The sequence below is a fragment of the Aptenodytes patagonicus genome, chromosome 2 (genome assembly GCF_965638725.1).
Source record: "Aptenodytes patagonicus chromosome 2, bAptPat1.pri.cur, whole genome shotgun sequence".
Lineage (NCBI taxonomy): Eukaryota > Metazoa > Chordata > Aves > Sphenisciformes > Spheniscidae > Aptenodytes > Aptenodytes patagonicus.
The window spans coordinates 134161612-134299648 of NC_134950.1; the positions used below are offsets into that span (position 1 = coordinate 134161612).

General features: G+C 49.3%; 11 protein-coding genes and 3 long non-coding RNA genes across 22 annotated transcripts; 11 read left to right on the forward strand and 3 right to left on the reverse strand.

Moving 5' to 3' along the window:
* Window positions 1–7186: 7186 nt before the first annotated feature.
* Window positions 7187–8720, forward strand: HOXA13 (homeobox A13). The gene is made up of 2 exons (XM_076332322.1): window positions 7187–7859; window positions 8476–8720. Exons 1-2 carry the CDS (start codon window positions 7187–7189, stop codon window positions 8718–8720), a joined length of 918 nt encoding a protein of 305 aa, XP_076188437.1.
* Window positions 8721–15819: 7099 nt separating this feature from the next.
* LOC143156968 (uncharacterized) lies at window positions 15820–17990 on the reverse strand. Its single transcript, XR_012994711.1, has 4 exons — window positions 17396–17990; window positions 17184–17261; window positions 16908–17019; window positions 15820–16224 (listed from the first exon to the last, which is right to left on the reverse strand). It is a non-coding gene; the product is annotated as an uncharacterized LOC143156968 (long non-coding RNA).
* Window positions 17991–23032: 5042 nt separating this feature from the next.
* Window positions 23033–26443, forward strand: HOXA11 (homeobox A11). Its single transcript, XM_076331278.1, has 2 exons — window positions 23033–24211; window positions 25695–26443. The coding sequence occupies exons 1-2, from the start codon at window positions 23551–23553 to the stop codon at window positions 25925–25927; spliced, it is 894 nt and encodes a 297-aa protein (XP_076187393.1). The 5' UTR covers window positions 23033–23550; the 3' UTR covers window positions 25928–26443.
* A 9044-nt stretch (window positions 26444–35487) lies between these two features.
* On the forward strand, window positions 35488–39201 carry HOXA10 (homeobox A10). Its single transcript, XM_076331277.1, has 2 exons — window positions 35488–36301; window positions 37709–39201. Exons 1-2 carry the CDS (start codon window positions 35488–35490, stop codon window positions 37981–37983), a joined length of 1089 nt encoding a protein of 362 aa, XP_076187392.1. The 3' UTR covers window positions 37984–39201.
* Window positions 39202–44137: 4936 nt separating this feature from the next.
* LOC143156969 (uncharacterized) lies at window positions 44138–45052 on the reverse strand. The gene is made up of 2 exons (XR_012994712.1): window positions 44977–45052; window positions 44138–44188 (listed from the first exon to the last, which is right to left on the reverse strand). It is a non-coding gene; the product is annotated as an uncharacterized LOC143156969 (long non-coding RNA).
* HOXA9 (homeobox A9) lies at window positions 44531–47665 on the forward strand. The gene is made up of 2 exons (XM_076331279.1): window positions 44531–45106; window positions 46219–47665. Exons 1-2 carry the CDS (start codon window positions 44557–44559, stop codon window positions 46455–46457), a joined length of 789 nt encoding a protein of 262 aa, XP_076187394.1. The 5' UTR covers window positions 44531–44556; the 3' UTR covers window positions 46458–47665.
* A 5733-nt stretch (window positions 47666–53398) lies between these two features.
* On the forward strand, window positions 53399–56759 carry HOXA7 (homeobox A7). Its single transcript, XM_076331289.1, has 2 exons — window positions 53399–53890; window positions 54958–56759. The coding sequence occupies exons 1-2, from the start codon at window positions 53515–53517 to the stop codon at window positions 55239–55241; spliced, it is 660 nt and encodes a 219-aa protein (XP_076187404.1). The 5' UTR covers window positions 53399–53514; the 3' UTR covers window positions 55242–56759.
* A 915-nt stretch (window positions 56760–57674) lies between these two features.
* Window positions 57675–102056, forward strand: HOXA3 (homeobox A3). 6 transcript variants are annotated; one of them, XM_076331280.1, is made up of 6 exons: window positions 57675–58026; window positions 69923–70027; window positions 83934–84122; window positions 87777–87855; window positions 99172–99760; window positions 101206–102056. In XM_076331280.1, the coding sequence occupies exons 5-6, from the start codon at window positions 99289–99291 to the stop codon at window positions 101973–101975; spliced, it is 1242 nt and encodes a 413-aa protein (XP_076187395.1). In that variant the 5' UTR covers window positions 57675–58026; window positions 69923–70027; window positions 83934–84122; window positions 87777–87855; window positions 99172–99288; the 3' UTR covers window positions 101976–102056. The 6 variants fall into 6 exon arrangements, with proteins under 6 accessions (XP_076187395.1, XP_076187396.1, XP_076187399.1 ...); XM_076331282.1 differs by lacking the exon at window positions 57675–58026 and adding an exon at window positions 59454–59483; XM_076331281.1 differs by lacking the exon at window positions 87777–87855.
* HOXA6 (homeobox A6) lies at window positions 62153–64383 on the forward strand. The gene is made up of 2 exons (XM_076331288.1): window positions 62153–62740; window positions 64081–64383. The coding sequence occupies exons 1-2, from the start codon at window positions 62305–62307 to the stop codon at window positions 64338–64340; spliced, it is 696 nt and encodes a 231-aa protein (XP_076187403.1). The 5' UTR covers window positions 62153–62304; the 3' UTR covers window positions 64341–64383.
* HOXA5 (homeobox A5) lies at window positions 66245–69070 on the forward strand. The gene is made up of 2 exons (XM_076331287.1): window positions 66245–67027; window positions 67993–69070. Exons 1-2 carry the CDS (start codon window positions 66466–66468, stop codon window positions 68241–68243), a joined length of 813 nt encoding a protein of 270 aa, XP_076187402.1. The 5' UTR covers window positions 66245–66465; the 3' UTR covers window positions 68244–69070.
* Window positions 80130–82422, forward strand: HOXA4 (homeobox A4). Its single transcript, XM_076332323.1, has 2 exons — window positions 80130–80755; window positions 81249–82422. Exons 1-2 carry the CDS (start codon window positions 80158–80160, stop codon window positions 81575–81577), a joined length of 927 nt encoding a protein of 308 aa, XP_076188438.1. The 5' UTR covers window positions 80130–80157; the 3' UTR covers window positions 81578–82422.
* Window positions 102057–107308: 5252 nt separating the features above from the next.
* Window positions 107309–109444, forward strand: HOXA2 (homeobox A2). The gene is made up of 2 exons (XM_076331290.1): window positions 107309–107690; window positions 108368–109444. Exons 1-2 carry the CDS (start codon window positions 107309–107311, stop codon window positions 109111–109113), a joined length of 1128 nt encoding a protein of 375 aa, XP_076187405.1. The 3' UTR covers window positions 109114–109444.
* Window positions 109445–109709: 265 nt separating this feature from the next.
* Window positions 109710–114503, reverse strand: LOC143156976 (uncharacterized). Of its 4 annotated transcripts, none has more exons than XR_012994715.1 (2): window positions 114451–114503; window positions 109710–110044 (listed from the first exon to the last, which is right to left on the reverse strand). It is a non-coding gene; the product is annotated as an uncharacterized LOC143156976 (long non-coding RNA). The 4 variants fall into 4 exon arrangements; XR_012994716.1 differs by lacking the exon at window positions 114451–114503 and adding an exon at window positions 114051–114092; XR_012994713.1 differs by lacking the exon at window positions 114451–114503 and adding an exon at window positions 113382–113485.
* HOXA1 (homeobox A1) lies at window positions 113807–115231 on the forward strand. Its single transcript, XM_076331291.1, has 2 exons — window positions 113807–114459; window positions 114876–115231. The coding sequence occupies exons 1-2, from the start codon at window positions 113841–113843 to the stop codon at window positions 115229–115231; spliced, it is 975 nt and encodes a 324-aa protein (XP_076187406.1). The 5' UTR covers window positions 113807–113840.
* The last annotated feature ends 22806 nt before the right edge of the window (window positions 115232–138037 follow it).

Consider the following 138037-nt stretch of genomic DNA (forward strand, 5'->3'; position numbering starts at 1 on the left):
CACCCACGCGAGAAGAAGGCTCTCGCCGAGCTCGAAGTGGGACGCGCCTGGGGGTGGGGGAGGACTGATGGGAACCCCATCCCGGAGCCAAGGGGCGCCCCACTCCCCTCCTCGCTTCAGCACGACTCTCAGCGGAGGGATGAACATAACGTGTCGCAAGGAAGGAGGCACGTGTGTGGTCACGCACACACCAGCCAGGGCGAGGGGACACGGGACTCGTTTCAGGTGTGCGCGCCTTCACTCCCCCACGCCGCCCGCGGCCACGCACCTCCCTTCTCACCCGCTGCCCGCAAAAGCCCCTCCCCGCGCCCGCGGAGCGGAGAGCGCCAGAGAGGCAGATGAAATGGGCCAAGGGGAAAAAAAGACCACCCAAAAGGGAGCCCCGTCCGTGCCCGGGGGCTGGAAGGAGCCGTGGGAAGGTCCCGAGGCGGGACCCGCAGGGCGGCCCGTGGGTAGGAGCCGGCAGCCCGGCCGGGTCGCCCGGCACAGGTGTGCCTCGGGGCGGCTGCCGAGCCGCGGCCCAGCGCCGGGCGGGTGCGGAAGGCCCAGCCTGGGCCTGCGGGCCGGCAGGCCAGCGCCCTGTCAGGCGGCGGCGGGCGGGCAGGGCGAGCCCCGCGGGCACCGCGCCGGCGGGGCGGGAGCGCCGCGCCAGCCCCGCAGCCGCCCAGCCTTGCTGGAAGAGCCAGCGGGCCATGGGATAGCACTTCTCCCGCGGCCACTCCTGGCGCCTTCTCCACCACCTTTGACAGAGTTGCAGGGGTTTTCCAGATGCAGCGTGGCTCGGTTTTGGTTTGGGGCTTTTTTTTTCCTCTCCGCGGGGAAGGTCTCCACTCGTGGCTCAGGTAACTTCCAGCTACAGTCGCCCTCCCCTCCCGTCAGTGCGGTGAGTCCCCATATCTCTTAAGATATTTCTTAAGACAGCCGCGATTAGAGCCCCGGGTATATACAGTCTCATCTAAGCAAAGAGCTGGAGAAGTGAGGAAAAAGAGCTGTTAGACAGACCCAGACATTAGAGATAAACTGCCTCCATCAAGTCAATGTTTTAATCGCTAAAACCACTTCTGAAAAGGGAACCAAAAAATCCTCTTGGAGGATGTACTCAAACAGCTGTCTTCCAGTAAAGGCAAACATGTCCAATGTTTCCTGTGCGATTTTTTTTTTTTTTTTTTTTTTGGTCTCCCCTTTCTTTTTCTAGATACTGCGCACAGGCGTCTTTAGCACCGAGAGTCCTATTGTTTCCCTAGGTGAAGACACGGCTTTGGAAAAAAAAAACCACCACGTAGAGACCCTTGCAGAGAGCAGCAGCGTCCACTCCTTCCCCTGAGCCCTCCTGGTCGGACGCTGTGTAAATGTCACGCTATTACAGGAAAGTTATGGTGAGAAGGGCTTTGTGGAAACGCTTTCTCTCGCATTGTAAAGGAAAGAGCGAATTCGGCTTCTCTCCGACAGCTTTTCAAAGGGAAATAAAACAGCACAAAGTGGGCCTGAAGCTCAGGAAGAACTTTTTTTTTTTCTTCCCCTAATGAAAAAGGTGGAGGGATAAGTTTAATTGTAATCAGGCTGCAACAATACACTATGTGATCATGTGGTAGCAATTATTACAAGCTCCCAGCAGAAATAGAGAGGATATGCCATTGCAGCTTACTGTACCCTGCCTTTATTTTCTTTTCTTTTCTTTTTTTTTTTCCCCAAAAATTGTGACCTACTGGTAGATAAGGCGAGAAATGAATTTACCCTCAAAACGCTAAATCCTGAAAATCGGAGGATAAGCCCAACAAAATCAAGGCAGATTAACTTGAGTATCATTTTGTTATCTGTTGCTACTACACGTTCATACTAGAACATTTTTAGCTGGAAGATGTAACCGACCTGATAAACTACTGTAGTGGACATCTGCACGGCCAGCCTGGCCTCCTCGCTTATCGGAATTCACTAAGAGTAAAATAAAAACGTTCTCGGCTCCCTTTGTGCGAGCGAGCAGAGCTGATTGCGAAGAAATCCGTCTCAGTTTGCATGGCAAAATTAATTGAAATTGTAGGGGGGACTTTATCACTGCATTCAAGCAGAGAGTCTGCAAGGGCTTCTCTTCATCGCTGCATTTACACGACAGTTTAAGCAAAATATTTTCTGCTGACACGTAACGCCAGACTTCTGTTGCTTTCACCCGCCAAATGTAAACAGAAAACTATCGCACACACCCCCCCTTGGAAATACGCTTGTGAAAATATTACAGAAAAAAATGTAAAACAAAACAAAAAAAAAATCAGAAAAGAGGCAGTGTCCGTGAGACAGAAATCAGGATCATTCCTGTTTTCACTTTAATGACATGAAATACCTCCAGCGTCTTTTCTAGAGCTGAAAGAGGAAAAAAAAAATACAGAGTGAAGCGATCTTCTGAGACCTCGCTCCATAAAGATTAGTCCGTGTCCCACACTTCGGGTGAAAGCAATTACGTTATTTTCGAGCACACCTTATTTATAGGAGGTGGCAGTTTGAAAGTTTGGGTGGACTGAAATAGGTAGGTCCGTATCCAGTGTGCGCCTGAGGATTTTTAGGACGCCTTCGCGAATCTTCTGGGACTCTTCCCCTTCTGCATTTGCTTTTACAAATGATTCTTATTTTGTAATTATCTCAGGCCCCCCCCCAGCACTCAGTGGGAGGGAGAGAGTTAAGATGTCCTGCGAACTCCGCTCGTAAAGCTGCTTACTTCCATTAGAAACACATGAATATCCTGAAATACAAAGTGTCTTTAAAACGGACTCAGGAATGTTTATCTCGATCCTTGATGCTTTAGAAATCGTGGAAGAAAACAGCGGTGACAGTACTGCTCCAAATTAACCTTCTGGCAGGTAAATTTCATTTGCTCATGAAAATCAAATTCGATTAAGGCTCTTGTTCCTGCTATCATTTTGCTCCCGCGTCTTCCAGGACTCCTGGGCTCTGCAGGACGGAGATTATAATTAGTAACTAAGATCACCCTCTAGCCCCTCCATTATCAGCTAAGATCTTTCAGCGGGTTTAGAGGGATTTAACTCTGTGGCAAACATATATTTTCAACAATCAGCCGCGATTTATTTCTTTTTTCTTCATGCTAATTAATTAGCTCTAAGCAGTGGATGGAAAAGTAAGAGTGGATTTCCTTGGGCGACAGTTTTTCTTCTGTATTTGTACGATTGTGATTATCCTACGAGAAATCAGAGTTCCCCTCAGTCGGGCATTCCCGCGGCAGGGCTCCGGAGGGTGCGTGTGTGTGTTATCACACAAAGGCTAGCTTGGAAAAAAAAAAGCCTTCTAGATACTCTGCCGACAAACTCCGTGTTTGCAAAACCTGACATTCAGCTGAAAGGACGTCTGGTTTCTCTAAACCAAAGAGAAAATTTAAGGCCTCTTCAGGAAAATGAGTGGCCATATTCCTATCACACAGGGAGATTTACAAATAATTTGTATTTTCTCGTCTAAGGCCAAAATCCTGCAGTCCTCACTGTGGCAAGACTGCTTTTGGCTTCATGGCGTCAGGAGCGCACAGTGACTTGGTTCAAACCACTTGTAAGGGCCAAATTCTGCCCTTGCTTACACCTGCGAAGTGGGTTAAATGCATCTGACCGCTCTCAGTGCAGCCAAGGGAAGAAAATGCCACTAAAGGATTTTGTAATGCCTGAGATGGGCATGGCCGTGCACTGCGAGGGGTGACTGCCGCCGCATAGGAAAATCAGTTAGAAATTGCCTGGCTCTGAAAGGAGTCAGCACCTTTTAAAATCCTCCTACTGATCCTGGTTGTTCATCCTCTTGCTCCCTAAGGAATTAATACTCGGTTTAGAGGAAACGATTTAACAGATGTGTTTCTCTCCAAGATGTTTTACACACTATATAAATGCAAAGCAGTTCGGAGGTTTGCATCAAATCTCTTGGAAAACGCTGAGGCTCTACCATACGCTTGTATTTGCTGTATCCCAACTTTATTTCGCACGAAAAGAAAAAAAAAAACCAAACTTGGAAGAAGCTTCGATTGGTCTTTCGGTTGCGTGCATGGAAGCATTCAATTACCAAGTCAATTTTCCAAAATGAAGCGTTTGTAGACCATGGCCAAATCAATCAGCAGCTTCAAGTAAACCCTTTTTTAGTTTTGGTTAATTTATCTAGCGCATCCCAAGCCTTACGTTGCGAAAAATGAAAGCTCTTCCACAATTGGTAGGGAATGGTGTATGTTCAAGGCGGGGGGGGTAGACTCGGGCATATTTTATCCCTGGTGTTCATTTACTGGGTCTATGATTTTCGAAGAACATCTGTTCTGCTCGATGCCTTCAGCCCTCACGGTTCCTTTCTAATATTTAATGGCAGATACCCATTAAGGCAGGAAGGAATTATAGCTGGGGAATGAAAATTGGGTATCGGGGTGGGAGGGGATCTAAAATAGTTGACGAAGCTTTTCTCCTCTCTCGGTGTCAATAATTTATTAGAAGTCAGTCAAATTCAGAAAGCAAAACAAAGGCGTAAAGTCCCGTGTCCGACAATTACTATTTCTCTGGTGCTGCATATGCACCCTGCAGATGCCATTTTACCTATTTTGAGGAAACGGTCCCATTCCCTGACTCCCACCCGCGTCATGGCAAACAGGGGAAGGGGACAGTTGTATCACTTCTCTTACCGGCAGTGAAAAGCACGGCCCTCTTCCCTAATGATTAAATAGAGCTCTAGAGCGAGAGGGAGATGCAGAGAAGGGAGAAAAGAGAGCTCTTGAAACTCAACCCCCTTCTCCCTTTCGCACACAGGGCTGGAACAGCCCCAAGTGGGTAAACAAAACAAAAAAACAACCACCAAAACTCTGCAGACCGGATGCCCCCCCCCAGCCCTCCACCACTTGTACAGTTTGCGCCGGGGCTGAAAGCTACGGTTTCACATGGCTTCTCCCTCCTTACAGAAAGGGGCTTGAAAAGTAGAGGCAGATAAGCGAGAAACTCTCCGCGGCTGAGGGAGAGTTTGGAGAGGGGGGCGGGCTGGGGGGGGGCGGGGGGCGAGCTGAGGAGATTAGTGTTCTCATGGCTACCCGCTTTTTAACAAATCAGACAGATCTTCGGGCTGTGAATGACAGTTCTCACATTGGCTAGACTGCAACTTTCAACTTGACCTTGGCCTCTAGCCGTGTCTAACCCGTATGTAAAACAGCGCTGCCCCATAGAGCTGCCTTCCCTTCCCCCTTCCCCCCCCCCCTCCCGCCCCGCTGCAACTCGATTTTCAGAAGCAGCCTCGAGAAAACAGAGGGAAACAAACCGACGCAATTCATGGCAGTCAAGCAATGTTCGGCCGGGGGAATCCACAGGTTTCAAAACTGGAGCCTGAAAGAAAGGAAAAATATGCGAGGAATAAATATTTGCTTTTGGCCATGAGGAAGAATGCGGAAAAGGGTATGCGAAGTCAAAATGGGAACTCTTTATTGGCTACAATGAAGGAAAAGAAGCGGCTAAAATGCTGCCAAATTAGCAGGGGAATGACAGCGACTTCAGGTACCACAACCCATCGCACGGAAAAAAAAACCCTGAAAAAAAAATCCGTGGGCGCCAAAGGGCTATTTCTCATGGCTGGCAGCTCTGCGCTAGGCAAGGAAAAGCCTGCTCGGTAACAATATACGTCCCGGGACTGCTCTGCGCTTGCAGCCATGCGGGCAAAACAATGCTACAACGTCAATGGGAAGCACAATAGGATAATAAATACGCCGAGCTGTCAGGCGCAAAACAAAGCAACATGCAATTGCAAAAAAAAAAAAAAATTAGTTTTCAGGATGGGAGTATTTGGGGCTGTTTTGTCCACACGCGTGAGGGCTGAGAGCTGTTAACGGTGAGATGAACGCTGCTTTAGGTCAAGTTTATTGATAGCTCAGGGATGGAGCGTTTTGAGTTCAAGGTTGTGGGCGAATAACTGAATGCTGGGGGGAAACGCATCCGCGCCGGTGGGAGGTGCGGGGAATACGGAAAATGGAAATTATTTCGCCCTGTGAAAAATTCGAACACTTATCATGAAAAGGGAATGCAACTATTTTTCCTAGCTTTCGCTTGCAGAGAGGTACGACCTTCAAAAACAAGATTTTTCAGCCAATAAACCATTTTTCCCAGCACAAAAAAGCACCCTGGGTCCGTGCTCACACTATATAAACCGACGTGATATTTTACAGCCAAAAAAAATTCAAGCCGAATTGTAGGCCCCGGTTTTTATTATTACAGCAACAAATAATACAGCGGAGTGGCGATGGAGCTCCAGTTAACCCTCCCGCTCCCCGAGCCCAACCTAAAAGATAATAATAAATAAAATCGGGATTTCCTGGTCTGTTCCTCTTATCTGACTTCTGAGGCTTTGTGGCGAGAGGAGCGAGATGTGTCTTGGGCTTTCGACGGGCGGGAAGGAAAGAGGAAAACACCCAGAAAGGACCCCGGGAGGCTCCGCTTCGAGAGCCTTATCTGGCCCGGCGTGCGGCCCGGGGAACGCTTCTCCGCCCGCAGTTTGCGGCGGGCTCCCCGCGCCACCCGGCCGCGTCCCCGCCAGCGCTCCCCGGGAAGAGGCGGCCGTTCAGGCCGGGGGAGGAAGGGGGTCGAAGGGGTGCGGCTCATCTCCCGCCGGAGATGAGGGGAGGCCTCCGGGGCTTCCGCGGCGCTCGCGGCGGGGAGGGCCCGAGGAAAGCGGCGCAGGGGAGGAATCAGGCGGTGTGCCGGGGGGAGCCCCGCACCTCGGGGAGCGCGCCGCGGCAACAACGGGGCCAAAATGCTCACGCCTCGGTGGCGAGGGGAGGGAGGGCCGGAGGGAGGAAGGAGGGAGGGAGGAGGGAGGAGGGAAGGAGGGAAGGAGGGAGGGAGGGAAGGAGAGAGGGCGGACGGGCGGGCCCCGCCGCCCCCCCCCGCGGCGCCCGCGCCCCGCGCGGCGGCGGCGGCAGGACCGCGCCGTGCCCGCGCCCGTGCCCGCGCCCCCGGGCCGGGACCCGGCCCCGCGCGGTTATTGCGTTATTTAATTATCTCCACTTTATTCCTTCAGATGTTTATCAGCTGCTTTGCATATCACGTGGGGGCGGGCGGCCCAATGAGGGCCGGCCTGGCGCGACACTGGCGCGTCAGCCTTGGTCAAGTCCCGGAGATTGAGTATCTCTTTTTTCAGTCTTTGGGGCTTTTAAAAAAGAGCCACTAGTCTCAATGCGGAGCGGGCTATGACAGCCTCCGTGCTCCTCCACCCCCGCTGGATCGAGCCCGTCATGTTCCTCTACGACAACAGCCTGGATGAGATCAATAAGAACATGGACGGGTTTCACGCCGGCAGCAACTTCGCGGCGGCGGCGGCGGCCAACCCCTGCCGCAACCTGATGGCTCACCCCGCGCCCCTGGCCGCCCCCAGCGCCGCCGCCTACAGCTCCAGCGAGGCCCCCGCCGCCGGCATGGCCGAACCCGCTGTCAAGCAGTGCAGCCCCTGCTCGGCCGCCGTCCAGAGCTCCTCCGGCGCCGCGCTGCCCTACGGCTACTTCGGCAGCGGCTACTACCCCTGCCGCATGACCCACCACAACGCCATCAAGTCCTGCGCCCAGCCCGCCTCCACCTTCGCCGACAAGTACATGGACACCTCGGTCTCCGGCGAGGAGTTCACGTCGCGGGCCAAGGAGTTCGCCTTCTACCAGGGCTACGCCGCCGGGCCCTACCAGCCGGTGCCCGGCTATCTGGATATGCCCGTGGTGCCCGCCATCGGCGGCCCCGGCGAGCCGCGCCACGACCCCCTGCTCCCCATGGACAGCTACCAGCCTTGGGCCATCACCAATGGGTGGAACGGGCAAGTCTACTGCCCCAAGGAGCAGAGCCAGCCGCCTCACCTCTGGAAATCCACCCTCCCGGGTAATACACCTGCATGGCTCCCCCTGCCCCCCCCCCCTCCTCCGCTCGCCCCTCCCGAGTGCCCCGCCGGCGGGGCTCCGGGATCACCCCCGGGCTGACCCTTCCCCGCCCCGCCCGCGCTCCCCGGCCCCATCCCGCCCCGGCCTGCACATGCCCCGGCGCCGTTGGAGCGGCACCGGTGCCGCCCCCTGCCCCCCGCGGGCGCACGGCGCATCCCGCCTCGCCCGCCCGGCCCCGCCGCCGGCACCGGGAGAGGAAACAGCTGAAAAGGGCGGCGGGAAGGTCCGCGGTATTATTTTCCGTAAACCCCGCAGCACGCAGGCTGGGTAAATCGCTGCAGCCCCGCGCTATTCTTCCCGGAGTCCCTCGCCGGGCTCCGTGGGGTTTGTTATTGTTATTTGTCTGTCTGACAGAAGCGAGCTTTTCCGTGCCTAAAAGCTGTCTGCGGCCGCCAGGAGAGAGGAATCCCAAGTGCTGAGCCGGGCTTTAGTAGCTAAAGCTGGAGCGGGGCAGGCGGAGGAGCGCGCTGTAACTCTAACCCCTGTACCACTTTGAAGATGTCCTAAGCGGTTCGAGCGATTTTCTAACGCTTGCCTGCATGGTTTTTCTGTTCCAGACGTCGTTTCGCATCCCTCCGACGCGAACTCGTACAGACGTGGGAGAAAGAAACGAGTGCCTTACACAAAGGTCCAGTTAAAAGAACTCGAAAGGGAATATGCTACAAATAAATTCATAACCAAAGACAAACGGAGGAGGATATCGGCGACTACAAATCTGTCAGAGAGACAGGTCACAATCTGGTTCCAAAACAGAAGGGTCAAAGAGAAAAAAGTGATCAACAAATTGAAGACTACCAGTTAATGGATTAAAAATGGAGAAGCAGCAGCTCAACAGTTTCAGAACTTTTTTTCGTGTTCAGATTAAAATAATTATTAATAATAATTAAAAAGAGAAAAGACAGTGAACCTCTTCTTTCAGAACAAGAGATCTGTATCTTTGGAATTATAGCTTTCTTTTTTTTTTTTTTTTTTTTAATATTGCTGTAGCAAAATGGTTAAAACTGACAGTTCTCCTGAAATCCCAAGCAGCCAGCCAGTATCACTGACAGACTGTAAAGCCCACGCGCCCAGCCCCGAGAGATACGCTTTCCATTAAGACACACGATTTTCTGAGAAACTTGTAAGTACTTCTACGACCTTACTATTTGAGAAGACTCTTCGTGGCCACGATGCGAGTGCTGGTTAACGCGAGGAGGTCGATGTGGACACATAAGCTGGTTTTCTTCCATTGCAATCCAAACTGTATGTTGAATGACTGCTCAGGTAAACCACAGTGAAAAAAAATGTACAATTACTGTATGTTTTTAAGCAATGCATTTAATGTCAAAAAGTAATAATAAACCTCGAAGGTACTGAATAAGGATTTCAGAGACATCAGTAATGAAGGAAGCTCTGTGGAGGATCTATCTTGATAGCAAATTTAAAACATCGTAAACTAGTGGGGATAGAAAGGAAAATATTTGCTTGGAGATGTCTTTTGGTTTTATTTTTTATTTGCAAAAGATGATTTGTCATCTGAACTGGGGTTTTTTTTGTTGTTTATTTTTTCTCCTGCAGACCGTACAATAGATACTTTTTAAAGGACTCTGCCTATTTTAAACCTCAAATAATCTTCAAGAATTAATATTCTAAGTCCCCGGAAATTTTTAAATATTGACTCTGGGTGGATACAAATAAGGTGAACATTGGCATTTCTTTACAATAGTAATAATAAGAATAAAAAAAACCACACTTCCTGGAAAAAAATATCCAAGAACTTTGACCTGAGATACATTTTTCCCCAGAAGTATTTTGATTTATATAATCTATATTTTGATCTATAAGTTTCTCCTTGTTTATTGTCTGTTATGAGGCCGCAGTAGAACGTTTAGGGATTCTTTTTACAGCACCTTTTAATCCAATCAGTTATTTCAACCAGCACATTATTTTGTTTTTATTCACTATAAGAAGCTATCTTGTAAATAAAAAAAAAAATCAGCGCACTGTGAAAATGTACTTGTGCACCCTCATTTTTTTTTATATTTCTACTGAAAAATGAAAACCCAAGACGTGTAGATAGGTATGGTAGTATTAATACTGTTAATAAAATAGTCACTGTAACAAAACCTGAAAGAAATACTCTTTATTTTTCGATACTTATGTGCATTTCGTAAGAAAAATATAATTCTGTCTTGTAACTGTAATACTGTTATCTTCCATGATGTAGCTTTTGTATATATGGTGGGTTTTTTTCTGGACGGTATTTCTCTGGGGGCAGGCACGCCCGATAACCAGCGTTCCTAAAGTGTAACTGTTTCGGCAATGTTAAACAGTGTTTTTGCAGCGGGGCTGGGGGCCATGGGGAGGAAGAGCAGGATGAGACCAGTGCAGCGCTGCAAGCCCTCGCCGGCAAATGGAGTCCGACGGCCGGCCCCTGGGACGGGGGGACGCTGCCCAGCCTGGCGGTGCCTCGGCGGGAAGGTGGGGGGGGGGGGCTGCGTGGCGATGACAGGACGGGGAAGGCCTGAAACCTTGACCTTGAGGGGAAAAAAAGCCGATTTGTGACCTTGACTTTTGACAGCTCCCCCGCTGGCGGCATCCGCGGGCCGACAGCGCCACCTCGTGGCCGCCGCCGCGCCGCGCCCGCACCTGGCCGCGCCGGCGCACGCACCCGCGCAGCATCCTCCCCGCGGGCGGCCGCGCACACGCGTGGGACCCGCGCCGCCACGCGCCGGCGTGCCGCTCCGCGCGGGGACCGCCACACATCCTTATATATAGCTATGTGCTATGTCTGAACTTGCAAGGCAGAGCGCGCAGCAGGTTGCGCTCCGCTGTCTCTCTCTGGAGGTGGCGGGAGACCGGCGAGGCTGGGCTGGGGGTGAAAACCGGTGTTCAGCCGGTGCCCGGCTGGGGGATGCCGGTGCGGTGCGAGGAGCCGCCGGCCGGCCGGCGTTGTGAGTGGCGGGCGAGTTTGGCCGGGCACAAAGAGAGGTTTGCTTTCGCCGCCCGTCTCCTGCGGTGGTCTGCAGCTCTAATTAGAGCTATTGGGGGACCTTTACGGTGCATTTAGAGGGTATCGTATACCGCGTTAGCTGTGCGCTTCTAGCCTTACATTTCTGAAATTCAAAAGGACCCACCTCTGCAGGGATCAGCGCAGAGCGCTTTCCGACCCTCAGATCCGACGGTAATGCGTTCGTGCCATAACTTACACGAAAAGTACCTGCAGGAGCGGGACCTGTTTCCCAGGGGGCTGTCGTATGGGGGGCATTGCGCTCCGTGCGGGATTCTAGCCTTCCCGCGGTGTGCGGGCGCCTTGCCCGCCCGCCGCTCGCGGCTCTCGGGGCCGCGGAGCGCTGCGATTTCTCAGGCCGCCCGTAACCCGCGGCCTCGGAGCGTGGGAATATCGGCTGCATCCCTTCGGAGGCCAGACAGGGACTTTCCGAGTGAGGTTTCCCCCGTCCCGCTGCGAAAATAGCCGGGGGAGAGGTACATAAGCGGCAGCCGGTTTCCAGGCCGTGCTGTTGGGCTGTGCTTTGGGGTGACAGCGTGTCCCTGTGAGGTGACGGGGGGCAGCCCCTACGGCAGAGACACGGCCTGCCCTCGGCGCCGGGCGAGGGACCACGGGCAAAGACACACGGGCGCAACACCGCCCGAGGGGGCGATAACCCGTCCCCGGCGGGCAGGGCCTCGGGCTGCCCACGGGCGAGGGGAGCCGGGTGGGACGCCCTCGCCGCTGAGGAACCGGCAGCCTCCGCGGTGCCCCCCGCCCCGCAGCAGCCCCGCGGCCTGCCCGGCCTTGGGCGGATTTTCAGCGGAGCTGGAGCAGGCAGCAAACCCCCGCGCTGGAGCTGCCGGCGCCGCGGGCAGCCGCTCCTCCCGGTTGCACCCTGCGCGGAGGTCGGGGGCCGCGGGCTGGCTACGGGGGCGGGCCTCCCACCGACCGTACTTGCCGTCCGCGGGCACATACCCACCGGTCTGCCTCGGCTGCAGGCACCGGACAGACGCCTTTCCTCCGTCTCATTGCAACGCTTTCTCCCGAAGGAGCTAAATCGCCCGGAGAAAGCCACTTGCGAATTACACTTGTTCTCGCTCCGAGTGAATAATTCTATTTATTCCGTTATACCTCGCAACCTGCATAATTATTGCATGAGACACGCCGCAAATTACATGTATTGCAGGTCGGAGATGAGGGTGATAGGCAGGATTCGAGCCCTGTGTATCTTAGGCAGGATCTTCTATTTTCACACCGTGCCCCAGAGCGATATAATTCAGGGGCGCCTTGAAAGAAACCCACAACGAGAATATGGCCGACATTAGTAAAATAACAGCTTTTTTTTTTTTTTTAAGGTAACTTTTAATCGGAGCTAGCGTTTGAAGATTATGTTTTCACACTGAGCTACCTACCGTTCAAATCTGCTAAGCATTTCTAGACTGACCGTGGATTAGCGAATTTCAATTCCCACTACTGTTCAAATAGGTCTGCCGCATGTGTATTTCACAGGGTAAAAAGGGGAGCGTTTGACTCGCCATCGCTGGCAGGAGTAAGGTAACATTTTGGATCGGACCCCTGCTACCATGTAAGTCAGCGTCGAGGCTCTCGCAGGCTTCAGCAGGAGGAGCAGGTCGCGTTTCCCGGCCCTGCAGCGGAGAGCCCCGCCGGGGGAGCAGGATCAGGCCCGCGGCGGGCCGGCGGCGGAGCTCCCCCTCCCCGCCGGGGTGTCTCCCCCGGACACCCGGGCGTGCGGCGGCCGCGGCGGCGGCTCCTCGCCCCGTCCCGCGGGGCCGGCGGCTCCTCTCGGACCCGCTGCCTTCTTTCTCCTCGGGCCCGGCTCGAGGCCCCTCGCGGGAAACGTCGCCCGGGGGCGAGTGGCTTGGTCAGGTGAGTAAAGGCCGGGAGCTCCGTGCCTTGCTCACCGGGGCACCCTTGAGGAGGGGGCTGCGGGGGGCGGCGGTGGCCGGCGGAGCCCCCCGCGCCGCGGCCGTGCGGCGATTCAGGGCAGCGAGACGGGGGTGTCCGCGGTTTTCCGAATCGCGAAAGATTCCCCGTCCGCGGGGCTTGCGTGCCCGCCCGCCTCCGCCTCGGTCGTCCCCCCCTCCGTCTCTGCCTACCCACGGCTGCACCCACGCAGCCCTCCGCCCCCCCATCCCTCCGTCCCTCCGCCGGATAGATGTGGCCTCGGAGCTTGCGGGAGAGCGGGTGTGTAGGTGTGTGTGTTCGTGTTATTTATTACCGTCATTTACCGTCCAAAAGCTGTTGGCACATACATTTTCAAGTACAAATTGCTGTTGTATTACATATTCCCCTCTCACCAATCTGCCGCCAGCGTCCTAAAATACATCCCTAATATGTTTTACAAGTAAATATATCACCAACGAAAATAATTAAGCAACGTGATACATTACTTCACGACGCCCGTCCCTGCACGCGGTTGGGAGAAAATTGCTATTTATATTCCCCGCGTTACCGAGAATGTTTTAAAATGGTGGTGGGGAACTTATTGTGCCTGGCTTGTTGGGTAGAGTTATATGTGCGAGGAGTTTTATTTGCAGACGTTAAACAAAAATGTCCCGGAAGAAGGATTTGAAAAGAAAACAAACACAAAATTAGGAAAACAAAACGTACATAAACAAAGTAGGGTCTCTATTTTCTCAGCTCCCCTAGAAATTAAAATGTTAGGTATAACATTTTTGGCGGATGTGCAGAGGGACGCAAGGGACAGAGGGGGCAAGCTATTACTGTATATTTAGCGTATTTATTGAAACATTAATGTCAGAGCAATATTTCATTCTCAGTGTAAAACGCAAAACATAATTAAAGACAAAAATGATTAGTTCAGTTTCACTTCAAGTAATTTTTGCAGGATTCGGCGACATATACTTTAACTCCCAGTGTCTGCATATGTTGGTACATAATCACCTAATTCTGGGCGTCCTTGGTCCCTTAGATTTGAAATTCCCGTGGACAGAAAGTGGCCTTACGTCTTTGATGCGGACGGAAGGGTACAGCAAATGTTTTGTATTTTTTCCCACCAAGAGAATAATCCGGTATTTAATCTATCCCCGCCTCGAGCTCTTGGCAGTAGCAAAGGTGGTTTGCTATGGGAAATAAACCTTGACAGGAGCATATTTCCGAAAAAGAATGGTAAGTAGAACTGCAAAGCCGTATCTTTTTCCGCCGCCTTTTGCTCAGAAAGACTCCCCCTTAAAAACGCTCGCTAGCTGAAATGGCCTCTGAAGCAAACGCAAAAAATATGGTGCTCAATATCGAAATGCTCAGAAAAGAAAATCGCCCTCTGCTTCCAGAGCAGCGACTTTATTCTGTATTCCTCTGAACGAACGGGTAAGCATCTCGGCCTTTAGCCTATAAATTAAAGTTATTTTTAAAAAAATGGCTATGGCTTAAATAAAACCCCATTCCTGGTGCATTTCAGCATTCTCCGTGGGCAGCGTTAGCAATAAAATCAAGGCAGCGTTTAATACAAAAAAAATATTGGCAGGCGCTAAAAGGCCGTTTGTTGCCATTCATAACTTTTAGATGCGTTTTAATGCACTTTAATGATGATTTGAAGAGATGGCCTTGCGCGTTCTCGGCCGGTAAAGGAGTCCAAAAAGAAGACGGGGGGGGACCAGGGGGTGGCTTTTCTGCGTGGGCCGGCGGGGACGTGGGGCGGTGGGTGCCGGGACGGGCCCCGGCCGCGGCCGCAGAGGTCCGTCCGTGGGTGTTTTAACCACGCCGTGAGCCCTTCCCTGCCCCCCGGCCCCCCTCCCCCTTGAATGCAGTTGATTCATGAACTAGGGTACGAAATGCAAATGTTCATTAAGTCTTTCCTCCCTCCCTCCTCCCTCCGGCCTCCCTCCCGCCTCCGCACCCCCCTGCGGAAAAAAAAAAAAAAGGAAGATTTTTTTTTTTTTTTCCCCTCCAGTGAATAGCTTCAATATGGCGTGCTGAAAGGCAGAAGCTTTGCCCGTTCCTAGATCTGAACTGTGATTAAACATCCCCAAAGAGAGCATCCCTCTTCCTCCCGCCGCTCCCCCCTCCCTTCCCTCCCCGTAGCGTAGAGGAAAGCGCCCTCTTCTACGTAGGAAAGGTCAAGTCCTACAACGCACAACCCACGGTCATTACTGTACTGTGACCCGGGGTGTACTGGGGAGGAACGGCCGGGCGTCCCGTGATCAAAAACACTGGGACTTTATTTTTTTTTTTTCCTCTTGCGATGGGAATCTGTGGAATTAGACAGCATTTTAGCCTCCTGCAGTCACCTTGTGTGCAAATCGCCATCGGAAATCCTAGGGGACCAGGAGAGACGGAGAGAGAGGAAAAAATAAATAGCAATAATAGTAGTAACAATAACAGCAATAATCGTCATTAGCCTGTGATATTGCTGCATTTTGCCTGAAGCTGGCAGGAAGGACGATGTGCCCTCGTGGCTAGAGTTCTCTCCGTCTAAAGGCAGACCAACAACAACCAGAACAAAAAAAAATATAAAACCCCAAATCAACAGCAACCCGAGTCACTGAAAGATCGAGAAGGAATGTTTTGTGGACCGGGTATATTTAATCTGTAAGGGAGGAAACCAAAAAATGTGCAATCCATCCTCATTGATCTGGAGGTCTACAGCCCAGCGCGGGATCCTAGCTGTCAGTCTCCGTGAGGATATATTTTTTGCACAGGCGAGAGACTTCTGGATGCTGGGGTAAGATTTTCATGCTCTTCCTGGAAGCGGCTGAATGTTTCTCCTCTCCCCCTGCTCGGTAGTGAATTAAGCAAACAAGCCAACAACAAACACCCGCAAAGGCCCCCGCATGACTGGATCAAAGTCATTTGGAAGGCCTTTGTGGAGGGTTTCCTAGGCCCCCGCTCTTCCCCCCCAGCCCACCCACCCACCCCGCTCCCTTTCTCCCACGGTGTATGAGGCCGAAGCGCCGCTTCTGCTGCGGGGACCTGGGTGAAGAAGGCTGCCTGGGCTGATGCTAATAGAGCCGAAGAACCCGCTGAGAAAAGTAAGGCTGCTTCTCCTAGGTTGGGTGCTGGCTCCACCTTTCCGAGAGATGCTGCTTCCCGTTCTAGCATAGGTGGAAAGCAAAGAAGGCTCTCTTGGCAGGAAAGTGGGCCAGGAGAGGCTGGGGTCAGAGCCCAAGACGCGGGCAGACTTGCAGATAGAGCTGCTGGTTGCTTGGCTTTCTGCTGCGCCGGGCTGTCTTGCAGAGTTGGGTCAGGCTGCGTGGAAAAGCGGCTCCTCCGTTTTGTTCCGGGTTGTTTTATTCCCGTGTGTTCGACTCTGAAATTATTTTAATCGTTCAAGAGCCGGGGAGGAGGGTGGACGGCTCTGTGTGGAAGAAAGCAGGGGAAAGATGTTTAACCTGTCTGCTTTTCGCCATTGCCTGTGTGTATCTAGAGAGAAAAAATGCCAGCCGGGCGCTGTAACCTGCCAGTTTAAATTAATCTGAACTTCGTCATAATCGCCTTGGTTTGAACACACCAAGCAAAGTGCTTTTATTTATTCCTGATCGTATAAATCGGCCTCTCTGGTCGGCTTGGGCTAGGAGTAACGGAAAAGCAGGGTGTTTTAATCTGGTTTTAGTCTTCGAGATGCCCTCGGGTAAGCATAAATGATGGATTTTAATACAAAGCAATCTTGGATGGGCTTCGTCTCCAGCTAGTGGTTGGTTTATGTTTAAATACGTGAGGGTTTGTAAAATGAAAATACCGTGTTGTATGGCCGCTTGATGGTAAAATAAAACCGAAAGAGAAAGGACGAGTAACCCACACACTCCACCTGGGTTGATTCGGGGGATTTTGCCCAAATTCCCCCGGCCTCTGTGTTGTGGACTTGTCGTGCTGATGCGCCCAAATTTCTGTAGGAAGTGATATTAGTATCGGCGTTTTCTGAAGAGTCGGGAAAGGGAAATAAGCGGGACCGTGAGCGGGTTTCCACCCCGCCATAGGCAGGAGCAGCCATATTAGGCTTAGAGGGAGAGCTGTTTTTACGGGTGTCTTTCCCTGACTTACGAGAGACCAGACAAGAAGCGGTCCTCATAGAGCCGGCTGAGCTGTACGTGGGCATACGATTGCATCCTCAATTGCAGCGCGTATTTTAAGCTCGTGGTAGACAAATAGCTCCCTGTAAAGGTTACACAAGTACAGGTACCTTCATTATAATGCAATTCTGAGAGTCCATCAAAATATGAAGTTGGGGCTTTGAAGTTGTTGATTTGACAGCCCCAGTATAGTGATACTTCCTGTACCCGCCCCCTAAAACAATCCTTGATGAAGAAATGTCTTTACCTCGGTGGGTTTCACGATATGCGAATAAGGCTCTCCTATAAAGTCAGCAGTGTGGTACAGTAAGATCTGATGTGTTTCCTGGCGAGTGGGGCAAAATAATAAAAAAAGAAAAATTGAAATACCTTTATAAATCACTGTTAAAATTCAATGTCCATTAGAGAGAACCTTATATCCTATAAAATTCAATTTAGCTGAGAATACCAGTCGATTACCTTGACTTGAGTTTCTGTGGCAAAGTGGGGATCCTGGCATCACAGGAACAGTCTAGCTCTACGACGAGCTTGTCTCGGCGTTGAGGCATTTCACTTTCTGATGCTCTTAATCTAGAGGGCACATTATATATCTCGTAACTCTGGTGTGTTGTTTGCATCCTGAATTGGTAGGCAGAAAAATGCTCGTTTGTCAGAGGCAACGCAGTAGGAATTTCTTCCTCTCACTGAATATATTTCCCGGATTAACAAACCTAAGGTCAAGTTCAAGGCATCAGTTGTAGCAATACTTTTAAATGTGAGTCGACATGGGAATGCTTTGGCGGACTTTTTTTTTCTTAACGCGTAGGGTAAAGCGGCATTCCGGGCTGGGGGGGAACTTTGCGTGGGCACATCGCCTGAGATGTGGCCGTCCGTAGGGATAACCGCGTCGTTTAATAGCACCGCACTTCCAAGGGATTGCTGGGGATGTTCCCTAAACCGCTCTGATTAATGCCACATAAGATACCTCGGCATGAAAAAGGACTGGAACGTGCTTACTAGAAACGGCGCTAATGACCCAGGTCTCTGCGGGTCTGGGTGGGAGTCGGTGGAAAGTGCCTGCTTTGCTGTACCGGCGGATTATAACCAGGGAAATTTGCTTTCGCACTCGTTTTAGAGCCTGCCGCTTGGTCTAGACAACCCTCTCCCGCACCCTGTTTTTGTCAGAAGTCTCTTGCACCTGTATCTGGATAGTCGCGGGGGGGGGGGGGGGGGGGGGGGAAGGAATGAATGGCTGGATGTGCGTTTTCATGTGTCGGGAAAGTCTCACAGAGCGTTCAAGGGGAGAAAAGGAGACATTTATGGTAGTATCGTCAGTCAGTTTCTGATATACTTGACCGTCTGAGAAAACACCTCCTTATGCCCCCCTTATTGTCAAATCTGCCTCCGCTCTCTTTCAGGAGCAAGCTACGAGCAGTAAATATAAACAAAATCTTAGAGGGGTTCAGCGCCCCGGAGCCTGGGGGCGCGCAGGGCTGGAGAACCGGGGGGTGAGGAGACAGGGCGTTATGAGAAACTCCCCGCGCTTGTGAAGGCGCCGGGAGTCTGTCACAACAGCAAATCGTTTGGCTGCAAGAAAATAGTTGTCGAAAAATAGAAGTTATCTATCTGGAAGAAGCTTGTCTCTTGAAAAAAAGCCCGCGAAATTTCGGCTTGTTGCAGCTATCGGAGTCAGGGTCTGCCTTCAGATAGAGCCCTCGGGTGTTCATCAGCGCAAAGGGATGCAAAATATCATGGTGGGTCGCCACCGACGGGTAGGTCTCTTTAGGTCCGTAGCCGTTTAATCCTAACGGTCAAACTAAACGGGAGGGTTGGGAGGAGGAAAAAACCAACCACCCCCGAGGCTTTTCCTTCTCAGCGATTTAAAAAGACACAGAGGGTGACGGAGGAAAGGAAAGGATTTCGGTAACTGATATTGAAAATCGATGTAAAATATTCTACGCCCAGACAAGCGCATCCTTTTGAGATGTTCAAGCCTCTGAAATAACGCAATGCGATTAAATACAACAAAAAAAGTCAGAATAACCTTGACTTGAATCCTGTTTACATCTGCCCTTTCTCCTTACACGTATTCTGCAGTTTCCTAGCAAAATCACAACCATACCGCTTCAGGTTTTGGACAATAAATAGTCTGTCCCACATCACAGCACGGGGCTTCCATCTTGCCGATATAGAAAATCGCCTATTATTTAAATTATTTGAAAAATCTTCGCTAACTATTGTGACACTTCCTTCTATTGCAATGTTAAGGGAACATATTTAGTTAAAAAAAAACCAAAACAAAAACAAAAACAGATGGCTATGTATAGCTCCTTTCCATAACGGACAAAAAGGCAAACAGAAAAGAAGAAACGCCAGTTAAAAACTTCTGAGCCCGAAAAATTTAAAATCGAAACAATAAGCACGCTTTTCTGAAGCTGCATTCCTGGCAAATTTTGCGAAGAATTATCGCCTTCTGGCCTTATTTTCATCGGAAAAGGTGGGAAGGGTTTGTGCATTTCGTTGGCAGCAACGTTGCGAATTCCCTAATATCACGTCTTTCGAACAAGCCTTTGTAGACTGTAATCAACCCGCAAGTTTACAAAACACTGTCCTAATTCCTGAGATATTTTCTCCCGCCCGAGCCGTAACACCCCTCACCCTTCCTGTGCGAGAGGAGCCGCAGCGATTGAAGCCAGCGATCGTGTAATATTTTAATTCGCTCCTCTTGACGCAAATTCCTTTCAGCGCACGTTTCTCCTGTTAATTACAGGCACCCACCCTATTGGCAAGGTAATTGGTGGGCTTCAAATTTTTTGCGAGCAGAACAGGGTAGAAAACCACAACAGTTCAGATACTGTAGAACTTGACCTTTCGGAGACGAGCGGCAGTAAGTTAAACAGTTCCCTTTGCACGCCATCTGTATATATAAAAGCTAGGCTATCGAGGCGTCCTAGCTCTGTTTATATTCCTGCAAAGAAGAGATGTAGCTTTTTTCCCCTCGCTTTGTTTAGCTTAGCTATGGGCCAATGTGCTCAACAGTCTCCCCACCTCTTGGCCACGCTTGTCCTTTGCAAAAACGTCCTGCCGCAGAGCTCCCAAATTCAGAGCGGTTTTACCCTCTCTAATCCGGCCGAAATACACGGCAAGGCGTAACGAATGCATTTTGCTCCTCCAAACGGAATGCCTGCCTTTGTTTATGTTGTTTTCAGCGAGGTTAGCGAGGGGAAGGCTCGGTTTTCCCCCTTCCTCAACGCGGAAGTCCCAATTACTGTATTAAAAGAGCAATTCAACGTTAGACCAAATAATCAACATTGATAATTGTGCTGAACACAGCAACTTAACAGCAGGCTCCCTTCAATTACCCGCACATTCCGGGGCTTTAAGCGTACATTATCTCTGTTTCACTTAACAGCAAATAAAGCGGAGAACAGCCCGTGCCTTGGGCGTCTACTCGCTCCCAGCCGAGCTGCGCCCCTCGCAGCCTTCCCCGTCAGCCGCCCCGCTCGTTCTGCAGGCGGAACCGGGAGGCGTTTTGGGGTCCCCTTGCGTGGCAAACCCGCTTGAAGAAACAGGCTGCTTGGTTTGGGGAGGGGGGGAGGACAGCTCGAGCGACTCAGAAGTAGGCATCGGGGCTGCACGTGCGCATGCTGTGCAAGCACACATATGCCCAGACACACGCACGCCCACGCACACCCGCGCGCAGGCACACGCGCGCCCATTGCCAGTTGCCTTCTCGCCCTTCTTGCCTTAATTTCCCTTTGTTTCCCAGAGGCAGCCCCGACCTCTGGCACGGCGGAGCCTCGCGCGGCGCCACGGCCCCGGCTGCAGAGAGGAGCGGGAAAGAGCCCCATACAAACCTGTGCCAGCTCCGCTCCCCATTCCTAGCCCCAAGGTTTGAAATTTATTGAAATGCAAGAGGGGGGCTGCAGTGAGTCCGAGGAGGTGGCGTCCCGCGATTAAGGGCTGGGCAGCTCTGTCATGTCTGCTCTGACACAAGCTGAAGTTGACTGCCAAAGTGCTATAAAACCGCAGGTCAGTCTAGAACTGTTTTCGGTTCTCCTAGACGCGCCGTGTTCAATTATAGCCTTAAAAGCCCTAATACAAGTGCAAGAATTTGTTTGCCATCACACAGAGGCGGGGCGAGGCTCTGCAATGGTGGCGCCTTTGTTATCTCAAAGTCACTGAAATCCTTATACATTCCTTTTTGTTTGAAGGGAGGGGGTGTCTGCGTGTGTGCAGGGTGTGGGGAGAGGTTTTGCATCGACGGAATGGAAGGGTGGGGGGACACACAGGGAAAATAAACAGCGCTCGGATACCAAGAGAGGGCTTCCGACCCCCCACCCCCGCAAAAGCTAGGGGGGAAAGTAAATGCGAGCAAAGCATAGCGTTAAGGAAAAAGCCAGCCAGAGCTCTTGCACCCCCCACCCCAAGTTAAAAAAAAGAAGAGAGGGAGAGAGAGGGAAACCCCCCAAACCCTTTTACAATCCCTAAACGACACTGCAGTCTTCTGCTAGCGGTTTTGACGACATGCAATCTCTTTCCATCCACTTTCTAGCAAATATGTCAAGCCAGAAGATTAATTCATTAATTTCAAGTTCAGCTCGCAGACATGCAGTTAGCGTAAGAAGTTCTTGCAGCAAACCAAAATAAAGAGTTCATTACAGGGATACGTCCAGAGCATTTGATTTGTGAACGGTAACCCTTGTAAAATAAGAAAAAGGCATATAAACATTAATGCTAATAAATTAGTTTACTCCACTACAAAGTAATTACTTGATAATATTGAATTTACAGCTTGAATTCAAACGCCATAGTTAACTATAACGCAGGGAAAATACATAATGAGAATATTTTCTCTGTGCACAACATGATTAGATTTGTTATTGAGTCAGTTACGATAAGCTAAGCAATAAATAAACAAATCGATGTTGACATTTAAATACCGAAGATCTCCAGAATTTACTAGAGAACTTTCTCCGGATATATAAATACTTCCACAGCGCTGCAGAGGAAGAGGGGGGAAAATCCAAATATTCTTTCCCTAACATTTTCGTTTCCCTTCCATTAGCCTCCGAAGTCCACGGGGGCATGGATCTTGAATTACGTCTGATTTCCTAAGAGCACCGACTTCACAATAGCCTTTTGCCGTTCTGTTTTTCTATTTTGATGAAATCCAGCCGGAACCTAAATATTTCTTTTCTGAAATCGAGCATCAGAATAGCAAAAAAATATTTTTTCCGAGAGCCTAGGGATGTCCATGCCTCGAAAGGTGCTGTATTCTTTGGCGTATTTCTCTGTTTTCTTTGGCTCTGCTCATTCGGTGGGGTGTGCATTTTTATTGGCAGAGAAGTGCTTTTTAGTCTCTGCCCTGTACAATCCGCTTTCTATATCATCCCTTTCATGCAACAATAGTAAAAGTTTAACCACGTTTTTAAAACAGGTCTCCCTGGGTCTCAGCCTTCAGCGCCGGTAGGAAGCAAAAAGGAAAGTATCTCGGTACGGCAAGTTTGTTCCTAGGGGTTAACAGTATGTCAAATAATTTTAGCTAGGCTTCTGGCAATTAAACTCGGAGTATTTGTCAAGCCGGGGTAGCCCAACATCCACTGGTTTTCCAAGTATTTAGCGGCAGCGTTGAGGCGGAGAGATCAGCAAACACTCTTTAGCTCCGTGGTCTGCAATTTAAAGGGCTTTCTGGCGTTGCGAATGAGGCAAGGGACGGTTTGGAGGGGGTGAGGAGAGGGAACCTGCGTCCTGGGAACCCGACATTGTTAACTACCTCCAGTAAAGCCTGGCTGAAGCCGCGCGGGGTATTTGAGGTTAATATGTAAGTAAGGGAAGGAAGACACTAACCGCTTCGGAAGTGAACATGAATGCAAGCATGTAATCTATTCACCATGAAAATCAGTACAGACTTGACCCTGGCACATTCTTCCTAGTAACGTTTCCAGAAAAACCTTGAGAGGCGAGGGCTTTTTTCTTTTTTTTTTCCTTTTTTTTTTTTTTCGGGGGGGTGGGAGCCCAAACCGAACCAAAACAAACTAAAGAACAACAACAAAAAAAAGAACGGGGGGGGGGGGGGGGGGGAAGAAAAGAAAAAAACGCTGCCGATTTCTTCAGGAGCGTTTCCTGCTCGGAAGCAGCTTTCCAGCAGAAACCGTGCCTGCATCTCTCCTGTGCCCTCCTTCTCGGAGCCTGCCAGCGAGCCGCCGAACGCCCCAGCAAGCGCACAAACAAACAGAAAGGTCTCACCTAACCCTGGGGGGATTGCTAAGCCTCTCTACTCCAGAGCCAGTGGGTGCCACGGGCCGGGCGGCTAAGTCTGGGGCAGTGGCAACGCGCCTTTGTGTCCTCTAAGGCTACCCCCCGGGCCAACCTGCGCTCGGCTCGCCCTTAGGCGCTGGCGACGAGCTGTTGCTTCCCCCCGCGATGGCCACAAAGGGAGCGGGGCCCGGACCCGCCGCTCGTCAATGTCAACGTCGGGCCACGTGACCGCACCTCCCTGCCGCCGCCGGGGAGAGCTTTCCACGTCAGCTTACGTCTCCCCATCTCTTACTTCACGGATCTGCTTCAAAGAGGCAGCTGCGTTAGAGAATCATGTTAAGCTCAGCTAATGCGGAGAAGCCGAGGTAGCCCTAATGATGGATTTTGATGAGCGTGTTCCTTGTTCCTCTAACATGTATTTGCCAAGTTGTACTTACTACGTCTCGGGTCCTGATTTTTCCAGCCTCCCTTCTTTTTTGCCCCAGACCCCGTCTTCTCGCCCTATGACATACTCCTACTCCTCCAACCTACCCCAGGTCCAACCTGTGAGAGAAGTTACCTTCAGGGAATATGCCATTGATCCCTCCAGTAAATGGCACCCCAGGAACAATCTGCCCCACTGCTACTCCGCAGAGGAGATCATGCACAGAGACTGCTTGCCTGCCACCAACACTGCTAGCATGGGCGAGATGTTCGGCAAAAACACAGCTAACGTCTACCACCCCAGCACCAACGTCTCCTCCAATTTCTATAGCACGGTGGGCAGGAACGGGGTCCTACCCCAGGCTTTCGACCAGTTTTTCGAGACGGCTTATGGCACGGCGGAAAACCTGGCCTCGGCGGACTACCCGGTAGACAAGAGTGGCGAGAAGGCGCCCGCGGCCGCCGGGGCGGCGGCGGCAACTTCAAGTTCGGAGGGCGGCTGCGGCAGGGCGGCGGCGGCGGCGGCGGAGAAGGAGAGGCGGAGGCGGCCGGAGAGCAGCAGCAGCCCCGAGTCATCTTCCGGCAACAATGAGGAGAAATCCGGCAGCTCCAGTACGTATAAAGGCAGCGCCCGAGCGCTTTTAGGAAAGGCAGCTTGAAACCTAGCGCACCGCCGCTGTTAAATTTTTATATGCTGTTTTATAAGCATATAAGGTTTATGAAGGGCCTTTAGATTTCCCCCAACAAAACTTTGTTATAAAAGGCGAGATCACGTGTTTAGTGCTGAAATTGGCCGTGAAATACCCACCGGGCAATGGATGCCTTAAAAATTTTTTTTCTCTCTCCTTCCTTTTTTTTTTCTTTTTTTTTTAATAATAATAAAAAAAAGCTCTGTGGTCAACTCTCGAAAATATAATAACGTACGTTCGGTGCCTGTAAATTCGGCAAAAAAAGGAGATCCCGGCTCCTTTGATATCGATGTAATCCAGTGATTTTATAAAAGCCATGTGTTGCACCAGAAGTCTAGTTAGGAGCTGAATTCAAAGCCCTCGCCGTTTTAACGATTGCACTAGAATAGCGTTTAGCAGATAAAGTAGCCGCCTGAACTGTAGCAATATATTAAAAGAAACAAATTAACCTAAAGCTGGCCTTTTTGTCTAAAGGAAGCCATTTTACTAAGGCACTGTGGCAATTACGTGTTGCCTTCTGTCCAACAGTTTGTTGCTTACAATTGTTATTCAATCTGTCAAAGCCTGATTTTTTTATGTGGGCTTTTTAAAAGGCAAAGCTAGTATACGGCTCGGGGAAAAAATACCTCGACAATGAACTGTACCAGAAAAGGAAGTTTTTAAAGAGATAGCGGCTACGTTTAATGTAAAGAGCTCCTGAACCTTGAAACCTTTTATATTCTGCTTAATGAACTTTAAAACCGTAATGGCTAATCGAGAGGAGAATACCTCCATGCGGTGGAGAGCGTGCTTTAAAAAAGCCGGCTGGGGGAGAAGGAGGCGCCTTAGCCCTGGGCTCGGGGGGTTTTCCTCTGCTGGGGACGTAGAGCCGGGATTAGCCTAGGGAATGAGGGCGAGATCCGAGCGGGTGCGGGTTCGGAGAGGGCTGGGCGCTGGGTCCCCCTGCCCCATGCCGCGCTGCCTGCTGCAGGCAGCCAGGTGATGGCCGCTCCCTGGGCAGCCCCGTGTGCGTGGCGCCCGGCGGAGCAGCCTACAAAGGCTTTCCTCCAGCTCGTGAAATCCGCAGGAACCCCCCGCCACCACCCCTTCCTCCGGCCGCCCTCCCCGCGGAGGCAGCGAGGCCGGATCCCCGCTTCTCGGCGGGGGTTTCGCCCTGCCCGCTGCCCGGGGCCGCGGCGCTGCGGGGGCCGGCGGGTCCCGGCGGGTCCCGGTCCCCGGCTGCCCGCACCCGCCAAGGCGGGGGGCTGGCGCCCAGCCTCGGACCTGCCAACGCCGGCCCCGGAGCGGGCAAAACGCGGCTTTTCCATATTAATGGGTTTTGCCTGAGTGGCCCCCCCACCCCTCCTCAGCCCCCGCCGCCGGCCCCCGCCGGGTCTCAAACGCTTCTGCCTTTTTTCATTCCACAGGTGGACAACGTACGCGTAAAAAGAGATGCCCGTACACCAAATACCAGATTAGAGAGTTAGAAAGGGAATTCTTCTTCAGTGTCTACATAAACAAAGAGAAACGCCTCCAGCTCTCCCGAATGCTCAATCTGACCGACCGCCAAGTGAAAATATGGTTTCAGAACAGAAGAATGAAAGAAAAAAAAATTAACAGGGACCGATTACAATATTACTCAGCTAATCCACTACTTTAAAACTCATAGCGTTTTTCAAGACGAGATTAAATTCAGATTTCGCCCTTGACAAGGTCAAGCCACGGGGTTACGTGGAGGAAGGAGGTGTGTATCTGACGGGACTAGAAGAACCCAAGGTTTTACATACATGTAAATCTACTCTGGAACTTCAATGGTGATTTATATATATATATATATATTTACATATCAACTGGAATCGATTCGATTTTGACACACATGGCATCCATTTCTAAACGTGCACGTCACCTCTGAGTGCAAAATCCATACCTCTTACCTTTCCAGGCACTGCGGCTCACCCTGCTACCGCTTTCGGCAGGCACAGGCGGGGACGGCACCTCTCCGTCCCCGGACTCGCCCACCCCCGGCCCTCCCTCGCCCCTGTGCTGCTGCGGAACAGCTGTCTGGAGACTGCCGGGTCGAGCCCACGCAACCAGGACCACTGCAGAATATAAACTCTGAGAAATAATCTTTTGTCCTCCCTGAGCGGAAAATGTCTGGGTTAGAGGCAGTGCTCCATTGCCCCTGGGTTTGAAAGGAGAATTTAGGGGGGGGAGGGAGACGGGGGGGGACGCGCACAGAATTAAAGGGAGGGGGGATGACATGCCTACACCTTCACGAGGCCAACCGCGAGCAGTTGTAATATGGAGGTAGTGATGGGTATAATAGTGTTTCCTTTGAGGGTGTGGGGAGGGAGGGGTAGGGGGAAGAAAGAGAACTAAATGAAAGACTTAAATATTTACTTAAAAAATCAGGTATAAATTCGCCATATATCGTAAGAAAACAATCACTGAAAAAAAAAAAAAGATTTAGCAAATTTTAATTAGCTCTCGTTTTATTTATGACAACTGGCTATGCGTTGCCATCTTTTTGGAGACAAATCATATTTAAATACTAAAAATAAAACGGAAAAAAAAAAGTGTGAATTTCGGCGTTTTAAAAGAAACAACTCCATAAAGGAAACTAACCTTCTGGCTTCTGGCTCACAAAGTTTCTTCAGGAAATACCTGTGGAGAACGACAGTTTAGCAAATACCACACAACACTTAATTGAAACTTGGAGTTGTGCAATGCACTAACGTTGGATCATTAAAATAACTCGATCGCATGTTCGTTTAAAGGTGACTGGTGAGGAGTTTAAACAGAAGCCAAACAATGTAAATATGGTAATTTTGTTGTTGTCTACTTTAAATGTCACGAGCTCTACTTTGTCGCCCAGTCGACATATGCAAAGAACGGAGAGTTGTTTGGAGTTATTTTAAATATCTATAAATATATATATTTCCCTGCAGGAACCAAAGCGTGAAAAAAAATGCAATTTAAAAAAGAAAAGAGAAAAAAAAAAGGAAAATATTTAAAATTCTATATCAGTTTACAAAGGATACGGTGTTCTATCGTTAAGGTAATTTGCTGTTGAGAATATCTGAATGTATATTTCATACAGGAACGGTGTTTTACAAGACTTGTAAATAATAAAAAAAGAACCCATGACCTATTTTGTTTCAATGCTTTTTTTTTTTTCTCTCCCCTGTTTTTTTGTTCCTTTGGGGCTAAAGGGTGTGGGATTTTTTTACATGTGCAACAAAGTGGTGATAAGAATGTTTTCTGATTAATAAATTTACCAAATGGATGTAAGTTCTTTGACACGGTTCACAAAATGCAATATCTTTATATGACATCACTGTTTTCAATATGTATCATCTATATGTATATACAGTTTTCTTTTAATATGCGAAAGTATTTGGTTGCATGTATACAGTGGAAGAGCGCACAAGGAAAATAAAAAAATGGAAACTTTATATTTTTACTCTGGTGTTACGTTACTGCATGTTCTTTTATCCGAGGTAACTCTGGGACCCGAAATTCCTCATGACCTTGTTCAGTCATTTGGGGCGAATTATTCTTCTTTTGTGAACTTCGCCGTTAAATCTTCTGCTCTGGAGTTAACAAGTGAACCTAAGCTTGTTCAAGCAGCGTTTCAGCGGGTCACAGGAAAAGGAAAATGAAGTATGTTCATAGCTCGCTGCCTGTTAGGCCTTTTTCTTATCCTGCCAACGCCGGCAGGGCAAGGTCTTATGCTCAAGGGTTTGATGTGATATTGCTGTTTGCTCCCCACCATATGTGTCCGGGAGAACCGCTCGGGAAACGTTTGCGGCGTCGGTAGCGTTTGGGGCAGATTTTATAAGCCCGGCACCGAAGGGAAGGTCCAAGCCAGCCGACGGATGTGGCCAGAAGCGTGAGAGCCCTAAGAAAACTGTTATCTTTGGGAAAAAAAAAAAAATTAGAAAAATCCGCATGGCAGTGTGGTGGAAATGGACTGTTTGAAATTGTCCTTGATCTCCAAGGCAGGGAGAGGGTGGACTGAGGCGGGGGGGGGGGGGGGGAGGGGGGCGGCGGGGGGCGGCGGGGGGCGAGGGGGAGGAAGGCTGGAGGGAGAAAGTTAGGAGGGGGGGAAAAGAAAACCCCAAACCCCAAACAATAGCTGAGATAGGAACGTGTTTTGGGAAGAGTGTTTGAATCTTTAACGTTGACCCTAATCCTAATCAGGAGAAGAAAGTACATTTTGTTTTCGCATTGTTTACTGGCTTTGAACTTCTGTATTGCTTGGACATCACCCATAACCTTGAGGTGAAGGACTTACTGGCTTTGGGCCTTTGTTGACAACCGCCACCCAGCCAGACAACGTCTACCCAAAGGAAATGTTAGAAAGTGAAGGGGGGAAAAAGGGGACTTTGTTTGTTTGTTTGTTTGTCTAGTATGCAAGGGGCAATGCCCGTTAAAAGGAGACGGACAGATGGACGGGCGGTGGGAGAGGGACGGGGGGACGGACGGAGAGCTGAATGGCAATGAAAGTTAAGCCAGCAAGCTTCCTTTCCTGGTTAAAAATTAACTGGCATTCATAGCCAGTCCCAGAGACAGTTAAACCACGGAGTTTCTCTGGTCGGGGTTTTGATTTCCTAGCCCAATAAAATCGCATCCTCTGTGTTGCTGTGACAATGTGGCCATAAAAAGTGTCCGCCACTTGTCCGCTCGCCCGTACGAAATGCATCGCTATAAAGGCAGCGGAGGTTCGCCCGGAGGTTTCTTGCACCGGGAGGTGAGCGGGCATTGCCCTCCGCCAGACCGACCGACCGACCGACCGACCCGCCGTCCTGCCGCGGGGCCCCGCGGCAGGACGGCGGGTCGGTCGGTCGGTCGGTCGGTCTGGCGGTCGGTCGGCGGCGGTTCGGGGGCTTCTTTGCCACAAGATGGCGATCTTCAGATCAATGTCAAAGCCGCCCGGGGCGAGGGGAGCAGCCCTGGGAAAAAAAAAAAAAAAAAAAAAAAAAAAATCTTGGCCTTTGTTCATTTTGCATCCCTGGAGCCGCACGGGTAATTATTACACTTACTGGGCTCCGCGTTCCAAAAGCCGCTCGGGATGCCGGGTGGGGGAGCCGCTGGGCTTCTCGGCGGAGTTAAAGTTTCCTAAAAAATTAGGAAATGCGCGAAGGTAAGTGTTTTACGCATCTACCCTGCGTGGAGAGGGGCGAGGAGCGTGCGGTGATCGGAGTGGTACTTAGCGAGCTGGGGTGGCCCCTGCCCCGACCACTGAGCACCGCGGAAAAGAACCGTAGGGAGGGGAAGCGATGCAAGGAGTTGGTGATTACGATGTGAAATAATATAGAAGGGACTTTCTAAGTTGCAGTTGACCTTTTATTTTCCTTTCGTAAAGTTTTGGCCAGCCGCGTGGAAAATCCACGCTATCTGGAAATATTTTTTCAGAGAAACTTGTAGCTTTCTTCCAGTTATAAAAAAATTGTAGCGCTGGAAATATTATGAAAGTTGACATTTATGTGTGGAACAGTAGGTGTCTTCAATCAAATAGATCTATGGCAACACAGACTGCAAATGACAGACAATTCTGACGGTCTTATTGGACTTGAACTGTAGCTTAGTTAGGGTCGTTTGGTAACTTTAAAGGGTAGTCTGCTTCCTCGCAGCTGGACACAGATTGTGGTAAACAAGTTTTGACACACTTATGTTAAAAACTATTCCTGTGATTGCATATTAAGTCAATGTTCGTGCAAGACGAGATTTTGATTTCCCCTTTCTTTCTTTCTTTCTTTCTTTCTTTCTTTCTTAACCAGCACATGTGCTGTAAACAAACAATAGTCACACATTCTCATGTGCTCAGGGCTGCTCTGGGTTGTAGCTTTGAAACTCTATCCTCTCTACGAGTATCCCTAACTCCAGGTTACTTTTCTCGCCCATAAAATTTTCACATGTTTTTGTTATGTCTCCATTTGAGAAGGGTGGGAGGGAAGGTGGTATTATATGGAGGAGATGCTGGTTTGGCTACATATTTTAATCCACGTGTTTCTTACGAAGAGAGTAAACAATTTTTAAATATCTGTCCGAAAAAACCAAAATATCATTTTGTCCTTGCTCTTGTATGTAAAGTAATGCAACTTGACTGCAGTGTTTTTTAAGAAAGGGCCCTTTAAAATTGTGCTTCCAGGGAACTGTTGCAAGTATAGTTAAAAGCACATGCTCAGCCGGCAGAGAGCAGTTTTTAGACGATTATCGGAACCTATCGATTTCGTCAAAGATGCTCCATTAAAAGCTGGGGGATGTTGATCTCTTTTGACCTCCCCTCGGCAACTCCAGGACGTGAGAAGCCACGTCTCGGGAAGGAGCAGGGCGATTTGAGGGTCCCTCTGCAACATTTCATTTTACACCAGTCAAGTTAAACTCAGCATATTTGATCAAATATTTATTTTTCCCCTTGTTGTTTCCCTGCCCCATTCAATACTCGACTGAATAAATCAAAGGGACCCCAGCAGCAGTTAAAGCGCCCTCTGGTTACGAATTGTTTACTGACGGCCGCGGTCATAGGATAATATTTAAAAAAAACAAGCTTGTTTCTTACAATAACTGTTTATTATTTCACATGATTTGGGTTTGCATGTTTCGGAGGGGAGAGGCGAAGCCAACTCAGTGTCTACACTCTGTTTAATTAATCGTGTACTCAACTTCAGCTCACATACCACATCCGAACCCCTGGGAGGCTTTTTCATAAGCTCTTTGGGTTTGTGTTTTGTTGTCTTTTTTTTTTTTTTTTTTTTTGTCACAATCTTTTCATTAAATGCTCTGAAATCGAAACTTCAGACCAACGTGTGTGTCTGAGAGCCAAGCTATAAGGCAACCAAAAAAGATATTTGCATATGCACCCAAATCTTATTTAAAGGAAAGACAACTACAAAAAGGGGAGAAGGGATACAGTTTCAAATGCTTAATACAGCTGTGCGGCCCATCTCTCGCAATAGAAGGGGTACACTTAAAAGACGGACTTGGGCATGTAAGATTTTCCCGACACATATATAACCCGATACCGTTCTGGCTTCTGCACGGTGTTTGGGGCTCTCCGGACAATAGAAAGCCCCGCTGTTCTCGCCAGTGCCGGAGCAATGGCGAGGAGATAAAGCCCTCATGAATCGGTTTGGGTGTATTTTGTCCTGCCGCACACCAGAATTCGGAGCTCGTCAGAATTACTTGCAAAATATGTTCCTAATCCAAATGAGTAAAACGATACACATACAGTATAAAACATAGTTAGGAGAACAAGCCTCCGGATGGCTGGAATAAAATTAAATCTCAGCCTAATTTTTAACAGGATAATCCGCCAAAACAAGCCGCCGCCACCACCGCCCCCCCAGACACCCCCCGCCCCTAGCGTGAAAGAATTTCTAGTAAAAATAAAATTAGTGGGGCCGTCATTTGTCACCTAACTTGGCACAGACACAGTTCCTAAACCTCCTGTTTGAAATCCGCCTTCTTTGGAGCAAATCCAGGGAAGGGGGGAAAAAAAAAAAAAAAGAAAGAAAGAAAGGGAGGAATCTGGCACACACGCACGTTCCTGACAACTGACAGTTCCAATATTAAATAACTATACCCTGATTGCATTAATTTTTGGAGCTGTATAAAACGTAATCCGCGGGTATATTCTCAGATAGGCGGCGCATGCACTCCTGCAACAGACTGCGAGGCCGGTTACGTTTTCACAAATTGCAGTTTGCCCGTGTCTACAAATAAAAGCATATTTTAATTAGCTCGCAAAATGCGTCTCTGGATTAACAGTGCTGATCTTTTGGGTTATACGGGCCAATAATAAAAAGATAAATCACGGTTTAACACGGTACATTTTGAGATTTCCAGTCAGAGTTTGCTTAGGCTGAGCTGTCGGTTTTTATTTATTCCCTTTTTGTTTTTAATTTTAGTCCAACCAATAAAACGTCTTAACGACGCTATTAATGCATCTATTATATTTTTCTTAGATCAATAAAGTTTTATTTTGATAGTGTTGTCTATGTACGCCGTGAATTTAGATTCTCCGCGAAAGCACCTTCTCGCCGGTTTTGATATTTATCAAAATTTTATTTGCTCGGTTTTATAGACCCTCGGATAGCTTTACTTACAGAAGTAGAATTAAAAAGAAACTATTTCTCGTCCCCTGGCGTCCACAATATTCTTTAAAATTTCTTTTAAATAGAGGTTAAGCTCCAAGGGACACATTGTTAAGAGCTGGAAATGCAGTAGCTACACCCAGCGCATGCCAAATTAGCTCAGTTTAGTCAGAATTGACCATTATCTTTTATAGTTACGAATCAAGCGAACATTATTAGTTTTACTTCACTGGGTTTGATGAGGCTGGTTACTATTTGCCTTGGCCTTGTTAGCGATTAAAGAAAGCGGAGATAGCGCAACGCCGAGCGGAGTTCATGATCTAGACGGAGCCCGTGCCTTGACCATCAAACCGGCACCGTTCCCTGCGGTCAACACAACAACACACGGCCTTGCCGACGGCAGCCTCCGCGGGACCTGGCGCGGGGGCGGGGGGGGCAAACCCCAGCCCCCTGCTACAAAACCCGGCAGAGGAGGCTAAAGAAAACTTTAAAACCTTCCAAATTGTCCCTGGCCTCCGCGCCTTTTGTCTGATTTCCCTGCATCAGCTTGCGGAGAGGGAGAGGAAGCCAACTCGGGTTTCTTCCGATGCATTTCGAGTCGTTTTATTCCGGCTGACGAGGACTGCAGCGTACTTTTATAGGCCTTTCCCCTCCTTTAATCCATTTTTTTAAAGGGAGCTGCTTGTTTTAAAAACAGCTTTGGAAGGGTTTCAAGTGTTGCTCCTCGGTTCCGTATGGCTTTCAGGTTTGCAATCCATTTCTATTTAATTTGGCAAATGCAAAATAAACATACCGCAAGAGCGGACTTCCCCGGAGTGATTTTTATACCTGACTTGTGTAGAGAAATGTATTTGGAAGGCGGCGTGGGGGCTCACGTTTCATTTTATTTAGATCTGTATTTATAACGCTAAGCCTATTGATAATAGCCTTCCTGTATACCAGCCAATAAACCGGTGCCTTATATGGTATTAATTTTGTTAGCAGTGATATGGCCCTCATAGGAATCTGATAAGGGTTTGTCCATCGCACATTAACACATCGCGGGGTTAGTCGGGTTGGGGAAACGCAAACAATCTCACAGGAGGAAATGCGGGGGAAAAAAACCAAACTCGAAGGGTTTCTATAGGCTGTGGGATCTGCCCCCGTCGCCGCATCCCGCGGGCCGGTCGGAAGGAAGCCGCGCTGTGATGCTCGCCCCATCGGACTGGAGAAATCAGACGCCTTTCCATAAAGCTTTTTACGGGTATCGCAAAGTTGTGGCAGCCTCTGCCTGCCCCGGCGCTTCCAGCGGGCGCGGAGGGAGGCTGGGGAGGGCCCCGCCGGCTCGGCTCGCCCGCGGGAAGGGACGCTCGCCTCCCGCCGCAAGGAGGGACTCCTCCGGGGGAATGTCACGCTGTGGAAAAAGCATTTCCTCGTGGCAGGCAAACACTGCGGGACGAGACCACGTGGGGCTTGACAGATCCGTGGGGCGGGGGGGAAGGGCCGCCCCGGCCCCTGCCCCGCGCTGCTGCCCGGGGCGGTTTGAACGCCAAGGGTAGGCGCCGGGGGACGCGGGGCGCCGGGGGACGCGGGGCGCCGCGCTCGCCCCGCCGCCACTCCGCCCGGCAGGCAGCGGCCCCTCCGCCGCCGCCAGCGCCCTCCCGGGCACGGCAGCCGGGTGCCAGGGAGCGGATCTCGCCGGGGACGGACGGCGCTGACGCCCGGCCGGCCGGCAGCCGCTCTCCCCCACCCGCCCTGCTAGAAGCGGAGCCCGGTCGGCCGCTGCTTCCCCGGGCAGGGTGCGGGAGAGAGGAGCGAGCCCTGCTTCTCAGGGGTGGGCGGCCAGTACTGGGCAGCCCCAGACTCCCCTTGGAGTAAAGAGCCCCTAGTTCCGCGGGCCAGGCAGCGAGGCGACTTCAAAATGGCATAAGCGAGAGATGATGGAAGTGAAAGCAAGCCATCATTAAACGATTTCATTAGAAAATCTATCTGTCTCTCTGTCTGCGTCCCTGTCTGTCTGCTATCTGTCTGCTACCTCCGCCACAATTACATATTGACTGGACAGGGCTGTCTGGTATCTCAGGACTCATCTACTTACTCTTCTTTCTATTATTTAGTACATTGCTTTGTGAAAGAGACGGTGCTTTTGAAGAGGCGAAAAGTGAATGACCCAAATTGAGGGGGGGGGGGGAGATATAAAAATGATCGCCCAAATATAAACACATCAATAAACAGGGTGCGCAGTATCCTGCGAGGATCCATTTGAACTGCTCGCGTCTGGATTCTTTCTGTGGCATATGTCTGGCTTTATATTTTAAACGGTAATCAGACCTCGGGAAGAATCCAGCGTTAACTAGAGCATTAGGAGCTGCAACCGCACAATCAATCCTCCCAGAGTGGCATTGCTCCCTAAGAGATTCTTCAGCGCAGCAGCGAGCATTTTATCTCCAGGAAATTTAAGCCCAGCCTGGCGTCGTGGCCGTGATGTTAGGCTGGAAGCAACCCCCTTCCTCGATAGTTTAACACGAGAGGCACCAGGCCCCTTTACGGTTTCCAATGATCCGTGATAAACAATAACACGTCTTTTATTTCTTAAAAAACGAGACAATCAAATAAAATGAGCGGAGCCTGGGCATAAAACACCGGGCGAGCCGTGGCTTTATTAATTTCGTGAGACACATAGGCTGTGCAGGGAGGTGAGCGGGCATTGCCGCCGGAAAGCCCAACTGCGGGGAGAGAGGAGCGATAGTAAAAGCTTCATCTGGACACCGCTTCAGCCTAGGTATAATAAACATCAGGACCGCCGGGCTAGTTTATAGCGGTGCGTGTGATAAGAGGGGAGCAAAACTTGGAGCCAGTACTAGCAAAGCCCGCTCCTTCCCCTTCCCGGGAGCGCGGCTCCCGTCCAGGCGCAGGCACTCGCCCATGTGGGCGAAGCGTGCGGGCCTGTGTGTATGGAAATCCATATTACACATTAATATACATCTATCTCCCAAATTCAGAGGTCGACCTGAGAGCAGCTCGGTGCATACGAAACCAGACGGGGAGGGGTTGCTGGGGAGGCCCGGGCTTCCATTGGCTGCAGGCGTCTGCCGTGGTGCGGGGGTATCTCTAATCATATTCAGCATGTTTTGCACAAGAAATGTCAGCCAGAAAGGGCTATCTGCTCCCTTCGCCAAATTATTCCACAACAATGTCATGCTCCGAGAGCCCGGCTGCAAACTCTTTTTTGGTAGACTCCTTGATCAGCTCGGGCAGAGGGGAAGCGGCGGGAGCAGGAGGCGGAGGCGGAGGCGGCTACTACCCCAACAGTGGTATCTACCTGCCACAAGCGTCCGATCTGTCCTACGGGCTGCAAAGCTGCGGACTTTTCCCCGTTTTGAGCAAACGCAATGAAGGTACTTCTCAAAGCATGGTCCCCAGCTCGCACCCCTACGTGTCAGGGATGGAAGTGTGGCTAGACCCCCCCCGGTCCTGTCGCATGGAAGAGCCGGAGAGCCAGCAGGCCACCTCGTGCTCCTTCGCTCCAAGCATTAAGGAGGAGAGCTCCTACTGCCTCTATGACTCAGAGAAATGCCCCAAGGGCTCGGCCGCCACAGACCTCGCTCCCTTCCCCCGGCTGAGCGCCGAGGTCAGCCCGGCCAACAGCGGCGGCGGGGTCCCCGTCCCGGGCTACTTCCGCCTCTCCCAGGCTTATGGCACCTCCAAGAGCTACGGCGCGGGGCCGGCCGGGGCTGCCCCCTTCCCTCCGCAGCCCCCCGGCCGCTTCCAGACGCCTCCATCTTTGCCTCCCGTCCCGGACGCGGGGAGGAAGGAGGACGAGGAGCGCTCCCCCAGCCCCTCGGCGTGTGTCTCCCAGAGGGAGGACGAGACTCGGGCTTCATCTTCCACCGCAGAGGAGCTCTCTCCAGCTCCGTCAGAGAGCAGCAAAGCCTCTCCCGAGAAAGAGCCCGTAGGTAAGCGAATGATGATGATGGTGATGGTGGTGGTGATGATTTAAAAAAAAAAAAAAAAAAAGGAAAAAAAGCAGTTGAGGATCATAGTGGCATCGCGATGCGAAAGGAGGATCCCAGCTGCCCCGCGGGGCTGCCAAGAAGTGCTGCTCAGACTGACCTTCTGAACTTCGTAATATTCGGGCATGGGGTTGCCGTAAAAATTAATGTCCATCCTATAGTTTAAAACCCTTAGAGCCTCCGCTCTGGGCAACTTTAGCCTGCATGCTGCTTAAACATATAGAAAAGCAAGATCAATCTTTCCCCTGTGATGTGAAGGTGCCTACCAGATAACAGAGATGTTTGTAAAGCATCCAAAATAAGCAATAGGCAGTGCCAATAAATAAACCTATTAACGGGGTAAGTTATATTTTACGATCCAGAATGCTTTTCGGGATAACAGCCGCGCTGAAATGTGCCATCTATGAACTGCTATCAAATTAGACTGACGAATGCACCGCGAATATCCTTCAGCGTCTACACTAGATAACAGGGTTGTTATTTATTCATTTGCTTATTTATTTCCCTTTCGGGTCCCCATGGCAAAAAAATAACTCCCCTTCCCTGGGCGGCAGACTTTTCAGGCGCTTCTCTCCGGCCGCATTTCAGAAGCCCTGTTATTCCTTCAGGCGCCTCTTTGGAAAATAATAAGATCAAAACAAAAAAGAAAGCGGAAAACTACTAGAGAGCCAACCCCAAACCACGAACCACTCCGAGCCATCGAGGGATCGGTGTTACCTCTTTCCCAGCCGGTTCCACTGATTGGAATAAACACCCTGCAACGGGGGATTTTTAATATCTTTTTTTTTTTCCTCCCCCGAAATGGTTGGAAAAGAGAGGGCCGGGGCGAAGCTCCTCGGGAAGGCAGGGGCTGGAGGCGGGGAGGCTCCGGCTCCCCAGCTCACCTTGTTTTCCGCCCCCAGAGTACACTTACAAAGTTCAGACCCGCAGGCTTTGGTGTTTTGGAAGCAGGTGCCTGGTGGGGGGAAATAAGACCCCAGGCCATTCACCGAGCCGCCCCCCAGTAACAGTGGGCTCGGAGCAGCCGAGGGGGAGCGGGTAAAAGCCTCTTTTGGGGGGTCGGAGATGAACTGCCCAGCGGGGCACGCTGTCCCGCCGGCGGCTGCTCGGAGCTTTTTGAGCAGAGGCAGATTTTCCCGGCCGGCTCCAGGGCCTTTGGGAAACCGCTTTGAAGCTCTCGGTTCCCACAAGGACACCCCACATCCCAACTCTCCGCAGCCGGCGGAGCGAGACCCCCCCCCCCCCCCCCCCCCCGAAACACACACACAGATGCTCCTTCCACCCTCTCTCCCCCCAGCTCTTTGCCTCCTACCCGCTGGTAACGTCCCTTTTTTACTTTCTCAAAACTAGGCAATTCAAAAGGAGAAAATGCAGCAAACTGGCTCACGGCAAAAAGTGGCAGAAAGAAACGGTGCCCCTATACCAAGCATCAAACTCTCGAGCTGGAAAAGGAGTTTCTATTCAATATGTACCTGACTCGTGAGCGTCGCCTAGAGATCAGCCGCACAGTCCACCTCACAGACAGACAAGTTAAAATCTGGTTTCAGAACCGCAGAATGAAACTGAAGAAAATGAACAGAGAGAATAGGATTCGGGAGCTCACAGCCAACTTTAATTTCTCTTGATGAACCTATAAACACATCTTTATGGTTTAAAGAGCCAGTATCATTTTCCTAGGCTGTAGTCATCCGCACCTGTATGGATTAACGATTTTTAGACGTTCTCGATATGTCCTTAACCTCTTAAGAGCTACTTTGGCGTGAGGTGGGGGGGCGGACTAAAGCCACGCTAATGCACAAAATGCCGTGCGTGAATCTCCCCGCTTCCTTCAGCCGTCCTCGGGGCCGGTTTGTTCCTTTAAGCTTTGAAACACAGAAATCCCGTTTCAGGAGCTGCAAATATCTTTCCCCCCATATCTCTCTCTGAAAAGTAAACAAGCTCGGTTAAAGGCGCATTCTTTTAAATTATAAGCGGTGTTACTTGGACTGTACGTAGCTGCAGAATGAAGAATTTAAGCCTCGCCATATTTCTATATATTGGGAGCTTTTCCCCACTCTGTTTTCCTTTTCTCCCCCCTCCCCCCTTTTTCCTTCGAAAAGCAGGACTTACAATAATGAAATGCAGGCATCCTTTAAAAGGGCTTCGTGGGAACGGGTGTTAAGAGCGATTCTTTTTTTTGCTTTACCTTAAGAGTCAATATTACAGCTTTAAAATTGGCCAGGAAAATGAAAACTCTTCTCTTTAAAGGTATAAAAGAGTTCGTGTTGCTCATGGACTAAATTATGACACTTACCTCCGAATTTCTCTCGCTCTTTCTGGTTGTAGATATTTACTTAATGTAGTTTTGCTTAAATATGTGGAATTAGTGATTTTATTTGTCTATAAATAACGTTACCGTTGGTAACGCATGACAAGCACACAGAAATTCCCCCCGAGAAGAAAGTATTCACTTTTTCCTCACTAATTTCACTGAAAAGTATATATCCTGAACGTCAGAAGGACTTTCTGAGCCAGAGTCTGAGATTGCGAGGGAGAATATGTTCGTCTTCCTTTATACTGTGAAGTTACATGCATTAAAGGGTCAAACATATAGGTGAAAAAATTAAAAAAGAGAAAAAAAGAAAGAAGGGGAAAAACTATAAATACAGATATGTATAAATGTCTATTATTATTAAAATGCCGATACTGTTTTAAGCAAATGCATTCTATCGTTATTATAAATGTTAGTTCTAGCTATATCTAGTTCTTACCTTAAATCGGAATAAATTAATATTGTAATGCTGCTGTGCGTGAAAAAGACGATGTTTATGTTCTCATAGAAGAATAAAAAACCGTGGAATGAATCCTTTTAATTTTACCTCTTTTTGTGACTGTTTATCCTCAGGTTCTACTTTATGTCTTCGAGAACTTTTACAACAGGAATAGTTGCCTAAACCCCCTGCAATTACTTTAGGAATCTATTTAAATATTACCTAGACGGTCGTAATTTGTCTGGGCCATATAGCGATGGTGCTCTAAGGTTTGTCGGCTTTTGTTCAGTTTTATGACTTGCTAGTATATCTGGATTGTTGCTGTCTTGAACGAGTGGTTTCAGTTGACTGAGGAGCTGCATAGACTGAGGAAGCAAATTACTATTTCTTGAGGGTAGGGAAACGATTTTTTTTTTTTGTTTTTTTAATCAAACACCTACAAGTGCGCGGAGATCTTTAACTCCAGAGGACGGTGACAAAACTCTAGCTTTATCTCAGGGCTGAGAAGAAATCGTAAAGGTGAGCGCATGGGGAGGGGGGGACATCAGCCTCGCCTCCCTGCCAGCGGACCCCTCCAGACAAGGCCATTCCCTACCTGGCTGCATGTGGAAGAGCTTACTTCACCCAGGCTGCTTTTTCTGCATCCTCCCTTCCTTGCTGCATGTTTAGCTACTAGTCTTGCACAAAGGGGAGGCAAAAGGAGGGCTGGGAGAAGAGCGACAGCTAATGCTTCCTTGCAGGGTATGTGTATGGCGGGAGGAGGGGGACAGACTTTGAACCCGGGCTTCTTGGGAGCCTTTAGCTTTTCATGATGTAACATTGTCGTGCACGGCCTTTTTCTTCCCGATTGCATCTGCATGGAGAGGCGAAAGCTGCCCGTGGGGGAGGTTGTTATTATATTTCTCTCTTGTTTCCATTAACCCACCCGAGGCTGGCCGGGGGGCGCGGAGGGGCGCCGGCGGGGCGGGCGGGCGGGCGAGAGGGATGTTTTAGTCACGTTTCTGGTTTTATTTTCGTAGCGGGATCCTTGCGTTAAAGACCACGGCAATGGGGAAAGTAATAATTAGCGCCTGAGAACTGCTCTGTGGTTTAGGTAGTTTCATGTTGTTGGGGCTCCACCTTTCTCTCTACAGCACGAAACTGCCTTAATTACTTCAGTTGATATCATCACCAGGTATGCTTGGTGCGAGGGTCCTTTCTGCCCGAAGAAATCTTAGCGCTGAAGTGATCTGTAGGCGTCAAGTCCCAATGCCATTGTTCCCCATCTGCAACGGAGCCTCCTTTGATTCCTCAGATAAACACGACAGCCGAGGGGGGAAGCTTGACAAGTTCTTCAAGGTTAGCTAGCTCCTAAGCGAGTCCCTGCCTGCTTGCGCGATTTTAATATATCTCGTAGGCTGCATTCAAGGTCAGGTGCGTTTTTGCATTCTGCTCGGCGTGGGTTGAGCTCGGGGGGCGGGGGGCGGCTGTTTTTATTTTTCTGTCTGGATTTATTAAAAAACTGAGACCCAGAAGGCTGCCTGGGGGAGGGGGTGGGGTGAGATCACGCCTGCCAGCCCCGCTCCGCGCACCGTCACAAACAAGGCCCCGGCACGCAGGGCCCGCGGCCGGGCGGACCCCACCCGCGGCGGGGGTGCCCGGCCCCGCCGGCGGCTCTCGCCCCCCGTGGGAGGCGGCTGGTGCCCGCCGGGGCCCGTCGCGGGGCTCCGTCAGCTCCGCGCCGCCGCCCGTCGGACCCGCTCCCCCGGGGCTGTCCGGGGGCGCCGGCTGCCCCGCAAGGCCTCGGTTACGATCACGATTGCGGCGCGGGTGCGGCCGCTCTCCGCGGCGGCGGAACGGGCAACAGCGACCTCTCCGGGCCCGCCGCCGCCGCCGCCTTTTGTGTCCGCAGCGCGACCGCGGGCAGGGGCGGCCTCCCGCCGGGCCCTCCGCCCGGCAGCCAGCGCCGGCCCGGCAGCGGAGCGGGGCACCCTCAGCAGCGGAAAGACAGGCAGGGGAAAGGGCAGAAAACTCACTCGTCGGGGGGTTATTTCTATTTATTTTGTTAGCGACCGTGATTATTTTTGCCTAAAATACAGTTTAAAAAAAAAAAAAGCTACAAACTTTTTCGAAACTCCAGACGGGGCTGCAGGAACTCGGAGGAATTCAGATCGCGGATTTTAGCTAGACCCATCCTAGCCGGTTCCTTACAGAAGGAGACGTCCTCGGCTGGGGCAGGAGCAGAGCTCTCTACGTTGCAGTCAAATTTAAGTGCTTGTGGCTGCCTCTTCACACACTGTGCGTCTGACGGGCTATCTGCTGGGTCTGTGTACGCACGGGGAGTGAATTTTGCAGCGTATACGTCCGTGCGTGCCTGTATGGCGTTTGTACATAGGTTTGCCTCTGCCCTTTATTTCCCATTGGAATCGCATCATCCTGATTTTGGGCTGCTTCCCCCAAATTCTGAATCATTTTTTTCTCTCCGCTGTGCCAAAACACCTCCGCGCACTCGCAGCACCGGCGATTCCGTGATTTGCAGTGGCAGGAAACCCTGGGAAAAGGCGATCCTGAACTTCCCGTTCAGGAGAGATCGCCAGTGCCCGCGGATTCCTGCCCCGCGCCCGCGTACGCTCCGCGCCTCCGCGGTGCGTGGCTAACGAAGGAGCGCTTGCATATGCCCCTCGCTTAAAAACCGACGGGGTCCTTCCTGCTCCAGCCGGGGGCAAGAGCTAGCGGAATGGGAGCTCTGCTAATTTGATTATGCCAGGATGGAGGGCAGGGAGTATTTTTATTCAGGCACGATGGCTCCGGCGGTGCTTCATTCCTGGGAATTCCGGTTTCATAGCGCAATTTGACGTGAACGTCTATTTCTGCCCTGTTTGGGGTCTTTTGCCTCCGAGGGTGTAAGCCACCAAAACCTTAAGTAATTTGCAACGCAAATTGTACGAAGCCCACGCTGCCCCCACGAGCCTTCGTGGCTCCTATGCAAAATGTACTTTGGGGAAAAATGGGTCTAAAAGGACGAAAAGAGAGGCGAACGCTCCAGCGTTATTACCAGCAACGCGACCGCGTGAAAAATGTCTGTAATTATTTGCTGTATTTTATCTCTTGCTTTCTCTACGCCCTCTCTTGCCGCTTGGATGCCGGCAGTGAACAAATGCAGAATTTTTCAGGGAAATGAAAATGCAGGCGCGTTCTTTTAAACGTTATTACTATTGTTATTAATTTGCTATTATTTTTGGTGGGGAACCAAAAAAATGAAACCCGCTGCAAGTTGAGAACCCAAATTCGAATATAAACATCCAGGACTCCTGCAGCTAAGATTATTTTTTCTGAATGGAAAAAGGAAGTTCTACAATCACATTTCACCACAGCTGACTCTTAATAATAAATACAAATGACGTCGAGTTCCGTCTTTCCAGGAAAGAAATACAATTATTTTTCTCTATTACGGCGTGTATATACAATGGCCACAGAAAAATAGCAGAGGAGAGCTTTATTTGCATTTTTTAAATTGTTAGAAAATAACGGTCTCCTTGTTTGTGGAGATCTTGCAACTGTTCTGTAATTTTCGAACGCTAATGGGGGATAATAGTTTCATTATGGGCCTTTGTAATCCGGAATGGGGGGAGAGAGCGTTGTTAAAATAGGATCTCTGTAAGATTTCGGATTAAACTGTTGGGAAGACATGAAAAGAAAAAGAGAGAAGGAGAGAGGGGGAGAGAGAGAGGGGGAGAGAGAGCCCACATAGCGATGTAAAACTAATTAGATCCACACTTTCGCATGCACAATATTTACACGTGATTTTAATTATTCCTCAGCCGTCCCTACCATTTGCTGGGCTCTATTTTCAATAAAAGATATTTCGAGTAAATTGAGCCTCTCGCGGAGATTTTTTTGTCCCCCCTGCATCCCATTGACCGTGCTCCTTCGCCAGCCGCGGGGATAAACAACGTGAGCGTCCGCCGGAGAAAAATCGGGGAGTCCCGGGCATATCTGCAAAGCGCTCAGCCACGACTTTAATTCCTAACACTGGACTTGGATCTGGCCGCCTCTTACTTTCCCCCCGCGCACCCTCCCCTCCTTCTGCGGAGGACTGTAGCCCTCCGCTCGGTTTCCGATGCCGCTAGCCTGTGTCCTGCAGTCAAAGGAGGTGCCAGCAAATAATTAACTATATTTGCACATAAATTTGATTCACCAGAATGCGGGACGGCCGACTGCGAGCGCCCCTTTGATAGCCGCCCGGAGAAGCAGGGTGCCTTTCGGCAGCGGGGAGACGGGGCTTTTTCTCCCCTTTCCCCCCGCTGCTTCCCTGCATAGTTAAGAATTAATCGTCACGATAAATACCGCCGCCCGGCTCTGCCCGCGCTCTTTCCCGCCCGGCCAGGACGGCGGCTCCGCTCCGCTCCGCTCCGCTCCGCTCCGGCCGCCGCCGCGCCGCCCAGACCCGGCTCCTCTCCCCGGCCTGGCGAGGGGGTCCCCGGCCGCCCGCGGCCCCGTCCAAGGGCAGGGGCGGGCAGGCGCGGCGGTGCGGCGGGGAGGACGAGGAGGGTGTTTCGGTCACTGCCGCGCTCAGCCGGGCGGGGTGGGGTGGTGAAGTGCAGCGTGGTGCGGGCCAGCCTAAATACCGAGCCAGCGCCTGCCCCGGTCCTCCTCCGGCCGGGCGGGGAGGGCCGGCTCGGCGGCGGAGTTTCGGAAAGGGGATACGTTGAATTTGACTTTCCGCTGCCAGCTCTGAGCCGAACGGAACGGTATTATTTACAGTGAGTTCCCAAACTAAACACAATAGTATAATTTAACCTTTCCAAGCACTCGTAAATTTTTACTGCTGTGAAACACAGCGATGCAAATGAGCGCGCTCATGGTTACGGACTTAATAACAACCCCGTGGCTCCCGAAACAATAACTCCTTATGAAATATAATAAATATATATTTAAATACAGTATTCCGCAACTGCTATTTTGCTTTTTTTATTGCTCCAATTATTGTATAATTTTATGCGAAGGTCTCCGATCATAAGGGTGGGTTGTTGTTTTTTTTTTTTTCCGCGGGGAACACGACCCACTGATGGGATGATTAATTATGATATAAAATAGTCCGCTTAAACGGGGAAAAAAAAAAAAAGAGAGAGAGAGAGAAAGAGGGAAGGGGGGGCTGTAATACGGAATCTGATCTTTTAATCTCAGTTGGCCGCAATTAAAACAAACCCCGCCGTATAACTCCAATATCCCTTTGCATAAAAACATATGGCCTCGCTATAAAAATTATGGCTGGAAAACACTGACCCATTAATAGCCCGCGGACTGATTTATACTTTATTGTTCTGCTCCCCCGCCACGTGACCGGGGCAGCCAATGGGCGCCCGGGCTGCCCTCAACTTATTACTGACTCTACTTCTCCGCCAGCACCAAGTTGTTACGTGAAACCCGCAGCCCCGAACCGCGGCGGGTCCGCCGCCCGCGCCCGCCATGTCGGCTCCCGGGACGCTCAGCAATTACTACGTGGACTCCTTCCTGGTGCCGGAGGGGGACGAGCTGGCGGCGCCCCGCTACGCCCCCGCCCCGCTGGGGCCGCCGCCGCCGCGGCCGGCGGCGCTGGCCGAGCACCCCGAGCTGGCCCCCTGCAGCTTCCAGCCCAAGGCGCCCGTCTTCGGCCCGCCCTGGAGCCCCGCACACCCCGCCGGCGCCAGCGGCGTCCCCGCCGTCTACCACCCCTACGCGCACCACCAGGCGCCCGTGGCACCGCCCGACGGCAGGTACATGCGTTCGTGGCTTGAGCCTGTGCCGGGCTCCTTGTCTTTCCCCGGGTTACCTACCAGCAGGCATTACGGCATTAAACCTGAACCGCTGGCGGCCAGAAGGGCTGACTGTACCACGTTTGACACTCACACTTTGTCTCTCTCTGATTATGCTTGTGGTTCTCCTCCAGTTGATAGGGATAAGCAAAGCCACGAAGGCGCATTCTCTGAAAGCAATGGAGAAAGTGAGGCAAACGGAGAGAAACCGCAGATCGATCCAAGTAAGTGGGACTGCGAGGGTAATGGACTTCAGGGCGCTGCGCCGGCCGCGGGGAGGTGTCGAGGCGCTGGGGCTAATTACGCGGCCGAGCACCGGCTGCTGCTGCTGCCGCCGCCGCCGCTCCAGCTCGCCGGGGTCTGCGATCTGCAAAAGCCCGCGCTGCCTTTCGCAGGCTCGAACGGGATCTAGGACGGCTCGGGCTTCCCAGGCTGAGAGGAAAACAAAAACCCACCCTACAACTGCAACTTAAACAAAAAAAGAGAAAGGCAAAAACCGCCCGCCCCTGCCCCAGCCACCCCAGCAAACTCCGCGGGACGTGCTCGCACCCTCCTGCCCCGCCGCGCTCCCAGGCGTGGGCAAACGCCCGGGGAGAGGGTGCCTAGAAAGCATTGGATGTGAATCTGTGTTTTGGAGACGGCTTGCAGGCCGGAGCGGGGGTGAGGGCAGAAACCTCGCCGTTGACTTGGTCCCCCCACCCCACCCCCCTTCGTCTCCTCGGTGGAAAACCCCGGGCTGGATGCTCCCAGGGCTGCGGGACCGGTGGCAGAGCGCCTCGGGATTGCTATCGCGATTAACGCCGTGCGAATAAGGGTCCTAAGCGGGCGAGGTTTTAATTATGCCAGCTATACACCGACTCGCCAGCTCCCTGGGTCTTGCCAGTGATGACACGGGAGAAGGTCGAAACTAAGAAGTGAAACAATTTCGATGACATCTTGGTCTGGCTGGTCACTCCCCGGGCTGGCAGTTTGGGGAGGGTGTGTGCGTGGGGAGGCCAGGAAGGAGTGAGGAAGCTAGCGGAGAGAGAGAGAGAGAGAGGGAGGAGGAGAAAGAGTATTTTAAAATTGCATCCTACGAACAATAAAAAAGGCGAAGGGAGGCGGGGGCGGCGGGGCTTTGCCGCGTGTGGTTGCGTGTGACCTCTCCATGTGTCTGTATTTTGGAGTCCATTGTGCCTTGCCATCCTCTATGTCTGGGGAAATGAGAGCCACGTCCTAAACCCCGATATCGGGACACCTACGCGGCTGGTCCTGCGTCGATCTCCCTCCCCAGCCCCCTCCCTCCTCCCCCCCCCCCTCCCCCGAGCCTGAACTTCTCCTGTTGTTTTCGTTGTAGATAATCCAGCTGCAAACTGGCTCCACGCGAGGTCCACCAGGAAAAAGCGATGCCCTTACACCAAGCATCAGACGCTGGAACTGGAGAAGGAGTTTCTGTTCAATATGTATCTCACTAGGGACCGTAGATACGAGGTGGCCAGACTCCTCAATTTAACTGAGAGACAAGTGAAAATCTGGTTTCAGAACAGGAGGATGAAAATGAAGAAAATCAACAAAGATCGAGCGAAGGACGAATGATGGCGGCAGGCGGGTTAAATTGAAAATGCATAAAGTAAAAAAAAAAAAAAAAAAAAAAAAGAAAAAAGAAAAAAAGGAAAAAGTTAAAAACAAAACAAAACAAAAATCCTCCCCTCGAGCCCTGCCATGCAATGCGTCTGGGTCCAGGCCTAATTTTTTTCCCATGGCAAATTCTGATTATGATTGTACCTTGATTGTCACAGAGGCCAGTTTGCCAGGAGAGGTACAGTAAGACTTTTAATTTTCTAATAGGAAAGAAAAAGGGGGCATTAGCACGAAAAGGCTGTTTAGCTGGCTTGTATAAATCTACCTGTTTCTTCACTTACGGAAAGAAAAAAGAAAGAAAAAAAGAATAAAGAAAAAAACTACCTTTTCATAATGCACAACTATTTACGGACTGTATAGTTTTAGTCTACGTAGTTAATTTTATTCGCTCTTTGCGCGGCAGAGAGATCTCTGCTCTAATACTTGAACACTGTGTTTTATTGTGGTAATTATGTTTGTGACTCAATTTATGTGCTTGAGTGCTGTACCGGATGTAATGGTGTAAGCTAGAATTCAATTTGAACTCAGGTTGTTTATTATAAAAATTGCATAGAGTATAGCTCTGTAGTGTATTAAGTCTTTTCTGTATAATTAGACAGTTAACCTTTGATTGTAAAATATATATTATATATATCCCAACGCAAAAAAAAAAAAAAAAAAAAAAAGGTAGGAAAAAAGTTCGTCCGGGATGTCTGGGAATTACGGTTCTCAAAATATTGAAGCAAGTCATTTTAGTATGCACAGTTGATATATATATAGTACTGTCTTTGTCGGTTGTATATATAATCTATATATAAAAAAAAAAGTAAATAAACAGACTAGCTTAAATATTGTTTTTGCACCAGTGAGCAGTTATCAGATTTTGGAGCTATACGTATATGTGAAAAGGGTAACTACCTATGGTTTACGTTTTAATTTTAATCGAATGATTTGATGGTTGTTGTAATGAAGGTTAATTTTATTGATAATAAATTATACACTATAAAACCTTACATTTGGTTATTGTAAATTTGTATCGATTTAAAAGAATAAATCTGGGGAGTTATGTTGATGCAGAACGTACACTGTCTATTTTGAAATAGTTACCTCATGGCCTACTGACCAAATCGTTGTGTTGAAATGATATTTAACTTTTTGCCAAATAAAATATATTGATTCTTTTATATTTTGTGATGTTTTAAGATTATTAAGGAGGGGTTCTTCCACGGCACACCGAATCTCACCAGCAGACGTGGCAGGGCTAGGGCAGCTGCGGAGGCGAGGCGAGTAGCAGTGTTATTTCTGAGCCAAGGCGAACCCACGGTTCTATAAACGCAGACCCCAGGTGATGAAAGTTTGGGCTTATTTTCGTCCTAAATGGGCTGATTCCGGTCCTAAACGCCATCGCTTCGCTGAGAGGAGGCATTGCTCCCCCCTCCCGGCTATAATTTGGTAAGCTGGCGCTTAGCAGTGCGAGGAGGGGAGCCCCTTCGGACGGCGGCGGGGGCACGGTCCCGCGTTAGCGCGGTTTTAATAAATTCGCCTGGCGGGGCGGGGGGATTTAGGACCAAACCAAAATGTCCGACGTTCTTTAGTGCGGACAATGATGTAAATCAGCTCAGACAGCGACATTTAAGCTGAGATGGTTAATTAGCCTGTACCAGAAAAATGTCCAGCGCTAAGTGTGGTTCAACAAGCTTTGTGAGAAGGCTCGCCTTACCAGCGCGTTCATTTTACATTCCCTTCTAGAGATAATTACCCATGCAAAATATGTTATTTCAAACGTCACCCCTTTTTTTCATTCCCTTGCCTTCACGTTTGGGATTTTTTGTCTCCCTCTTAAATATCCCGTGGCAAATAAAAACAACCCCTTGCATTTTACTAGCGCCTCGGATTATACACGTATGTATAGATAGATACAGATAAAATTTTACTGACAATTATGGTAGAATTTACGGTGTCAATTTTACTCGCTGATTTAGCCGAAGGAAGGAGCTGGGCTGGCAGCGGGCTAGAGCAGACAAGACAAAATAGGATTTATTTTTAAAAACAGAAAGAAGGTTTCTTTGGAGTGGAAGATTTCCACACGCACACCCAGTGCACCCACCCCTCCCCCGCCGCCCCAAGCCAAACCAAGCTCAGCAACAAAAGAAAATAGCGAAGTCTGTGAGCTTGCTGAAATTCACCCTTGTTTTGGGCGGACATCTTACTGCCCAGAGTAGATATCCTCCATAACATGAGCCGCAGCACACTTCTGCGCCACACCGACCCTTGCTTGCAAACATGTCGAGTAACAATGAAAGCCGCCTTGTTTTACGGAGGTACACTTATATATATATATATGTATATATGTATTTAAAGCAAAATAAGACGGAACACAGTTATGGTCTTGGCAGAAGCTGTTGTTAGGAAAATTCAGAGCCATACAGTGCAATAAAAGAAAATGACTGCTGTAACCGTTTATGGGGTGTAAAACGCTGCAGGGCTGAAGACAAAACTTAGGGAGCCGGTAAGAAGTTTACAGATGTGCAGAACTGCGGGAGGAAAAAAAATGCTTTCGGCTTCACCTTACAATTAAAAAAAAAAAAAAAAAAAAAGAAAAAGAAAAAAAAAAGGAAAGAAACCCGGGGTAAGATTTGATGAGTTCTAATTAGCAAAAGGGAGCTCGTTCTGGTGTGCACACACACAAAAAGCCCCTAATTGATCCCCGAGCCAGTGTTTGGGGATGCTGGGACGCCCTCTGTTGTTGCAGACAGAGGCAACTTCAAAGAATCAGCATTAAGAGTGTGTAATAAATGACGGGTCTGCAAACTGTCTGGAATTCGGCTCTTAATGAGTTTACAACTGTCCAGCCACAATTAAGATTTTCTACAAAAGCCTTTTCATTTGTTTTGTCTGGCTGTTTTAGATAAAGCGGGCGAGCGGAAATAACAACCTTTTATTGGCCTTCCCCTGCTTAAATCCAGGCTGGGAGGTGGACATTTATCTTCCCGTGCGCTGGCGGGCAGAGGCGCTGGCTCCGCGGGGCCGGGGCGGCGGGGCGGCGGGGCGGCGGGGCGGCGGGGGCGGCGGGGGCGGCGGTAGCGGCCGGGCGGCGGCAGGTGGCGCTGTCAGCCCGCGAAAGAGCGCCCGCCGGCCCGCCCGCCCGCCCGCCATCAAGCGCTCGGCCGCCTCCCCGAAAGCTCCTAAAATGTCGACTTTATGGGAGCATAACTGGGGTTGGAACCGCCGGTGGGGTTTTAACAAAGGCCGATAGGTTTGAGGGTTCGCCCCCACCCACCCCCCCCCCCCTTATCCCGGGTGAGGCGTGCCCCGCTGCCACCGGGCGCGGTTGGGGTGGCATTTACCGCCTGGCCACGCTCGATGCACTCATGGCAAAAGTGAAGCCTGCTCTGCACCAAGGACGTACCCTGCATTTATTATTCTCAAAACGCCGAGGCGTTTCCTATTAGCCAGCAGAGACGGATGGAGCCCTGGCACCGAACTGCCAGCTCCTCTTTCCCTTGCCCCAGATCTTCGCCCTTCTCTGGCGAAGCTCTGAGCCTGCAAAAAGGCTGTCCTGACCTGCCGAAGGGCTGGTGAGAAATGAAATATTTGGAGAGAGGGGGAACCGAAGGGTTCGGGCAGGGTGGAAGAGGCTTTCCCCGGATCGGCCCGGGAGGAGAGCCGCCGAAGAGCTTCGCCCTCCGCCACGGATTTTCCAATGCCCTTCTCCGCCCCGCGTAGCTGGAGACACAGCCGTGCGGGGAAACGGCAGCGCCGCAAACCTCTCCTTTGAAAATTATTTACCGGCGAGTAAAATTCCTCAACAGCTGTCTTTGATACAACTAAAAAGCCCCGCGTCTGTCCCCAGCAATTTCAGCTCTGTGGGACCCGCTGTAATTATATGATACAGATGCGAGCAGGCTGATGCTCTGCAAACTTGACGTGTCTCTCAAAGTCATTCCTAACTTCTCCTCGCCTTCTGTTTTGATTTCCTCGAGTCGTTTTCGTATTTTTTTTTTTTTCCGTTTTGCTTTTGTTGGCTTTCGCGTCTCGAGAATGAGGCTTAGTGGGGAATTGTGGAGTATTTTCAGATGGCAGTTGCCAAAAGGGGGGGAGTAATTGGAAGGAAAATAAAGGCAGGAGGAAAGGAAGCATAAAATGTGGGCTGAAGTATGAACGTTGTATTTTGCAAGTTTAAGCCAGCCAAGTAAACAAATCGCTGCATAGTACTCCGTAACAGAACTACATTCTCTGCGTTTTATTTACATTTCCTGAAATCAAAGCCAATCTCTTTATATCGAAATTCAGCACCGGGAAGGAATGTGAGCACTGAGCTATTTTTTCCCCGCACTGTTTCAAAGATTTAATTCTTTCTAGGGATAAAGAGTAACAGCCACTCCCTGCTTTCTAACAAGAGCCTTCCTATCAAATGTTTGTCTACAATGGCATTGCTAAACTCATTATGATTAATTATTTTTTTCCTTGGGCAGTAAAATTATATTGAAATTAAAAAGTGGTTATGCGTCGTCATAGTAAGTAATAACTTGGCACGGTACGCTCCATTATAATCGTGGATAAATTACGGCGAGAACAGATTCCAAAGCAACAAAGTCTTCTCTAGTATGAACCACATCAAGATACTGCTTAATACACAAGCCATAATCATGTAGTGCTCCCAGGTCGCTTATAACTTACGAGCACCGTTTTATCACTACCTTTTACTTCCCGGAAAAGCTCAGAAGGCAAAGAGAGGTAGTCCAGAGCTCACAAGGAAAAAAAAAAATACAATGAATCCCTCCTAGAGGATTATTTTTAAAGCGTGAGAGAATATTGCGGTGACCGAAACCTTGCAATCTGCGCTCGTTCGCCGTTTCCTCGACTGGAAAAAAATACATTCAAATGAAAAGTGCGTTTTCAGGCGCAGGGATCCAGCCTGGTTTTGTGTGCGACAAAACGAGAGATTTCAGAGGCTGTTTCAGAGGCAGCGTTATGCCTAACACGCAGAGGGTGGGGGAAGTAAATAAGGTGGCGGGGACCCGTGTCTGGGGGTGCTTTAAAGATTTATTCAGTCAAGACTTTTTGAGAAATCTTAAGGGTTGGCAGGAAAAAAAGCTGAAAGCAAAATATAGAAAAAAGGTGGCGGCAGTAAGGACACACAGGCAAAGAAAAATACATAAACGTGCAAATTGTACAGAATCAGAGAGCTCGAAATACAACCACCCATCTAATCTATTCGGTCCTACGCTATCCGTATTTAAGTCTAGACATTGGTTATATTTGCTGTTTCTTTCTTCTTGCATCTTGGTATGTTGTCACCAGAGGAGCAATTTATTGGTCTAATGTCATCTACTTCAGCCTCTTTGATCTTCTTAGTCGTCGTCCTGTTTGCTTCGCATTCGTTTAACTTCTTGGGCCTTTATTCCTTTCCAGCAGCCTCTTCTGCCGGCGTGTTCCCACATCGCGATTGCGACCGCAGGGATATCGTCTAATATCGGGGAATTGGAAGAAATAACCGAAGGGGGCTCTTTCGCCAGCTTCTCCCTTACGCCTGCGAATAACAACTGCGTTTTCACGTACTTAACACTTGGCAAATATCTACATGCAGGCGCCACATTTGCATGCTCTGCAGCACCAATATCTCAGGGATCTGGCTTTATAGAATTTACTTGCTTCTGTCAGTAACCTATATTCATGGGGCTGCAATAACCGCGCATAAAGAGCCCCAAAGGGTGCCCGTGTGTGCGTTGGAGGTGTGTGGGGGGAAGAGGGTGTCCCACGTTTACAAAACGTAAAGTTTAGGGTCCGTGCGAAATATCGCCAAGAACAATTTTAACTGGTGAGAAAGTCTTTGTACACGGGGCACCAAACTATAATTGAAAGGAGAATTTCCGGGGCAATTCCATTGTGCTCCTTCCAGTTTATGATGTGCAATACAGGCAGGCAGTAAAAGCTGTCTTTACCAGGACTCCCTGTCTGAGGGAAGGAAACTCATTTTACGATCCGTTTAAAGGAAGGGCACGGTGCAGCATCCTCAATGGAGAGCCATTCGCATTGTTGGGGAGCCCAGTGTTTAGAAAAGCAGCAATGCTCCCCGTCATCTGAGCGTAGCGCTGCCGCCACACGCTCAGGGCTGTAAGGTATGTAGGACGGAAAGGTAAAAGGGGCATTAAACAAGAGGCGGCTGAGATCTGAAGCCATTTGTAGGCGATTCCTTCAACTCGGGGGGGTTTGCTTTATTTTGTGGTTTGTGTTTTTTGGGTTTTTTTTTTGTTTTGTTTTTGTTTTTTTCCTTTTTAAGGCGTTCAGAAAGTTGAGTCCTTGCGTTTCTTTTTTTCCTCATTTTTGGTTTGTTGTTTGTGGTGGTTTGGTGTTTTTTTTTTTTTTTTCCCCGGGAAGGTGACCGTGTTCTTTTCCTAGGGGCTAAACCGGCGGGGCTCACGCCAAGGGGGCGCCTTGATTTTCAAGGCTCGAGCAGCCCCTCAGGGCCGGCGGCGGTGCGGCGGGGGCCGGGGGTGGCGGGGCCCGGCGGCCGGGGCGTACCTCCACAAACCCCGCCGTGGGGTTGCCCCCCCCCCCCCTTATTTTCCTTGCGGAAAAACAACGCGTGGGTGACAAGCAGCCTCCTTTAAAGTTTATATTTTATTTTATTTTTGCAACACCACCCCCCCCCGGTCCGTCTAAGGGACCACATGGGGAGGGGGGGGTGTCCCCCGGGGGCCGAACGCCCCCCCCCCCCCCGCGCAGCGGCGCCGTCGGGGGGCGAGGGGGCGGCGGCGGCTGGAGGGCGCTGCCGGGCGCGGCGGCGGCGGCGGCGGCGGCGTCCCCGGCCCGTCCATGGCCGGGCACCGGCGGGCCGCGGCCGGCACCACCTGTGAGGCGGGCGGGGATTGGCGGGCGGCGTCATATGACCGGTCACGTGCTCGAGTCAGCTCAGTCCAAAAGAAAATGGGGTTTGGTGTAAATCTGGGGGTGTAATGTTATCATATATCACGCTACCTCGTAAAACCGACACTGAAGCCTGCCGGACAACAAATCACAGGTCAAAATTATGAGCTCTTCGTATTATGTGAATGCGCTTTTTAGCAAATATACGGCGGGGGCTTCTCTTTTCCAAAATGCAGAGCCTACTTCTTGCTCCTTTGCAAGCAACTCCCAGAGAAGCGGCTATGGACCAGGCGCGGGTGCCTTCGCCTCCTCCATGCCCGGCTTGTACAATGTGAACAGTACCATATATCAAAGCCCGTTCTCTTCCGGATACAGCCTGGGCTCTGATGCCTACAACCTGCATTGTTCCTCTTTTGATCAGAACATTCCCGTCCTCTGCAATGAGCTAACCAAACCCAGCTGTGAGAAAGCGGAGGAAAGCAACCTGCACAACCAGGCTGAGCCTAATTTCCGGATATACCCCTGGATGAGGTCTTCAGGTAGGGGCGAGCGGAGAGGGCTCGGAGCCGTGGCAGCCAGGCAAAGCGTGTCGCCAGAATTACTGTCAGCACAGCCTTTATGGTTTTAATTATAGCCGAGGCGCCATTGCGTAGAAAGCCCGTGGCATTGTATGTAAATGAGTATCATAAAACTTTTTATTGCCCAATTAATGGGTTCTAGCCTCGTAAATTTATTTAACTCCATTTGCTATGGAATTTTAGCATTGAGTTGATTTGCGCTGTTTGCTATAGAAATGGGGAGAGTTGGCTGTGGGCTCCCAGAGCCCCCACGGGTAAGCGTCTCCCCTGCCCTCTGCCGAAGTTGGGCAGAAAAATCCCGCTCGCTGGGGAAGGCGGAGGGCAGAGGGGCGTTCAGGAGCGGGGGACGGGCTGCTGAGGACTTTGCCAGCCCACGTTGCCGAGACGTGCCACTCTCGTCCCCCCCTTGCCCTTTCCACGGAGATAAGGATCTATAGAAATGTACTAAACAGGAAAACGGGGCGGGGGGTGGGGGGGCTGGGGGCGAGAGTGTGTGAAAAAGGAGAGCTCTCTTCTGGAGCTAAATGCGATGTATTGTTTACGATCCAGGCGGGGTGGGGTGGGGGTGGGGGTGGAGGGAGCCCCCGACATTAAAATAAAATAAATACAGCCCAGCCTTCCAGCTCTTTACTTCCCCTTGCGAAACGCGAAAGTCTGGAAGGTTGTAGGAAAATACATCGCCTGGGGGGAAAGTTCCTCCTCCCAAAAGCGATTTCCTCCTCCACCTCCTCTCCTGAATGCTTTCTCTCCACTTTTTGTAGGTCTCGAGCAACTTAATTTTTGCCCTGCCTGAGCAGGGCATGTCGTGTGGCTGAAATGTCTTTGTTAGGGCAAAGTGGTGGTGGGGGCGGGTGGAACTGAGAGAAGGGGATCATTCACTGTCGCTCGGCCGCTTTTTGTTTGTTTGTTTATTTATTTATTAAAAAAAATTTAATAATAACAACAATAACAATAATAATAAAACTAACAAGAGAAAACTTTCCACCTCTCTTCTTGCCTGACTCCTGGCCGTGTGTGCCTCCTTTCAGGTCCAGATAGGAAGCGAGGGCGCCAGACCTACACCCGCTACCAGACCCTGGAGCTGGAGAAGGAATTCCACTTCAATCGTTATCTGACTCGGCGGCGGAGGATAGAGATCGCCCATGCCCTCTGCCTGACGGAGAGGCAGATCAAAATCTGGTTCCAAAACCGGAGGATGAAGTGGAAGAAGGAGCACAAGGAAGAGAGCTCCAGCACACCGGCTCCCAACGAGCCCACGTCAGCAGCAGCCTCTGTCGAGAAAGTGGAAGAAGACGAAGAGGAGGAGGACTAAGGAGTCCCACTCGAGGAAGCGATCTCTTAGTATAATGTATGCACGTGACAGTTGGAAAAGCTCCCTTTAAAGGAAAAAAAAAAAAAAAAAGAGAGACTCACTGTTTTTATTTAAGAAAAAAAATCAGTTCCCTTTAATAATCATCTTGCAAGCGAGCGTTTGCAAACATGAAAACGTTTCTTGGGGTGGTTTTCCAGCCTTCTCTCCATTCTCCCGTACTCCCCAAACCTGCCCTGTGCCGAACCTTTCGGTAATATCTCCTAAGAGCATCCTACAATCATTTGTTTTTTCGTTCACCCAAACCTGGGTGGGTTTGTCCAGGGGACATTTCAGTGGGAGAACTGCTGCTTGCACAGATAGTAAACCGTGACCTTCCGAAGTAACTACCTGACTCAATAGTCCCAATCATGTGTAAGGGGAAAAGTGCATTAGGCTCACATTAAGAAAAACTACCTAATTTTGAATAAGTAGCTCTGCACTTCTCTTTTTTCTTTCTTTCTTTTTTTTAATTATTGTTAGAAAAGTATCATAACTAACAGCTACACTAACAAAAGGTTAAACAGCAAGTAAGGGGAAAAAAAAGATCTTCCACAAACCACTACAATCTACAGCAATGATTTGTACTACCTATTTTCCAGACTACCTATATATCTTGCTCCGCCTACCTATCTTCGAAAGTATACTGTATTTTAGTAGTCAAACGAAGATAACATTACTAATGTGAATCGCAAAATGCTTTTAGAAATGTAAATGTAGTCGTTCGAAAAGCACGCATCAATAGCTTTGGTATAGAATTTGGTACCGAAAAGGCTGAATATATTTAAATTTAAAATAATATATTTATTCCAAAGCAATTATAAATGAAAACCATATGCTGCAATATATCTTTGTTCTCGATTCTTTACTATTCCGAGTGAGGAAGCAAACACACGCCAATATTGTACAAAGCGGTTTAATATCTCCCGTTGGCTTCTACCTTCGGCTGCCTCTGCTAAAGGCCGTTTTCTTATCCTAGGTTGATCTTACTTAATATAGCGGAAAGTGTTCTTTGAAAAGTGAATTTAAATGACCATGTAACCACCTTTAAAAAAAACCTGTTTGTCCTGATTATCCGAACGTGTTAATATGTAATACCGTGAATTTTCCTACAATAGCAGATACTGTATATTTGAACGATTTTTTTTTGTTGTCATTTATGTTCGTCTTGGAGCTCATTTGTAAGATCATGTCATAAATTGGGAAGTATGTAATTAATTTGGAAACTTTGTAGCATGATGTATTGTTTAGAACTCTGTATAAATCCGTCTTGAAGGTTTGGCTAAAGTTTATTCAAAAATTGTATGTTACAATGTGTTTCGATGTGTTCGTTGTGAACATTTGAATATGCCGTGTAAGTATTGGAAGTGGAAAAAAAAATGTCTGTGAACTCTCTTTGGAAGTGATACCGTGTTCAAGTATCTCCCACGATAAATGTGTTTTATGTTACACAGAAAAATAAATATGCTTGTTGACAATGAATTGTGTTTCTTTATTAGGGAAACAGTTCGAAAGAAGCATCAAAAAATAATTTATACAGGCAAATAAAGAAATTAGATCATATAAATCTTTTTTTTGCCGTAATCAGAAGGAAAAAAAAATCCAAGGTGATGAATTGATAGGAATCAGTCAATTTCTCTATCTCGACTTCGTGATTTTTTTTTTTTTTCCCTAGCGCAGTTGATTAATAAAGCGGAAAGCCTTCTTTATGGGAGGGCTTCCTTCCACCGTGTTCCCGTGTCCTCTTGCAATCACAACCCCAGTCCAGGCGGCCGGCGATCAAGCCGCAATCGCATGCGGTGAAATAATATTTTGTAATGAACAGAAAGTGCGATGCGAAACTTCCAAGTGTAAATTATCTGGTCGGGTACGTGTGTGGCTTGTGCGTGCGGCTTTCGGGGGGCGGGGGGCATCAGGGTGGCATTAAAAAGGGGAAAAATCGCCCCGCTTTAGAAAATGTATCATTTTTGCCAGGTACCACGTAACGTCAAGGAGATCTAATATTGTCAATATTTTTTAAAATTAAAAAAAAAAAAAAAAAAGCTCGCCCGAAAAGTCCCTTTATTCGGCCGGGTAAATACAGGTAGAAGCAGAGCATCATTTGCGCACAAGTTCCCTTTTTCTACTGCACTCCGTTCCCGGTCAACGTACTAATTGTAATTTTAATAAAATTAGTACAAACTCCAGGTCTTTAAAAAAAAACTCCAGGGCTGCCTCTGTGGTAAGATGGCGCCTCTCTAAGACCTGCCTCTTCTTAGTGATGAGGAAAAGGCCATAAATCCGTTGTTGTTTATGAAAATTTACAACTTTGCAATACAACTTTATGAGTTGTTCGGTTTTTCCATTGGTCGTTGTCGGTCATGTGGATGGTAACCGTGAACATGAACTTTTTTATAATTTCCCTTGCGAGAATAGAGCCGCATTCTTTTGCTGAGCTCTGTCCTGCTTCGGATCTCTCTGGCTTTCAATCCCCATTTCATTTGTTCTTTGTAAGGCAATAGTGAACAAAGTGTGCGGAGGTTCGGCATAAGCAGCCGCCTAGAACACAGATCCGGGATGGCAATTTCCAGTTCCCCCGCTGGAAGGTGTGGCATATTGGATTCAAAGCACTGGCGTGGCAGATTTTCAACTTGCAACCTGGCTAATTTCCTGCTTCTTCTGGCACCAAAAGGAGGGCGATTCGTCTCCTGTGCAGCCAAAGCGACAGCTGTCAAAGTCGCAGGGGCTCCTGTGAGCCAGAACCTAAAAGGTGAGAAATGTATACGACACTACTGTAAGCAGGGAAACATGGTTTAGTACGTTTAAATATTAGACATGTGCAATTAAACCAAATGGAAATGTTACCGGCCAAAAATAGAGGTGGCTGCAGCTCAGTTGATTTCGGCTTAACCAGTGCATGCAAAAATATGCCTAAATAAAATGTCTGCTTTCTATTATTTAGCAAGGAAGCCGTGGATTTTTTTTTTTTTTTTCACGAAGTTTATTTCTGTTTGCATTTGCCAGGGGGTTGCTGTGACATTCAGGTTATTTTCTAAGAATTCAGGTTTACAGCATCAATCCGAGGGGATTTTTTTTTTCCCAGCACGAGGGAAAAAAAAAAAAATTAAACCACCCAAGCACTGTTTTTTTTTATTTCGCAGCATTAACTTAAAGTTCATTCGCGGCAGCTGAAATTTAGATGTAATTTATTTTTTACTATTTCAGAAAAAAAACACCAGTCAGCGCGATGTCTCCTGGCTCCCCCGGCATGTCCAGGGGAAAGGTTATTTCTAGACGGGGGAAACAGCGCGAATGTGTCTTTGATTTTCTTTATCAGATCAAGCGCTGCCTGCAAAATCCCCGTGCCCCGCCGTGGGTCCGTCGGAACAGCGTTCCCGGCGCTTTCCGGCGTGGGTTGCTTGCGCGCCTCGGCTGCGCGGAGCGGGCTTTGCAGCGGCTAAACCGATTTCAGCGCCGGAGACGGAGCTTTTTTTCCCCTTTCTCTCCTTGTTGTGACTGTTACGGTGCGGCGCTGGGGCGGGGGGAGCGGCGGCTGGCGGGCCGGTGCCCCGCGGTGTGTTCCGGCGGGGGGGAGCGGGGCCCCGGGGACGGCGCCCCCGAGACCCCCCGCCGCCGCCCGGCTCCGCTCCCGCCTCCTCATGGCGAATGAGCGGCTGGGAGCGCTTTAAGTGTTGGCCCCGGCTCTGCTTGTGCTGCCGGGCTGATAAAGCATTGCATTTGCATTGCATTGCGGTATCCGCCGGACTGGGGCTGCAGCGAGCGCCGGATTATTTATTGCGGGGCCGCGGGTGCTCAGTGCTGCCACGGCGTGGCGGAACGGCGGAGGCGGGCGCGGAGCGGAGCGGCCCCCGCAGCCCTTGGGAAGGGCAGAGCTGGGAGCCTGCGCTGCTCGGGGGAAACCCAAATAAAAGGCAAAAAAAAAAAAAAAAAAAAAAAAAAGAAAAGAAATCCGGCCTACCTTTCCTACGGGAGCGTCGGAGCTCGCCCCCCCCCCCCGCCCCCGGCAAGATGTTCCGGCAGGGCCGGCTCTGCCCCCTCCCCTTCCCTCCGCTTGTACCTCGGTGTGTGTCAACTGTAAAATATCACAGTGGGAGCTGGCTGAGGAGGACCCGCCCGCGTCCCCCCGGCCAGGCTCCCGGTACCCCGCCAGTCTAAACAACGGTTCTCCTTGCCCAAACTGTTTGGATTAGGAGCTATTAGTTAAAGGTTGGTTTTGGTGACGCTGCCGAGCATGAGATGGATTTGTAAGTGGTTTTATATACGAGGAGAAGGAGGCTTTTCAGCTTAAGAGGGTAACTGCCCCCCGCACCTGTACCCGAGGGTGGCTGGGGTTGCCGGCCGGGTTTTCGACGGGAGGAGGAAGGAGAAGTGCTTGGTGGTGGAGGTGCTGGGGGGTGCGGGGAATTCCGAAAACAAATAAAAGGCGGATGAAATACGTAGGTATCGCAAAGTGTGACTTTGTTGCGGTGGAAAAATGCAGCGGCCGGCTTTCTGCTTTCCAGGGTGGAAACGGTGGAGGGAAACTGCTGCGAAATGTGTCCGGGCAGGGCATTTCCCCGGCAGAGCTGGGGGGGGTAACAGATTATTGTAATTCGGGGTTTTCTGGGGGTAGGGGGAGGAGCGGAGAGGACGCCTGAATGTGACTGAAGCGGAGATTGCAGTGCAGATTGTTTAGCTGTCACTGTAACTACCCTAACACGACCCAGCCAGGCAAACGTGCACATTTCAGTCCTTTTAATATTACGGGATCAACGAAGAAATGTTTTCGCTGCCTGCGGTCAGGCTTTCGACACTTTGAATTGGACGCAAACAATAACTTGAAACAGAGGAAAGAAACAAAAAAGAAAAAGAGAGGGGGAAAAAAAAATCAGTCTGTAACCGATGCTATAAAATGTAAATATAGCTAAGCCTGGCGCGATTTTTTTTTTAATTTTCGTCTCCGTGTGATGGATTCAAACAAAAGACCGTCTGGCCACAACTTTTTAAAGTAGGGCCGGTGGGTTTCGCGTGCCCCGAGTATTCATTTTTCACGGTACGTTTTCGTTCTGACCTATGTTGGCGAAAATCTGCTCTTTTTAAAACCTCTTTGTATTTAGCGTGCTGTGTGCCCGTTTGCTGGTGTTTCCTCCTTTTTTAACTCCATTCGCATCGAGTGAAAAAAAAAAACAACTTTTTTCTGGAGAAGGCTGGCTTTCAGGGAATACACTTTTCTGAAATGACCTCCCAAAGCATGCAGCTAGTGAGCTGTAATTCTACCAGGTGTGTTTATGGATTAGCCGGCCTGAAGAGGTTAAGGAAGTTGGGGGAAAAAAAAAAAAAAATTGGAGGCAATCAACATCTGAATGTGAAAGTCCAGCTGAGACTGTGAACAATACAAACTATTGTGGAGAGATGTTTTAACTCACTACTGTTTTATAGGTATCGTAATCTGCCCCCGGAAATGAGACAAATAGTCTCCCAACAACAACAAAACTCCTTTGAAAGCTACTTTAGGAAACGGGGCTCGTACGAATGTCCCTTTTCGTCAGAGCGCGTTTAAAATTAGACTATTCAATCTGTCGTAATGGGCACGGATTATGAGTAAACACAGTTCGGACCGAACAACCTCATGTTATCTCCAGGAACTGCAGGGTTACGGCTGAATTAAAAGCGTCTCAGCGAATTTCATCAGCACTGTTACTGATGAAACTGTTACTGTTACTGTCCCTGCCCTGGGCCAAGAATTATATTTCCGCTATGGGGTAACTGCCATGTTGAAAAATGAAGGTGGAAATGTTTGTTTCATGGTTTGTGTGTTTTTTTTTTTTCTCCCCTCTTAAAGACACACATCCGCGTTTAATCAAATTATTCGGAGCAACAACGAAACCGATTGGCTTCTGCTGACTCATTAGCGGGGCTGTATTAATTAGTAATGGTCCTACTGGCTCGATTTTGAATCTGAGTGTTTGATTCCCTCGGCTCGACTCTGGCGGGGGGGGGGCGGACTCGGGGAGAAGAGACACGTGGAACTTTATCTGGGCTGCTCGGGGGGCGCCGGGAGCCCGCCCAGCCCTTCCCGGGGCCTCCTCGGGCACTTGGCGCAAAAGAGAAATCCCCCTCCCCAGAAGGCCACCGTTTCCTGCCCCAACCTCCGCGTTAATTAGGGGGCTGTTCATTAAGATAAGAGACCTCTTCCACGCCAGACGCGTTAGCCTCTCTCACAAAAGCTGTGTTCGGCGCTTGGGGCGGGCTCCCCGAGCTCCGAAGGGAAACCTCAGCGGAGGGGCTATTTAAAAAAAAAAAAAAAAAAAAAAAAAAAAAATCGCCCAAAACCTCCTGGATGCGATTGTGGCATCGCGGTGGGAAAATGGAGAGAGGGAGAGGCTGGGCCGCCCCCGCCCCCCCCCCCCCCGGCGCTGCGCGGCGCTCCGCTCCCCCTTTCACGTGCTCCCTCCGCTCCAAACTTTCCCCCCACAGCGTCCACCGCCGCCTCCCTCCGCCGGAGAGCCGGGGGCGGCTCGCCCGCCCGCCCTGCCCGCGGGGCCGCGCGGCTCCCTCGGGGGCGACGCGCCCGTCGTGGGGCCGCCAACTTTTAAGGGCGCCCCCCTACACACACCTCCAGCCGCCGGGAGGGGGGGGGGGTGTCCCCCTCCGCCGCTGTCACGCTGCCCGTGCTGCCTGCCTCTGCCGGGAATTATTACTATCATTATTACTATTATTACTAGTGGAATATTTTTCCTCCGGAGGGGCGGTGCCGCCCCGGGGGCGCGGCCGGTCCCCGCGGCGTTGCGCGGCGCTGCGCGGCGCGGCGCGGGGCGGCGCGGCGGGGCCGGGGCTGCCGGTAAGTTGGCGGCGCGGTGGCGGCGGCCCCGGGGGAGCGGGCGCCGCGCGCGCTCCCATTGGCCGCCCCGCCGTCAGCTGCTCCTATTTTCTGCTGTCGCTTTTGGCGCTCGGCCATCCAGAAACAAACCACTTCGATGACTCCTAATAGTTATCGCCAGATGTACTAATACACAACAAATCACGGTCCGGGAGAGGGGGAGAGCAAATGAGTTCCTATTTCGTGAATCCCACTTTCCCGGGGAGCCTGCCCGGGGGCCAGGACTCTTTCCTCGGGCAGATTCCCCTTTACCCGGCGGGCTATGATGCTCTCAGGCATTTTCCGGCTTCGTACGGGGCAAGCAGCCTGCAGGACAAGACTTACACCTCACCTTGTTTCTACCAACAGTCCAACACCGTCATTGCTTGCAATCGGGGTTCCTATGAGTACGGAGCCTCTTGTTTTTATTCGGACAAGGAAATCGGTAGCGCCTCTCCCTCCGGCAGTGGCAAACAGAGGGGGCCCGGGGACTACCTGCACTTTTCCCCCGATCAACAGTACAAATCCAGCGGCGTCCAAGCCAAAATTGTAAATGACGAAGGCACCGACCGGAAGTACACGAGCCCTGTTTACCCCTGGATGCAGCGGATGAACTCCTGCGCTGGTAAGGCATTTCGATGCAATCAAGGGGGGGGGGGGGGGGGGGGAGGAAGGAAAAGTTTCTTTCCCCAAGATTTTTTTTTTTTTTTTTTGGTTCTTAGATAAAGTCCAGACTGCTGGAGAGACACGGTTCCTGCAGGGCAATGTGTAACACGAAACCTTCCCAGGTTATTTTAGACCTGGCACGTTGGCACCCTGGGAACGGTGGCCGAGAGCCCGGCTTGTGGGTTCACTGGTGAAAGTTACTGGGGAATCCTTAGGAAGCAGGCAAAAAAAAAAAAAGGAAAAAAAAAGGGGGGGGGGGAAGGAGCAGAGCGGTTTTACCACTCTCCTAAAGCCACCCCGAAGCCTCTGCTCCGCTTCTTCATTGTCAGAGAGCGATGCAGGGAATATGCCCTCTGTACTGAGGATCCAATGCATTTGTGGCACATTCCTCCTCGCCCCCCTCCCCCAGCTCATTAGCCTGTAAGTATTGGATATTGAGAGCACGTTTCTGGGGCCGTGGGCGCACTCCCATGGCATCGCGGATTTTCTCTGACTTGCAAGTGAACTTCACGTAACTGAACTATTCTGTCCAGGAGTCGTGCTGGGGGGGAGGGTTGTGTTGGGGTGGCACTTATTTTTAATAATCCCATATTAAGACGTTTACTTCCAGTGTTTGCTAATGACTCCCCTCCTCTCCCCTCCTCCCGAGTTCATGTTTGCTGGACCGTGGGTCGCATTTCTTTTTTGGAAAGTTAAACTTTTAGCAAGACCATTCTGATGCTGCTTTGCATTCGAGGGCAATAAATTCCGGAGCAAATGGCAAAGGCTCTTCTATGATCTTTAGCTGATGTCTATAATTATACCCAAATTGCAGACCCTCCGTAGTCACAGCCATGGCAATGGAGTGTGTTTGTGTAAACACACCCGCATAGGCGTGCACACACACACGCGCACACACATGCGTGCAGCTCCCCGGATCGCACACGTGTGTGTGTGTGTGTGTGTGCGCGCGTGTGTGCGCGCACAGGCTCTCAACCCGCAGAGGGTAGACACTGCTCAGGGATTCACACGGGTGCTACCTACTTCACTTTCCCTAGGTCCGCCTTAAAGCCCCTTTGTATCCCCGTTACCCCACCACCGTCAGCACGCTGCACATCCGCATTTACAGCTGGTCAGGCAGGAGAAAAGGAAAAGAGGGACAAAAAAAAAAAAAAAAAAGCCTCCAGGAAACCAGAGCAGCCCACCCCCACCCCTCCCGTGATTGTGCCTGCAAAAGGAGGCAGAATATACTAACCGCGCTTTCTGGTCTGAAATCACTGGGCCCTGTCCAATGCGATCGTTTTGTCTTTACTTCTACAGGTACAGTATATGGAACTCATGGGAGACGAGGGAGGCAAACTTACACCAGATACCAAACGCTAGAGTTAGAGAAGGAATTTCATTTTAACAGATACTTAACCCGAAGACGACGTATTGAGATTGCAAACGCTCTCTGCCTTACTGAACGCCAGATTAAAATATGGTTTCAAAACAGGCGGATGAAATGGAAAAAGGAAAACAAATTCATAAATTCCACACAGCCCAGCAGCGAAGAAACAGAGGAGAAGTCAGGGGAGTAGAACCACGTTTAATAAACGCTACCAGGCCTTTCCTTAGCGCTTACGATTACTATTATTATTTACCTTGTGTTCCTTCTGCTACTGAAAACCTATAGGTTTGTCACAGTCTATTAATTCCCAAAAGGCTTGGTTAAAAGCTGTACATTTGCAATCATCTGTGACTTTCTTTAATATATGTGGAAGTCCTAGCTTTCGAGCTACAGGCATGTATGTATATAATCACCTTTCCAAAGCGTAGATGGTGTTGCTTAAAGTGTTAGAGAAATGGCCCAGATTTTTAAATATTTGAGGTGAGCATCTGTGTGTGGGTGACTGTCCCTGGCGTGCCTGTGTGAGAAGAGATAAGCGAGTGATTTTTTTTTTTTTTAAATTAGAAATGTTCATATTGTAGAAATACGAGAGATTTTAGAAAACCTTGGGTTTATGTTTTTGCTAACTCCCCCTATGTCGGGCCATCTCGTTATGCTGTGTTTGGGAGTTTATGGTCTGCAGGGGAGAAAAAAAAGTTTTACGCATGTATAAGATATTTAAATAGCAAAAAGAAGAAAAATCCTTTTAAAAAATCGTTGTACAAAACCCTGGGTATAAACTTGCAGTTAAAGCGAAGATAAATTGCAGGGGGAATTTTTAAATGCCGCTAAACTGCCTAATCTGCACTACTAGTATTAAAGTAAAAACTCGGCGTTAAACTTCAGGGGAAGGGAGGGAAGAGGTTTTGAAGCAGGCGAATTTCTGTGGTTCCCGTTGAGCTTACACTGAGGTTTCGGCGAGTTCAACTCTACACTGAAGGGGCTTTGAATTATGGACTACATTTCTTGGGGCTCCGTGGGCTTGGGTCGATCTTTCTTTCTTTTCTTTTTTTTTTTCTTTTTTTTTTTCTTTATTAAAAGAAAAGCGTCTGTCGTATTAAATCGGGGATCTTCTTCCCCGCTTTTGTAGTATCTTAATTCACATTCGCATTTCTTAGCACTGGAAAAAATAAATAGATACTCTAAAGAAAAGTAGCTGCCATAAAATGCTTCGACTTCGAGTTCTGTATAAGTAAAATAAGCGCAGCGAAAATATTGATTAATATATACGTTATATCTCTATATTATATTGTGTGTGCGTGAGTGTGCGTGTGAAGCTGTGTACAAATACACTTGTATACGCATCAAGGCTCTTTTGTTTGGAAGGCAGCGCATTTTGGGCTACCGCTCTAAATATTTTAAAAGCCAAATCTGGAAAATACTAATGCAAAATGGCTACCGCCGCATTTAGATTTTTTTTTTTTTTTCCGAGAGGCGGAAAAATAGCGGCGGCCGTAAAGCCGCCTGGAATTTGACCCCCTAGTTGGAAAAACGCTGCACGATATTTATCTTTCATAGGTACCTGCCATTTCAGATCGGCAGGACCCGGGCGCCTCTCGAAACCTCCGGCACGGGAAAAAGGGGGGGGGGGGGCGAATTATATATATATAATTATATATATGTAAAAAAAAGGGACATAAGCGTTGCCAGCATCCGAGGGCGGATCATGTAGGCTTTGTGAACCGGTGTAAGTAAGCCTCGCGCGGAGGAGAAAACAGGCGCATAGCGGATCGCTGTCTGCACGCAAGGCTCTCCGGCGGCCGGGGTGGGGGGGCAAGCCCCGCCGGCCCCGCAGCCTCGCCGCCGGCCGCCGGCGACGCCGGCGGCCGCGGCGGCGGCGGGCGCGGTGTCGGCGTGCCCCGCTCCGCTCCGCGCCGCTCCGCGCCGCTCCGCGCCGCCGTCGGGGGCCGTCACCCCGGGCCGACCCCGCGGAGCCGCCGCCATCCCCCGCGCCGCCAGCGGGTGGCGCTGGAGGCCGGCGGACGGGCGGGCGGCGGCGGCGGCGGCGCGCGGCGGCGGCGCGCCCCGGGCCGCCCGCGCCCTCCCAGCTCCCCCACCAGTGCACGAGTTTACCTCTAGAGGTCATCAGGCAGGATTTACGACTGGACAACAAAAGCACGTGATGCGAAGCCGTACCCCATATTTGGGTGCCTACGTAGGAGGGAACCAAGTACATGTCCCAGTCATTTCCATAATTCATCATAAATTGTGCAAGGGTGCTATAGACGCACAAAACGACCAAGAGCCACAAATCAAGCACACATATCAAAAAACAAATGAGCTCTTATTTTGTAAACTCATTTTGCGGTCGCTATCCAAATGGCCCGGACTACCAGTTACATAATTATGGAGATCACAGCTCGGTGAGCGAGCAATACAGGGACTCCGCCAGCATGCACTCCGGCAGGTACGGATACGGCTACAATGGCATGGACCTCAGCGTCGGGCGCTCTGCTTCCACCCACTTTGGTGCCAATGAGAGACCCCGCAGTTACCCGGCCAACACCACCTCTGCCTCGACAGAGCCCAGGTACAACCAGCCCGCGACGTCTTCCCACTCGCCTCCCCCTGACCCTCTGCCCTGCACCGCCGTGGCCGGTTCGCCTGTCAGCGAGAGTCACCACGGGGTGAAAAACTCCCTCGCCAACTCCACCAGCACTTCGTCCAATTCCAGCAGCAACACGCACATCAGCAGAGACGGGGTTGGCACCTCGTCCGGGACTGAGGAAGACACTCCAGCAAGCAGCGAGCAGGCAAGTGCCCCGACCGACCAAAGCACAGCCCAGCCTTCACAGCCCCAGATCTACCCCTGGATGCGAAAACTGCACATAAGTCATGGTAAAGCAAATACCCTGTTCTTTCTTTATTTCTCTGGAGGAAAAGGAGGATTTAATGTAAACCGGGTGGCTGCGCCGAGCAAGGTCGGGGAGAGGGGGAGAGGAGGGCGTGAGAGCGGGCAGCCTCCGCGCACAGCACAACTCTGCTCGCAGGGCAGCACGCTCCCTTCTCTGGGCGAGTCCCCCCCATAAGAAAAAAACGCCCGGCCCCAAAAACACAGCCCGCCTGGCTCCCAGCGCCGGCCCCGGCGGGCAGCGGGGGAGCAGAAAGCGCCTTCCCGAAGGGGGATCGGGAGCAGAGGCTGCTCCCGGCTCTCCTCTGGAAGGGGGATCCTCCAGTGGGAACGGCGCGGCTGACCCCATTTATTTTGCCGAGCCTTATTAAAAAGAGAATAGGAGAGGGCGAGGAGGGCAGTTTTCACTGCTGGGAAGCCGTGGGGGAGGGGGGGCGAGTCGCCCCAAACTCCGGGCAGCGGGCTTGAGGGGCGCGGGGAAGCGGAGCAACTTTCAGCCCCGGGTACCTGCCCTGCCCTCGCTGCTGGGGGAGCAGCCGGGGGCTCGCTGCCTCCCAGAGCCTTTTCCAGCTCAGCCGTGGGAAAGAGCTGCACGCTTCAGCTTTGCTCTCCCCGCCCTGAAAGCCCAGCTAGCAGCAGAGGCGTCCTCCAAACCGGCTTATCTGGGGGAGCTGGGGGGGGGGGGTTAGCCTTCAGGAAAAAAAAAAAAAAAAAGCAATTTGAAAAAATCGAACCCCAAATCCAAGCGAAAACTTACCGAGACCACCAAATCCCCCTCCCCCAAGGCTTTCCTAAAAGGGACTGGAGGGGGAAACTTGTTGAGCGTTTATCCAAAGCAGAAACAAAACCAAGCAGGACTGAGGATAACGGTCCTGGTCGCTGGTAGCTGCAATAAAACACGAAAGCTCCGAGTGGCTGCTGAGAATCTAAATCATGTACTTTTCTCTTCCAGACAACATAGGGGGACCAGAAGGGAAAAGGGCTCGGACTGCTTACACCCGCTATCAGACCTTGGAGCTGGAAAAGGAATTTCACTTCAATAGATACCTGACCCGCAGAAGAAGGATTGAAATAGCACATGCTCTTTGCCTCTCAGAGAGACAAATAAAGATCTGGTTCCAAAACAGGAGAATGAAATGGAAAAAGGATAATAAGCTGAAAAGTATGAGCATGGCAGCTGCAGGAGGGGCATTCCGTCCCTAAGCGTTTGATCAATTAAAAGTACTGAGCAGTATTAGCTGACCCTGCGTCTCATGTCAGTACTAAGTTGACTTTCTAAAACTTCCTTGTGTTACTTCTGTGAAGAAACCCTGTTCTTGTCGCCCTTATTCATCTTTTAATCATGAGCCTGTTTATTACCATTCTCTCGCGTGTATAAGTAGATCTGCTTTTATCGTACATTTCTTTGTCTTGAATGGCTTTGTCTTGAAAAAAAATAATAGATGTTTTAACTTATTTATATGAAGCGAGCTGTGTTACTTGAAGTAACTGTTAAAACAAAACAAAACTAAACAAAAAAGAACAAAAAAAAGAAGGTAAAAAAAAGGAGAGAGAGAAAGAAACCCTCCCCCGGTTTAGTACAAATGTTATGTGTTGCACTCAACCTGCTTAACTGTGCATGTGTGGTCAAGTGTTAATGTCTGTATAGCTCCAAGCTGTTAAAAATATTTTTATTCAAACTACCTATATAATTCCTGTGTAATTAATGCTGTTGTAGAGGTGAAATGATGAAATCAACTGAACTTGTCCTACGTGTAGTGAATAGTGAATCTGTGACGAAAACTGTGATTCCAAGCAGTATGTCCTTGCTGTGCCTTTGTATATGACTCTTTGCACGAACTCTTAGAAGTGGCTCTTATTAAGCGCAGCTTCTGTGATGTATGTTTTTTGTGAACAAAGTTACAAATATAGTCAAAGTCCGGCTGTTTGAGCAAACTGTGATCAGCTTTTTTTTTTTTTTTTTGTATTTGTTTTTAAAAAAACCTGACTGGAAATCAACAAAAAAAAAATAAACTTTCTATTGTAAAGTTTTCGTGGTCTGGTTTGTGCAAGGCAAGAAGTTGTGCTTCCTGATTTGCCTCTGAAAAAAATATTATCCCGTGCAGAGTTCGTAATAATATTTTACCTGGCTCCTGCTGCACGTTGGAAATGGCAGAGGCTGCGATTGTCCGCTACCAGAATTTTTAATTGAAAGTTTGACCAGAAGTTCCTCCTTACTGGTTTCTCGCTAGGTGGAAAGCTGCATCGCAGGACCACAATCAACACCCTTTGTGGGTGAATCAACTGTTAGCTGTTTGCTGATGGTTGAGAAAAACCCCCATGTGCTTTGTTAAAACACGCTGCTAACTCCAAGACGTGTTTGCATCGCTCTAGAATTTCTCCTGTGGTTTCATTAAGTATATTTGCAGGACAGCCACGTCCGAGCCCTCTGCGTCTATTACTAACCCTCGCTAGCCACATTCCCACTTTTCACCCTTTAAAGATTTTTGGTTTTCTTCGCTACAATTAGTTTGCTATAAACGTAATGTTACTTACCCCATCAGAGCTTGAATGGTTAACTCTTCCGAGCTTCTAAGAGCAACTAAAGATTTGCACATTTACTGACTGGTTACATTGATGCCTTCCCTTAAAAGTTATAAAACAGTAAACTTTATAAACCCCAGTTCCGGCTATATGACATTTGGGTGCCAAATGAATAGGGTTTTGTCTATGAATTAGATCGTAAAATCATCCATAGCACAGACAGATAGGCTCACTGGCTATAAAAAGTCACGTGGTGCCATTAAAGTAAGTTTTATGGTTTTGGGGAGTTGACATCCAACATTATATACCACATAACATATAATCTCACTGACGCTGGACTTCATTTGACTCTTTTGCAGGCTACGTGTGCCTCCTGGCCATTCAAATTGTCAGGTTTAGGGACAGAAGTATCCAAACCACAAGTTCTCAATACTGTGTGAAAAATGGCTCCTTGCAAGTCAAAGGTAAGTTTTGTGCACAAGTTCCTTAAAGTTTATTTGTACAGTGGGGAAGCCGAGGCTCCCACTCGCTCTCGCTGCCTCTCGCCTCTCTCTTTCTTTCTCTTTCTCTTTCCCTTCCTCTCCGCCTGGAGCTTTTCAGGACGGTCCCACCGAGCCCGAGAGGCAGGATCAACCACTAATGATCCAGGTTGCGCTGCAAGTCCCCCCCATCCCTTCCCTCGCAGCAGCAGCTAGCTCTCTATTTTAACGATCAAATCAAAGTAAACCACAATAAGCGACTTTGGCAGAGATGGATTTTGGGGCCTAGCTTTAATCACTTTGACTACCGCAGAACATAATTACTTCCTTTGCTCCAATAGACTCTCCAAGTTTGGAGAGGTTTTGTTTAGCAACGAGTAGTTACTGCAGGCGATTAAAAAAGGGGGAAACAAAATAGAGAGGGCTTGATATTATCTGGGCAGTGTCTTATGTAGGCATGATAGAGTTGGAGGCGTGCTGATATGGTAATAATCTTCGGATTGGTGAAATATGTTGCACATCAGAGCTAGTATTAAAATGGCACAGACTGTACTGGAGCACTTAAGATTCCTATTTTCTGCATGGGGTTGTGCAGAAAGCTTTAGCTATGTATATATGTCCATCTGCGAGCGCGTAGTGTGTTTCGGGGATGCGCATGTATAACGTTGCTTTAACTTTTTCCAGATATATTTATATTGCATAAATATAAATATATTTAAATTATGTGCCTGTGTGCATGCATGTACAAATCGATGTATACGCCTGTATAAAGCCGTGCACATGCATATGTGTGCCTAATATCGATGTATTTATGTATACAAAGGGTGTGTACGCGTGTATACATATATACGTTCCTGTGACTTTTTTTTTTTTTTAAGCGAACCAATTGACTGTAACTTGTAGCATTAATACAAGAGACTACAGGTCATTAGAGTGCTGCAAATTATGAAATACGGGCTTGGTTTATTGAAGATTGTAAATATCCCCCTAGCTCTGCTCTCTCCCTCTCTGCCTTATATTGCTGGCTGCCATTGTGGGGTAGGCCCCAGCTGCGTGTTTACTTCAACATTCTTTTTATTTAAGTGGACTGTTCTCACTAGAGTGTGATTACTCAGCAATAAACTTTATGGCCGGATTTAACTTTAGTCTTTGAATTTCCAGGACTTGAATGAAAGGGTGAAAGGAACTGTCTTTCTCTGGGTAGCATTAAGGCCTGATCCTTACCCTCAGAGCTGTTACTTAGTCGAGTGATCTCGGGGGGTGCAGACCGACTAGTCAGGGGCTAGGGAAGAGATTTGAGAATTGCCTCCAAAATCTATCTATCTATCTATCTATCTATCTATCTATCTATCTATCTATCTCTCTCTCCAAACCAGCTGTGAGTATCTCTTTCTCTGCTCAGGTTTAGAGTAGTAGGGATTCAGCAGATCGCATTGTTTTCCTTCACGTGTCATAAAGTCGGGTTTGCAAAAAACCGGGGTGGTTTGACGCGAGCTGGGAGATGGGCTTTGTTTTATTTCGCTAGTGCTATCCCGTTTGAATATTGCGGTTTAGACTGTATCTGCTATTGCGAGCAAAAATGAGAGAAAGGCACAGTGGTACAGGAAGGTAAGGTTGTTGTGTACCTCTGCAAGGTCTGCACATTGCTGACTGATTCCTATTTTTAATTTATTTGCCTTCAACGTTAGAGAAACGGTAGTATATAAGGCTGGTTCAGCTCAAAGATCTCACAGTTTTGCAAATATTTAATAATTAGAGTCAACCCCCTGTGTAAGATAAATGGAGTCCGAAGCCTTTGTGTCTGTGTATCTTCCTATGAACACTAAACAAACACATATTCATGTACTTCATATTAAAAAAATGGGAAAGGCTTTAAAAGTGCACATCCAAATGCACATTTGAAAATCATTTCCGTAATAAACAGCTGGCGATTTTATAGTACACTAGCTGTCACATTTTCGTCAATAGGAATACCAGAAAGTTATATATGATAGGCGTGTATTGTATTATATGCCATAAAATTTTATAGTTTGAGGCAAAGGCATGAAAACCTTTTAAAAGTTTGGGCTTCATTTATATACGGGTCCTTTTCCAAGAAAAATCCTTCCTTGTAAACGGGAATGATACTAGACACAAACCATTCGCGATTACTCAATATTCAACAACACCGCGTTATTTGAATTATCTGGTGAACATAGAAACACACACGCACACCCGTTCGACTAATATTTTAGGAACCTGGCTATCATCGCAGACTGTAATTTTTCATTGTCTAGAGCGAAAAGATTTGCTACTACATATTTTCACGTTTTTGAATGTGGCTTCTAGAGCATATTCCACGTAAAGCAGTGTAGAGAGATTCAAGAACTACGGGAAAGAAAAATATCCCCAAACCCGCAAGCATATAAACCCGCCCGTACTGCAAGGAACTCTCTAACAACAAAAGAAAGTTAGCTAGAAATGACAACTTCTCCATATTTCTGGCCCTGCCCTGTCCTAAGCAGCACAGTTGAAGCCATTCAAATCCAGAAACACATTAAGATTTTCTAATCCGCTTTGAAATTTGAAATTCAAACAACCCCAGACTGCCGAACTCTACCAAAATTTTCCCAGGTCCTAATTGTTTTCCGAGGGAAAATGTCATGGAGAATAATCGCTGGGAATCGAGAGAGAGGTCTTATCTGCGCACATTATTTTTCTGCTGTGTTTGGGGGATTAATGCGTGCGAGTTTGTTTTACTTTAGGCATGGCAAGTGGCGTTCTGCGCATTGAAATGTAGTTTACCTAATCCTTTGAAAGAAATACTTGAGTGTAGTGTGTCATGTCTAAGCGTAAGGCCAATTAAAGATTAGGCAACTCTCTTAATGTGTGTAACTAGTGACTTTGCAAGGCATAACTTTCTCTAAACCAGAAGTATAACAATCCGATGGAAAGTCATCCGTAAATTACAGCTCTGCAGCCTTGCCTAAGCCCTGCAAACGCCCTAATTGCAGAACATTACGGGGAAATTATTATTCTGCCATTTCCTTACATTTAATAAGTGTGTATCTGTGGAAGGGTGACAATAGAGGGGTTTGCAATCTGCTCCATGGGAAATTGAATGGAACAGATCATGAGGGGCGGATCAGGAGGTTTCGATTTCAAACCCTGGATACTGGAGCAATGCCTTTTCCCTCCCCGCAAATACAGATTTAACGCATTAAATGCAGACATAAGTAAATCTCCTGACCAAGTTAAGACATCGCTCTGCTTTCTTAGCTCTTTCTCTTTCCTGCCCTTAAAACCTCCCCGATTTGTTGCCAGAGTTGCTAGCCAGAGCGCAGAAACACAGCTCCCACGGCTGCCTGGTCATCTTTGAAAATATTATCCCTTTCAAATTAAAGCATCCTCACTAATGTCTCTCTGGAAGGCAAATACTCATGGACCATCACAGTCACATGTTCCTGCAGCTACACGCACAAACAATATCACATCTGACATAGAGAGCGTGTAAAATTTGCAAGGATTTCACCTTATAGCACGCATAAGGAATCTTTCCTATACCCCCTCCCCAAAAAAATGTCTTTTCAATAATAATATTTGCTATGAAGGTTATTGGGTAATTATTGCAATTTTGTGGAACAGTCCTTGCTTGAGGTGAAGTCTGTCTCTGGATAACAAATGGCAGCCCGTGCAGTTCACTGCCAGGTTAAGTAAATGCAGAAAAGATAAATCTGCACACCCTAGGAATCACCAGCAGAGCTCGCTTTAGACCAAGTTCACAGTCAACTCGTTTGCCTAGACAAGGCTTCGCAAACAATTAGAGTTGTTTCTTTATGTTTAAATCAAGGAGAAATGACTAAGACCCTCGCAGCAGAGAGCTGCAGCTTTTCCCCCAACGCTCGTCGCTACATTCCTTCCAACCTCACGCCCAGAACTTACCCAGCATTTCACCTGCAATTGTAACCATATAGCGCCTTTGAGTAACAGGCTTCCCTCCAACGCTGCCGAAAGGCTGTGCAAACTGATTTAACAGCACTTTACAAAGCTGCGAGATTAAAGAAAAGGAAGAAAAAAAAAAAGGCAATAATTAAAAATGCAAAAGTATCCGATTTCTCAACAGCAAGAAGAAGGAAAAAGAAAAAAGCCCTTAGAAAGCTGGGGGAAACGGCAGAACTATTGAAACAAACAGTGCGAGTCTCTTACTCCTAAAAGAAGCTGCATAGCTTTTGTATATCTTTGTGGTTAAGGGCGTTACAACTGCAGGTCAAAAAGTTGAGGGTCAAAAGTTTACGTTTTGCACCACTCTTAGTCATTCGCCCAGACAGAGTTTGATGTCAATGTTATAGCCGAGATCTTGACTATCAGCACAAAAGATAAAATAGCTTTGAGTTACGTGTGTATCACAGTATGGACTCCAGGTGAACCCTACTGGCTGAATGACCTCAATTACCGAGGAAAGGATAGAAAATTCCTCTTTTCAAGAGTAATACACGTTGTATTTCATCTTGAATTATCGGCCGCATTTGTGTCTGAATACCTCGGGTTCAGCCGCGGCAGGTAAACACGCGTGTTACCCCCACAGCAGCCGCTGATGCTGCCTCCTCCGAGAGTCAGGTAGCAAAATGTTTCGCCCTTGTTTATTATATAATAACCTGCTTTAAGAGGTTTAACGGTAAGCCTTCTCACTTTGCAAAATGGCACGAAGATAAGATAGGAGCGAAGCTATTAACGCGTGTATCGATCCTAGCCGCGCCTTTGTTTTTGCTCTCATTTCTGTAGCGACCGCTAAACTGTGCTTAAACAGGACATGCCGGAGAGAATCAGGGTTATATGTTTGGTCCGAAGGAGCTCGTTTAAAATGCGGAGCGGTGTGGCCATGGTGTGCTTCCGATGGAAAATGTTGCGGAGAAGCTGGCGCCCTGCGCCGCTCCGTGATTTGGAGGGATCTCACAGCCTTCTGGAATTACCCGAGGCAGCGGTTCCCAGGGAAATGGGGAGCAGGGAGAGTTGTTTTCCCTCCCTCCCCCCCCCCCCTTCACCCCAAATAAAAAGTTTAGTGGAATTTCTTTGCGCAGAGAGTTGTTCCCACATTGCTGGGATTTTTTGTTCCTCGGTGTTGAAGCTTTAGCTCCTCGCTTAGGCGTGTCTGTAGGGAGAACTGGCCAATATCGCACAGGGAATTTCATTCTGGGGGAGATCACAGCAAACCGGGTTGAGCCTGAAATGATGAGGATGAGAGGTCGATGGAAGAGGGAAAGGATATTCCCAAATATTCATAAGCGGATATGAAAGGTGTGGAGGAGGGGACAGGGCGACGAGGAAGTCCGAGAAAGAGCGCACCTCACCCCCATCCATGCATAGCTGCCTTTCGACCCCAAGGCAGGAGGCTACACCGGCCTCTGTGTGGCTGGTACGCGTGAATTATTTGCCAGAGACACAGCTGGGTCGTGGCAGTCGAGCGCTATTTCTTGGGAACAAATATACCGGGGGTTAGATTTCAGATTAGCCAAGGTGACTGTTGGAGATTTTGCCCGAAGTACCTGCTGAAGCCTGGAAAGTATATAACGCAAGTGTGTGCTCGGCGTGCAGACGTGGTTCACAAGTTGCTGCTGTTGCTCACTTGTAGCGAGCCCTGGCATTGCACGTTTGGGGAGCCTGCCCTCGCTTGAGATAGTATATAACCTTTCACATCCAGAGTATTTATTTGGTGTTAGAGCGAAGCCTGATAACAGGCTAAAAACCGTAGCCAAATATCTATTTTGTTAGAGAAGAGCAGGCGGATTGTTTCCAAGAATAACAATGCGTCTTTGATATACCCAGAACGAAAGCTGTTACTATAACCGGCTTACTCAAGAGTAGGTGACCGAAATCCATTTGCTTCCTCACCAAAACAATTAGTGGCTCGAATTCCATATTTTCAATCTGGTTTAGAATAAAAATATCAATGAGAATATTTTCAAATAAGTTGAAACTGCGACTTCAGTAAACATTGACTCTTCTGAATTGTTGTTTGAATTATTCCTTTAAAAAAAAAAAAAAAAGGCAACAACCTGGAGCAGAACAGTTAATAATTTGAGACGAACTCTTTCTGTCCTTTCACTCTCTGCATTCAGCACATTGCTCTCTGGCGTGGAAGGTCTGCTCAAAAGACCATTCATTTAAAATCCGGGCACAAATCACATTTTACGTGTGTTTATTTAACCGCGCCAGGACAGAGAGAGCAAATCCCGCCAACCATCCCGTTGTTAAGAAGAGCCCCGCTGCCGGAGAAGTCACCGCTTTTACCAAATGCTGAACTTGGGGCAAAACTGCGAGCATTGCCCCGGCAGCAACCATAGGAAAGGAGCGCTCCCGCCCGCGGAGGCAGGCGCAGCCTCGGGGGCTGCATCATTCCCAGGAACAAAGGAGGGAATACAGTCGATACATTCCATAACGTTTACATTTTCCCGCGATTTTTTCTTAATTTTCCCTTAGAAGTAGTGACCTGGGCAAAGCACCCCGCTATCTAAAAGACACTGTTATAGCCCTTTTAGAAAAACTAAGTCCAAGGCCGAGGTGAACTTCAGGTCACCGCGTCTAACAAATATGAAAATGTCGCCTGGTGAAGGGCACGCCTTGTTATTTAACAAAGACTGTCAATGTGTAAGATTAATAAGAAACAAAATGCACACGGTGTCACTTTTCGGTCACTTTGAAACTTGGGACAGCCTCGCATTCAAGAGGGGAAAGCTGGGGCTAAATATATTCAAAATGGTTCAAATCAAATTCAAACCAGGCTGCTAGTGCGATTCTTCCTCCTCCTACCGCTCTCGGTGGAGGATGCCCGGGCACGGCGAAAGGTTGACTTGAATTATTATTATTATTATTATTATTATTATTATTATTATTATTATTATTATTATTATCGTTGTTGTTGTTGTTATTGTTATTACTATTCTTGATGTTAGTATTATTTTCTCTTTCGGGGTAATTACGTTTTAGCCGCGCATGTGGAGGGTGGCAGGAGTGCTTGCCTCTTTCACAAGAAAAAGGGGGATCCCCCTTTCCCCCCTCTGTATGAGGGGGTATGTATGAGGTCGGCTCTTCTGGGCGCATGGAAATTAACTCCCTCTCAACTTAATTCCAGTGGGCTCCCCATCTCCTCCTCGGCCAGCCTCGGCCAGGAAACTCTCGCTCCTTTATTAACTGGTTAAAGTCTCCTTCGCGAGAAATCGAGCCTTTAGTCCTTCTGGAAAAATAAGGGAGCTGGCCTATTTTTCCTCTCCTTTTCTTTCTTTGAGAGCTTGGGATGATGCTACAAGTTTGTTAAAGGGAAGTACCGGGGAAAAAAAGGGTTTCTGAGATTGTTTATTACAGCCATAAATCTTGCAGTAAAATGTCGAAATGGCCGTGTGCAAGATAACACTTGGTGGTCTTGGCCGGGTTCTTGTTTATGATAGCAAAACCACAAAGACATGGAACAGGCCTTTTGGAGGTCCTGCCTCAGCACATCTTCGCAGACAAATAGAACCACACGAAAAAAACAGACTTCGGCTGAGCAGCTCAGGTCACCTTGCAGATTTACAGTCGTATACAAAATTGCATCCTTCTCCCCTTAACCCAGCGCCAGAGCCCCACGGTAGAAAGAGGCGCAGAGAAACAAGTATACTTTGAGATCTAATCACGGTAAATAATACGAAACAGAGCCCGGTCAGCTCTCCCAATATAGCGCTGAGCTTACAAACCGGGACACCACTTTTCGTTGTGTTTTACCGTGGCTCGGGAGCACGGCAGCCCGCTGTCGCGCTCTGGCCATAGTGTCTCAGGACTTATGCCGAGGACAATATTTACGGTAACCCGGTGTAATTCATCTGGTGCTGGCCGGCAGGTATTTGTACGTCTGTGTCTGTATGTGTGCATGGATCTCTTCACGCCGGGAAGGTGCTCTCTGCTCGTGGTGGACTTTGGCAATCTTTTATTTTTTACAGTCATGTAGGTGGGAGCTTTATTCTTTTACAGCGTGGGTCGCTGTTGTTTTCTGGGGGGTTTGTTGTGTTTTTTTTTTTTAATGTAAATAAACCAGTCTCCTCTTTCCTGTCAAATGTGTGTTGTTGAACAGTTGCGGCTGTCTCTGTGTGCGCGTGTGTAACCGCATTTCCTCTCCATGCAGAGTAAATAGAGAAACTTATCTATTACCCCAGTTAAAGAGTTCCATAGATGTGCTGTTGGAAATGAGTAAGTAAATGTGTTTTAACTCTCTTTACAAATTAGACATTCGATAGGAGGAGGAAATGAGTGATTGTTTAGATAAGTACCCCAGTATACCCAAGTGCTGGACATGTTCTAACATATTGCAAGCCGCCTGCGATGTGCGTGCGCGTGTGTGAGTGTATAAAATATAAATCCATACGGTGTGCGTCTTGTTAGATAGAATATATAGTCAAAGAGAATTTTATTGCACGTATCCGTTATCTATAAAACTGCAAAAGACAATAATCTGAATTTAAACCAGGGTAACTGTTAATGTAGTACCTTCAGGAGGGCAAGATCTAAAACGTACCATATTTACGCTTGATATATTAGATGTATTTTCCCATACCAGCAGATGAGATTACCCACTCAGCAATTATATTCTCGAGGGGTGCGGTAAATATTTCTACGTGTTTATATGCTTTTCTGAAAAGGAGAAAAAAAAATCCGAAAAGTTCGCTTCTAACTCCGAATGTACCAGACTAGCTGACGTTCAGTAAGTATTTTTTTCCCCTTAGAATAAGAGCGTAATTAGTTTAACCATCAAATTTCAATTACCTAAGGTCAGGGCGGTTGCCTCTTTTCCCTCTGAGCTGCAAATATCGTTAACAGTCTCAGTTTTAGCAACGCAGAAGTGCCCGAGTGCCCTCTCCCTCCCACCCTACGGTTTGCGAGTTACTTCTGCAAAGGCGCTAGCGATTTCTCGTGGAATTGAAAATTAAGAAATAAACCCACGATGAGGCATACCAAACCGACGGACTTAAACTCGTAGTTTGGAAACCGCTCCTCCGCGGGGAGGGATGCTCGCAGTGAGCCCTGCGATCGCCGGTAGGAAGTATTTGATACCGTCGTGTCCGCCTTCCCCTCTCTCCCTTCCCTCTCTCCTCCCCGTTATTTTCAGGCTCGCTATATCCCTCACACCCCGCAAGCCACTCGAGGAGTCTCCTCGGCCTCCCCGCCACTTTCATACTAACTTTTGCATCTATCGCTCCAGTTAGCACGGCTTCAAAGGTTCAAAGGGCTAGCCCCAGAGCTCCCGGCCGCCCGCGGTCCGCAGCGGCGGGGCGCTGGGGGCAGACCCCGGAGGGCTGCCGGTGGCCTGTGCCCGGCAGCCGCTGCCGCCCTCTGCCTGCGCGCAGCCCCGACTCCAGGCGTTTGGAGATGGGCTTGTTTAAAAGGGTTGTGCAACGCCTTGTGCAATGCCTGCTTCCCTCTGGATCACGCAGCTGGGCTGCGCTCCGCTTCCTCGCTCCGCTTCCTACGCTCTCCCGCGGGGGAACGGAGAAACAAAAAGTGCTGGGGGGGCGGGGGGGGGAGAAAGACTGTCAGAGCTGGATTAGTTTTATCTCGCTTGACACCGCGACTGCCGGACGCGGCCCGGGTCGGGGGACGGGAGGAGCCGGGGAACCTGGTGAGGAGCGGACGAGGGGCGCGGGCGTCCGGCAGCCCCCGGCGGGGCGCTCCCTCGGCGGGCAGCCGCCGTCCGGGGAGGAGGCGCGGCGGCGGCAGCGGCGGCGGCGGCCCCCGCCGTGGGTCCGCGGGCGCGGAGCTGCCCCGCGGCCGCTCGCCCTCCTTCCATTTCCTGATCCGGGGTCCGCGGCCCCGCGCGGTAATTGGCGCTGGCGGTCAGGTGGTGATGGGGTGGCGGGGGGTGCGGGGGGGTGTGTGCGTCTGTGTGTTGTGTGTGTTGTAGGCGCTCCAGGGGTGGGAAGAGAGGAAGGGAGGGGAGTGCGGCGGGGAGGGGGGGGAAGCTGGAGGCCCAAACTTTGGCAGCGGCGAGCACTTGACAGCAGCGGGAGGGGGAGAGGGAGGGAGGGGAGGGAGGGGGGGAAGGGGAGGGGCCTCGCCGAGCCCAGAAAAACGACAACGCGAGAAAAATTAGTATTTTTGCACTTCACAAATTAATGACCATGAGTTCGTTTTTGATAAACTCCAACTACATCGAGCCCAAATTCCCTCCCTGCGAGGAGTACACGCAGCACAGCGGCAGCGCCGGCAGCTCCGCCAGCTACCACCCGCACCACCCGCACCCGCACGCCCCGCCGCCGCCGCCGCCGCCGCCGCCGCCGCACCTGCACGCCGCGCACCCGGGCCCGGCGCTGCCCGAGTACTTCCCGCGGCCGCGCCGCGAACCGGGCTACCAGGCTCCTGCGGCGCCGCCGGGGCCGCCCGGGCCGCCTCCCGAGGCGCTCTACCCCGCGCAGGCACCCTCCTACCCCCAGGCGCCCTACAGCTACAGCAGCGCCGGCAGCGCCGCCCCGGGCCCCGAGCAGCCGCCCCCGGGCGCCTCGCCGCCGCCGCCGCCGCCCGCCAAGGGCCACCCCGGCCCGCCCCAGCCCCTGCTCCCAGGCCATGCCCTGCAGCGCCGCTGCGAAGCGGCCCCCGCCGCCGGGGCCGGCACCGGGCCCGGCTGCCCGCTGCTGCCCGACAAGAGCCTGCCCGGGCTGAAGGGGAAGGAGCCGGTGGTCTACCCCTGGATGAAGAAGATCCATGTGAGCACGGGTGAGTTGCCCTTGCCAGGGGGAGGTGGGGATGCGCCTGCAGAGGAGGGAAGGGGGGAGGGTGCTCCCGGGGCCGGGATGGGTCGTTGCGTGTGTGGCGCTTTTTTTTTTCCCTCCTTCTCCCTCCGCGTTTCCTAATAAAAAAAAAAAAAAAGTGAGAAACCTTTTGTATCCGGGGTCCTTTATCAAAAGATTTACGAGACGCCAAACTGTTAGGGCAGTAATTATAGCCCCCATAAATTTAATTGCCCTGCAGTGGCTCTGGGCCATGTGTCTTTGAAGCTTTTCTTCTAACCCAAATGCCCATCACCATTTTTTATTGCTCCTCGATTGTCCCCACTGTCGATAGGCTGTGAAATAATTTTTCTTGCCGTTTATGTATCTTACGTGAACCTGGTGTCAAGTTATTATATAATGATTATGTTCCATCGCTTCCCCCCCCCCTTTTCTTTCCCCTCCGCGTGTGTGTGTGTGCCTGCGTGTGCACGTTTCAGTCAATCCCAATTACAACGGAGGGGAGCCCAAGAGGTCTCGCACTGCCTACACCAGACAGCAGGTCCTGGAGCTGGAGAAGGAGTTCCACTTCAACCGCTACCTGACCAGGAGGCGACGCATCGAGATCGCGCACACCCTCTGCCTCTCCGAGCGCCAGGTCAAGATCTGGTTCCAGAACAGGCGCATGAAGTGGAAGAAAGACCATAAACTGCCTAACACAAAGATGCGCTCCTCAAACCAGTCCACACTGAGCCAGCAGTCCAAAGCACAGACACAGGGCCACCCCCATCCGCTCGATGGGGCTACACCCAACTCAGCCGCGCTATAAATACGGTTATTATTATTTTTTTTAATATATATATATATTTACCTATCTATTGGGGTTTTCCAGCTGCCCCGTGGTGGAGGCCGGCCGTTTGGACCAAACAACTGTGTAAAACAAAACAGGAGCAGGAAAGGAAGACGAGACGTGCCCAAGAACGGGCACATGTTTAAACCAAAACCCGGACGATTGTCTACATTGTATATAGATAATGGTTCCATGCCCATCATTTTTTTTCTATTTATGGAAAGGCTCTCTTGCCCTCTGTGTAAGAGAGGGCTGGATGCTGTCACGGACGAATTCTCTGTACCTAAGACGGACTCTTTTTTCTTTCTTTTTTTTTTTTTTTTTTAGAGAACACTTTAAAAATAAAAGACGGTTAAAACAAAGCAAAGACCTCGTGAGACACTTGTGTAAGGCATTGACTTGAATAGCGCTGTTTCGTGGCGTGTTCGTGAATTCCCGTGTGTGTGTGTGTGTGAGGGTGCACACGCACGTATGCGCACACACCAACACGGGAGAGAGAACGAACACGTCCACGGGAGGTTAAAGACTCACGAAAAATGTCCACTTACGCTGTCTAAAGGAAAATGTTTTATGTATCAAAGGTAACTTAACTGGTTTTAAGTGTAGCCCCCGCAGTAGCTGTGATCTATTAGTTTTTCTCCACATTCCCCATTGCATTTATTTAAAGAAATATTGCTATAAAGGCTGTTGCTGTCTTCATATTTGGCACCGTCTAAACCGTTTGGGTCCATGTACAATTTGTGGCTTTTTGGTGTAATGTATAACAGTGCCAAATGCTGGTAATAAAGATTATTCTGTACAAAAGAATTAAACGCTTGAAACACAAGTCCACTCAGTGCTGTTTCATCCACCTTGTGCTTGGCTGGTGTTGGCACCAGCAATGGAAAACAACGGTTTAACGTGTTGTTTTAACTTGGATTCATCTTGTCAATAAGGTAATGGTTGCTTTAAATGTAGCGAAAAACGTCCTGACTCCTAATTGCCTGGCTGGGAAAAAGAGCGCTGTAGGACGAGGAAAGGTCTTGCTTCGCTGTATAGGTGAGTGGTGTTCTCTTTAGCAGACTTACGGCAGAATTAGTCCGGCGCTCCATCGCTGTCCGTACGACTATTTTCAGCTGCATTAGAGAGAAACTGTGCTTCTACTGGGAGCCAATAAGCTCCCATGACGGGTTTTGCTGGAGGAGAAGTCACACATGCTCCCCATGATAACACTTTAGATCTTTAGCCAGTCGTGATTTATTCGTTCATTTTCACCCGATTATTATTTCTCAATTGGCTAGCACTTTTGAAGGGGGATGACATGGGCGGTAACCTAAAGTTTCCCTAAGCTGCCTTTTCTGTTTCTGTTTCTGTTTCTGTTTCTGTTTCTGTTTCCTTTTATTTTCTTGTTAAGACTATTTCAAAATGTGTTGAGAAAGTTTCGGCAGAAACATGAATCTGGGTACAACTCGAGAGGTTTATTTGACAGAGAATGTCGAAACGACTGTGGCAAAATGGGGTTCAAGTGGTTCCAGCTCAGGCTGCGCATGTCGCTGCTTCCAGGCAGCTAACGAGTGCAGGCAAAGCGGAGCTGCTAATGGGGAGCCTTGCTCAGGGCTTCCACAACAGAGAGTAGCACTGAGCCGGGTAGGAAAAGGCTTGGAAAAGAGCTCAAGTGCTAGTAAATCTTCCAGGGAAGGCCTGAAGGCCAAGACTTATTTACTTATCCAAAGGCATCCGAGAGGGATTTTTGGAATCAGTGCTTCTCTTCGCGCGAGTGAGGCCACCAGGACTGCGTGCATCATCACCCCCTGGGTGAGGTAGCACCAGGCCCCAACGATATCGCCAGCATCCCTGCCAGGCCAAGGAACACGGATCGTCCTGCAGAAAAATGTAGCGCGCCACTGGCAGAGCACGTTCAGCATCAGAGAGGTGGCGGTTGTAAATACCCTCAGCAAACACTGCTGTCTCCAAACCTGACGGAGCAGCAGGCCTGAAAAGCACGCTTCCATTCACATATTGCTGTTTACTAAACCATAAATTGCCAGCTGCCTCCTTATAAAGGGAGAAAACTATAGCTGTAAGTGTGATAACCGCTATCTGCAAACGTGTAACTCTTGTTTTGTTTATTGCTTGAGAATGTCTTGATATATTTAGAGTCAAAATTAGCACAACGGAGCAAAATTCCAGCTGAAACGTATTAGATGGCGATGCAGGATTTCTTTAGTGTGCAGCCTATGCGTATAAACCTAGTTTGCTCCCATTGTAAAGAGAAATGGAATCACGCTGCAAATAGCAATTTTAGCGAGAATCATTAATCACCTCCTACAATAAATACTTCTTTGTAATTCAACAGCGGTTCTGAAAGGCATTCTCTTGGAAAAGTCTGTGAAGACGCAAAGGATTTTCCTGGAAAAAAAAAAAAAAAAGTGGTCATGTGTAAAAGCACAGCATCTTGGCTGTCTGCTAAAAAAATGTACACTGTCTTGCTGGAGATTGAACGGCGGACTGCAAAATACCCCATGGCAGATTATCGTCGTTTAAGGTAAATTTTCCGTTTTCCCCCTCTTCCCCCTCTGCCTGTGCTGGGAGCGGGACGCTGCTCCCGGGCTGGGAGCCCTCTGCTCCCCGTTCGATACCGCCCGTCTTTACAATAACTTCGAAAATTACATCGTCCAGTTTAAATTCTCGCATTGTGCTCCCTTTGCTAAGGCAACCGGGAGTTCACCGAGAGGACAAATTTTCTATCCCATTAATTGTTTTTTTTAGAGGAGCAGACTGACCCTTCAAACCCTTGACCTTTAAAGACAGTATTCTTTTTAATCCGGCACTTGGACCTAAATGTCTCTTTCCCCCCCCCCCCCTCTCCCGCTCTCCCGGTGTCTCTCACACACGGATTTATCTGCTCTGGCCACAAAGGCGAGCGCGGCCCGAAACGCTGGAAGTGGAGGTTTGTCAATATTTCAAAGAAAGACCAAATCACCTCGGAGTCAATTTGCTGGCCGCAGGGAACGCCACGCCGTTAACCCCGGTACCCACCTCCCCTCCACCCACCAAGAAAAAGGCTCCTTTTCCAAGATCCCTCTCCTCGTTTCTCCTCCCGCAAGCTCTTGCTATACCTGGTGTTTTATTACGCGGGGAACTCAGCTGTGACAAACGCCTTGTGCTATTTAATAACTAGAACCACCCTGCATTGGAGGATTATCCAGCGCTGGGACTTTTATTTCTTTCTTTCTTCCTTCCTTTTTTTTTCTTCAGGGTGCTTGCCGTCCCGTGGCCTTCTTGCCCAGTGTTTGTAAACGAGGAAGGGGTGGGGGGAGCCCTCACACAGGCAGAGATCTTGACAGGTTTGCCATGAAACTCCAGCCCCCCCGGCCCCCTCCCTGCCCCGCACTGGGGCTCGATCCGGGCAGCCCCGGGCCGGCCCGCCGTTCCCACACCTCCGCCGGAGCCGGCCGGGCGGCGCGGCCCCGGGGGCCCCCGCACGTCGCGGCCCGGAGGAGGCGGAGGCTCTTGCCGGGCCCGGAGCCTCACGGCCTGGCCGGGCCGCGGCGGGGTGGGACCCCTCGAGGGTCGCCCCGGGGCCGTCCCTTCGGGCGCGGCGCTGCGCGGGCGCCCAAGCCCGGCCCACGCGGGTCCCGGCGGGGCCGGGGCTCCCCGCGTGGGCAGGGGAAGCTCGGCGGCCGCCTCCCCCCGGCCCCGGGCGGCCCTCCTGGCTCCGCCCGGGCCCGCGGACAGGCAGTACTGACCCGCGGAGGGCAGCCCGGGGGATGCCGCCCCTGATGCTCCCTTCTCCCCCCGCCAGCAGCGCCCAGAGCTCCCCCCCGCTGCAGACAATGAGGATCTGGGTTCAACTGGCTAATCTGGGGGGACTGGGGGGCTGCAAACCTGCCCCATCTCGCTGTACAGAGCGAGACAATCCTGTATTATTAACGCCCGAGCGCTGTCCCTGGAAACTGAGGAGCTGTCAAAGCCAGCAGAGACGAGGGGACCCAAGTACGAGGAACCCTGCGCTCGCAGATAAAGGTGTTGCGTCTGTTCTGGGGGAGATATTGAAATTTTAATCTTTAGGGTCACGTGACTCATTAAATAATTAATGCAGATAGTCAGGAATGGATCTGTGGCCGTCAGACCTCACTAGGAGTGATTCTCTCAGAAGTGAAACTCAACTCCTTATTACTGGAGTTTGTTTTTCTTTCTTTCTTTCTCTTTTTTTTTTTCCCTTTAAAAAAAAAACCCACCTGATTTATCTTGAAAGATTCTAAACTTCTTAAGCAAGCAGTAGGGTCTGTGTTGGTAAGTAGGTAGTGTGTATTTCTAGCTTGATGACTTTAATTGTTTGTGCTTGCTTTGTCTACTGAGCATTTGCTTAACAAGTTTAATATTTAGAAATGTTAAATCTTTGTTTTAGCTGCCTTGTGGTCACATTACGGCTTTTGGTGATTAAGTGTTACCGAGGCAAACACATTTGATAATGTTCTAATTCACACTGTGGAAGGCTGGGTGCCACAGTGCAGGAGGACCTGCTTTGTTCAATTTTCCCGGCGTTAATAAATCACCGGCTCCTAATGCAGGGCCAAAAAAGCAATGGAAAGGCAATGAGCATTGTAAAGGAAAAGTCATGGGCGAATTTCTCTATGACTCATTAGTCTGAACGATTTATGTACGAACTTAAAGTGCCGCAATGAATATTAGAGTTTGGGATAACAACAAATTAAAAAAAAAAAAAAGTCATAGCGTTTCTAAAGTGCTTTATTGCTACTTAGCAACTCTTTCAAGAAGCAGCATAGTTTAAAGGACTGTGGCAGTGTAAAATATGGTGGCGCGACTTAATAGCTCCAAAATAAATAACAGAAAGTCGCTGGCACCATTTTCAAATACACGCTCCATATTTAACACGAGTGGGGCAACCCAGTCACGACACGCTTGATCGATGATTATTGCCGTTTGTAACATGACTATTGATTAGGGATCAAAACGGCTAAGGTATGAGTTTGAGCCTAAAATGCCGGGGGGTTCCCCCCGTGCTGGAGCCGAGTGGAGCGAAAGGTAGAGCTAAGAATAACCCCAGGCAGCAGCGCCCGGGCTCTGCGATTGCAGATTGAACTTCCCATTTTCTTTTGTGTTTGCCAGTAGATTTTAGCAGTCAGCGCTCTCAAATTTATGAGACGGCAATAAACAGCTTCGTCGGCTATTATTGCATGATTTTATGTAGACTGGAGTTCAACACCAAATTTAAAATTATTAGCGTAATTATGGAACTACTAAATTACCAAAGCAAAGCCTCTGCTCGAAAAGTTCTCCCAAGACAGACTTAATATTTCCAAGGCTCAGATGACACCCTTCTTCAAGAACTGTGTTATTTAATTATTAGCGTTTACATTTACTGACAATTTTAAGATGCGTTAGATGGCTTTTATTAGCGAGAATGAATACGGGGGGTACATTATTATATCTGACAAATTCATATGTAAACGTGATTCAGTAAGTGGCATGCGAATGATCTGACTATTGTCTTTTTGGATTGTGCAATACTGTTTATTTTAGGGGACGAGAAGCCGTCCAGTTTTTTCCCTCCTTCAATTGCTTCCAGTGTGTTTTAAAAAAAAAAAAAAAAAAAAAAAAAAAGGCTTTGGGCCCGATCCCGCTTCAGTGAGGTCAATTGTTAGTCTCTTATTACGCTAGTGGTGGCAGGATCGGGCCCCGGCTAACCGTTTGAATAAGAGCCCAACCACAATACACCCCGCATTTAAACTGGAACCCTTCCCGCGTTTTATTCAGCAGAGATGAACACGACGACTTGTGTTTAATGTCTGTTCTTGATTAAATGATCCTAAACAAAGGTTTCCCAGAGGAAAATAAAGCAGACATTCATGTAACAAGAGTTTGGAATGACAATATTTCCAAACACTTGGAGACAGAAGGCATAGCTGTCTACGGGAAAAAAAAAAAACCACAACAAAAACAACAAAAAAAAAAAACCCAACAAACAACCGCACACTGTTATTTCTCAGCTCCCCGCGCTCTTCACCCGCGTGGGAACCCACGCTCCGCGCCGGGAGCCCGCGCCCGCTCCATCCCTACCCGTCCCACTCCGGGGCTCTCCCAGCACACCCGGCGAACCCTGTATTGCCTATGAAGGAGCAAAATACCTCCCCCCGCACTCCCCGGTAAGGCACTGTTTGTTGCTTGTTTACAGGGAGCCCCGAAAAAAAGCCGCTCGGCTGGGGCGGTGGAAGCCGGGAGCGCTTCAGCCCGACTCTGCGCAGCTGGAGGAGGTAAGAGCCGGGAAGCGGCCAGGCTGCCGGCCGCTGCTTTTGCGCCGATCGCAGCTGTAAGAAAGCCATTTGCCTAGTACCTGCATGCAGAACAAGCCTGCTGGAATGAGATTTTGTTGTTGTTGTGATAAATATTTAACCTGGCCGGATTTTTTGTTCTGGATTGGCTCTATTCATCTTCCGTGGGTGGTGAATGCGCGTGTCTGGGCAGACAAAGAAGTGTACGGGACCTGAGTGATCGCCATCCTTATAAAGGCATTGGGGACAGGAAGGATGCAAAGTCATTTGAAGAGCGAAAGGGGTTGAAAATTTCTTTGTCCATTCTTAGCTCCTTCCCAAATCAAAGGCGCAAGGCGAGGGGGAGAGGGTTGGAGCCATTTCGGTGTTGAATGGCTTATCGCGGCTTGTTTGTTTGCCTCCTCCTCGAGGAGTTCCGCGGCCAGTCCTGCAAATGTGGAGTGCATGTGGGGATGTTAGAAAACCTGATTTTTGCCGGAGTGCGTGCACCAGAATGGCTCGCAGATAAGTTTCGGGTATTTGTCCGTCCTGGCCTGCTTTGCACCGGGCGGAGGTCGGTGTTTGGTGGCCCAGAGTTGCTGGAGTCCTTGATGCTCTTGGTCCTTTGGCAGGAGAAATGTAATGCTTTTCATAGTGATCATTTTCTTATGCCGGCCGCCGAGAGGGGAGGATTACATAGAATTAGCTCAAATTCCTGCTAGATTTACCTGCTTATTTTTGGACGCTGATGTACAATTAGTATATTTTACTACCTTTTAAAAGCGGCCATAAATTAGAGGACTACAAGGGCTCTTTGTGTTGGCTTAATGGGCTGCTTAAATCTTAACTACCAAAAGGCGCTGCGAATGACTATTCGCGCTTGTGTTAGGGAATTAAAAGCGAAAATACGGTACGATGGAACCTTCCTCCGGTGGCATGTACCCACAGCACAGCGTACAGAGATATTTGGGATTCCTAAACGGACCCAACGCTCGCAGACTCAGCTGACTCTGAGCAGAACTTCTCCCACAAGGGCACAGTCGATAGCTCTATTCTTTTTATCTGCTTGGAAATGATCAAAGACCAACTTTATCTCTATCAGACGCACAGATGTAGGTAAACAGCTCTGCGTCCCAGCAGATTTCAAATCTTTCGAGGAAGCGAGGAAATAAATACTCTTATATCGTACGGTGATTCCCATTTCGTCTCCACATGGGAATGGCAGGCTTACCTCTTAACAACTGGCATAAAAGTAGACTCGACCGACAGTAAAAATTTTAAATCTAATTATATTGAAGGTAACTTTAAATAGCATTAATGCTAAGAGTGGCTATTAATGCCAGAGCTGGCACAAAGGGTCTCTCTTAATGAAGGCACGTTATGAACTCAGATCTGTTTGTTGTTACTGAGCCTGGGATTTCAGCTCAGCTCGAAGCCATGTGTATAAAGCACAGAAAAATCAGTAGCAGACCTACTGATAAACTCCACATTTTTCTGCTAAAAACCGTGTTTCAGGTCTCCAAATCATCGAGGTAATAAAACACAATGTTGAATGTCCAGGAACAACAACAAAGCAATATAAGAGGTGGTGGGGGAAATCTAGCATCTGTGACTAGCAAGATCATTTGAATTTGTATTTGAAAACTCGTAGTCACGATACTAGAGCAAAGAAAGCTTTCTCCAAAATCGGCGGAAGGGAATAATTTTCAGCTGCGATCCAGGGCAGCAGAAAGTTAGGCAGACTCCCCCTTCCGCCCCTCCAAGCACACCCTGTGGAAGGTACTCACACGTCAAGAAGTTACTTTTCTTAAGAATTAATTAGTTTCCCCACTACATACACGAAGTTAATTGTTAAACAGTAGTTTTAGCATTAACTTGACCATTAATACTAATAAAGATGTTCATAGAAACAGGGTTTTGAAGCCAATAGCCATGGCTAGCGTTAAGGCATTTAAGCTGACTTATGATTGTGATTTATTGCTTTTGTAGTTTCTATTTGCTCAGGACTGTAACTTCTAAAGGCATCTTTCTGCTTTTGGCGCAAAGCAGTCGATAGCTTTTACAACAGCCCCAAGAAAGACTTGCTCTGCTTTTTTCAACATCTGCTCCATTCCCCATTAATTTCAGTTTCATTGTTGCAGAACTTCTCTGTGTGTTTCTTTTTGTGGGATCTAAACGCACCATATTTAAAAGAGCCGTGAATCCATCTCGAGTAAATATCCACCTCGGTTTACGTTGAGTACGAGGGCTGTGGAGTTACCAGTCGTGCTGATAGTTACAGACTTGGGCATGTCGTGTGTGGCTAATGCTCTCCCTCTTTCAAAGGTATATAGCTTTTATTCCAGTTCTTAGTGAGGGATAATATATGTATACCCTGCTGCTAGCTTAGTCACTTCCATATGAAAAATTGCAAATTCTTCCTCTCTTGTAATGTCACGCTGACTCTGCTGCGATGTCCACTACTATACACTATTACTGACGGGTTTGAATTCCAGTGGCCCACTTCTACAATCCAAGCGAGAGTATATAAGGCTTGCCCGTAACACTAAAAATCGCCTTTAAAAAGAAATCTCCTTCCATTCTGTTCAATGCAGTGCAGGTGAAACAGTAAGAAGGGGTGTGCAGTTAGCTGAAAGTTTTCTCCGAGCTCATGGGGGATGGTGGAAAGATTTAGGCAAGCGTATAGACATCATGACGCAAAGTGCTGGAGTCACAGAACTGGACCAGGAACGCGTTAAAAGTGTGAACTATCTGATTTTCTTTGACTCCTTCCAGAAAAGTTATGTGAGTTGAGGGTTTCTTTTGTTTGTTTAGCTCATTGTGTCAATAGCACAAGTTAAACTATCTTGCAGGGAAGATGTGGGGTGTTCACACACAGGCGAAGCTGCCTGGCTCAGGGGCCGCATACAACTTTGCTCTTTTCTTTTTTTCTTGATTTTTTTTTCCCTTAGGCAGAGAGCTCCCCCTCCCCGATTTTTTTTTTTTTTTTTTTCATCGTTAGAAACCTATAATTTTGTGCATCACTCAAACTAGCTGTATAGGAAATGCGTAAGCACAGGTTTAACAGCAAGGTCCCCAAAGGTTTTGCAAAATCCAGAGCCACGCCAGTGAAGGAAGGTGTATTCTTCATAGTATGTTACAAGGACAAAAATCAACTAGCCTCTTAGAAGAGACTCTTTTTTGCCTTTGTCAGGTAATTATAGGTCTTTTTAGTTTCTACAGGAGCCCTGATGTAGTGTGTGGGAGTTGAGCAAGCCCTGTACAATGGCAGGGTAGAGGCGGCTGGGGGTGGGGGGAAGGCTGGTAATCGTCCCATTTAGAAGGGGGCTGGAAATGATACTATTAAGATTCGGGCTTTCTTCGGGGGTTGCAGAGGACATGCGACGTGGAGCAGAGTGGCGGGCCTGGGGAGCAAATGTCGGTTAATTAGGCTAAGTATCAAAGTGCAGCGCAGTCCCATGTTATAAGAAGAATTCTTCTTACCTTCCAATGGGCTTTGTGCAAAGAAATATTGGTGTGGGAGGAAAAAGAATCAAACCAATCTCCCCCCCCCGCAGTCATCTGCATCTCTGGGATTTCCCCCCCCCTCCCTTAAAACTCTTCTTTAACATATTGGGTTAAGGCTTTAAAAAGCAAAGGCTCGCGCTAAGAAACCCTGTTCCTTCAATGATTCCCTATTTCAAATAAAAGGATTTAAGTTGACGTATGACCACGTGAGCACATAATACAGCGCATTATTGTGGCATTTGGAGTGGAGACCCGGTCTGGCTCCGTCTGCGATTACGCTTTTCCAGTTTCTGTTCAGAGCAAGCACTGCTTTCTATTATTTTTTTTTTCCTCCTGCCCCCGTCACCGTCCCCGCAAGAGCTGGCCATTTCGCTGACAGCTTTCGTTCCTTATGGAAAGGTTATTGTCGAGCCGAGAGGACGAAATGCTTCGTTAGAAAGGATGGATTTTATTTTAAGGTATTTCCGTTGATTGTTCATTTATGTGGTGAGTTATTGCTGTTCGAGGCAAAGGTCAGTAGCAGAGGCTGGAGCGAGTGCGTGTGTGTGCGTGCGGGTGTGTGTGCACCCGGAGCCAGGCTGCTTCCCCCTTTGTTTCAATTTGCTGCGGTAAATATTCAACTCTCCCCTCGCAGCGAGCAGAGCAGGGAGAGTTTGCTGCTTTATTTATTTTTCTCCATAGAGATCCCACACCGCTGTTGATGGCCAGCTGCCTCAGCTCCAGCCCCTCGATTGCCGTCTTATCATTATTTATGATCGGCTAGAGATGGGAAGCCTCTTTTATTGTCGTGTTTGGATTTTTCCCCCTCAATTTTGTTTTATTATTTTATTTGTGTGTTGGTGCGTTTATTTATTTATGTATTTGGGGAAGTCGGAGAAAACGATGCGGGGGGGGGGTGATGCTCCTCGGTCGGGGTCGTGCTCGGGTGTGCGGCGGCGGTTGTTGTTTTATGGGTGTTTGTTCGGCCGCTGCCGCTCCGTAAATCGATGAGTACGCGATCGTGCTGCCATTTTATTTATGATGCTTTAGTGGTACTTTGTTTACCGTGCGCGGGGGGCTGCATGGGCGCTCAGCTCTGTGGCAAAGCTTCTCCTTCCCAAATGAGCCAAGGGGCTCCTCTTTATTTCTCCGCAGTGAGAAGGAGCTGAACCAAGAGCCAGCCATGGCTTCTAACAATAAATCAGCCTTGGAAACGTGTGGTTTTTTTCTCTCTCTCTGAACGGGGAGCTGGAAAGCGAGAATAAAAAGGGGAGGAGTGGAAATCGTCTTCTAGGATAAAATATACTAGTCCTAAATTCATATCCATACCGTCGTTTACATGAATAGATATATCCGTACGTATAAATATGTAAGTATTTGCATATACTTATAAATATGTGTGCGTAGCTATATAGAGAGAATGCGCTTTAAAAGACGAAAATGAAAGGTTACTTGGCTATCCAAGGAGGGCAAAATACTGTATAAAAGGACATTTCCGCGGCGTGTCCCGGCTTTGGGAAAGGTCGGAGCGCTGGGGCTCGCTTTCTTCCAGTTCGCTCCGCGCCTCTCGCCTATTCCTGCTGTACCATTTTTCGCCCCGTTACGGGGTGCTTGTAATTACTCATCTTCTAAGGGGTCAGAAAGAGAGGAAGAAAAGCGAACGATGACAAAAACTCCGCTGCAAACAAACAGAAAAATGGTTATTTCCACTCGGTGCTATTCGCGGCCGCTCTGCAGAGACCTGCAGGGCGGAGGTGTTGGGGCTGGTTTCTCCCTTTCCTGCTCTTTAAGTCGCCCTCAGAGCAGAACTGACCCAAAGAAACACTATTTCGCCTTCTCGCCATACTGAAGCACGTTGTCCTTTCTTAGACAGGAGAGAGAGGAGGAGAGCGGTTTCCCTCCCAGCTGTGTGTCTAAAAGCCAAGGTTGGCTTTGCCGTATTTTGAAATGGGCCAAAACGCGCCTCGAAAATAAAGTGCAAGCTTTAATTGCAGCTCAATTACTTGGCAGCGTTTCCTCTGATTTATGACCCAGTTCGGATGCATATTGACCCAGTTAAAACACTCATAAATAATACAGTCCTGCTTTAGAGCAAAAGAAAGCAAGAAGAGTTTTGGAGGAGAGGGGGATTTCGGTGAGTTGTGTAAATAACCTCAGTCTGCTGAGCAAATAGCAAAGAGTCCGTTGCCATTCTTTAGTGTTAGAGAATATAAACAATAATTCAGATTAACCACGGCTTGCTTCGATAGCCCAGTCCTTCTCTAAGGCAGCTGATATCCCCTCCTAACTCTCTAACGACTTGGACAGGCACCGCTTCCAGAATTGGTCCCCTTCTCCAGCAACTCCCCGCCTTGCCATTTCATCCCTAAGAGGTCCCCCCAAATCAGCCTTGAATTATGGTGCTGCCTGCTTCCATTTCGGAGCATCCAAGGACAAAGCGCTTTACAGGCATTATTTCGTTCGGAAACTAAGAGTAATTCCATGAAAGTGTTGGTGGGGGGTCCCACAGAGTGGGACCCTTCGGGAAGAAAAGACAGCTCATTTCTGACCCGGGAATCGGTCCCAAACGCTGCCGGTCCCTCCCCGAGCTGAGCCCTATCGCTCTCCGCGGAATGGAGCAGAAAGAAAATATTCGGCCTCTGGGAGGGAAAGACAGATAAAAGCAGCGGGGATCTGTGCGTTGGGACAATTATCCCGACATCATAGGAGACATTAAAAAAAAAAAAATCTTCTCATGTTTAAAATGACCTCTTTGGGGAGAGAGGGGGCGTGGGGAAACGGGGCTAATAGGCGAAATCTCGCAAAATGCTCTTTGCAGGCAGTAAGACCAATGGAGAAAACACTTCACTATTCCTATGAACCACTTCGGTTCTCACGATTAAAGTCCCTTGCAAATCCCTTCGGTTTTCAAAAGACGCCCTCCCCCCCTCCCCGTCCCCGCTCTTAAATACAGACATGTAGTCAGAATATCCCGCTGGCGATCGCTCCAAAGTTTAAACGCGCTCCTAGGCAAAGATCGCCCAGGCTTTCGGCAGGGCTCCCCAAACCGGCAGGCTCCCCGGCGTCCGCAGGTTTCTGCAGTCCCCAGCTCTCTCTCCCTTGCCAAATCCTCCTCTCCAGTCCGGGGGGCTCCGTCGGGGCGCAGCGCTGCCTCTCGCTATTTGGTCGGGCAAGAGGGCGAATGGCAGATCAGCAGTTTCAGAAGAAAGTGTGGGGTTGATTATTGACTAAAAAGACTTTTTTCTTCCGCTGCAACATTCAAGGGATTGTTTGAAGCAAAACGCATACGCGGGATTTTTGCCTCTCCTCTCCTCCTACGCTGCCCGCTTCCCCTTTCATGTGGTGCCTTCTCACTTATGCCATAAGGAGCAAGTGTTTTCTGTTTTAGTGCTCTGTTTACAGCTTTGGTGCATGAAGTCATAAATCTTGCATAGCCATAAATGACAAAAACCATTGGTATGCGTAAGAGGCCACCCCAGCCTTATACTGCTTTTTATTTCTCGCTTCCCACTCGCTTTGTTTGTCCTTTAAGATGACGCCGGGCTCCCTCGTGCTTTAAACGGACTAGTTATATTTTTAATGCCTTAATTAACGAAGTAACGTCAAATTTACACCTAGGCATTATTCGGAGCCTCCGCTTAATGCACGGAGCCCGTAGTCCAGCTACCGTCTGCCAGGGGGGCAGGGGCTGCAACTTTATTTAAGTTCTCGTTTGCACGGTCGCTGCCGTGTTTCTGTGGCAGGGAGATGGGGGAAACACCACCGCCACCCCCAAAACCCGGGGCGCTGGAGAAAGAGGCGAGCACCTTCCCCAGCGCTGCCGAGGAGCGGGAGGAGAAGGCGAGCTGTGCGGCGCCGGGCCCGCGTCCACGCGGGGCTGCCGCCCACGCGTCCTCACGGGGGGCTGCGGGCACCCCGACCCGCCTGTGCAGCACATGTGTGTGTGTGTGTGTGAGCGCCTCTGTGCCCGTCCCGGGCGCTGGGGATATTTGGGGGGCGGGGGGGGGGTGCCTGTGTGTACATCTGTGTGTGTGTGCGCTCACGCATGCATGAGTTAATAATTAGTAACTCTAATGATTTCCAGCGTGGCTCTGAAAGCATTGCCCAGAGCGGGGATCCTGGTGGGCTTCGGTTGGCTCTCCGGACCCAGCCCCGGCTCTCCGGGCTTTGCTCCCCTCCCCGGGACTCAGCCGGCGCTTTGCGGGGCTCCCGGCGGCGGGGAGCGGCAGAGGGGCTATTCCGCAGCCGCCCCCCAAACCCATCGGTAAGAGGGACAAACCCAAGCCCCCCCCAGCAGTACCCCCGGAGGCTGGTGAGAGCGACCCTTTGTGAGCGCCGTTTGTCTTCATTAGCATAATTTTCCTGGACTTCGGTGACGCCCGGGTGCGGGGGGGGGGGGGGGCCGCACTCCTTCACTGCCGCGCTCCTCCGCTCCCTCCCCAGCCCCCACCCTGCCCCAGGCTTCCCCAGGCGGCCGCCTTTCTTTCTTCCTTCCTTTTTTTTTTTCTTTTTCCTTCTTTTTTTTTTTTTTTTTTTCCCCCTCCAGTCCCCCCCACCCCCCTTTCTCCTTTCCTCTCTCTCCTTTCCTTCCCAGAGCAGCCCTGGGAAACATCCCCGTCCTCCGTGCCCCGCGCAGGGGGAGCCCGGCACGCCGGGGACCGGCTCGGGGCAGGGTGGGCAGCCTGAAGCGGGAGGGGAGCGGGGGAGGCGGGTGTCCGGAGCAACCGTCCCCATCCCGTGAGGGGCAGGGCTCGCCCCTCCCGGACGGGGGGTGCCGGGTGCGGAGGAGCTGAGCCGGTGCCCACCCCGCGGCCGCAGGGACCGGGCTGGGGCAGACAGCCCCTGCTCCCTGGGTTGTGTCGCCTCCAAAAAAAAAAAAAAAAAAAAAAAAAAGAGAGAGAGAGCATGCTGGCTTCCGCCTCAGTCGTCAGAAGTTAAGGTAAGCAGGCCACAAATACGCTGCTATCAGTCGTGAATGGCGGAGTTTATGTCCCAGTGATTTATGACCGTAGACTTAAATGTCGGTTCAAGAAGAGTTCACAAGCTGGGGCTTCCTTCCAGGCAGTGACTGATACCCTTACACTTCGTGTTCAGGCAGCTCTCTCTCCTCTCTTCCCCCCCCCCCCCCCCCGCCCTCTCAACTTTGTCTTTATCTTTCAGGAAATCTTTCAGGGGGGCTGCCTGGTTTTTCGTCCTAGAGTCAGAGTTTGGGGCTCGTTTGGGAGTTACAGAGCAAAGATCTGGCGTGCTTGGGAAGGGGGGAGGCGGAGGGAAGGAGAGGGTAGGGGAGAGCTGAAGTGGGGGAACTGAACGGGGGGGACTTGCCTTCCCCAAGCAGCTTTCATCTGCTGTCTCCGGGCTGTCTGGGTGGAGGGAGAGAAGTTGGTAAAGGGCAGAGAGGTGTATTGCACAAACGGAGGTGGAGCCGATTAAATGGGCACTGGAAAAATTGGGGGCCCAACTGTGTTTGTGAGACCTGGCCTTTTGTCTCCGAGGGGGAGAGGAGAGCTCTTCCCATCCCAGGCACCGGCTGGGGTGGCAAACTTCCCCCCCCCCCTTCCCTCTCCCGTTAGGTCGCTGTTATTATCGTGATCGTTGTCGCTCTTAATCCCGCTATTCCCGCTTTCGCCAGGAATGGCCGGGCGCTCCTCAGGTTACCCCCGCTTCTCTATAACTTAGTAGGAAGTGATTAACTTGGCGAAGCCAAAGGCGGGAGCTGGTTTGGTTGGTTTTTTTGTGGCTGTTTTGTTTTGTTTTGGTTTGGTTTTTTTCCCCCTTGCTGGCAGGCGGCCGAAGCTTCAATAATATTTTGCCTTCCGAGTAAAGTTGCCTATTGTCTGCGGGCAGGCGGCTGCGGGAGCAGCGCGCTCCGCGTCCCCGCTCAGCGCTGCCCGTCCTGCCAGCGCCAGCAAACTTCCAAGCGGCCAGGGGAAGGCGGAATATTTGATGTCGCGATCATGAAAGGCGAGTGCCTTTGTAAAATCACCGCTGGCTCATTATTTCCTCTTTCTCCTCTGGTAGTGGTGTCTATATTCTCTCTTTCAAAGGAATTGAGAAAAATCACACCAGGCCTCGATAGCATCAGGAAGGAGAGGCGAGGAGCTGGAAATTGTGTGCGCGCCTCAGATCTCCATCGGCTTATTAGCTTAATAACATCCAAAGAGCTTGATTAGTGCAATAACAGGGTAGCCGCCCTGCTGTAGGTGTGTTACCTTCATTTTGTTACGACCTAACAAAGGGAATAGTGTTTTCTAAGAACTCGTATAACTTGAAAGGCGTAGAATGAGCTCGTTTGGTGCATGTGTTGTGTAAGGCTTTTCGCCCCTAAGCATTTGTCCTCGTTAGATGTTTTGGGGGAAAATATCCAGCTGCTTAAGTACAGGGAAAGTGGCTAAAGAAACGAGAGCTCTTCTGATCCGAAAAGACGTAGTTGTTGGTCAGCAAGGGGGTAGGGGGACGGTGAGGAACACACTTTAATTTCTGAGAACAATGTGAGTGCGTGTGGAAAGAGCTCCTAGGTCGGAGATTGCGCACAGGTCTCCTCTCTCATTAATGCGGGCGATTCTTTAACTGGTTATTTTCAGGCAGGTAACCAGTAGACTTCAATCCGGGGAAAAAAAAAAAACAACCAGAAAGAAAGAAGGACGGGGGACAAAAAGAGGCGGGGGGGGGGAGGGAAAGGGATTCGCTCGGGCAGGAGAAGCATTCTCTGGGTTTGTGTCCACCCTCTCCCCAGCCAAGTGACCCTCATACATCAAATTACATAGCAGTTTCCAAGACAGAACCTATTATCGCTAAGTTGGAAGGAAAGTTCAAGCCGTGGTCATGGAGATGAACGCTGGTTTTTCAGGTTCCTGGTGTGTTTTTTTCCCCCAATCCATCATGTTTTAACAGGTAGGATCTGGCTGATTCCACGAAAAGTTAGTGTCTTGAAAATAGCTGCTGAAAAAACCAAACCAACAACCGCCAAAGCGCCCAACTTGCCCCTGCTGGCCTCGCTGAAGGGGCTTCGCGCGGCGCCGGGTGCAGCTGAGGCTCCAGACCCGCTCGCGGGTGGGAGGCGGGCGCGGGGGCTGCGTGGGGCGGCCCCAGCCGCGCTCCGGGGGCCGAGCGGGAGCCGCTGCGGGCGGCAGCCGGGGCTCGCCCGGGCAGAAACTGCTGCTGCCGGGGTGCGTGACCGGGGCGGCTCGGGTGGTGTGCGAGCACGGAGGGGAGAAGGCGCTGGCTTTGTTTATTTTCCTATCGAGCATTTCATAGACAAGCCAAAATCCGTCACTTGGGATCGGGGTGTGTAAATATCCCTGGCTAGGAAACCTTTCCACCCAGCTCCTGCCCCCTGCCACACGTAGACAGGAACAATCTCATGCATTTCTTTGAAGTTGTATGGAGAGCTGTAACCTGGAGAGAAAGGCTAAAAATAAAACGACGCCGGTTACAGGAGAGGGTTTGATCCTACAGCTGGAATGAAGGAACAGCCCAGCCCCTTCACATTACTGATTCCTCGATCACCCTTATCTCAGAGACTGGTATTAAAACAGCCTCTCGGTGATAAACGATCAACCCCCTTGCCATGTGGTGCCCTGCTCTGTTTCTTAAGAAGAAAGAAAGAAAAAACCCTAGAAAGCCCCTATCCCGGTGCAGCAAAGCGCATATTTGTAGCTGCCAGTAAATCCAGACAGCTTTTATATCGAAATGTTCTGCGCCTGAGGCCAAGTCATGCTGCTAAATATTGCTGACCACTTTTTCTTTTATGGCTTTCATGTCACTTAGCTATTGAAAGTAAGATGGATTTGTACCATTTCTTCACCCTGCTCTGCTCTCCCCACACCCCAGGTCTGCCCGGAGAGGCCATTGGAGGAAGAGCGCCACGTGACAGAGGGGTGCCAATGTTATTCTCCAAGGGTGTCAAGACCCTGTCAGTTTGCGAAATAAATATTGGGAAACAACGAAATGCAAAAAGCGACCTACTACGACAGCTCTGCGATCTATGGTGCCTACCCCTACCAAGGAGCAAATGGTTTCACTTATAATGCGAGTCAACAGCAATATCCTCCATCTTCATCACTTGTGGAAACTGAGTACCACCGCCCCGCGTGCTCCCTCCAGTCCCCCGGCAGCTCCGTGTCCCACCACAAGGCCAATGACATCAATGAGAGTTGCATGAGGACCCTCCCCAGCCAGCCTCTCCAGCCCCCCGGCCTTGCCGACCCACAGGCCCCACCGCAGCCGCCTCCGGCCCAGCAGGCACAACCTCCACCTCCGTCCTCCGCCTCACCATCTCAAAATGCCAGCAGCAACCCTGCCCCGGCCAACCCCACCAAGAGCCCCGCTCTTAACTCACCCACCATGTCCAAACAGATATTCCCATGGATGAAAGAGTCTCGGCAAAACACAAAGCAGAAAAACAGCAGTTCCAGTTCAGGTATGAAACATGCTCCCCCCTCTCCCTGGGTACCCCTGGGCTGGCCACGCATCCGGCGGGGAGGAGGGCAGCCCTTCCCACCTTCAATTCGGTGAGGGGAGGGAGTGGGCTTTTTTCCTCTCCGAGTTGACCCCCTCAAGCTTTTGGAAAGGGGTTGCCACCACTTGTAAGGGGAGCTCAGCAAACAAACCACCCCCTGCAAAACTTTCCCAGCCTTGCGGGATGGGTCCGAAGTGATTTTGTTTCCTAGTGGCTAAACCACTTGTGCCCTTCTGCATCTATCACATTTCCTAGGTAATCTCCCCTCCAGTAAATCATGTCAGTGCGGAGCAGCCCAGGCCTTAAGCCAGAGGCCTGTCCCGAGTACTTTGTTGGCACGGTGCTGTTAGATTAATAAGACAGTGACCTATCTCTGCTGAAGTGTAACAGGAATAAAATAGCTCATAATCATTTGCAGGCAGGATCAATGCCCTGCATGTAGTCAGAACCTCTTCCTATTTTAACAAGCTGATTGGCAAAGTTACAAGCCTGGTAAACAAAAATCATTCTGGAGTGCCATAAACTTCAGCCCATAAAATATTATTTGAGGGATGGAAGTGTATTTTAACGCTTTTATTACTCGAGGAAACTCAAACTGATAACACCAGTGCTAGCTCCAATGCCCAGGAGTTGGGCTTGTATTAACCTCTTCCTCTTTTTCTCTTAAATGTGCCTTGGAAATAGAGTCCAAAACTTTAGCAAATGTCTTCGCCAGTCTGCTTTTTAAAGCCCTAGTAACATAGCTGTTTACAGCCTTTTATATCATGTATTTATTTTATGAAAAAGCAGTAACATTTAAATATGCCTGTATGCAAGCCTAGCCACTGTATGTTCTTCTTATGTATATTATACTTCCCAATCACTACCATATGTTTATGCTATATGCTAGACGTGATAGAAACACTATACTGTCAATTCCATGCTTATGTGTTACAAAGTTACATTGTAGACACCTAACTTTCAGGTATCTCTAGCTGATGTGTATATATTGGGGGTTTCAGAGAAAGAAGGCTGCAGGTCTTTACAGCAATGGAGAATAGCTAGTTCTTGAAGACCCTGATCCCACTATGTTAGCAGAGCCAAACCTTAAGAGTTTCTAAACCCCACTATGTTTCCCTGAACCTTTCTTACTCCTTTATGCAAAGCTCAAGATATGTTGTCTGCTGTCAGTCTCGAAGGAAGCAAGTATAGTCATATAGTGACACTAATGAGGTGAAGGAAGTCTACTGAGGCTTGTAGCTTGGCACAACTGAGCTCACGCCATGGGGGAGTACTTGTTGCACATGTGGGCGTCCATCTCGCGTCCGAGAGCTGGACTCTTCAGGTGCTGGTGGTGTTGGCCGTTGCCTCTGGTTGCCGTGTCCGGGTTTGCCATGCTGATTGTGTTCTTTGTGTGATTTACATAGGTGAGAGTTGTGCTGGTGATAAAAGCCCTCCGGGGCAAGCCTCCTCTAAGCGAGCCCGTACAGCTTACACAAGTGCCCAGCTGGTAGAACTGGAAAAGGAGTTCCACTTCAATAGGTACCTTTGCAGGCCACGAAGGGTAGAGATGGCTAATTTGCTCAATCTCACAGAAAGACAGATCAAAATCTGGTTTCAGAACCGCAGAATGAAATACAAAAAGGATCAAAAGGGCAAGGGCATGATGACCTCTTCAGGAGGACAGTCCCCAAGCAGAAGCCCTGTCCCTCCAGCTGCTGGGGGATATCTAAACTCTATGCATTCTTTAGTAAACAGTGTCCCCTACGAGCCCCAGTCGCCTCCGCCATTTAACAAGCCACATCAAAACACCTATGGCATCCCTGCATCGTATACCGCTCCTCTTAATAATTGCCCACCTCCTCAAAAGAGATACACAGGGACGGCAGCTGTGACACCTGAATACGATACTCATCCTCTTCAAGGCAACGGTTATGGGAATCCACATATACAGGGAAGCCCCGTCTATGTAGGGGGCAACTACGTGGAGACCATGACCAGTTCTGGGCCTTCCATCTTTGGTCTAACTCATCTCCCTCATCCTCCCTCTGCCAACATGGACTACAGTGGGGCTGGGCCAATGGCCAACAATCACCACCATGGACCTTGCGATCCGCACCCAACATACACAGACCTTACCGCTCACCATCCTTCTCAGGGAAGAATTCAGGAAGCGCCCAAACTCACCCATCTGTAAGAGACAGGAGTCACTAAGTGGGACACCAAGCCCCCATCTTTTGGAAAGTACTCTCCCCTTCCCTTGTCTCTCTCCTCCTCCCCCCCCCCCCGGTGTGTCCCCCCCTCCCCTTCTCGTTTCTTTTGTTCGTTTTGGTTTGTTTTGTTTCCTTTGGTAAAAGCGTTTTCTAGTTTATGTGACGTAGCAATATTTGTTGCTTGAATTGCTCTATAGTTTCACTAGTGGATATTTATCTTCTTGAACTGTAGCCTTGTGTCTCACTTTGGGAGTATGCAGAGGCTTTATACTTTACCTTCTACACTTTTATCAAAACAGGGTATATGAACAAATTTTCTATAAAAGGAATTCTTAAATGTGAATTTGTTCGTACATGATTGATCCCACGGGGAAGCAATTTTTTTTATTGCACTTCTTTTAAATAGCGAGAAAGACATCAAGAGCGCTTGGACAGGGACTCCCTGGACAATTATTAATACGTGTAAGTCTTTCAATGTGTGTATGCTGGTGAACATTCAGATTTATTTATATTTTTTTTTTCAAACATTGAATAATCTAAGTGTTTAAAATTTTATTTATCCCCATTTGTTCATATTTATATATATATAAAAAAGCTGTACCCTGAATATTCAGGAAGTATTTACCTGGCCATATGTTAGGTGGCACATCGGCACGCGTAGGAAATATCATTTGAAAGGAAACTATAACTCCTTTTATTAAAAATGGTGATAACGATGATGATGACGATGCAATAAAATCTGGGAAAAAAGATCACGGTTTGAATACTTCATGCTTGTAACATCCAGCTAGGCGGAAAGCGTGTGAAGCTGAAAAGGCTAGATTTGTTTTGAAAGTTATACATTCCTTGCTGCTCACGTTCTGGAAAAAAAAAAAAATAAAGTTTTTATTCTGAATAATAAAGAGTTAAGAACACGTTCTTCGCAGCGCAAGGGAAGGGAGAGCCCTTCATGACGTGGGGAGTTGGGAAACTCGTCTGTAAACTCACACGAGGATCCGCTCGCCCACCCGAAGGGTCCCGCGACGCCTTTTCAGCATTTCATAGGCAGGCAGAGGGACTTCTTTTTCTGTTTTTCCCCAGCGGGGTTCCACGGCCCGCGGCGGCGGCCGCCTCCCCCTGCGCCCGCTGCGCGGTGCCCGCCCGGCGCGGAGGGCAGGCGGGCGCCGATCGCCCCCTCCCCGCGGCCTGGCCGGCCCCCCGCCCCGGGGCTCCGGTGGGGGACCGGCCGCGGAGCAGCGCGGGGAGCGTCCCCCGCCTCCCGGGCAGGCCAGCCGGGTGTGGGTGTGGGGGTGTGTGTGGGGGGTGTGTGTGTACGAGTGTGTGCGTGAAGCACATGGGAGCAGAGCTCGGGATAAAGCCCCGCGTGGGTGCGGGCGCGGAGGGGCCGCCTCGGCCCCCGGGCTCGCCCGCTGGGGAAGGAGGGGAGCCGGGCGGCGGCCGGCTGCGGAGCCCCGCCAGCGCTTGGGAGCAAGGGTGGTAGAGCAGGCCCCCGGCCAAACCCCAAACGCGGCTGGGGGGTGGGTGCCGAGCCCTGCTGCCTCCGGGCACGGCTCCTTCCACCCGCCGCCGTTTTTTCCCTTTTCCTTAAGGAAGTGGATTTTATCTTTCTTTTTTTTTTTTCTATTTTAATTATTATTTTTTATTTTATCTGGGGGTTGTTTAATTTTTGCTGAGCCGCCTTCCCTCCCCATCGCAGCCTGAAGCTGTGGGGGAGGGGAGCCTTGTGTTCCCTCTCTTCCCGCGGGGGTGTGGATGTGTGTGCGTGTGTGCGTGGCGGTGGCGGTGGGGGGGGGCACACGGTACTGCAGAGGGGCGACTGTCCCGGCCCCAAACGGGCACCCGCGGGGGTCTCCGGTCCCAGTCAGCTCGAGGTGGAAGGCAGAAACCCGCAAGCGTGTGCTTAAATCCGATTTTTCTTCCTTTCAGGCGAAATGTCCGTAATTTTTAGATTGAAACTTGAAAGATAAATCAAAACGGACCTTAATAGACTAGGTAAAATATACCCCTGCACGTTTATAAAGACATATTCCTATGCTGTGTAGATAATAACGCACGCCGTTCACCATCTGTATCTTTTAGAGCACGGAAAAAAATGTCGCCATTTTGGTCTCATGCTGAAATATTATTAATCTTTGGGCTTTATCTTGTTCCCAGAACCATCCTTGCCTGATGCTGAAACATTGTCATGCATCTCTGAATCTATATAGAGCTCTTCGGCATAAATAGATAAAGCATGCTCCGTCAAAGAAAGGGATTGCAAATATATTTATACCGTGCTGTTTATTGTATATATAGATATGTAACCGTGGAAGGAAAGGTTACGTAGTCTGATATTTTTCATTGAAACCTGATTATTAACCAATACAGACCAACGACTGATTATTATTTTGTAGGCGAAGGAAGCATTTTTGCAACATTGCAAGTCATTGCTCGTTTCGAATGAGCGCCCGTATAAAATTCAAACCGGCCCCCCACCCCTCGGATCAGTTAGGTTAGATACAACAAAAGGTAACGGTACAGTCGGTGATTCGCACTGTGTGGCTCCTTTAGCACCACGAATTACATTTAGGAAAATGTTCAGAGAGAAGGAATTTGGCGTTTCACCCCCCTCCCACTCCGAAGAAAGAAAAATACTGGCGATTTTGCACCCTTCTTTCCAGAAACCGTACTCAACCCCTTCTTCGGAGCCTGTAGGTTGCGAATAAGAATTTGTATTTTTGCATTTAAGATTCGCCCGATTAAAAGATCCCTCTGGAGGCAGAAGTAATTGATTTGCCCAAGAATTTCGCGTCCCTTCTCCGAAGGTTTTGTTCCAGGTGGTTTTTGTATTAGACTGACCACAAGAAACAAATGTGCAGAATAGAGACACCCACACAGGTTTTACTCACAAAGCCTGGTTAAAGTCCAAACCTCTCTCTTTATTATTTGTCATCCTGCTGTTAATCCCAATATTTTCCAGAGAGGGAAAAAAAAAATTAAAGAAAACGAAAAGCCCGGCCCCAAGGTAGGCACTGAGAAGCAAAATAAAACCGGACTTTTCCCACAAGCAGCCCAGTCCTCTGCCAGCATATTTTAAAAGCAGCTTTTTTCCTTGTTTACTTGCGTTTCTTGCTCTGCCTCTTTTCTCGGCCACATTTGATCTTGGAAAGAGCAAGAAGCCTTAAATGTGTTCTTAAGGGCCAGTAGCTGTCAAACCTTTTGGCGGCCAAGATTGATCGCGCGCAGACACCACCAGAGCTTTGTTTGGACTAAAAGCAAGAAAATTAAACCCCTAGCATTTTCCAACAGCATCGATATTTGTAAGGCATCCCTTTCGAGGGATTAAATGACAAGTCTCGTTCTATATTTTATTTAAACAAGCAACCACCAAAAAGCCCATTTAAAGCCTCCCGGCCCCTCCCCTCCCCCTCTCTCCAATGCCTTCGCAGATATGCTACATCTTGTGGGTGCATTAACTTAAAACCGATTTTTTAAATGCGCTTCGTGCAGTCTGGACGCAGACTGATCCGCTGAGTGCTTGGGGTCTTGTTTTCTCCCCCCCCCCCCCTTTTCTTCTTCTTTTTTTTTTCTTTTCTTTTTTTTTTTTTAATTACGAAGACGCTTGCCGACCCCTTTTTGGCAACTCCGAAAATAAAGCGAGACGGCACCGCATCGCGCTGGCGATGGTCCCTGGCTCCTCGAGGACGCGGAGAGCGGCTCGGAAGCGCCTTCCCCCCCGGCCCCCCGGCGCACCCCACCCCGCCGGGCACCCCGGGCTCCGCTGGAAGGCAAGCCCCGTCCGGGCTGCCCAGGGAGGCTGTGACCATAGGATTCATCAGGCTGGTGACTGTGGCCATCATTGTCATCGCTCTCCCTCTCGCCTCGGTCTGGTTGGAAAATTGTGCCCAAAGCATCCAAATTCGGGACTTGCCTCGACCTAGCAGGGGCGACTGGAGACGGCGGCGGCGAGAGCCAAGCGTCGGAGGCGAGTGCCGTCTCTCAAGTCATAACCCGGCAGCATTTTCGCTCTGCCTGGCCCCGTGAAAACAAACCCGCTACCAGCCCGTATATTTCCTGGTAATCGAAAATACTCACCAGACCCAGCCTACTACGGTTATTAAGCAAATTATGCCAGCAGACGGGAGTATCGTTTGCAAGCTAAGGCACAGGATTTGGGTTTTTTTTTAAAGAGGCAACAGCCAGCCGCGTTTGCAGCCTCGCGATTTGGCTCGCCCAGAGAGGTACTCCTAGGGTTATGTTTTACGGTCCAATCCCGGGAAGCCAACTGGAGAGGGAAGTCATGAAGCACAAGGGCTGCTGCCTATGTGACTCTTCCCCTAGAAGCAAGGTTGCTGAGGAAGATCCTGTTAAACAATGGCTCGGCACCGGCGGCCAATTGTTCTCCGTACTGTACACCCGATAGCCACCAAAAAAAGAAAAAAAGGAAAGGAAAAAAAAAAAAGGGGAAAAAAAAAAGGAAAAAAGAAAGAAAAAAAACCGAACAAGAAAAAAAAAAGGAAAGAAAAAGGAGCCCATCGAGGTTGAGTCGGGAAGGAGAAACTAGTTTTGGAGGAAGTGCTATTCCTAGGAAAAAATCAAGACCCTCTGCTTCAGACTCCTGCCTGGGTGTAACTTCTTATGCGGGGGCCTGGCGGTGTCAAAACTTTGAAGATTAATGGATTACTTTGTTAATGACTCAAGGCGTCAGATTGAGGTGCTTAAATGATTTGTGAGGTGCAAAGCGTTTTCCTGACAGTCCCAAACAATGAGGGAAGAGTGTGCGGGTGGAGGCGAGGGAGGCAGCAGGCTGCAGGACAAGCAGCCACACACACGCTCTCGCACACACACGCTCACACACACACACACACTCGCAGCCTCTCACACAAACATATCCACGCACACGCACCCTCCCCCCCACCCCCGATCGTTTCAGATTAGGACGCCAAGGGGATAGATACTCGAGATATCATTTCCCTCTTTAAAAAAAGTGTAAATAAAGCCTTTCTGGCCCCCAATGAGGCGTTCCTTCCCGACTTTTTTGGATCAATCAAACAGACAGTGGCTTCTTTTGATTAAAGCCCAAATTGTCATTGGGCAGAGGCAATCATGTGACAGCCAATTCGGTCCAATTTCAACCTTGTCTCCATGAATTCAATAGTTTAATAGTAGCACGGTCCCCATACGGCTGTAATCAGTGAATTAGAAAAAAAACACCCCACCAGCGATCTTCTATGCTATATTTTTTTCTCCTCTCTCTCCTTTTTCCTGAGCCTTCCCCCCCCCGAGCCCCCTGAATCCGAGGGAACTTTTTCTCCGCGGGGGCTGCCAGTTGAAGGCCATGAATTTCGCATTTGAGCGAGAGATCGGTTTTATCAATAGCCAGCCATCGCTTGCTGAGTGCCTGACATCTTTTCCCCCTGTCGGTGATACATTTCAAAGTTCATCAATCAAGAACTCGACGCTTTCACACTCGACACTGATTCCTCCTCCTTTCGAGCAGACCATCCCCAGCCTGAACCCCGGCAGCCACCCTCGCCACAGCGGCGGCGGTCGCCCCAAGGCGAGCCCCCGCGGCCGCAGCGGCAGCCCGGGCCCCGCCGGCGCCCCGCCGCCCCCGGAGTACCCCTGGATGAAAGAGAAAAAGGCGTCCAAGCGATCCGCGCTGCCGCCCGCCTCGGCCTCCGCCTCAGCCGCTGGACCTGCCTGCCTCAGCCACAAAGGTCAGTCCAAAGACTTGCCGCCGGCCCCGCCGGGCCGCTTTTTTGGCTCCCCGCATCCCCCCGGCTTCGCGGGGGGACGAGGCGGAGGGGCGGGCGGGCGGGGAGGACGGAGCTGGCGGGGCTCTCTGGAAACCCAAACTTTCCCCAAACTTGCTTAATGCGGGATGATTTATTTGAGTTGGAGCTGACCTCTCTTGTCTCGCCGTCCTAGAGTTAGGATATTTGACAGTAATGAAGAGTGATAGATTGCTCCCGCTCAGCTAAGCAGCTGATGCATTAATTATAAATTGCGGTATGGCTAATATAAAGTTTGCTCTGGTGTGGGGAGGTTGGGGAGCTGGAGGCAGTAATTTTGCGGAGGCGGCCGAGGGGCACGCAGCACCGGGCGCGCAGCAGTGCAACACAATGGGTTTACTGCATCCAAAGGCGGCCATTTTGTTGCAGTTGCTATTTTATGCTATGTGGACATATAGATATAGACACATACGTGCAGAGAGCGCACTCCCCCCCCTCCCCGGGATGCGATGTGCTCGGGTGCTGAAATTCAATCCGTGCATTTATCTGTTTTGTGTGTGCGTGCGTGTGTTTTTGCTTTCGCTGTTCTGGCGGTGGTGCTCTGGGGTGCGTGTGCGTGTGGTGGTGGTGTTTTTCTTTTTCTTCTTTTCTTTTTTTAACAGACCCCCTTGAAATCCCCGATAGCGGTAGCGGTGGATCTAGGCGGCTGAGGACGGCTTACACCAACACCCAGCTTTTGGAGCTAGAGAAAGAATTTCATTTCAACAAGTATCTCTGTAGACCAAGGAGGGTTGAGATTGCAGCCTTGCTGGATCTGACTGAAAGACAAGTCAAAGTCTGGTTCCAGAACAGGAGGATGAAGCACAAGAGACAGACCCAGTGCAAGGAGAACCAAAACGGCGAGGGGAAATTTAAGAGCCTAGAGGACCCCGAGAAAGCGGCGGAGGAGGAGGAGGAGGAGAAATCCCTCTTCGAGCAAGCCCTCAGCAACGTCTCCGGCGCTCTCTTGGAGCGGGAAGGCTACGCTTTCCAGCAGAATGCCCTCTCCCAGCAGCAGGCACAGAATGCGCACAATGGCGAGTCCCAAACTTTCCCCGTTTCGCCTTTAACGAGCAATGAGAAAAATCTGAAACATTTTCAACATCAGTCACCCACTGTTCAAAACTGCCTCTCAACAATGGCCCAGAACTGTGCAGCTGGCCTGAACAATGACAGTCCTGAGGCCCTAGATGTCCCTTCTTTACAGGACTTTAACGTTTTCTCCACAGATTCCTGCCTACAGCTTTCAGATGCAGTTTCCCCCAGTTTGCCAGGATCTCTGGACAGTCCCGTAGATATTTCTGCTGACAGTTTTGACTTTTTTACAGACACACTCACTACAATTGACTTGCAGCATCTGAATTACTGAGAAATTAAAGACGTCCTCTCCAAGGGTCCTGCTTTCTCCTTCTTCTTCTTCTTTATTTTTTCCGTTAATTAATTTTATTTTTTTCCCCTCCCTTTTCCTGGTCAGTATTTTCTGTTTATTACCTCCTTCTGCTGTGCCATTTTGCCGTTTCTTACGAAGTTTTAGTTGTGTTCAATTTTAACCTAGCCACATTCTAGGTCCTTCTATGAAAGCAATATATGAGGTCTGTAAGAAAGTGATCATATAGGAATTGTATCTTCACTTTCTTTTTATTTTTGTATTGCATTAGGATGCGTTGTCATAAGTATTTTTGGTAGAATAAATTCTTGTTTGCTACAAGGAGCTTTCTCTTTTTCTTTCTCTTTCTCCCTCTCTCTTTCTCTCTCCTTTCAAGACTGATAACATGACGGGTATTTCTCTCCCTCCCTTTGACTCTTAATTTACTAATAATCAAAATCCAACATTCTGACTATGAGCTCTCCCCTTTTGGCAATTTAGGACATTTATTAGAGAGGAAAAACACGTTCGAATTCTTTATTGCAAGGGTTCTCACAGGGTAAAAAAAACAAACCAAAGAAACTAAAACCATTCACAGCTTTGATGGAGTCCGCTTCCTTTTAATGTATAAATGTAGCATCTTATCTCCGTGGGGATACAAAGCTTGGAAATGCTGAGCTGTAACAAAAGAATGAGCGAGCACTTTCTCTGTTATAGGCAAAACATAAGAGAGACTCAGTAGGATAAGCGTCTCCTGCAGAAACCAGCCTGATACATACACGAAAGGCTTTTTTTGGGAAATAATCCTGTTTTTCTAGAAAGTAGTGCTTAGCAGCCAGCAAGCTGCTTCAGGAAGTGTATCTTAAAAATATCAGAGCTCACAGAGAATGCGCTTGGTTACTTCTCACGTGCTGAGCGGTCCAAGAAATCAGCCCTAGAAGGAGAGAAAATGGAGAAGTTAGTGCCTGTAAAATCAAAAGGGTGGCAGAAACGCAGTGGGGGGAAAAGCATTTAGGGAGGAATCAGCCCCTCCACTCCGTCCTTTTGAGGGGCGGTGCGGGGGCACAGCCGAAGATATTTTGCTGTTTAAACGTTCTTGTGGGGTGAAGGACTGATAACGAAAAGGGGAAACTCTGACTTTAAAGTTACAATTTCCTCGGGGCTCCCCACTTTCTGCTGGCGGCAGCAGAGATGGGCTTTCGGAAATCTCCACCAAATTGCCTGCCACCCGGCTAGCGGCGTTGCCGGACCCCAAAGCGGAGGGTGAGCCCCGTCCTTCGGGCGAAAACCGAGCAACAGATGCCAGCGGGGCTCTGCTGCTCCGGGGCCAGGGGATCCCGGGCGGGTGCGATCGCGGCTCCCCGTGTGCGTACGAGTGCGTGTGAGTGTGTGTGCGTGCGTGGTTACATTATGCAGGCGAGTGGGGCTTGAGCGGGTGTTTGTGGCCGGGGCTCTGCTGCCTGTCCATGCGAGGAGTGTCGTCTCCCAGCTCTGCAACACGTTGTGGAGCTGGGATGCGTGGGTTATAGCTGGAAGGGCTGAACGCAATTCTTCCGAAAGTCATAAATCAAACTCTTTCTATGAATGAGAATGTCATCAAAGAGATCAATTGCAGGAACACATGCACAAATAAAAATCCTCTTACGTATTTGCCGGGGCTGGGGATCCCCGTCTAAAACCATTAAGTGAGAAGGCGTTTAGTCATAATTCATTTTTATTGCGCTTTTAAAACAACAGCTTGGCTGAGCTGTGGACGCGGCGAAACCTCGGCCCTGCTTCTCGTCCTTCTCTCTGCTCCAGCCCCGTCCCTGCGGAAAGCGAGCAGCCTCACCGGCATTTTAACTCCTCTGCCACTGGGTTAAATTGAACTGCAACGTGCACTTACGGGTTGGGGTTTCTTTTGTGCCCAGATTTCTGGATGCTGACAACGCTTAAAAAACCCAAAAAACCAAAAAACAAAAAAAAGAGGAAAATACGCTACAAGATTTAAACTTCTCGCAAACTCCGTTTAAATAAATGAGAGAATTCAGCGAGCAGGAGTCGCCTCCGAGTCTCCCGATGAGCCCTGGGGCCACAGCGGGGGCACACTCCCACGGAAAAGCCTAAAGCGCCGGGTTCACCCCCTCGGCCCCAGTCCCGGGGCAGGAAACGCGGAGCGGAGCCGCGGAGGGGCGCGGAGGGGCCGGGCCGGCCTGCGGGCAGAGGGAAGGGGCGGCAGCTCCCCTCGCCGGGCCGCGGGGGGGGGGGGGGGGGGGGGGGCGGGGGGTTCCCCTCTGCTCCGGCCCTTCTCATGATGTTGCCCCCGCGCACAGTACAGGCAGCAAACCCCCAAAGCCCCGCCAGAGAGACAATGCAACAAAAGAGACAATGGCACGAAAAAGGGAGAGAAAAAAGGATTTCAGGATGCTGGAGACTCTAAGAGAGGTGCTGTGATTCGGCGGAATTTACGGGTAAACCGGATCTATTTATAGTAAAATATACATTTTTTTCTTGGCTGGCTGAAAAAGCACTGAAAAGATGCCAGCCCTTTTATTAGTAAACAGTCCCAGCGGCCTGCCTTTTTTCTCTGCCTTATGCAGTATTTATCACAACTGGTTTACAAGAATGAAAAAAATGTGTTTACAGCTGTAACCATAGCCAAAATTGGTGCAGTATAATGCCATAAATGCCTCTGGGGTGTTGTTGCTCTTGCCCTCACCCCCGCCCCCCTGGAGTTTAAGAAACTGAACCTTTCCAGAGGGCCCTTAAGCATCCGTGCCTGCATAGTAAATCAGAACAAATAGAAATACTGAGGGCATACGGATAGACGCGCGGTGGAGAAAGCAGCCCTTCCGTTTTGGCTGGCAGTAGGGAGGCCATGGAGGTGGCATGGGATAAGGGCTAGCAGTAGCAGAGCTTTGCACCTAGGAGAGGATGTTGTAGTTCATGTGGGAGGGAGGAGCTTGAGGGTGTGTGTGTGTTCGTGAGCAGAGAGAGGTGGTGGGGTAGAAGAGCCTTTTGGATTTCGAAACAAGCAAGAACCGAGCGTGAGAACAGAGGGATGTAGGAGGCGGCTGGAAATGCACCTGCAGAAATAGAGGGGGCAGCCTCTCCTGGGGCTGGTGGCAGGGGACATGGCTTTCCATCCATCCATCTATCCCCGAGGTTAACGTTTCTCTGAAGCGTGTTGGTGCCGTTCTCTCTCCCTGCAGTCGGCTGGGTGCCCCGGGACGGACGGATGCCCGGCCTTTACCTCCCCTTTCCTTTTCCGCATACGTAAACTGAATATGAGGTCGCAACCCACATCCCACCGCCCTCCCTCCTCCTCTATCCACGGACTCTTTTTTTTTTCCGTGGGGGTGGGGAGGGGTAGTTTTGAGTCGATGCTCAGCGCGGTTCCCAAGGGTCCTGGGGCCGCCTCTGCCACTGGCCATCTGCCACCTCCTGCCACTGCCGGCTCGGGTGGCGGAGCGCAGGGACAAAGGGGCCGGGGCGGTGGGCCCTGCGCCTCCCGCCGCTCCTCTGCCCCTGCCCCGGGCCGCCTCCCCGGGCCGCCAGGCTGCGACCCGCGGCACCCCGGGCAGCCTTCCCCCCGCCCGGTCCCAGGGCGGCAGCGGCGCCGCGGCGACCCGGCAGATGGGCTGCGGAGCCCGCGGGCCCCCGCCCAATCATCCGTCCCCCTGCCCCCGGCTCCTCCTCCCCTACCCCAGCGCCGGGCTGCCGCGGGTGAGCCCGGCGGAGGTGCGGGGGAAGCAGGGCTGAGGGACGGGGGGAGGCCGGTGGGCCCGGGAGAGCACAATGGCCGTCAGTCCCCAAAGCGGCTCATTTCCATGCTAATGTCCGCGGCCACCTGGTGATGCGGCTGGACAAGCCCCTTTAACTCTTGGCGTCGCGTCGCCCTGGGACTGCAGCGGGACAGGAGCGGCGAGATCCCTCGGCCCCGTCCCCGTCCCCATGCCATCTCCATCCCCCTCCCATCCACATCCGTATCCTCGGCCCCATCCCTATTCTGCGCCTTATCCTCATCCCCGTCCCTATCTCCATCCCCGTCCCCATAGCAGTCCCCTGCCACATCCACGGTCCCATCCTCATCCCCGTCCCCAGGGCTGATGCTCTCAGCGCTGCCCCCGCCGCCCTCCCCCCACCCCCCGCCCCGTACTGCGGATCCATCCGCCCCCCCGCGGCCCCGGCCGGGGGATGGGGGGCGGGGGGCGGCGGAGGTGCCCAGCGCCGGCCCGACAGCGCCGACAGCGGGGGAGGCGCCGGGGCACCCTCGGTGCAGCAGCACTCACCCTGGAGGGGACGGCCGGTGGGCTCCGCGGGCCGGGCGCAGCCGCCGGGTCTCTCCTGCCTTCCCCTCTCAGCCGGCGGGCGGGACCCCGGCGGCGGCGGCGGCGGCGGCGGCGGCGGCGGCGGCGGGGCGACAGCCCGGCCTGCCCCCCCCCCCCCCCCGCCCGCCCCCCCGGGGGGTCGCCGCCGCCCTGCCCCGCGATGCCGCGCCGCGCAGCGCCTCGCCGCGCCGTCGGAGCGCTCGGCGTTTAAATGCCCCCGACGCGGCGATCTATCAGCGGCAGGAGCCGGGAAAGTCCCGCAGGCGCCGCAGCCATTGGCTGCCGCCCCCCACGTGCCTGCCCGCTGCCTGTACCTTCGTGTCATTTTCCTGCCGGCCCCATGGAGGAAGTGGGAAAGTTGGCGCGGCCCCGCCGGACGCTGAAGACCCGGTGGCGGCGTGACAGAGGGACGCGGCGAGGATGAGCTCCTTCCTCGAGTACCCCGTCCTCGGCGGCGAGGCGGGGGGCTGCGCCGCCCGCGCCTACCACCCCGACCACGGGATTACAACTTTCCAGCCCTGCGCCGTCAGCGCCGGCAGCTGCAGCGGGGAGGACCGCTTCCTCGCGGGCCGCGGGGTGCCCATCAGCCCCCACCGCCACCACCACCCCCCGGCCCAGCCCGCCGCCTACCAGCACCACGGCGGTCTGGGGGTGTCCTACGCGCACCCCGGCTGCGGCCCGACCTACGGCTCGCAGGGCTTCGCACCGGCGTACGGCCCCTACCCCCTCGGGCAGGACGCGGAGCTGGGCGGCGGCTTCCCCCCTTGCGCCCCCGCCGTGTACTCGGGGAGCATCTCCGCCGCCGCCGCTGCCGCGCAGCACCCGCACCCGCACCAGGGCTACGCGGGGGGTCCCGCTCAGTACGTGCCTCCCCCCTACGGGCAGGAGCAGCAGAGCCTGCCCCTGGGCGCCTACAACCATGCCCTGTCTCCCCTCCACGCCGGCCACCGGGAAAACGCCCGCTCCCCCTCCGCCGAGACCTCGCCGCCGGCGCAAACCTTCGACTGGATGAAAGTGAAAAGAAACCCACCCAAAACAGGTCAGTGGCCGGCGGGAGGGCCGTGGCCGGGGCCGCTCCTCTCTCTCTCTGCCGTGCGTGCGGGGAAAGCGGCGCGGTGCCCCGCGGGGCGCTGGGCAGGTAGGGCGGCCCCCACCTCTGGGAGCAGCCGCAGCCGTCTGCCCGCGGCGCTGGAAGCCAGCGCCGCTTATTCCTGACTCCCCCTCTCCGCCTCTCCCGCGGTCATATTTCTTGTAATTCATAAACCACTTATCAAGTTTCCTCTGACACTAGAGGCTGACTCCGGTTTAGCACCTCGCACTCCATCACTCACCCTGCCGGGGCTTCCCTCTTATCCTAAGCAGTTCTCGCTCCCTGTCGCTTAGCCGGTGTGGACATATTGATTACGTCGCCTATAAATCATTTGCGCTTACTTACCGCTGCATGTCCCCTCGCAGGCAAGGCTGGCGAGTACGGCTTCGTGGGGCAGCCCAACACCGTCAGAACTAACTTCACCACCAAGCAGCTCACCGAGCTGGAGAAGGAGTTTCATTTCAACAAGTACCTGACCAGGGCCAGGCGGGTGGAAATCGCCGCCTCCCTCCAGCTCAACGAGACGCAGGTGAAGATCTGGTTCCAGAACCGGCGGATGAAGCAAAAGAAACGGGAGAAAGAGGGGCTGCTGCCCATCTCCCCCACCACCCCCACGGGCTGCGAGGAGAAGGCGGAGGACTCCTCGGAGAAGTCCTGCTCGTCGCCCTGCAGCGCCTCGCCCGCCTCCTCCGCCTCGGACACTCTCGCTGCCTCCAACTGAGACCCGGCGCGCCCCGACGGCCGCCCGTCGCGACGCCCCCGCCGGCGCAGCTCGCGTCCGTTCACCGCGCTCATGTCGCTCCTTCGGTCGGTCGGTCGGTCTCCCCGAGAGGTCCCGGCGCGCCGGCGCCCCCCTCCCCGCCACCGCCCGGCCCCGGGGGTGCCGGCTCCGCCGCCCGCTCGCCTTCCAGCCGCCGGGTCCCGGCGCCTTGGTGCCAAGAGATTTTCTTTCGCCCCCCCCCCCCCCCCCCTTTTCTGCTGGAGGAGCTGTGTCGGCACACGCGTAAGGGTCTCCCTCCTCCGCTGCAAGGACGCTCCTCTGAGTTTCCCTGAGTGAAAGACAGGTTACCTAGGGTACATAACCTCACGAAGAGATGCACTATTGCAAGTGTTTACACGACTTATAGGACTTTCATCCCCTTAATTTAATGTATTCTTGGTTCGTGTCTATGAGTTTGTTGCTTGTAAATACTTTGTCCGAGAGATTTATCTTTTTACAGATTTTTCTAGAAATGATGTTTCGATTATCAGGTTAAGCAGGGTGAGCGCATTCGCCAAACTGGATCCACTTTTATATTGGTAAAGCCGACGACCGTATCAAGTAAACGTCTTAAGCTCAAGCAGATACCTCAAAAAAGTAGCGCTATTTCTTTAAATGTGACAAACAAGGCTTCAATTGCACTAGGTTTTGTAAACCTTACCCGGTGTGCTTGCCTCCCTCCCACCCCACCCCGAAAGCTGTGCTGGATTATACTCAACCGAAGGGTATAACCGTCCAAAAGACCTCACCGCTCCCTATTTTCGTATTAACCTTCCTTTAGACTCGATGTCTTTTCAACCTACTCGTGAATGTGACGAATGGCCAAATGAATGTATAATTTCTGTGGTTGGTGTCTGGACCATTGCATGACGCACCGTGCTTTGCTGTACTGCGGGTACACTGAGTTCTATCAGTTGTCGTGTGTGAGCGAAATGTCCTCCTCATTTTCTGTACAATCATGAAAGGCTCTGGGATTCCGCCAGTGATGGAAGCCAGGGCAGGATTTACGGGTCCTTATAATGTCTGTAATAAATATACTCCACTTTCAGGTAGCCCTCATCTGCCTACCTCTGCATGACGTCAGTGCTCAGTCACAGGCTGGGCTCAGCAGTTTGGTTTCCCTTATTTTCTACTGCTGGGGCCTTTCCAAGGGGTAAAGGGAGGAAGAGTCTCCCAACGTTACTCCTCATGCGTTGTTTTGCCGGGGTCGGAGCTCTGGCTGCCCAGCCTGACTCATAATACAAAACTTCTTCCTTTCCTATGCTCAAATAATATTATTTTTAGACAATATAAGGCCCTCCTCTCCCTCCTCCGTAACTGGGAGGAATTTATGATCCCGATCTATTTCTGAAGCACAAACACGAGAACTTCCTGGGTCAAGTGCTAACCTTTTCACCTCGGGGTGGATGCTGACACTTATATAAACAGAGCACGCTTCAAAAGCAGAAACTCTCTTCAGCCAGTCTTTCCTCACATCGCAGGCCCCTCGCCAAGGGCTGCACATTTCATTAGCCCGGGCACTAAGCTGGTCCGGCTTCTCTCTCCCCCCCGCCCCCCTCCCCGCCCCACGCTGCCGTCCCCCGCGGCTGATGGGTGCCAAGGTGGGAGATGGCTCCCAGGTGCTTGGCAGTGTGCTTCTGGCATTAACCCCAGCCCATTTCCCCCCCTCCTTTTTTTTTTTTTCCCGGGAAAAAGAGCAAGTTCTCGCAGGTAAATATTCCCAAGAGGTGTCAAACGAACAGCGGGTCGGGGAGGGGGTGTCGGGGGGGAGCGTGTGTGTGTAGAAACCGGGTGGCAGGACAGAGCAGAGAGATGCTCAGCTGGACGGGGGGGGGGATGGTGTCTCAAGTCACTGCTGCCTCTTGAGTTTCAGCGTAAACACGCATAACATCTCTGTCACCCGGCCCAGCTGCGGGAGAGTGCTCCCGGGCTTCTCCCGGGGCCTGGCTGCCCACGCAGGCTCGGCTTTGCGGGATCCGCAGAGAGTCAACGAAATTTTCTTCACGTCGGTGTCAAAAGAGACAAGCCCTGATTTGCAAGGCGCGGCGGCCATATCAAGAGCCGAGATATCTGCAAGGGAGCAGGGCTGTCTCCAAAGGCTCCCGCCGATGCCTCTATTTCTTTCATTTCCCCTCCTGCCATATACTTTACCTTTTGTTTATTAGTGTAAAGCCACAAAGCAAAACAGATGGCCTTCTTCCAGAGACTTGGATGTGTTAAAGTGGCATTTGCATGCCAATGAGGGCATTTCAATATCGAAATCTGGATCTAAACATTGCTGGAATCCGGATCTGCAACCCGGCTCCCCCGGTGTTGACTTAATGTGTTAGAAAGAGCGGCCATAAATTATAGCCTAAATGCGAGAGACAAGACACTTGTCAGTGCGTCAATCTGCGGTGAGCGATTCATCGGCAAAGAATCCCGTCTCCTCCCAAGCCCAAACCCCGGGTTATCTTCTTTTTTTTTCGCAGCCCGGATCGATTTCAAGCAAAGACACCCCAAACCTCCCGATCCTGGCTCATTTTGTTAGCGTTATTATTATTTCGATACGATCAGCCTTTCGGGTCAGGGGGTGTGGGGAAGAGGAATGAAAATTTCTAGCTTAGAGTTTCTACCACAAAAAGATCGCTAAAAAAATCACAGCGTGTTTTGGCCTCATGGAGACACTAATTTGCCCTTCAGGTCGTAGGGATCCTTTTTTTTTTTTTTTTTTACACTTTTCAAAATTTATTTTAATTTTTCTCTTTAGAGTCTCGGGGGAAAAAATGAAGAAAAAAACTCCACCAAAAAACCCCAACCCAAACCGGGTCCCAAATGTCAAACGGAGTTTAGCATCTTCCTATCACACTTAAGGCCATTTCTGCTGTTCACCTTTAAAGTTTACTTTTGGAGGCTATTGAGATGCTTTGGTGTTCTCCTCTGGGGCAATCAGATTGAAACCGATCAATATTTACTCAGTCTGAAAGGGCTGTTGAAAAGGCAGCTAACAACAAACTGCTTAGCTGCTCTCCCCTCTTTAATCTCAGGTTCACCGAAAGTTCAAGCAGAAATGAATTCGGTGATGGGTCACTTTAGAATAAGTCCCAGTGGTTAATCTCACAGCCTTGGTAAAGGCAACAATTACAGAGTCATCCCTCTCCCTCTCGCTGTCTCCCCGGCAACGGCAACTTTCCTCTCATTTTTGCACAGCAGTTTTTACTAAATCTTAACCGCTTTCCGCTGTTTTGCGGAGACAGCAAAACCCCAGCATCTCCCCCGCGCCCGCGCCGCAGCCGACGCCGGCGTAAAGGCGGGCACCCCCGGCGAGAGGTACCGGGGGTGCGGGAGACAAACCCTCCCGCAAGGGATCCTGCATTTTCAAGGGGGGGTCCGGGCAAAGGGAGGATGCTTGGGGCTTGCTTTCTCCCCGGCAGCGACGGGGGGTGGCGGGGGGCGGTTGGAGACGCGCCCGGCAGCTGGAGGCGCTGGCGGAGCCGCGGGGCTGTAGTCCCCTCTCCATCCTTTATGGGAAAAGAGTAGGGAGAAATCTGGGCAAAACGCGATGGACGTCGCTGCTAATCGCAGGGACTCTTCAAGGGCCAAAGTTCACGTAATCACTGCATAAATGCATGCTTAACAGGGATTTATTAGTACCTCTCTAATGGCAGCTCACGTTTGGGCTTTAGACTCGAGAGGGTCTTCACCGGCAAATTGTTTCTCAGGAGCTACCTCCCTCCCACCCCGGCATCGCCGGGGGACCCCGGGCGCGAAAGGCGATGAGCTCCCGGCCGGGCCCCGGGGAGGCTCCGACCAGGGCCGGGCCCCGGGGCCTCCCGCGGGAGAGCCCGGGCGGCAGCGCCGCGCCGGGGAGGGCGCCCGGGGGAGGCCGCTCCCCGCCCGCGGCGCGGCGGGGGCCCTCGATGCGGCGGGAGGGGGGGCCTGTAATTTTTTTGGGAAAAACATCGTTTCGGAATGTTTTTCCGCGTACGCTTAGGAGCAAGTTCTCTAGGTTGTTTTCCCCTAGCAATAAGCTCTGTGAGGTCGCAGTAAATTGGGAACCACAAAAAGGGAATACAGAAATAATTAAATGAATAACAGATGAATAAATAGCAATATAATATTTTTAAAAAACATTTCTTTCTTTCTTTCTTTCTTCCTTCTTCCTTTCTTCCTTTCTTCCTTCCTTTCTTCCTTCCTTCCTTCCTTCCTTTCTTTCTTCCTTTCTTTCCTTCCTTCCTTTCCTTCCTTTCTTCCTTTCTTCCTTCCTTTCTTTTTCTTTCTTTCTTTCTTTCTTTCTTTCTTTTCTTTCTTTCTTTCTTTCTTTCTTTCTTTCTTTCTTTCTTTCTTTCTTTCTTTCTTTCTTTCTTTCTTTCTTTCTTTCTTTCTTTCTTTCTTTCTTTCTTTCTTTCTTTCTTTTTCTTTCTTTCTTTCTTTCTTTCTTTCTTTTTTCTTTCCTTTCCTTTCCTTTCCTTCTTTCCTTTCCTTTCCTTTCCTTTCCTTTTCCTTTCCTTTCCTTTCTTTCCTTTCCTTCCTTCTTTCCTTTCCTTTCCTTTCCTTTCCTTTCCTTTCCTTTCCTTTCCTTTCCTTTCCTTTCCTTTCCTTTCCTTTCCTTTCCTTTCCTTTCCTTTCCTTTCCTTTCCTTTCCTTTCCTTTCCTTTCCTTTCCTTTCTTTTTTGTTCCTTTCCTTCTGTTCTTCGTTCTGTCTTTTTTCTGTGTCTTTCTCTCTCTCTCTCTCTCTGTTTCTCTTTTTCTCTCCCTCTTTCTCTCTCCTTTTTCCCTTTCTCCCTTTCCAAGGCAAACATTCCTTTTCTCCCCCAGGCACACTACTTGGCCGACTTTCACTGTTAACATTATTCTTTTATGGTTTATGTGTCATAAAATATTACAGGTCACAGTTACTCCTGTTTCAGGCTCAGAAAGACCATTGAAATCAATGGGAGTTCTAGAGAAAAGAAGTCTTCCCTTGTGCCTAAAAATCTGGGGGCAAACTTTGTTGATTTTGATCATGCGAGGAGCCCTATTTGCCATATAACTTCAAAAGGATTACACATTTCAGTAATACGAGCAGAAATTGGCCCGGAAAAATGCTTCCGCGCTATTTTATATAGGGCAGTGACATATTTCAAGCATTTGTTCCACACGGAGAATGTTTCAGCCATTACTTTTACAATTATTTTGGCTTTCCGATCTGCTTTCCTTGAAAGCGTATATCTCGTAAAGTTACAGCAGGACTATTGATTCTTATAAAAATGTGGCCGAATAATGATCAACCTCTGTTACGATGAAACCGTTAGCTAGTTCATGACTTTTTCGGGTGCTCAGTTTACAAACACAAACTCAACGTCTTGCAAAAAATCTCCCCGTTCAAGAAAGTGAAAGTAGCGAAAAGAAAACATCAAATAAAACCAAATACAAGCCCCAAACGAGGGACGGCGAGAGGACACGAAGCCGGTCTCCGCCACAAACTCTTTTGCCTATGCTCACATCGGTCTAAGATGTGGTGTAACCAGCGGGAAGCGGAGGGATTAGGAAAATACAGGGACTCATGGAGCGTTTCGCTCGCAACAGTTGTAGGAAGTGTCCGAGCGGTCGGGAGCCGGGGGACCCGCCCGCCCTGCCCCGGTGCCTGCCCCGGTGCCTGCCCCGGTGCCTGCCCCGCGTCCCGGCGCTGCGCAGCGGTTGCCCTTTGCGTCCGATACCCTTGGCTTTGCGCATAAGCATTTATACATTTTCTAATTCTAACCTACGCGGGGATGTAACTCGGCGGGCCGCTCGCCGCCAGAAAAAAAGAAAAAAAAGCAATATACTATCGATTATTAAAAAAGAAATAAATCCAAGGAAATATCTACTTTGATTGAACGCTTCGCTAACGCGTTTTGTAGGGATCGATTGCATTCGCAGCTGTCTTCGGGTTTGATCTTCGGGAAATGACTAATACGAGGAAAATTCGTTGTGTGCACTGTAATAACAACGAAGCGGGGCTGCGGCCGCCGGCCGCTCCGCGCCGCTCCGCGCCTCGCCCGAAAATTCGTTGTGTGCACTGTAATAACAACGAAGCGGGGCTGCGGCCGCCGGCCGCTCCGCGCCGCTCCGCGCCTCGCCCGGGGGCCGCGCTCCTCCGCGCCCAGCTCAGCCGGTCGCTCCTTAGGGCCCCCGGCTGCAGGGAGGGCAAACACCGAGCTCAGCCGGGGGGTGGCCCCGGCGGCCCCCCCCGCCCTGCCGGCCGGCTGCGAGCTGCCGGGCGGGAGGCTGCGGGCCGGCTGGCCGCGCCTGAGTGGCATCGCAGCGCTGAGCCAGGGGTATCGCTTCTGATCTCCTTTGTCTATTAATACAGCCATCACCAAATCCCGGATAACCTCCCTTTCCCTCTGTCAACACCCCTCCGCTCCAACCCGTGCTGGGGGAAGAGGGATGGGACCTGCCATCGGGGTCCTGTAGCAAGGGGGTGCCCCTTTTAGGGGTAACGTGGTGACACATGTTGACGTTTCTAGGGAGCTCGGTAAACAGAAAGTTGGACTGGACTTTTTCATAGCCCATGTGGTTTTCATCATTCCCCGTCAGGCTCAGACCAAAGGCAGAAGCTTCCCTCTTCACACTCCTCATCCCCTCTCATCTTCAGCAGTCACTCAGCCGCGGTGACATGGAATAAAGAGCAGAGAAAACACAGGAGACCAGGTTCGTTAAGTAATGAAAAGGGATGGGGGTGAGGATGAGGCTGGCGGTGGAAATGGGGGGTGAGGGGGGAGTGGGAATCTCCTCCACTGCGCACCGGTGAGCCTTCAGGTGCAAAGCACATCTGTGTAAATCACAGACTCCGTCTGGGGACAAATCAGGGGGAGCGCATCGGAGGAGTCTCAGAGAATAACCACTTGTCCAGACTTCTCACTGTCTTCATAAGAAGGTGAAGGTTATGGAAGGGGCTATGTCACAGGAGTGGGGATTTCTACACAGTTTTAATTGAAAATCCTCTGTACCAATAAAACAAAGCTTTTCCTTGACCTTTTCAACAGGTCTACTATGTCAGCTAACTCCTGTGCAAAACATCAGTTACAGTGGAAATGCCATCCATGCCTCAGTTTATTTCTTAGCGTAGTTGTGAAATATTCCTGCTAGCACCCAGCAAAGGTGGCGACTTTAACCAGACTAGTCTATTTTGCAAGAAATAAAACCCCTGCAGCACTGCTCTGTAATGTCAGTGGATTCAACATCCATGCATGGTTCTGAGGACAGACAGATCATAAAACAAAATGCGTTGGCTGGGGTAGTGTTGTGTTCCTCATGCTGAGCTGGGGGAAAAAAAAAGTAAAAAAAAAAAACAACCCACTGTCTAGAAACTGAAAGGTGATCCCATCCGAGCTGAGCCATCGAAGAGCCACGCATATTTCACTGTGCAAAAATGTTATCTTGGAGGAACGCTCTTCCAGCAAACTGTGTTAGCACAAATAATATGTTTAGACATGGAAGTGGGTATTGCAGAAAAGCAAGACCCCGTGGGGCCTTTGCAATTTATTACACCCCCGTCCCCCCTGTATATTTAATTTTTTGTATTTCTGACAGTGCTAGGAGGCAAGGCAATGATCGTGGAAATAGAGGGTAAGGCAAAAAGGGTCTGAGAAGACCTATCCTCTGGTCAGAACAGGATGAGGAATGACACAGCTCAGCTCACATTGTGCTGGAGACGTGCAATGTCTTTATGCATAGGAACATGAATGTTCCCCCAGAACTTCGATTCACTTAAAGAGGCATTACCCGAGCTTCCTGCAAGTCAGCCCACAAACTGGAAGATTTAAATGTTAGCAGAGGCTTGTACCTGACCCCACGCTTACATCAGCTTTGAATGGGACCTACTGTGGCCCATTGCCCAGGGAGGTTCAGCTCACCTGAGACCCACAGGTCTGCAAATCAAAAGATTAGGCTCATTGAACCTGGTAATCCATCAGTAAAGATAACTTTTCTCTCTTCAGATCACGCCTTTCTCACCCCAGGGTTTGAATGGCACAGTAAAGCATATAAGGAACGTAGACAAAATCCACTGAAAATTCTGCTGAGGTTCCTCTAATGAAACGGTTTGATTGCAAATCAGACAGGAGACTCTGGAAATCCAGATAATCTCCATGTAATCCCCTTTTTGAACACAGTGATGTGTTTCGAGACCAGTCAACCATATAGGTTGACTCCCACTTTCGCTGGAGCTGAATCAGAAGACACGTCCATTACCCTGGGCTCTGGATCAGGCCCCAGCTGCAAACTCCATATTCAACAACGGGCAAAAATTTCCCCTCTGCTTTTCACTGAGAAGACAGCAGGGCAGGCTGTGCGCTGAAAGCAGTGGAAACCTAACAAGCAATCTTCTGGTCAGACATTCAAGTTTTTTTTGTATCGTATATGTGAGCTACCACAGGGGAATCCTGCCTGTGGAAGGGGAAGGTGACGCATTTAAAATATTTGCCACTAATCATTTTTCAATGTGACATTTTACAATTTAAAATAAGTGAAAATTAGTTACCACAAATGCAGCTTTTAAAGCAACAGTGAGCCCATGTTAACATTGATTTCTCTCTGTGTGTCTCTTTCTTTCTTTCTTTATAAAACTTACGTACTCTGTCAATACAATACTAGCCACTTTGATAATAAATCTGTTGTTTCAAGCTAGGATACCACAGTTTCCTTTTCCATGTAATTTATAGTTACATTGATTCCAAAGCTCTGGTTCTCTATTTCCCCCCTGTTGTACTAAAAATGAGTTCTAATTGCAAGGCAAATGATCTTCGGTTGAAGCACCTCACGGACTATTTTAACTGTGGCTAAGGAGATTTAATTTGATTAATAGAGAAATGAAAGCCCTGAACATTTTAAATGATAATTTTCTGTTCAGGGAAAAAAGAGAGACAGAGAAAGAGGGGAGGTTAATGGAGCCAGGGAAAGCATTCATAGATCAGCACGAGCAGATGTTCTTTTGCTTTTCTGTCAACATCTCTGGTTTGTTGTGCATATAGAAAAACAAGCTTTTCAACTCTCACCAAGATTTCAGCCTGCTGCCAGCTTTGCTTGCCTGCAGGATATCTGCTTATCTAGCATGGGAGCAGGATTGGGCCTCCTCCCCTTTGGTCTAGAAGCAAAACAACCTTTCACATGGGCTGCGAGGTTTGTCACACTCCCCCCTCTCTTTGCACACACATTTTCAACCCTTAGATCTTTATTTCATAAAATTCCTTTCCTCTTAGAGACCGAAAAAAATGGCAAGGAGATGAATGGAAGAGCTGAGCAATATTAACTGCATTCAGGTGTGTGTTGGCTGAGAGGAGACGAAAGGAACCCGGCCCCTTCCTCGAGGGCAGCGTGTGTGTTCAGCCACATGGGACGGCGGTTGCCACGCAGCTGTACAGGGTCCCCTGTACCCCTGGTGCCTGCAACCAGCGTGTAACCTCAGAGGGAGAAGGATGCTGTTACTTCATATAGGAAATTCAAATAGCTGTTCTCTGCGGTGAAGCACCTTTGAGAGCTGCCTTGCGTGCTAACATGTCTGAAGTGTCCATGTTGAAGGAAGAGAGTGATCTATGGGTGCATGGGTGTGTCTTTTAGGATTCATGAGAGTGAGGCATGTTTTTTCATGTTTTTAATCCTTAAGCAGGTCTTTTGTTTAGTGCAATTCCATATCAGTTCCAAGCAGCAGCACTAAAGGTGATGGAGTCCAGCCTGAGCCTTAAAATTAGGTTTGCTTGTCTCTAAATATTCTCCAGGGCAAGGAATATATATCAGCCTTTGGAAAAAAAGCAATCTGCATTTAAGTGAAGATTAAATAATCTAAGATTTATTGTTCACACCTCAGAGGGTAGGACTTTTTTATTGTAGTAAAATGTTTAAAGTAAGAAAATGCCAGCAGGCATCAAATAGAAAATTCCCTTTCATCACAAAAGGTTAACTCCTGCTACATTTTTGCTATATGAAATGCCCTAGAAGTTTCAGTGGGGAGTTTCTCAGAAAAAGGACTGTGGAAGTAGCCCCAAAACTCACTACCTGTGGGGTAAACGCTATCTGAACTCAACGAGGGAGCAAGGAATGAAGTCTGTCAGCAGCCCTGTCTTGAGACATACCTGCTCAATGTAAGTTTGTCCGAAGGCAGGCACCACACTCTGCTCCAGAGATCCTGTCAGCTAGATCTGAAGGACATTCTTTGAGCCGTCACGTGTGAACATCTCTTAATTGTGAGTAGGAGTATGTGTGCTTAGCCAGAACGCCACTACTGAAAATACTGCTTTTTCTTGTCCAGCAAAATGAATTGTGGATGCATTTGAAAGGTGAAGAGCTGCAAAAGTTCTTAGGAGAACGGGGGGAAGGAATTCCTCCTTGCATACAGCTTACTCTCTTATTTAAAAGAATTTAAGAAATAAAGCTTCATCTAGATGTTTCCCAGATGCTTATCCACACCTATGAGACAAGCTCTTCAGGGCCTCTTCACTGGTGCTCCAAGCCTTTCCAGTTTTCCAGACCTCATGAGTTTATGTCCTCCAGCCCTTGGTGCAACCCTTCTGTTGCTTTTAATCCAGGTTAGGATGAGGGTGGTCAAAAGGGCAAGGCTGATGTGGGGCAAGAAGGGGGACAACCGTACAGGGGCTCTGCTGGCCATTGCTGCCACTGTCCCCAAGGATATTGGCTGTAGGGCAGTGGGGCAGGCAGAAGGAAAGAGTGCTGCCCAGGCTGGGCAGGAGCAGGGGGACAGCACAGAGAAGAGAGAGGCTGGTGGTGGTATCTCTTCCTTTCCCAGGCACAGTGTGAAATTGCTACAATGCATGGAGAAGTACCTAAGCTGCATTTGACAGGAACGTTCAACAGGGCTGTTTTTCCTGAATGTATTTTCTAATTCCTCTAGGTTCTTCCAGGTTTCTGCACTGTTTACTCTAGCTTGGATCCCATCACCCATGGTTTTGTGCTTTTGGGTGTAGCATAAAAGCTTGCTTTTTTTTAAAAGGTTCGTGGGTCACATGATAGCAAATGAACGACTTGAAGATTTTTTATCCATTTTTCAGAAAAGTAAACATGTTTTTCCTTGCTTTCTTCCTTGCTTCCTTCCTCCCTTCCTCCCTTCCTCCCTTCCTCCCTTTCTCCCTCCCTTCCCCCCCCCCCCTCCAATTCAGGCAATCTGAAAATATTATCCTTGTCAGCCACCTGTGACTGTAAGATATATGTACCCCCACTTCCCTTCTGGAATGCCCCACAAGATTTATACTGAGGTGTGTGGGAATGAAAGGAGGATGTAAGGTTTCCCCAGGTTTCTATCTGCCTTTTCAGCGCGGGGTTTTAAAGTGAGACTTTGATCTGAGTGGCCGTAAGTCTGCTGAGGGTAAGGATGGTGTTTTACTCTCATTTGATATTAGTTTGTAGTTTGCTGTTGATTTCAAGTCTTCCCCCATTTTCTTCAGTCTGGAATTCACAGGCTCAGACTCCCACTGCAGGGAAAACATGGAAACTGTTTTTTCCCTTGTCACAAAATGTTTTCTAATAGTTGCCTCCTTTTCTGTCATCTTTTCTTCTGCTCTAATATCTTTAATAAGTGTTACCATCTGCTTAGGTGCCTGGTATTACAGGTTGTGAACAAGGCCAAGAGTTTCTGAGGGGCTGGGACGGTGTTGTTTACTATTAGGAATAATGAAGATTGTTGTCTTTGCCTCGGGCAGGTGGGCTGGGGCTGGAGGACACATAGAAATGCAGAACATGTGCTGGGGCTGAGCTATCTACAGTTCTCTTAAAAGGAGGTTTGGCTGTTGAGCTAGCGGCGCTTACTTAGTATGCAGGGACTCTTTTCTCCTGCCATTCTCTGGCCCCTAACATGCTTAACCTTAGAGAGAAAGACACAACATATTGTGATGCTACTAACTGGTCGAAAGGCACTATCAATTTTAGACGTGATAGATACATGTCAGAATCAGCATAATTAACTGGAATGACAATCCTGTTAAATGTGTTCATGCCATTGCACCGGCAATAAAGCATGTGTAAATTTACAATTAAGGCCTGTCTTTCTTCTATACCTTGGAGACTAGTGACAAACATTAAGAAGTTGTGCAGCATCAGGAGCTGAAGGGAGGTATTTATCACAATAAAAACATCAGGTGATGCATTTCCCAGATTATCTGTCCTTCTTATGCAATACTCCTTTTGCTGAAAATTTCAGGCTAAGTAATAATTATATTTCTAATCTGAAAGGTGATATTTCACCCTCTGAATTTTTGTTTTCATTTGCAAGATGGATGAGAACCATATTGTTTAGCTACCTTGCATAAAGGTATTTGAAATAGTTCTCATTTCACATTATACATCAAGCTGCACTTTCTTTATATTGGGTACATTGCACATTGCATATCCACGGAGAAATTTTCAGGGATGCTCCAAGACATTTCCCTACATTGTACACAGACGCTACAGCTCCTGCTACAGCGATGGCTGGAAAGCATCAGCACAAGTAAGATAAAGGTGATTTAAAGTGCGTCTGTGAGTCAGGCAGTGAACTGACAGCCATCTTTAACCAGCCTGACCCTGGGATGACCCTGAGCTCAGCTGGTTGTGAGATAGTTGGGTCTATTATGGGACAAAGGATCATATGTCTGACAGGATGCAGAGAACACATTATAGGATCACAGCTGAGTAACAGTGCAAGACATAATGTACATTTATTTGATGAACAACACAAGCAAATCTTGCCAAGAAAATTTAATTTCAACTATTTTGTTTATTTCAAGTCAATCTCTTCCTGCCACCTATTTCAAGAAATTCATATTTGCTAGCTTTTTCTCTTCTAGGAATGAAACAGATGATCATGCTAGTGAAATTTATAAAGCATGCAGAAGGTACACTGGTAAATTCATATAATGGAGTTGCACATTTCTATTGTATTTCCTGCTTCCCATGTGGGCTCAATCTGCATCTATTCGACATTAAATTTCGAACATCTTCGCCTAAAACCACATATAATTTGGTCAAGTGGGGCTGGAAATGTCAGAACGAGTGCAGCAGTACTTAGAGAGAAAGCCACGGGCTTGAAACTGCATACGGCCTTGTGTGTGAGTAAGTGCACTCACGTGAACAGCACCAGGAGACCAAAATCTGGCGTGACAGGGTTTTCAAGAAGGGAGAGAGATGCCTGAGTACCTTTCCAGGCTGAACTTCCTTCACATCTAGTCGTAGGGATAACACTGTGGCAAGGGATCCAATATCCTCCATTTCAGCACAGGGAAAAAGGCTGATGGAGATACGGATAATCTGTATAACCTTGTGCATCAAAAATAAGATCACCTCTAGCCTCTCCTCTGCAGAGCTCATCGTAGGTCACGGAGGGGAGTGATTGCCGGGCTGAAGACGTGGAAGTTGAGGCTGGGGAGGGAAGGGGCTTGCCTGAGCCACTTGGCTGGTCAGTCACCAGCCTTTGTGCCCTGACCCTGCCGCTGACCACACCAGGTCTCTGATGTGGAAGAAAGGGAGGATGGGTGTCTCGTTGCCCCAGAGGCATAGCTCAGCACTGAGGGGGAATGCAGTGCTGCACGGTGCCCGCCAAGCCCCTCGGTCGGACCCAGGAGCTCTGGCACACGTGAGAAACCCTTTGCAAGCAAGGGAATAGTCCTGTTGGCCTCAATGGGCTTCACATCATGTCCCATCTTCTGAAAAAAAACCAAACCCCAAAACAGAGTGGTTAGTAACACTCCCCCCAGCCTCCAGCGGTTAAGCTGCTGGTGTGGTGGGCAAGAGAGGTGGAGAGATGGGGAAGGGAGGGCAGCATGTCTGTCAGAGGACAAATCTCTTGTCCCCCTGCAAGGGAGGCAGGACCACATCTGCCACAGCTCCTGGCAGTGCCGTGCCCCGATCCCTCTGCTACCCCAAAGCTGCCACGGGGTCCGGCATTGCCGAGCGAGCAGGAGGCAAAAGCTTCAATCAGCAGAAGGAAAATTGAGAGTTAACTTCCCTGCTGCCCCCACAGCCGATGTGGTGGGGTGATGAGAGAGGCGGGATGAAGTACTGCACCACAGGCAAAGCTGAGAGCAGCGCTTTACCTCAGCCAGCTTTCGAGGGGACGGGGGGTTAATCTGCTTCCCAGGCCCTGTTGTCAGTAGCTGCACGTCCTATTGCTCCGGGCAAGCTTGAATCTGGCTCGGAGTCCTATACAAACAGCTCACTCTTTACAGAGCTACTGCACTGGGTGACCTCCTCTAATGTATTACTGGTTTATATTTGGGCTGATTGCTTCCAAAGGAGAAATGACACGAAGTGAATCAGTGTGACCTCATTAGCGTGGCTCACACTGGTAAATGGATGACCACCATTAGGAAGGCTCTGTTGTGGCAGTGCTTCCATCGTGTTACCTGTGGATAGTATCATCATCCTGCTATAACCTGCTGCAAAGATTTATGCACTATGCTAACTTGCATACTACAGCTGCTTTCTGTCTTATAAATATTGACTTCTGTGCCAAAAACAACAACTTGGTACAACAGGAATTAATCTTCTGCTTGACTGATGCATCTTTACAGACCAGTTTGTCTTTAGAAAATAGAGCTCAAGAGAGTTTTGTGATTTAGAAAAATACTTTATAAGTTGATCTAAAATATAGGCTGTGATAAGCAGAGGCATCATTAAAGTGACATGGGGGCTATATTTTGCCTTCTAGATTTTCCTAACTGTGCCATCTGTTTGTCATCTTGACTTGTGTGAAATTTTAAAGAAATCACCAGACTCTGGGTCCTGAACCTTTTCTGTATGTTGCAGTTTCTCTGATAATTTATCTATCACACTATCCAAATGGTTTTAATTAATTTGATTTTTTTTTAAAATTAAAAATAATCTTTAGATGGTATGATTTATCAAAACACTTGCAGATGTTATACCTTTTGTCCTCAGCTATAGCATTACAATGTCAGGGAAGCAAAGTGCATCCCCCACCTGGTGCTAGACGCTAAGATGAATTCACAATATTGCAGGATTCTGGAGTTGACAGTAAATAGCAACATACAGAGTCAAGGTGCTAAAAAGATTAAAAGACAGAACATCAGCTCATCCAAGATCTTTCTAGGAAGACTTGTGCACTATAATGCCTAAACAAAGATATTTTACTGTGCAAAGGAACCATTTAGGATATTAGATCTGAAGATGAACTTACAGTATTTTGACAATTGCTCTTTATTGAAGTTCAGGTGTTCAGGGCTCCAGTTACAGCCTGTCCATACTAGGCATGAGAGTGAGAGAAAGTGAGTACTCCCTGCTGTGATGGAATTTTTGACTTGACTATGCTCTTATGGATCATGTAAAAATTAGGAAAGTGTTATGGTTTAGGATGATATTGTCTCAGATATGTTATCACGTATTACGGTCTTATGCTGTACAGGCCAGATCCGACTGACTTGCAACTGAAGTTTTGTTTGGATGGAGACTTCGGTGCCAGTTCTTTAATGATTTCAATGAAGTTCACCTCCACGTATTCCTGAATAGGCAGGTGGTGGCAGGACTTCCACTCCTGGGGTGAAATTCACGCCTCTGAAATGGAGCCAGTCACTGGGTTTTCTCACAGTCCCCATCCAGGCAGCTGTTTGGTTTGTGCAATGCGATGACGATGCTTTCAGAGCCACTAGCTCATGCTCTCCCCACTGAAATTCTCCTTTAGATCACTAAAATCTGTGGTCAAATATCAATGATCGCTATGGGGTGGAATCAGGGATGGAGACAGCTGATCTGGCTGAGGCTGTCGCTGATATGAAGTTTGAGAAATCCTAGACCACAGCCCCTGTGAAGGCTGAAGTAATCTGAATGGCTCATGTTAGTTATTCCACACCACTGGTTAATTTTCCATAAGGTTTACATATCTCAGAAGAAAAGAACAATGGAAAATACTACAGGTGCATAATATGAACAAAATAATAATCTTTTAGAAAGCTAACTTGTTATGTAGTGAAATTAAGCATTTGGGTTTTACGCTTGATAAACCATTAGCTTTCATATTTTATAGCTGATTTCCATGCTTGTGCAGTGCTTAAGAACTCAAGCAAGTAGATGTTTGAACGGGCTGAGCTGTATGGCGGTCCCAGAAATGGAATTTTAAAATTTCCTGATGTCTTATCCATAGGAGATGGATATGCCCATGCATTTAAAATTATGGTGCTGAGTGTCTTCAAACAAGAGTTGTTTTTCTCTCTTCAGGGGAGACAGCTAGGCAAAGTAAACCAACACTGAATTTTAAGCTTCATCCCTGGGTCCTAGTAATGCAAATATTCTCATATGGGAAAAGAGTATTTATTTTGTGGTCAATCCTCTAAAAAAACAACTGAACTGATTAAAATAACTTTCAATCAATAGGAATCGTAATCAGCAGGAATCTTCATCAATAGGACTTTGAAAATGTTAACTGAGAATTCAATTTCTGTTGTGATTATAAGCTCTACAGCTATTTAATTACTTCAGGTGCAATGCCGTTACTAGAAAAAGGTTCATTCATAGTGAAATGCACATAACTGAGGCATTTTTAATATATAGTTCCAAATAGTAGCAGTGATTAGTTTACAAGAAAAAAAAAGGAAATTACATGGCTGGAATCCTTAAGTGGGCCACAGCCAGATACATATCTTCCATAACTGCCTGATAAACTGTGCATCTAATTATAAATACACCAAAGCACAGATGTGATCTTCAGTAAATACATGTTCATACAGCACATTAATGGATTCACATTAAGCAAATGAACATATTTTGAACTCTAGAAATGATTAATGTATGGAAAGTCACATGAGCTGTAGTTTAGACATGTTAAGTTCCAGACTTCAGATTGCAAGGTAGGAAATCTTATGATAGCCTAATCTTAATTCTGAACTCAAACCCATAAAGCAAAGGCTCTTTAGTTCTTTTTTCAACACCTTCCATAAATGGGATGCTGATCAACACTGGAGTAGTAATTGCTATTGTTTTTCATTTACAGAAAGCAAAACCAGACACTGGCACTTATGTAGTACTCCTGATCTGTGGTATAGGGGTCATCAGCAGGAGCTGTGACTGAAGGCCCAGAACTGGCCAGATTCAGGTGAATCCTTACTTGGTCTACAAAAGCTGCCCACTCTCTTCAGTGTAGCTGTCTGTGCTCCTGTAGGGTGGGTTGCCCTGACACTTTATGTTATTTCAGGAAACTGTGATTTCATTACATACTGGGAAGAATAATCTGTTTCTGAGAAAGCGAAGGTTTTGTGGAAACGGTTTTCTCCCTTACCCAGCTTTAATCTTGAGATCTTAATGAAACAAGTAGATCACAGTCAGTGATATACGGACAATGTTTTGGGTTTTCATGGCTCTCTTGAGGCATAGTCCACTAATACTTCAATCCCTGACAGCACTGGGAAACAATTTTTGGTGTGCTACCCGGTATTACGGACTTGCTTAGGCTCTGACATTGCATGCATTTGTGATTCTGTCCCAGATGTATACAGCTAAGCATGGGCATGGATTTCTAGGATCAGAGCAAAGCTATGAGCAGTCATCCTGCTGCTTCAGTGCCAGCTGAGTCCTCAGGTGGCAGCTGAGCCCAGCTCCGGGCCAGCACGACTGCAAGAGAAAAAGACTTCAGACAGAGACCGTGTGCATGGGGTGCTGCGAACCCCTCAAGTTTCTTGAAAAGTCCCCTTGGACTATGAGTTGTCCATCACAGTGGAGGAGGTGAGCATTTCTGGGTTGGAGGTTCAGCACGGTCATTCACTTATGTTTAGGAGAGGAAGGAGAGATCTTTCCTTTTCCCATGTCTCCCTCCTTGCTTTCCTTCTCTTGTATTAAGGTGAACCTGAATGAGACAGCTAGCAGAAAGCCAGCAAAAAATGAGTGGAAGATCTAGCCTTGAGCCCTACTCATGTTGCTCTGAAAAAGGTGAAGTTTGATTTAACCGGAGGCCATGGCAGGAAGAGAGGCAGGAACCGCATTTCCCCGGGTGTCAGGGAAGTCACTCTTGGCATGTTTAGTTTTTTTCCTCAATTTCAAATACTTGTAAATTCCTCCCAAGTTTCTCTAGGGCTGAAAGCTTTGATGCTTGATCTCAGCTCATAAAATACCTTTTTTTCTGCTAAAGTTTTGAGGAAAATTCTTTGATCCAACTTCGAGTCACAGAAGAGTGAGACAATGAACCTTCTTACAGGCTACAACTTAAAAACAAGCAAGCAAGCAAGCAAGCAAACAAACAAAAATACACCAGAGAAAATGATATCTAATTTTGATGTCTGAATGTTCTTCTGTAAAGGCCAATGTCCTAGCCCAGCTGTAATCCCACAAAATTCAAGGAATGCCATGCACAGAAGACTCCTGGGTAAAAGCTCAAGTTTGGAAAACAGAGTGTTGAGAAACAATTTCTAAGTGTGCACGGGAAAAATATTCCTCTGAGAAATACAAACAAAGTAAAACCCTCTAGCGCGACAACCTGGGAAGTAGAGAAGAGCTGTCTATTCCATTTGTCTGGAATACCACGCTGGGGCCTGGCTGCTGTGGGGGATTTGGAAATGCCTTCAGATGTACCCATCTCAGCATAGTGAGGACTTGCCCATCCCATGCAACTACTGGCCTTTTTGAAAACCAGTTCAAGCACCGAATTTTAATAACTGGCTTATGCACTCAAAATGTTCTGAGCAATGCATTTGCTACTGGTGTTTGTAACATTTAAACAGTAAGTTAGCAGCAAATATCCTACTGTTGCATTTCACGTTTGTTTTAAAATATATTGATAATAGCCTTAAAATCAGTTTAAATCTTCTAACAAGTTAAAGAGATGGTTGAATGAAGAGATGGTTGGATTATATCTAAATTGTCAATATGGATCCATAGACACAGATGGATTTGGCCTTTACAGTGGTAATCACCCCTCTCTGATCCAGTAGTGAGTGGACGCCTGCTTAACTGGGCTATGGGATGTCCAAGCATATGGATGTGCTGTTAGCCACAACACTGCCTTCTGTGCTGTTGGCTGTAGAAATTCGGTGAGCTTTAACCTTTTTCATCTGATGGGCCATCTAGACCTGGGCAGATATTGATATGGATACACAGATTCTATTTGAAATTCAAGTACTTATCCTTCATAAATCACCACGTTGATTTTGTTTTTTAAGCTGCAAAGTGCTAAGCATGTTCCGTTGGCCTGTTTTCGTATGATGACAAATAAAAGCCTGTAAAATAGCTGATGCCATGAAATAATAGCAGCAGGAATATGTAATGAAGCAAAGTAATAGTGTTTACAAAATCAAGGCTTATCACGCTGTGTAAAGCAAGGCTCTTATTTCAGCTGGATTAAAATCTGGGCTCTTTTCACTGGTTTTGTCTTAATAACGAGCACACATCTCATACTGGCAAACAGAGCAATCCCTATTGAGAATAATATGCCTGTTGTTGTCATAATGGATCTCCACTGACACATTTAACAGCTTGAAGGTATACACTTCAGACACTATAACTTACACTAATTAATCTTCATTACATCATTAGTGCTTTGTAAAAAAAAAAAGCAGAACCTCTGCAAGAACGTGTCATTGACATTCATGAATATGCCTGACATTAGTAAAGTTAAAGCTAAACTTTATTTTGAAACAGAGATGCTCTAAGAACCTTATGCAAACAGTGAGTGGATAAATCCAGCCAAGTGAAACTCTGTGCTCCATTACTGTAGAATATAACCGCAGCATATTCTTACCTGATGATGAGTTACGGGTTTTTGTGTTTAGAATTCAGAGGATTACTAAAGAGATTATCTGATCTGTCAGTCAAACTGATATCTTGATGGCTTGGAATACTGCTACAGATTTAGCAAAGTGTCTTTGCTCTAATGCTCATTCTGGGTGTCATGGTTAACCAACATCTTAATTACATATAATGAATAATCTCTCCAATGGCTTATTATTGCACTACAAGTCTCAGTAGCATCATATAAGCAGAGTCCATAGCTGGGAGTCACTTAGAGCTTCAGGGTCCCACTGACGGACTGCTATAATAAAGAATTTTGTAAGCCTTACCCATATTGAGTTGAATGCATTTGATTCTGGCCTGCTTTGGAAACTAAGCACTCTCAGGGCTGCCAGGGGACTCGATGACTATATAGAAAGTCCAGGTGCAGCAAGCACAAGCTTAATCATGGCCAAACACCTGGCCACAGAAACTAAATAACTGAAGTTGAAATAATCCACTCGTATCCACTGCTGCTACTATACTGATGCTTATGGTGAAGAGAAGAAGCCACAGTGCAGTCAGCTGAAAACAACTTTTCTCATTAAGTAGTGACCTGCATCCAGGTGTCTAGTAGGACCTGGAGGCTTTGCAACGCTCTGTTGGCCCCCGGGCTAATTCACCAATGCATTGGCAAGCTTACCTGTCTTCTTTACCTCAACCTCTCTGCTTTCCTAGATCAACTCTTGTTCTCATCCCTCCATCTGTCTGCTTATCTCACAAAAGAGAAGGGACATTTTGGTGAGGAAGGGAGGGTTTCCTAGGTAGTGATGGACACATAGCTGCATGCTACCTGAGCACCCATGGTGTGGAATAAATGCCATTTTGCACTAACAGCTATGTAAGATTGCTTGGAGATAAGGGCTGGGGGGGGGGGGTGGGCAGGTAACAATGCCACGCACCAGAGAAGGGACGTACAGATACTCCCCAAAATCCAGTAAAAAAACCCCTGATAACCGTGAACAGTTTCAGCACAGCACTTCTTCATTTACCTGCCTTAGATTTCTCCCGCACATTACCAGTGCTGTTCAGGCAACCCTGTGTATAACTGCTGAAAGATCTAACACGATTAAAACATGAAAGCTTATCCTGGCGGCAGCTGCCAGGGCTGACTGTTCTTCATCACAGCTGCAGATGTGCAGATCTCCGTCACTGCTATTGCAGCAGAATAGTTACAGTGGGCTATCACTGCCCCCTCGTAACTCTGCAGAGGAAGGGAATGTCGCTAACATAGCTGGATCCCTTAAAACAGGGCATTGCTGAAGGAAGTTGGTTTCACTGAAAATTGTTATTATAGGATACAGCTACTTATACAAACTTTGGTCATTATAGAAGGCCAGGGATGAGTTTCAAAGGGATGCTCTAAAATGGCTGAGTGCTCATTCTCACAATGATGCAAACTCATTTATGTTGTGCAGTGCACCCTCGTCTAAAATGTAGATACCTAAAAATCAATGCCATTAATTCTCTGTCTGGGTACTGAAAACAAACACAACAGTTCTGGTGGTTAATGTATATGACACATTCCTCCGATCTGCAGATGAACACAAAGCAGTTAGGTATTAGACATGTCTTCTGTGACTTTCTGCCATAGCTGAATACAGACAGTACAAAAAGGACCAGATTCTCAGATGGTGTAAGCTGATATAGTGTCCCAAACTTGTAGCTAGGCTAGCTGATGGGACATAAAACATTTCTTTCAAGAAGATCTAGGAAAAGAGCTGAAAGGACTAACAAATATGAATTCCAGTAACTACATTTTCTTTACCATGATCAGGCTCTATTTATAGCCATTTTCCATGGAAGTTCTTGCATTCCTGTACCTAGATAGAGCTATCCGTATGAAGCAGACTTGAGTATTTGCTTCAGGATTGCTCACATGCTTATCCCAATAGGAAATGGAAATGATCTGAAATGAGCAGCTACAACAAAGCTGCATGGACTAACATGAGAATAGTCATAGGCAGGCAATGGAAAAGTTGGTAAGTAATTAGCTGAATAAGATTTAGAAGGAAATATGGCCAAAATGATCCAAATTATTCACAGTTAGCATTAAATTAAATTTTTGGTACATTGTTATAGGCTATCTTAACGTATGTCTAATTGAACTTCTGCCAGCTGTGCCTGGTACGTGTAACAGGTCCTTTGTAACCGAGACAGAAAGCAGTGATCTGCAAATACTAACTGTGCCCTGTAGCAGTTATGACTTAAATGCGAGCAATAGAGGGGAGAGCTACAAAGTTTGTTGTACCTTATTGATGCATCCCTGGCATAGGAAAATGACAGGTGAAAGCTGCATGATTCCCACTGATCCTTAGGGTGGGGTGGGCCTCCTTGCTTTACTGTTTGCACATTGGGACAGATCTTTTGCTGCCATAGGGTCATTGAGTTCCACATATCAAAAGGCACTCCTCACCCGGAGAGGAAAAAATCCCCCATGTTTCATACTTTGGGCTCGATAACATCAAATGAACAAAGTGACCTTGCATACACATTATCCGAAATGATGTGCATGCCGTGTTGTTCCCAGTTCAAAGAAACAGCATTCTGCTTTAAAAATAAAATGGTAGAAATCGGTAATTTAACGGCATGTAGCAAGCAGTTTTCAGCTTTCCCTGCTGTGAATCAAGTCCATGTCTTCCTGTCTTAATCAGGATTTTATTTAAATAAGTTTCATTGTACCACAAGAAACAAAATTGCCAACTCATTCTCTTGTGATGAGCCGCGTTATCTGCAGGGCCAGCTCAAAGCTTCTCAGCAGTGTTGGCAAATTGAATTTTGCAGCCCCAAGGTTGGAGGACTGGGCTCGTCCTGCTGCTGGATGGGGAAGGACGAAGGAAGGGCTGGAATGGAGGCGAGTCCTGGAGAGCCAGACCTGCTACTCCTGCGCCACAGGGGTGGGACATCTGCCACATCCCCTTACTTGACTTTCCAGGGCTCTGCTGGTAGGCAACGCAAAAGCTATTTTGCTGTTCCTACCAGTCATCTGCTTGAGGTAACTGCTGACTTCGCCAGCGGCAGTGCCAGCTGTGGTTATTAGTTTGTCACGCAGAATGCAATGCGGAAGGCAGA

Coding starts and splice junctions, on each gene's coding strand:
- HOXA6 (XM_076331288.1), top strand. CDS start 62,305: ATGAGTTCCTATTTCGTGAATCCCACTTTCCCGGGGAGCCTGCCCGGG. Junction 62,741..64,080: donor GCGGATGAACTCCTGCGCTG/GTAAGGCATTTC, acceptor TTACTTCTACAG/GTACAGTATATGGAACTCAT.
- HOXA11 (XM_076331278.1), top strand. CDS start 23,551: ATGATGGATTTTGATGAGCGTGTTCCTTGTTCCTCTAACATGTATTTG. Junction 24,212..25,694: donor GGAGAAATCCGGCAGCTCCA/GTACGTATAAAG, acceptor TTCATTCCACAG/GTGGACAACGTACGCGTAAA.
- HOXA7 (XM_076331289.1), top strand. CDS start 53,515: ATGAGCTCTTCGTATTATGTGAATGCGCTTTTTAGCAAATATACGGCG. Junction 53,891..54,957: donor CCCCTGGATGAGGTCTTCAG/GTAGGGGCGAGC, acceptor GCCTCCTTTCAG/GTCCAGATAGGAAGCGAGGG.
- HOXA2 (XM_076331290.1), top strand. CDS start 107,309: ATGAATTTCGCATTTGAGCGAGAGATCGGTTTTATCAATAGCCAGCCA. Junction 107,691..108,367: donor TGCCTGCCTCAGCCACAAAG/GTCAGTCCAAAG, acceptor TTTTTTTAACAG/ACCCCCTTGAAATCCCCGAT.
- HOXA9 (XM_076331279.1), top strand. CDS start 44,557: ATGTCGGCTCCCGGGACGCTCAGCAATTACTACGTGGACTCCTTCCTG. Junction 45,107..46,218: donor GAAACCGCAGATCGATCCAA/GTAAGTGGGACT, acceptor TTTTCGTTGTAG/ATAATCCAGCTGCAAACTGG.
- HOXA3 (XM_076331280.1), top strand. CDS start 99,289: ATGCAAAAAGCGACCTACTACGACAGCTCTGCGATCTATGGTGCCTAC. Junction 99,761..101,205: donor AAACAGCAGTTCCAGTTCAG/GTATGAAACATG, acceptor TGATTTACATAG/GTGAGAGTTGTGCTGGTGAT.
- HOXA1 (XM_076331291.1), top strand. CDS start 113,841: ATGAGCTCCTTCCTCGAGTACCCCGTCCTCGGCGGCGAGGCGGGGGGC. Junction 114,460..114,875: donor AAGAAACCCACCCAAAACAG/GTCAGTGGCCGG, acceptor GTCCCCTCGCAG/GCAAGGCTGGCGAGTACGGC.
- HOXA4 (XM_076332323.1), top strand. CDS start 80,158: ATGACCATGAGTTCGTTTTTGATAAACTCCAACTACATCGAGCCCAAA. Junction 80,756..81,248: donor GAAGATCCATGTGAGCACGG/GTGAGTTGCCCT, acceptor TGCACGTTTCAG/TCAATCCCAATTACAACGGA.
- HOXA13 (XM_076332322.1), top strand. CDS start 7,187: ATGACAGCCTCCGTGCTCCTCCACCCCCGCTGGATCGAGCCCGTCATG. Junction 7,860..8,475: donor CTGGAAATCCACCCTCCCGG/GTAATACACCTG, acceptor TTTCTGTTCCAG/ACGTCGTTTCGCATCCCTCC.
- HOXA10 (XM_076331277.1), top strand. CDS start 35,488: ATGTCAGCCAGAAAGGGCTATCTGCTCCCTTCGCCAAATTATTCCACA. Junction 36,302..37,708: donor TCCCGAGAAAGAGCCCGTAG/GTAAGCGAATGA, acceptor TCTCAAAACTAG/GCAATTCAAAAGGAGAAAAT.
- HOXA5 (XM_076331287.1), top strand. CDS start 66,466: ATGAGCTCTTATTTTGTAAACTCATTTTGCGGTCGCTATCCAAATGGC. Junction 67,028..67,992: donor AAAACTGCACATAAGTCATG/GTAAAGCAAATA, acceptor TTTCTCTTCCAG/ACAACATAGGGGGACCAGAA.